Below are 121,012 nucleotides of genomic sequence, written 5' to 3'. Positions count from 1 at the left end.
CATACGTTTGGTTGCTATGCTGTGCTGGAGCTGCCACACAACCAAACACAGTGCAGTATGGGAGACCTTAGTATTAGCCCTACACTTGCTCCAGGTATCCTGGGTGGAGAGCCCTGCACACCAGTAGCACAGCACCCCAATGAAAGAACAATGCCACTGCTCGCAAGGCCACACCCCCATCTTCCCAAAATGCCACCCTTGAAATTTACCCAAGCATTGCTCACTCCCTGCAAGCCCAGCCCAAATTTGACCCACCAGTACACCACCTTGGCCACTTTTGAGGCCCTGAATTGATTGCTAAGGGACCTTGCTGGAGTGTCCAGACTTGCAAACACCACCTATGCAAATAAAAGGGGGAAATCAGCCTGTTGCTTAAAACAGAGCAATATGGGGGACCCGAGCATTAAGCCAGCGGTCACCTGGGCTGGGCCCGTGGAGAGACAGCCCTACCCACCAGTAGTATGGCACCCCAATGAAAGAATATTGTGACTGCACACAGGGTGGCACCCTTGTCTTCGTAAATTACCGCCCCAAATTTGCCATAGACTCGCCCTCTTCCTGCAAGTCCCGCCCAAATATGTTCCACAAAAATGGCACCATGGCAGCTTTTACAGCATTTATTTCTGTTGAATCGTTGCCAATACCAACAGTCTTTGGTTGGAATGGATGGAAAAATGAACCTGTTGCTTTAAACAATGCAATATGAGGGACCCATGAGTTCTTTCCCAGAGTGCCCTTGCTAATCAGACCCACAGAGTATATCATGTCACTCCAAAATAATTTCCACATGTTCCTTGCAGGTCTTCTCAATGAGTTCTCGCACAAAGGCTCAAGGTTGTAATCTCTGTCAGACTTCTGACTGGGAGATGGGAAACACTAAGTTCAGGTTCCCAGTCTGAGTTGCAGGGGAATAGTTACACTAGATAAATAATGTGTAAGTAGGATCATATTCCACTAAATACACCGAGACATAGGTGTAATGAAATCATTTTCCTTCTGTGGATAAATGCCTTAGAAAGGGAGCTGCCATACACAAAAACAATGCTCAATGCCACATACAGGTTATGCTGTTCTGTTGTTGAAAAATATAATATTAAGATGTACCATGTTAGCCATTGAAAAAATGCAGAAAATTTTAAATTTATTGGCTAACTGAATGAGTAACAAATGCAAGCTTTCGAAGCACACAGGCCCCTTGGTCAGGCAAAATACAAATGAAAGCTGGAAAGGCACATTCGGTGATCTAACAGTATGTTTAATGTGCCTTTCCAGCTTTAATTTGTATTTTGTCTGACAAAGGGGCCTGTGTGCTCCGAAAAATAGTTAGAAACATAGAAAAGAATCTATACAGATGATAAGGCATAACCTGATACCCAATAACACACATAATGCACAGCAACCTCAACACATTCTATACTGGCAGAACTAGGATTCCAGACCAGGATTTCCTACCTGTTGGTACCTGTTAAAGTCTCAGTCCACAGTGAATCCAGTAAGATGTTATTCCCTCTTTTAGCCCAACTCATGCAGATTCATCTTGGCTTGACCCAGACTGTTTGTTGAAATATCTTTCTTACTCTTTTGTATCCCAGTACTCTGATAACTAGTCTCCCAGAGTAAAACCTTACCCTGCTGTGCTGTGTCCCCCAAGCCCAGAGGTACCTGAGTAGTCCTGTCTGCTATTCTAGCTTCCCAACTATTCCCCTGTTTGACACTGAGCCATCATTTCTGTACCCAACACCTTCATGCTCCCCTCTCTTAGCCCTTCTTTCCAGCTACTCCATCCGTCCTTAGCCATTTCTCATTCATTCACTTCTGCTGTGCCTACCTTGTCCCACATCCCTGCTGCTGGATACTTACCTGCTGTTAGCCACTGAGAGCAAGATTGTGCCTCTTTAAAATGAAATCTATAACTCAGTATACCCACACTTACTTAGTAAGCCAGATGAATGTTTAAGGAAGAGCAGCAATTAGTCCTGAGAGCAACCAGCAGAACTTGGAACTGTTACTCACCGGTACTCCTGTCCTGATCTTGCACCAGTAAATCTGCAAAGGGAAAAAGATTATTATCCACAACTATTAGTTTTTCTAGTACTTATCTACTACTGGCTCCTCAGCATGACCTGCAAGTGGACATATTATTAATTTCTTTGCTCCTACAGCTAAATACATTGGCTTAAGGATACTTTTGATATTCCAGTCACCTTTGTTATACATCCATTACACAGCACCCAAACACATTTACTGCACATGTACCTCTCGCATACGTTACAAATCACACATTAAATAGCACACATTGGCATTACCCATTAAACACCCCACATAAATATTACTTAGCACCTCCCCCTACAAACAGAAGGCCACATTAAGAGCCAAAAGGTTGTGGAGCTGTAAGTTTTAATGGGCCAGTTTTGTGTGCTGGCAGTAATATTGTTTGCAATCTGCATAATAAATGTTTTTGTCCCCTAGAATTGTGTTGTATAGTGCATCCACCATTCAGCATCAAGCAACCCAGTGTACACCCCCAGCATCAAATGCCACAGTGTATTGCACCCAGCATCCACTGGCTCCATGTATCCACCTCATCATAAGGTGGCACATAGTATCTACCTGGCATTACTTGCCACTACGTATCCCCCTCACTCCAGCATCCAGTGTATTTACCTTAGTGCATTCCCCACTTCAGAATCAAGTGGCACACTATAGCCCCACCTTAACCAATCTTAACCCCACTGTTAACAACAGTCCTGTCCTGCTTTATGGCTGAGATTCTAGCTATCTTTATAACAGAGCATTCTGTCACAGTGGTACAGATCCTATCTGATACCCATTGTAAACAGCAGTCCTGTCCTGCTTTATGGCTGAGATTCTAGCTACCTTTATAACATAGAATTCTGTCACAGTGAAACAGATCCTATCTGATACCCATTGTAAACAGCAGTCCTGTCCTGCTTTATGGCTGAGATTCTAGCTACCTTTATAACATAGAATTCTGTCACAGTGAAACAGATCCTATCTGATACCCATTGTAAGCAACAGTCCTGTCCTGCTTTATGGCTGAGATTTTAGCTATCTTTATAACAGAGCATTCTGTGACAGTGGTGCAGATCCCATCTTGCTACCTATTGTTGCCATCACTGCAGGATTTTGAGCCGTAAACAACACTAATAAGCAAAATGATTGCAATACGAAAACTGAGCAAGGCAATGGAAACAATACCCAAAGCACATTTATAATATGTCGTTTTATGAAAACTTGATATATTATATATAGATACTTTCTATATTTAGTAACAGAAACATTTATAAGAACTGAATACAACTATGGAAATACTGTATTATAATAGAATTGCAGTGACAGTATACCTTTAAATGCTACTGTATTAAATGTATTTACTCTGTCAGTCCCTCCTACTCTGTATTCCAGCTTCTCGTGCTTTAGCAGATCCCGTCTCTCCTCCCCTAACCCCTCCCTCTTTTCTATCAGCTGCTTTACTGAGAAGGCAGTTTACTTTCGTTTCCCAGTGCTGATCTCTTTCCTTGATTACTACACAACTTGCAGCTCTTCACCTGAATAGACTGTAAGCTATCTGGGCCAGGAATTTTCTTTGTGTTTATTTTATTTATATTGTACTTTGTTGAACACTTGTAACTTGGTGGTGGGGCTTTATACTTCAGTATAAATATCCAGTCTGTCCAGTTCCAATTATTTTGCAGGCCAGAAATGTCAGCCCCTGGTTTCACTGCGACTGACATCCGAAACACATTAAATTGCAGCATTTGCCTGGAATTGTTCACAATGCCCATGACTACTTCCTGCGGGCACAATTTTTGCAACAAATGTATCAATGATCACTGGGATCAGGAGGATCGTAAGCAGATTGCCAAGACCTGTCCACAGTGTCGGAAGATATTTCATGTGCGCCCTGAAATGACCAAAAATGTGGATATCAGCAAATTGGTAGAGATGGTAAATGGTTCAGAGAAGCAGAAAATATCCCAAGAGCCTGAATCTCAAAAAAAGAGAAATATGTGTTCAGCTATGAAGTGTCAGCGGCACAACCGGAACTTCGAGTTGTTCTGTTGCACAGAGAAGCGCTGTGTCTGTTCCAAATGCTTCATGGTGGAATGTCGCAATCATGCACTGGAGTCCATTGAGGACAAGAGACAAAAGGAAGAGGTAAGAGCACTCCAAGTGCTGCATTCTTCTAGAGAACACCTCAGTGGTCAAAATGTCCCATGTGCATTATAGTCTTGATCAAACCAGGACAATAGTAGAATTTCTAATGGCTTTGGGTGCAGGGTTTAATCAAGGTGCATGACAGTGCATAGTGAGCATTGCTGCTTTGCAGCACATATTAAGAGGAGACCTTCCTAAAATAAGTTTGTATTCCTTGTAACTATATGGGCTTTTTCCAAGTCGAGGACTTGTATAACGGCCACGTTGGCCCAGGCCTAGAGTGGAAGAAATTTGGGACAAGGGAGGCAGACAAGGCAACCTTGACCTGAAAAAGTTTGAAAACTACTAACCTTAACCTGACATGTAGTACAGTGCACATTAATCCCATCTGGGTACCCTACGGTTCAAGTCAAAACAAGCTGGCTAGAGTACACCGCTAGCTATATCTAGTATTCACATCTTGTTACCTGGATGTTGCCTGCATTCCATCAGCTGATTAGTCAACAGCTGTAGTTTGGTTTTGGTTGAAGCTCCACTTGAATGTCCAACCTTTGGTCAAGGTTCTCCTCAAAGGTCCAACCTTTTGTTTGGGGTCCCCTTAGCTCACAAAATGAGTACAGATGAGTGTATGATGTAGCAAAATATTGTTGTATCAGATCAGTCATACAGTGTGTGAACCAATGGTCTACAGCAAGGGTACCCAACCTTTTCTACCCGTGAGCCATATTTAAATGTAAAATAAGTTGGAGAGCAACTTAATCAAGGAGTTTCTAGGGGTGTGAAATATGGGATGTTATTGCCAATTGGTAGCCACTACGTGGACTTGCAGCCTACAGGAGCCTCTGTCTGGCAGTACACATGGTTTTTGTACAACTAAAACTTTCCTTTAAGCCAGAAATTCAAAAATAAGCATCAGTTTTGAGGACACTGGGAGCAACATCCAAGGGGCTGAAGAGCAACATGTTGCTCACGAGCCACTGGTAGGGGATCACTGGTCTACAGGATGGCATTTGTCATTGTCAGTGTCATTTAATGAACAAGTGATAGTCAGAAAACACTATAATGGAGCAGTATGTTCCTCTTCAATAAACAGCGATGCACCGGCAAATCGAAAGGCAACTTCTTTATTATAACCGAGAAAGCAATTGGTGTTGTGATTAAAATGCATGATATATCATTACATCATTACCTACCCTTACCTTTAGGAGCAGCTTCAGAAGTCTTTACTTGACAATGCCAATCAGAAGAAAGAAATATTGATAGCAATTGAGAAACGCCAGCAGCTCACTGGGAATATAAAAGTAAGTAATACTGATAAGCACTTGAACAGCCTACACCTGTGAGGGTTGCACTCTAGCTAGCGAAAGGCAACATATACTGTATTACTTTTCAAAGTTCTTATACTAAACTGTCAAATGGAAATAAAATGGCAGTTCCAACCCACATGTATAAATACAGATATACAGAGAAGTAAAATTCCAGGCATACAAAAAGGTATGGCCTTACACAGTACTATATAAGGGGAAACAATTCTGCCCATAAGCTTAAATTAATAAAAATCATGTCTTACCATTTCTACAGACAGCATGTGACCAGATGGAGTCCTGTATCTTGGCTAAGTTTGAGCAGATGAGCAATATTCTTGAGGAATGCTGTACCATGTCAATAGAGACATTAAGGAGTGAGAAGGAAGTAGCTTTGGACAAAGCAAAGCAGAGCCTGGAGCAGCTGCAAAAGCATTTGGAACGAGTGGAGCAACATGAAAATGAAGCAAAACTGTTATGCCAAAACTCGGACGATGTTGCATTTCTCCAGGTAGGAGGCAAATGTCAGCAGAGCACCTGAACAATGGACCAATTAAATGCAGCACACAGTGTAACTAATATTAATTTTGTACCAATTGTGTGTACAGCAGAGCTAATAGGCAAATCACATGACAGACCAATGGTTTACTACAGTGTGAGGATGTTGCCTAAAATCTCACATTAATTGTTCTTTATAGGGCCTTACTCTGCTTATACCTCCTGAAGCCACTCCAGTGTTGCCCAGTATCCCATTATGTGGCTCCTCACAGGTGGATGCAGTAACCCGGATCCTGCCTCAGGTCATTAATCTTCTCAACGTGGAATTCCCTAATGCCCTGCTCAATGAGCCACAAGCTGAAGTCAAAGGTAAGTCTGATGCTTTTACAGTGTAAAGGTGGCCATACACTGAGAGATCCGCTCCTTTGGCGATGTTAGGTATGTACAAACATCCTTCTAGGGAATGTCACAAGACCTATACCCTCTTTTACAGAGACCTCATGCACTGTATCTCCGTCTATACCAAGAACAAGGCCAAGCATTACTCCTTCTACCATGAGTCTCCTGAGAACAGAACTTTATAAAGGTAAGAATGGTAACACTGGTGAGAGACTGTGTATATAACTGCTACATTCTTTCAGTGTTTTCTTGGTATTTCACTTTTCTCAATTACTTTTTTTGGGGCAGTTCAGCCTAGACCTATTTACTTTAGTACAGAGGGAACCCCAGTGAATCTAGGCTGCTTCCAACACTTAAGTTTGTCATACACATCAACAGGATAAAGTTCGATTTGTTCAGTTTTTAGAAGATGTTACCCAACTAATATTCAGTATCGGTCGCATTGTGGATTGGGAAGGTTTGAAAATGTCACTTGCTTACGAAACCATTATTCAGTGCATTGTGCATGAAGTTTAAAGGAGACATATAGGATAAGTGAAAAAACCCTAATATTGTAGAGCCCTGATTTACACAAGCAAAGCCAGGGTTCAGTTCCCCATCAGGGCAGCCTAGCTGGTGATTAGTTCCTATACTACAGTGAAGTGCTGCTGGCTCCCCTGCACAGCCTAGGAAAGGATATAGCAGGAAGTGGAACTGATGGTCGGTACTAGTAGATTTTTTGCAGAAATTTTTTAATAAATCAACACGAAACACTACATTTTTTTTATCACTTTCCTTCTATACTTAAACGAGTATAATGCATTGGCACATTCAAGTTTTTCACACAATATATCGCCTTTAACTTTCTGTTGTCTTAAACAACAGAGCAGAGGTGAACATATTATTATTTTTTTTTTATTGATTTTTAATAAGATAGCATGAAGAAAGAGAGAAGAGGAGATAGGGAGTGGGCATTCCCATTTTGCAAATAAATAGTACCTTATAGTCAGGGCCGCCATTTTAATTAATGGGGCCACGTACAACAAACTTTTTGGGGCCCATGCTCACCACTGCTCCACCCTCACCACAGTAATCAGCGATAAAAACGGTAAACCCCCTCAAACAAGTTATAAAAAGCCATTAATAGGCCCCCCCTATAAGTTAAAAAAAAAACCATGGCGCCAGGGCCCCCCATAAAAGTTTTTTTTTAAAAAAAAAAACATTGGTGCCAGGGACCCATAGAGTATTATAATAATACTTTGGTGGCTGGGGTTTTAAAAAAAACAAAACACTGAACTTGTGGCTTTAGGACTTCTAGTTTGACTCTTTTCGGGACTTTGGGTATTTCCGTGGCTTCAGGACTTCAAGTTCGGCTCTTTTCGTAACTTCAGGTCTTTCCGCGGCTTCAGGATTTCAAGTTCGGCTCTTATTGTGACTTTGGCTCTTTTCATGACTTTGGTTCTTTTTGTGACTGGCAGTTCAGCTTTTCAGGACTTTCGAAGAGGCGGCACAGCTTTTGCGCTGCCAAGAGGGGCCCCCCTCTAGGCCCGGGCCACTTGTACCCCCTGTGCCCCCCTGATGGCAGCCCTGCTTCTAGTACATAACTTGATAGGCAAATTTCATATTAACTAAGTTACAGGGCTGCAGTGCTAGTTTGTGAATCGGCAAGCCACCTGTCCCATATCTTCTTGAACTTGTCTGGACAGCCTCATATTAGATAAGTCAGTTTTTGGCTCGGAAGGATATCATTGATAATTTTCATTCAGAATGCTAGGTTCCAAGGCTTTCCATTTGAGAAAAATGGATTTCTTTGCATAGTGTAGGAGCTGCTGTAGAGAAAATCTTTTGCTAGAGGGTAGAGTAAGTCCCTCTAAATATCCCAGTAGGCTAAATGCAGGTGTCCGAATAATTGGGAGTCCTAAAGAGGTGTTAATAAAAGTAAGAATTGCAATCCAGTATTGCTGAATTTTAGGGCACTCCCAAAATACATGCATATAAGTACCACTATCTGAATTACATTAAAACACAAGTATCGGTCCGCTTTAATATTTACAACATTCTATGATACAGATAAAGGTTTAGCTAGGAAATATAAGCCTTTTCTTGTCCCAATTTTTTCTCAATGCCCTTTCTTATCCTTTCTGCTTTCTTGGTTGCTCAAGTCAGGGAGATCTTCTCATGTCTGAGGGAACTGTGTGTCTGTTTTGGATAGTCCTTTATTGTGACTGATGTTGTTTGTAGGAGGTGTATTGTGTCAAGCTATAAGACCATGTCCAAGGTTAAAGTAGACTCTAGGGCCTCTAAAGACTGATCTGTTTTAATATGGTATTCATATCTTCCAGATCTTCTTTATTTGTACCTGACCAAGGCTTCATTCAATGCAAAGGAACAAAGCTTCTCAAGCTCACTCTTGTTAGAGGTTGTTTGTAACCATACAACTCTCCTCTTCTTTTTAGATTACCGAAACTTGACCTTTGATCCCCAGAGTGCAAACAAGTACATACACTTGTCACGTCAGAACTGCAAGGCCTCTCATAAGATGAGTTCTCAGGGGGCTGCGGTTCTACTATCCTCCACTGCTTTCCAAACCTGGCAGGTCATGTGTGCAGAGGGATTCTCCCAGGGCCACCACTACTGGGAACTGGAGCTCTCCAAGTTTTTTGTAGAAGTAGGAGTAGCGTACAGTTGCCTGGAGCGCTCTAAAAATGAACAAAACAGGATTGGGCGCAACCCCTTCTCTTGGTGTCTGCAGACACACAGCAGATGCCACTCGGCTTGGCATAATAACAAGGAACAGCAACTGCAAGCTTCCAAGTACTTCAAGATTGGTGTCAGTCTGGACTGCAATGCTGGGAATATTACTTTCTACGGAGTCAAAGATGGTGGCCTGGAACTCCTTCATTCTTTCAGCTGTGTCTTCTCCCAAACACTGTACCCCACATTTTGGATTGGCGAGGGCTCAAGTGTCTGTCTGTTCCAGTGCAGCAATGATGCAGTGAATACATCACTTGGGGAATGAAATATATCTTGGTGTAATTAAGACTTGCATCTGAAGAAGCCAGAAAAAAAAACCCATGAGTCCTAAAAGTCCCACACACCACATCTGGGAAACACTATTTTGAACAATGCTCCAGTCCACAGTAACCAGCTAACAGTTATATTTTACTGATCAAAACTTCTTCAAAACTGGTTGGTTGCTAATGCAGTTAAAATACAAGAAAATTACACTGAAAGTTAACAACAAATTGTTTTTTGCTGGAGTGAGAATGTGAAGAGGAAACAATTAATTGGTTTGTTTAATGATTGGTGCAAATTCATTAAGCCATTTTTTAAATAAGTTACCCTAGGGATACTACTGAATGGAAAACAATCACTTTAATCCACTTCTGTATAATTCCTCTTAAGGGGATGTGAACCCACAAATTAAAATGTTGCAGAATAAAATAACGTCATTCTAGGCACATTTTATGTATGCATTCATTGGTTCTGCCTCTGGGAACAATGCAACAGAAGCCAATACTCCTTCAGTCAAGACTCCATCTGTCTAGCATGCTTCATCTCATGTCTGTTAATCAGCTCGCATCTACTATGTTTCAAGAATCCACCAGAGAACCACCAGAGAAATGTTATATTTGGGTTTGCATCCCCTTTAAATATCTGATAAAAAAATAAATAAATTGCATATATTCTTCTGACATCTTCCCACCCAGGTACCTGTGTAATACTTCCTTTCTAAAATAAATTAAAGGGCTACTGTTCCCATAACTATTAAAAAGTGGGTTGCTCGGGTCTGGAAACAAAAATTATTTACTTTATAGACGCTTTTGGTGATTTCATAGGCAAGCATATTTCCTGGTTCTCTTGAAATTGTAAATACACGCTCATGATCACGGTGAGTGTCACATAAGCCACAGAGCAGCATCAATTATTCTTTTTTATATAAAGCTCATATACATATATGCTACTGTAGGTTGGGAAGTTTTTAAAGGGGACATAGAATCCAATTATAAATTAATGTAAAGCTGTTCAATACTGTAATGAGCGCTTTTGCAATTTACATTCTTAATTTTATACTTCATGATATTAACATTTATACACATGAAATGTAACCTGAATGCCACCTGCTTTTTGGCGATGACCAGGCAGAAGGGCAAAAAGCTCACTCCAGGAAAGCATCTCTGGAGGCTTCTCTGATTATCCCATGATCTGTAAAGACATCCACAATTAGGATTGCCACCTGGCTGGTATTTTACAGGCCTGGCCGGTAAAAATGATGGTTGATCCCAATGTTATTTAAAGATAAATATATAGGAAGGCCAGTATTTTTTTCAGGAAAAAGTGGCAACCCTATCCACAATGCATGGCTGTCTCCAGCTCCCACAGATTCTGCTGTAAACCAAACAGCCGCAACAAGTTGTCTGTAAAGTCTGGGTATGCATTTTCCTATATAAATAAAGGGCAGACAAAGGCAAATTTTTGCTCTAAAATCTTCTGCGTGTATTAAAACTGCATATTTGCCAGGGCCGTATAACATACCTCCCAATGTTCCCGTCTTTTGGGGGCATTTTCCAGGACCAGAAAAGGGGCATCACGGGAAAGCAGGATGATTCTGTGTGGATCTGGAGCGCCTCAGTTTAACTAGCAGGCCCGGACTGGCAATTGGGGGTTAGATGCCATCTAAAGTCACTATTAAGTGGGCTAGTGTGAGGGCTACTCACCCTGGTGGTTTAGTGGGCCGGCGGGGACGCCTACCACGCCGGTCTTCTCTTTCTGAAGCACCAGTTAACTAAGGGCGCGTGTGTCGCGCCTCTGCTGTTTTTATAGGCGCAGGCACGCTGGAATATTGACTCCAGCGTGCAATGGCGCGAAAATTCAAAAGTCTGTAAAGGGCCATTGTACTTTTCTTCATTGCCCGTTATAGGATTGTGTTCCTGGTTCTTCTGAGCTGTTAAGCTATCTGTTATCTGATTATCTGTTATCTGACTTCTGGATCCTGACCCTTACCTGATACCCGACTCCACTTCTGCTTAATTCCTCTGATTGATCTCCTGGTTTTGACCCTTGCCTGCCTGACTACGTCTATACTCTGCTTGCCTCGACCCAGCCTGATCTGACTACTCTCTTATTAAGACCTGGTGGCATCCGATTAGCCGAGGGCTCCTCTCAAGGTGAAAGGCGTCTGCTAAAGGCTGAAGAAAGAGCTGAGACCAGGGTGCTTAGCATCGGTTCTGGATTAGAGTTCTGACTGACAGCTAGTGAAGGCTGTTTGGGCCTCTGTGTACTTAAAAATGCCAAGGCTTTTTTTGAATCCCAGTCCAGACCTGGTAATTGGGTATGGCTGGGAAAACAATGTCTTATTGTCCCTCGTTTGCTAAATCAAATGTTGGGAGTTAATTTGAACTATCTATGTAGACCCATTAACTGGGAACCCTGCAGTTACTGGGTCTACAGTCAAGCACCAAAACTTACTGCAAAAAAAAATCAAGTTACCCAAAATCTTGAAAACTTCTGAACACTGGGAAAAAAAACACAGGCAAAAGGAAGGAGCAGCAGGCTTGACACTTTGCCTTTATTAAAGATACTACTGATTAGCTGCCAAACCAATCCACTCAGAATAACAGCTTTCATTTTTTGAGATACCAGCACATCACCTCCCTAGAGGTTGTTTCGCCCCGCCCCAACCCCGTCACGTATTTAGTTTACTTCATCTGATTGACGTATCGCTCAGCCAATGCGCGCCTGGCCCCTACTGTTTCGTGTTCATCCATCCGGCCTTCCTATTGGCTGTTCAGTTCAGTTCACGGACTGCGGCGGACAATTTTACGGATTCTTCGAACGCGCTCATTGGCTGTTGCTAGGCTGCGTAGGTGTGCCTTTTTCTCTCTGCAATATGTCGCTTAACAGGAACCACCTGGATGGCGGAGGTGCAATGATTAACAACAGCGAGAGGTAGGCCAGTGGCAGAATAGAAAGGGTCTTGTAAAGCCGGTAGGCATCCATCACTCCTCTACGTTAGCAAGTCCCCATGCTAAACATGGTTTCCGGGTATCTGTCATTATACATAGGACCCACTGAGGGCGGAGCATCGTGTGACGAGCAGGGATTTACACCAATTAAGAAGCTGATATAGACATAAACCCCACCTTCTTTTATAGCCTTATTGCAATTATTTTTTTGTGGAATTGCTATTCATTTGTATAATATTAGCTATAGCTCCCTATTCACAGACTATTGTAACCACCTAAATGTACCTAATTTTATCAGACACTACTTATATCTATAGGAATGCTGGGGGCAGGAGTTATAGAAGGCCCACTAGATCACTGACTGACTGATATGCAGCTTTCATATAGTTTTATGAAAAGAGGATTATTTTCAATTCCAAAGTTTATGGGGGTCCTAAAATTATTTTGCTGAGGGGCTCAATAAGTTACATTATGAACCCATTGGGTCCCTCATACCTTGAGGGCCTCCAGCAGTTGCAGAGTCTGTTTCCTCTACATTTATGCCTTTGGGCTCTGCTCTGATTTCTTAAACAAATGGGGAGAAGATCAGTTTGGCCCATATATGACGGAAGTAGTACTATTCCATATATGTTTTACTAATCTTTGTCTTATAATCTTCCAGTGTCCTTACATCCTATGAACATGTAGAGCTCATATTAAGTGACATGGAAAGCACCTCAGAGGCTTTCAGAGGCACCAAGAAAGGCAGAGTCATTCTGACACCATATAGAGTAAGTCTGTCTCCCTTTATCATTGGCCTTTTTGGTGCATTCTGCTTTGCTTCTGGCTAATCATATATTGGCACCAGGCCCGGGCTAGCAATCTGTTTATCTTGCCAAATGCCAAAGGATTTTTTTGCAAAATGCCATATAGTCACTATTTATTTGGTCTGTAGATGGTGTTTGGCTGTCTTTGTACTTCTGTAAATGACTAGGAAGGGAGTCATTTACCAATTTTTCCAAAAATTGTGTGACAGAGGGATCAAGGGACATCCAGTGTATTAAAATTAGCGATGCACCGAATCCAGGATTCCGTTCGGGATTCGGCCAGGATTCAGCCTTTTTCAGCAGGATTCGGGTTCGGCCGAATCCTTCTGCCGGGCCGAACCGAATCCAAATCATAATTTGCATATGCAAATTAGGGGTTGGGAGGGAAATTACGTGACTTTTCGCCTCAAAACAAGGAAGTCATCTTTTTTCCCCTTTCCACCACTAATTTGCATATGCAAATTAGGGTTCAGATTCGGTTCGGTATTCAGCCGAATCTTTCACAAATGATTCAGGGGTTCAGCCAAATCCAAAATAGTGGATTCGGTGCATCCCTAATTAAAATGGCTTTTGGCATAGTACAGTAACTGTAAGTAGCACATCCTAGAGAATGTGGCCAACGTTGTAGGGCACTTGTTACTCCTAGGAGACAGCATTCATACATTTAACCTTTCCTCAATAAGAAAAATAGGAAAAAGAGAAAGAAGTGAATAAAGAAATATAACATGAACCCCCAACATTTTATCCCCTTATTGATATCCTAACTATGCTTTATGATTATATATTTTTCTTCAACATAATGCTTGCTGCCACCATAGCAGAAACGTTTTGTTATATGTTACTGTGGCAATATTTATATATTAAAAGTCAAGGAGGAGTTCCATGAACATATATAAAGACTGAAGATCATCTTAATACAAGAGCTGGGGCCCCAACCATTTGCACCCATGAGCCACATTCAGATGAATAAAGGGTTAGGGAGCAACGCAAGCATAAAAAATATTCCTGGGTGGCGCAAAATAAGTGCTCTGATTGCCCATTTGGTAGCCCCTATGTAGGCTCTGTTTGGCAGTACACCTGTTGTTGTTTTTTTTCGGTCCTACCAATATATAATACTTAGTACATTCACTTGATTTTACATCTTTCCGGATTTTACACTATTTTTTTATGCCCCTGAAGAAAGTAAAATGGGGGTTCTACTGTATCCTCTTATTTTAATCCAAGGGAGTTCCAGCAACATAGCCATGTACTTTTATACAGAGATTACATTTTAGAAAAAGGTTTACTTATTCTTTAAGCTTCGTAAGGATATAATTTACAGTATATTCATGGCTCTTGTGTATTATTCATGGTTTGTGAGTATAAAGGTGAATAATAACTAACTTTGCATTTGCAGGTGATATTTGTGTCCAGAGGGAGGGATCCTATGCAGTCGTTCATGATGCCTTTCTATCTGATGAAGGACTGTGAAATTAAGCAGCCTGTATTTGGAGTTAATTTTATTAAGGGTACTGTGAGAGCAGAGCCTGGAGGTGAGCAGTGTTACTGTCTCTCAGATTATTATTATTAATAATAATAATAAACGTGTATTTTTAACGTGCCAACATTTTCCTCAGTACTTTTAGAATAAATACAGTACAAACCTGTAATTAATTTCTTTGCCTGTAGGTGGCTGGGAAGGATCTGCTACATTTAAACTAAGCTTTCCTTCAGGTGGCGCTATAGAATTTGGCCAGCAGATGCTTTATGTGGCCTCTCAAGGTGAGCTGCTTTTGGTTCTAATCAGTACTGGTTTAGTTAAGCAGTTGTGTTCAGACTTTTTTTGGGTAAAGTATCGATTTGTGGTCCAAGATCTGGTCAGGGTTCCCTTACTTGATAGCAAGGGTAATGATATAAAATAGTATCTCAGTATCAGCCCTTTACCAAGCATCCCGAGAATATCTAAGCCAACAATTATGTTTTCAACCACAATCTCTTGATGTTTAGTTTGGAGAGCAAATAAGAGTTTGGCCCAAGACCCATAGTTTAGCAAGAATTTTAAAAGGGAAATCCAGTAGTCTTCTAGCATAGTTTTAATTCAGAAATTCAGCCTCAGGCTGTGCATCTCATCATTTACTTGTTTATACATCATTATTAAATAGTGTTTCTTCTCTCCTTTTTAGCCTCACAAGGAACCCCAAGTGTTGCCTACCCATATATGCCCAATGGAGGCTATGTCGTCCCACCACCTGCAGCCAATGGCATCTACCCACCTCCACCTGCTGGCTATCCTTATCCACCACCACCCAGCGGTAAGTAATTTTACTCTTATAAACGCACTATTATAAATTAGTACTTGCTGATAGACAATGATAATACAGCATAATATATTTAACCACTAGCAGAATATAGAGAATGCCTCAGCTATGGCAACATGGAACAACATGGAAGATGCTTATTATTGCAATGTTAGTTGCATTGAGTTGCAGGCCCAGTTCTCACCAGTGTTGCAAGGGACTTTTATTTTCTATAGACTGTGATAGAACAGCACCACAATTTATTATCTGTGCAGGTCTGCAGGCAAAACAACTGATGTTTTTGATGGACCAGCATCTCCAAAAAATGGAAGACCTTCTCAGTGTAAATAGCAATGTGGGGTCTTTCATTTTCAGAATGTAATGCAAGGTATATTTCCCTTTTACGCATCAACACTGAACAAATGGCACGCACTCCACGGGACTTGGTAAAATCCAAATAGCTTTTAATTATACAAACATATTTTATCCTAACGCGTTTCCACACATAATCATAGGCAATGATTACGTTTGGAAACACACGAAGCGCGTTAGGACAAAATATGTTTGTGTAAATAAAAGTTACCGTATTTGGATTTTACCGCTGCCTGAAGTCCCGAGTGTGCCATTCGTTCGGTGTTGATGCGTTGATGTCTCCCCTTGCTGAGGGTTGGGGGCACAGCACCCAGGCCACTGAAAAGGAGCGGTGAGTGACCCTAACATTTTCACGTTTGGATAAATATAATTAAGCTGATGGTTAGGGGCACGCGCACCCGAACCAAACTATCCATTTGGTGAGCCATTGGGGAATTGCCTTTTAATAATTCAAGTGAAAGTTGGCGTATTTAATTATCCCGCATCTGCATTTGAGTTTTTGATTCTTACAAATCTGCAGGGTGGGTTGGAGCACTCCGACTTTTGTGTGTGGTGTATAATATTTCCCTTTAATACAATTAAATGAACACATTAGGACTTCTTTAAAAAATTGTTGTCCCAAAAACACTGGCGACTTTTCATTTTTCAGGGTCATGGGCTGCAAAAGATCGTAAATTTTTTCTGGGGTACCCGGCCTCCCCGCTGCATTTCCTAACATATGGCACATAAACTATAACTATAAATAATAACACTGGGATCATGTGTAGGGCAATATAACAACTCTATTTTATTTCATTATGGTTTCCCGGGCTTGTGTAGTGTAATGTATTGACTGCAACATATATGTTCATTCAACTTTAACTTCCCGTATTTGCGTATGCAAATTACCCAACGCGAGCGCAACTTCGCTTCGCTTGGTGCAGTAACGCTAGCGCTACTTCGCCAGCATTTATTGCCCTGGACGCAACTTCAGATTTTAGTGAATTAGCGTTGTCCTGGCGAATCTACGCCTGGCGAAGTGTTGTGATGTGAGCAAAGCGGACGCTAGCGCAAATTCGGCGTTTAGTGAATTTGCCCCATTTTGTTTAAACAGTGTGGTTCCCATAGCCAAATGAAAAGTGCAGATTGTTCCTAATCAACTTTAGCCTTTAGCTAATAATCACCTCCTTTTTCAGAGTTTTACACAGGAGCTGTTGCACAGGATGGATCCCTAACCTACATGCACCCTCCACCTCCCCCTTATCCTGGGCCTATGGAGCCTCCCTCCGCCTGTGCACCTGATCTGCCTTCAACTCCAGCAGGTGAAGGAGAAATAATATGGGGCAGAAACACCACTCGCTCAGGGGCAGTCACAAATATACATAGTAAAAATATTCTGCACGCATACATTCATAGTGTACTATGTAAGGGAAACAATATGGAAGCTCTTACCCATATGTATAAATACAAATATACAAAGATGGAATGTTTGGGCACACAATAAGCTATACCCAAATACTGCTCTGTCTAAGGGAAACAATATAGAAGCTACTACCCGTATGTATTAGGGTTGCACCCAATCCACTATTTGATTCGGCCTAATCCCCAAATTATTTGAGAAAGATTTGGCCAAATACTGAACCGAATCCTAATTTGCATTTGCAAATCAGGACCCGGAAAGGAAAATATGAAAAAAAAAGTTTTAACTTCCTTATTTTGTGATAAAAAGTCATCTGATTTCCCTTCCCGTCCCTAATTTACATATACAAATTAGGATTCGGTTCGGCCAGGTACAAGGATTCTGCTTAATCCGAATCCTGCTGAAAAAGGCCAAATCCCAAACCGAATCCTGGATTTGGTGCATCCCTAATATGTATAAATACACATGTAGAGAAAAGGAACGTTCTAGGCACATAGTAAGCTATACCCTCATACTGCTCTGTTATAAGCGAAACAATATGGAAGCTACTACCCATATGTATAAATACATATATACAGAGAAGGCATGTTCTGGGTACACAATAAGCTATACTGTACTGATTAAAAGAAACAATATAGCCGTTCCTACACATATATGTAATTGTAAATATACAGAGATGGAATGTTCTGGGCATACAAAAAGATGACTTGTGTTATTTTCTCTAGCAGAAGCCAAAGCTGCAGAAGCTGCTGCTAGTGGTTACTATAGCCAACAGAACCCTCCACACTCCTATATGCCACCGGTAAGCTCTGCATCTTTACCCTGCCTGTGCTTACTCATGCTACCCTAATCCATCTCTATAACATTATCTTTTTCTCTTCAGGATCTCCCTCCACCACCCCCTTACTTTCCACCAGAAGACAAGAAAAAACAATAAATCATATATCTCCAGGCATCCTGCTTTCTTCCTTTTATTTCTTGGCCACAGGGGATCTCCATCTGTAATAAAGAGTGAAGTCTCTGTTGTTTCTACCACTGCAGTTCTGTTTTTTCCTTTACACACAGTTAGTTAAAAATCAAGCTACTTTCTATCTAGAAGCTTGTTCTGACAACAACTGCTTATTTAACTGCTCTGTTAATGCTAACGTTTGCTGTTTGATAAATACATTTATGTTCCTTTAACAGTTCTTTGCAAAAAGCTTGTTTAAAGGGTCAGTCCAGTTTAGCATGTTTTTACAAACTACTAGAAACCCCTCAAAGGGTAAGTGAATCCAAACCCTTTTAGTTATTTACACAGGTTAAGGTTAAGGAATACAGTTGTCTGAAATTCAAGTGCCTGGCTGCTCTCTTTCCCATGGTCAACTAGAGGAGAAGGCATGGACCAAACTAAAAGAGCTGCTTTTGACTTTTGCATTCCAGCCATGAATGAAAAGCAAAAGCTTTATCTACCAAAGTCAACAGCCTGCTTTACACTGCACATAGAGAGTAATGCAGTGGGAACCCACTTGACCTACAAACCCCTGCCCCAACGTGACCATTGGAAAGAGAGCAGCCCACTTCTATGGTCAATCTCTAATGCTTACCAGTTATATCAAGCTCGATCTGGATAAATACCTCAGTAGCCCCCACAAGTTGCTTCTTTCTGGAAACTATGCTTTCAGGATGACACCATAATTTAACTGCTGTTTAAAGTATATAAATATATATGGTATACATACAAAATATTATGTAAAAATTATTTATTTTAAAGGAATTAAGGTTGTTTTGAGAATGTGTTTTGCATAAAGAATAAACAAAAGTTATTGTAACTGATCCATTGCTCTAACGTTCTTACCTGTTATGGGAATAGAGAGCTTATTGACAGGACTTCGGGCCCATAAACATAACATTTCAGCCATTTTCATTAGCAGCTTTCATTTCTAAGTGAGCAGCTGCCACAAGTTTTATCTAAAAATATGATGCCAGTCTTGAAATGCTGATGTTAATCTCTGCATGACATATATTCGTTAATTTTGTTTCTAATTGCATGCAGAGAGATTTTATACCCATCACTAGAGGGCTTTATACAAGCATACTCTTACTAAAAGTTCTGAATTGATATATAAATGTAGTGATGGTTGATATTTCTTATTTTCTTAAATTCTTGGTTTATTTTACCATAAACTGCCATTTATGTTCCCAAAAGGCTGGCACCTAGTAGTTCTCTCCCCATTAAAAGCGGCCTGTCACCCTTAAAAATAATTCCAAATTATTTTTTATCATGTTAGTTGAGAAAATAAAACTTACTTACAGGATATTTATTATTTAAATTTTGTTTCCTTCAGTTTTGGAATTACACAATCACAGAACGCAGGTAGGAGCCATTTTGTGAACACTTATTAAGACAAGTTGTGTATTACCCCAAAATCTTGTGTATGCGCCCACATGGGGGACCTAATGCCCATACACATTGCCCTACACAATTATGGAGTATGAGGAGGAAGGGGAAATGTGAGAAAGTCCGAATGGAAAGTGAAAGTAATTGACTGCGGGGCAGGTAATATTTGATTGACAGCTCAGATATTTAAACACCTTTATAACAGGTATAGCTGCTTTAATGAAAAAAAATATCTGGGTTCCATGTTTAATTTGCAAACAACTTTTGTTATACAGATTTTTATGTGTAGGGGACAGGTCCACTTTAAGGGGCACTAATTGAATAAGGCCACTTCCATGCCAGAGGGTTGTTTTTTATATAAAGGTTATTACCTGTCAAATCTGAACATTCCACCATTTAGAAGATGTTGTTATGATACAGTCTATATATGAGGTGAACTCATCAACCAATAATGGCTACTTGCACAGGTATTAATGCATAAACAAGGCCGGATTAACATAGCGGGTGCCCCTAGGCCGTTCGTGGCCCCCCCCTCCCCTTTATTCAGGCAAATTTTGGTCATTGGGACCAGAGCAATGGGTATTGGCGCATGGGAAATTAAAAAAAATTATCATATCTCCTGTGCATCCCCAGTGTTTCTGAAATAATGGGGGTGTGGTTGAGCAAAATGCCGCCCCCCTAAAATCCTGCTGCCCTAGGCCCGGGCCTTGGTGGCCTTTCCACAAATCCAGGCCTGTGCATAAATATGCATACATGTACATCATCAGTGCAGAATAATTTCTAATGTATGTCATTAGAGCTTTATATTCCAGTGATCTAAATTATATATATTATAATATAGTTGGTGTGAAATGTTTTGGCACTGAGGCACTGTATTATGGGGCCTAAAGGTAAACATTATAGTGCTTTCTGACACTATTTTCTTGCACCAGAATCTTACTCTGCACCTGTCATACAAAAGTGTTGGGTTGTGTTGTAGGTAGGGATGCACCGAATCCACTATTTTGGATTCGGCCAAACCCTGATCCTTCACGAAAGATTCGAATCCAAATCCTAATTGACATTTGCAAATTAGGTGTGGGAAGGGGAAAACATTTTTTACTTCCTTGTTTTGTGAAAAAAGTCACGCGATTTTCCACCTCCCCTAATTTTCATATGCAAATTTGGATTCGGCTCGGCCGGGCAGAAGGTTTCCAAACAGGAAGTGATGTCATACCTACTTCCACAGTCTGTTTTCCTCATGCTCTCCTCATAGCAGGGCTCTTCAAAGTCTGTGCAAGTTTGTCAGAGTAGACAAGACAGAGAGTGATTTGTGTGTTTGGGGAGGCTAATTAAAGATATTTTTTTATACAGATTCATTTTTAGTATCCCAGGGGCAAAGCAGTGACACTTTCATGTATAATGCCTCCTTGCAGAATAAACACAGTGGCAATTTCATTCATCCCAGCATATATGGAAGGTTAAATATAGTTCCTACCCCTTATATCATACCCCTAGAACAGATAAATATAATATATAGTAGAAATATATCATCAGTTCCATGTATAATAAACCAGAGCATATGATATATACAGTGCTGTGTTTATGTATAATGCCTTTATCATGTACAGTATCTGTGTTGAAGGAAATTTATATGTGTTGATTTGGCCTTCATTAAGAGTGTGGATCTGACTAAAGTCTGATCTGTGCTGGAAAAAAAAGCCGGCCTGACCCAGCTGGGTGGCCAGAACAAGTGGCTTGTTGTCATTTACTTCCTTATTTTGCAGTTGCTGAAGACATCTTATGAAATGAGTATTGTAGATTGTGATAATAATGGGAGTTTTACAGGGTTTTTTTTGCTGTTGAGGGAAAGCAGTTTAATGCTGTATGTATGAGACACTTTAAGTGTTATTTCTCAGTAACTCCATTAAAATACATGTATGGGACCTGTTATCCAGAATGCTTGGGACCTGGGATATTCCAGATAATGGATCTTTCTGTAATTTGGATCTTCATACCTTATGGGGCCGATTCACTAAGCTCGAGTGAAGGATTCGAATGAAAAATACTTCGAATTTCGAAGTATTTTTTGGGTACTTCGACCATCGAATGGGCTACTTCGACCTTCGACTACGACCTTCGACTTCGATTCGAACGTTTCGAACGAAAAATCGTTCGACTATTCGACCATTCGATAGTCGAAGTACTTTCCCTTTAAAAAAAACTTCGACCCTCTACTTCGGCAGATAAAACCTACCGAAATCAATGTTAGCCTATGGGGAAGGTCCCCATAGGCTTGCTAAACTTTTTTTGATCGAAGGATTTTCCTTCGATCGTTGGATTAAAATCCTTTGAATCGTTCGATTCGAAGGATTTAATCGTTCGATCGAACGAAAAATCCTTCGATCGATCGAACGAACGTTTAGCGCTAAATCCTTCGACTTCGATATTCGAAGTCGAAGGATTTCAATTCGAGGGTCGAATTTCGAAGTATTTTTAACTTCGAAATTCGACCCTTAGTGAATCTGCCCCTATGTGTATTGGAAAATAATTTAAACATTAAATAAACCCAATAGGCTGGTTTTGCTTCCAATAAGGATTAATTATATCTTAGTTGGGATCAAGTACAAGATACTGTTTTATTATTACAGAGAAAAAGGAAATACTTTTTAAAAATGTGGATTATTTGAGTATAATGGATCCCATACCTGTACTGTATGGTTTTACTCATGGGATTGCAGCCACTGAGGGACACAGGTTCACTGGAATCTATAGATGGTTGCTCATTTTACCTTGGCAGACTGGCGGGAGTTTAACTCTCACCTGGTCACCCACAGCAACAAGTCGGTCTCCCACTGTTATTTGCACGCAAAACTTACCCGGTCCAATGAAATGCATAGAAACCTCGCCAAAAGTCCTCCAATATGATAAACTGGGCAGGGTTTGATTAGATTGCGGTTAAGATTCATGTTTTTTTCATTGCCTTACAATACTTGTTCACACGACACACCACAAAAGGAGGCCCAGGTGACAGGTGGACTAATAATTGAGTGGGACGTGTAATTGGGTGGCAGGCTATCCTAATTTAGCAGTATTACTGATGGTTTAAAATACCAATGATATCAAATACAAAGATTTCCAGACATGAAAGACTGCTAGAAATAATAGTTTCAGTGTAAAGGTGTTAAAGGGGTGCTTCACCTTTAAAGTAACTTTTAGTATTTTATAGAACGGGCAATTCTAAGCAACTTTTCAGTTGGTCTTCATTGTTTATTTTTTATAATTTTTTTTAATTATTTGCCTTCTTCTTCTACTGAGTCCTTCCAGCATTCAAATGGGGGTCACAAACCCCATCTAAAAAAACAAATGCTCTATAAAGCTACATATGTATTGTCGTTGCTTCTTTTTATTACTCATTTTTATTTAGGCCCTCTCCCGTTTGTCACTTATTCAAATCAATGCATGGTTGCTAGGATAATTTGGACCCTAGCAACCATAACAGGAGAGCTACTGAATAAAAAACTAAAAGACTCAAAAAACACAAAAAAAACTAAAACCAATTGCAAATTGTCTGAATATCACTCTACATCATACCAAAAGTTAACTTAAAGGAACAGTAACACCAAAAAATGAAAGTGTTTTAATGTAATGAAAATATCATGTAGTGTTGCCCTGCACTGGTAAAACTGGTGTGTTTGCTTCAGAAACACTACTATAGTAACCGTATAACCTTGAGGGGACTGTAATTGTTGCTGTATTGCCTTTGTGTAATGCTTTGTTTAAAAACGATGCCTGAGTCGTGATGTTTTTCTTTAATTTTGTTGTTCCCCCCTGCTCACTTTCCCCACTCCCCCTCCTTTTTCCTTCTGTATCCCCCCCCATCTCCTTTTATGAAAACAATAAAAATCATTATACAAAAAAAAAAAAAAAAAAAAAGAAACACTACTATAGTTCATATAAACAAGCTGCTGTGTAGCAATGACGGAAATTGAATAACTGCTATATGGCACAGGTTAACTAATGGATAACCGATAACACCATTTGCTATCTGCTGTGTAACCTGAGATTTTTCTCCTTTGAATGGCTGCCCCCATTGCTACACAGCAGCTTATTTATATAAACTATAGTAGTGTTTCTGAAGCAAATAGATCAGTTTTACCATTGCAGGGCAACACTGCATTATATTTTCATTACTTTAAAACACTTTTATTTTTTGACGTTACTGTTCCTTTAAAGGTGAACAACCTTGAATTTTATGAGAAATTTTCATTGTATAGCAGTGATTTCTTGTAATACTTTCTGGCTTACTATAGGCTCTCGCTTTGAGCACTGTTTAGTTAATCTGTCCCTACAGGTGTTTCTGTGTACAAAAGGTTAAAGTCCACATCCTGCACGGGAGCTGCTGCACAAGGCATATCCTCTGGGTCTTATATAAGGTTAGATTTTTTTTTCTCATTCCTTTCCCTGTCTTTAATTTTGTATTTAATAACAGGGCCATTTGTATCAGCCAGATGGCAACCTTAACAGAGAAGGACATATGTGCCCAGTCATGATCAGTAGCAAGAGAGTGTTGGAACATTGTTACAGAAAAATCAATTTCCTTATGTTAAGTGTCATGCACTTTCTGTGTCAGTCACACATTCACATTGAGCCTCCAGTTCTTATGGTAAAATCTGATTGGCTGTTAATCCAGACAACTGCCCAGTCCAGTTGTTGTATCACAGGGTTGCCACCTTTTCTTGCAAAAAAATACCGACCTTCCTATATTTTTACGCATTTCCCCTATTAATAACATTGGAATCAGTAAAATCATTAGAATAAATACCGGGCAGGTGGCAACCTTAATCACAGGCCTAGAAATGGCAAAACTGATTTGTTTCACTGTCATTTTACACATTTATATTGTAATAGAATAGTTTTAAAGTCACCTTATATATGGACAAAATATTGTTTAAATATTGTTGCAAGTAAAACAAAAACATACAATCTCTACCAAACTGGCCCTTGTAAAAAACACACAATTCTATCAAACTGGCCACTGGGGCCTTGCAGTTTACTTTGCAAGAGCAATAATTGCTACCCACGATGATACAAATAAATGCAAATATGCAGAAATCATATTCCAATATGTTTTATTGATCATTTATAGGAAAGGAAAGTTTATGGAAAAGTTTCTTATAAACAGGGTAAATTCAATTTAAAGGGGTTGTTCACCTTTGAGTTAACTTTAAGTATGATGTAGAGAGTGATATTCTGAGACAATTTGCAATTGGTTGTAATTTTTTATTATTTAAGGTTTTTGAGTTATTTGTCTTTTTATTCAGCAGCTCTTCAATTCGCATTATAAACAATCTAGTAGCTAGGGTCCAAATCACCCTAGCAACCATGCATTGATTTGAATAAGTGATAAGAATAGGAGAGAACCTTACTTGAAAGATAAGAAATGAAACAATAAATTTGTAGCCTTACAGAGCAATTGCTTTTTAGATGGGGTCAGCGACGCCCATTTGAAAGCTGGAAAGTGTCAGAAGAAAAAGCCAAATAACTATAAAAAAAATAATTATGAAAACCAATGGAAAACTTTCTTAGAATTGGCCTTTCTATTACATACTAAGGGGCACATTTACCTAGGGTCGAATATCGAGGGTTAATTAACCCTCGATATCCGACTGCTGAATTAAAATCCTTCGACTTCGAATATCGAAGTCGAACGATTTTGCGCAATTCGTTCAAATGAACGATCGAAGGAATAATCGTTCGATCAAACGATTAAATACTTCAAATCAACGATTCGAAGGCTTTTAATCCATTGATCGAAGGATTATCCTTCGATCAGAAAAACCTTGGAAAGCCTATGGGGACCTTCCCCTTAGGCTAACATTGGCCTTGGTAGGTTTTAGGTGGCGAACTAGGGGGTCGAAGTTTTTTTTAAAGAGACAGTGCTTCGATTATCGAATGGTCGAATATTCAAACGATTTTTAGTTCGAATCGTTCGATTCGAAGGTTGTAGTCGAAGGTCGAAGTAGCCAAAAAAAACATTCGAAAATCGATTTTTTTTTTTCCTCTATTTCTTCACTCGAGCTTAGTGAATGGGCGCCTAAAAGTTTACTTAAAGGTGAAGCACCCCTTTAAGGGGAGCAATTTGCTGGAAATCTCGTAGATGACAAAACTCTTGTTATCGCACCTTTTGCCATTTCCATTGTGGTAAAATTAAATTAAAATACAGTTCATTTTGTGTTGGGTCTTGTTTCTTGGCAAAAGTGTAAAGGATAGGGATATTATGGGCTGCATTGTTATGGGAAACAATAGAGATAATGAGTAGAACCCGGAAGGCTTGAAATCAATAGATAGCATTATCTATTGGTTGTTCTTCAGATTCTGTTTGAGAGATGAAAGAGATGAACAGACTGTGCTGCAGCCATACGGGACATATTAGGACTTTTTTTCATACATGGGCACAAAGGCAACCAATCAGCAAAGTGCTTTAATCAATCTAGAAATAAACACGACCACCCAACTATGGTTGCAGATATATCCAGGACAATAAATAATTGAAAAAAAAATTATTCTTCCCAAAAATAGCCTTTAGGCAAGACTGACAATCCCGGGCCTGGACTGGCAATCTGTGGATTCTGGCAAAAGCCAGAGAGGCTGCTGAAAGAGGCCAAATAAAGTCACTATTTAGTGGGCCTGTGGGGGGCTGTTTGAGCTTCTTTGTACATGAATTGCCAGGGCCTATTTTGGATCCCAGTTCAGGCCTGGCCTACCTCACCCCCACGCAACAGTTTGAGAAGCTCTAAATTAAAGGTATTTTTACACTAAGTGGTTTTATTTACTCTGCCGCATCTTGTTATTTGCCTCTCCCCTAGCAAATGTAGGTCAGAGTGGAGTACCATGCTAGCCATTGATCACACAGGATGGTATACTGTGTGCTTGAAGCACGGACTTAAGTTGTCCACAAAGCTTGTATTTTATAATGCAAAAAAAAAAAAAAAAAGGCTGCTCTGCACTTACTCTGTATTTCCTGTTCTAATTTGGGTCCTCTGAGATAAAGGTTATGAAGCACTTCTGTAAATCAATTGGGGATGTAAGTGGTTCTCCCTCAAGCTGGTAGAAGTTGGAGCAAGCCTCCCACCAAAGAGACTCTGCTGTCACACTTGCTGCCTCACTTCCTCCTCCTAGTGACTGATAAAGTTGTGGTTTCCTCTGTGAAACTGTAGAAGGATCAGAGAAGTGGTGCATGTGAGATTCAGAGAGAGGATGAGTGAGCAGTGCAATATGAGTGTGGCTCGGTGAGGGTCGCTGAAGATCAGTGAGATCAGCCTTCTGGGAGATTGGCTCAGAAAGACACCTGTCTGGGCATCCTCAACCGCTTCTCAGGCAGGTTTGGGTCAGCGAACCCTTACTATCGAGCTCATTGCGAGCATGCTTACAGAGAGACTAGCTCAGTGAGCAGCCTGCTGGCATTTTGGATCACTGCATAGCCTGCTGGAAGTTTGGTTCAATTGGCATATCTGCAGGGAGTTTGGTTTGGAAAATATCCCACTGCTATATTTCTTAACTACTATTACCATTGGCATTACCTGACTGATCCATGAAAAGACAGGCCTGGTGGGAATCGCAATACAGCTCAGCCAAAACCTTATGGGAATTTGGTTCAGTGAAGAGCCATTTGGCGACTGTCTCAGTAAACTGTCTCAGTGAGGGATCGTGGGTCGCAATCAGTAAGAGTTATACAGCTTGACACTGCATCTTTGTGTGTGTGCAAAAGATACTGTGTGCATCATGGAACCCCATGAAAATGATGGCGACAGCCCCCCGTCTGTTGATAAAGACTCAGAGGTATGTACATCCACCCTGCTTCTGTTTTTCTTCCTTTCACTGGGCTAGTTTAGTTGAGAAATGCTGGGAGTTGTAGTTCATGAAAACGACATAGTTTCACATCTGTCATAGCCGGTGTTTTGTTGTCTGTTGCCTCTTGAGTAAACTGGGGTCATAGTTTATGATAGCTGGAGGGCTGCAGGTTGGATGTTTATGGTTCTTGGGATCTACTAGTTAATGTAGCTATAGTGAATCATCCTCAGGCCTAGTAAACTGTTATTAGCCCCTGCTTTATAAGCTACTCCAAGAACTTGGGGTTCTATTAACCTTGATTTTACATCCCCTAATTGTTTTCGCTCATTTTACATTGTTGTCCTGCCTATACAGTATATCACACGTAAAACATATCCCTGATTTTACATGTTCCCAGATTTTTTTCTGGTCCCCTGAAAAATTTAAAATGGGGGTTCTACTGTATATCCCCTGAATCTACCAACGCATTGTCAGAGTTTGAGAAGAGGGGGGGCTGGGCCAGTGATGGGAGCTGATAACTTGAATCAGGCATGTCCAGCTCATACAAAGGAACTGTTATAGTTCAGCAACAATCGTAGGGCTTTACCAGTCCTTGCCTTGATAAGGGTTGTGGTTACCCAGTTTTCTATGGGTCTGGAAGTAATGTAAAAGCTTTTAATTCAAATATGTTAGCACAGACTGCAGACTAGGAAACTCCCCGAAGGCTGCACTGTACAGTCCTTTTTAGAGCTCTTTGCTGCTGGAAAGTTCTTCTGTATACCAGAAATGATACTGCTTGTCTCTCCTTCCTACTTGCAGTCCTCCACACCCCTTCCTCTTTCTGCTCTCTCCTCTTACTTCATCCTCTCTTCTCTTCTACTCCTATACATAAACAAGCTGCTGTATTTTCAAAGTCATTGACAGCCTAAGCTCATTCTAGCACATGCACACATGTAAGTTGACATACATCCAATAATGTAATGTATAATGAATATTTTAGCATTTAGTACACAGCACCCTCACCTCAACGGTTATTTTTCTGTATTACAGATGGAGCCCCAAGCAAGTCGGCGCTTCACCCGCAGAGAGGTAATAACATCACTTGCTATCAGTAATTAAATCTTCAGCTGTGATCAGTAACATTTGCAAATATATATATTGGCTATGGAGTCCTACCTAGTTCTACACCTACACTGGCCTTTATTACTTTAAAATGAGTTTCTGGTAATCACATGGCTCTCTTAATTTGTAGAAAACTGCTGTACTGGCATCAGTTATATATGTACAGTACACTCAGAATTAGAGCAGTAGCTAGCAAGTCCACTTAAAGGAAAACTATACTCCCCAAACAATGTAGGTCTCTATAAAAATATATTGCATAAAACAGCTCATATGTAAAACCCTGCTTCATGTAAATAAACCATTTTCATAATAATATACTTTTCTAGTAGTATGTGCCATTGGGTAATTGTAAATAGAAAATTGCCATTTTAAAAAATGCCCCCTGGGATCGCACGATTCACTGTGCACACAAACATACCAGCAAACTATACATGTTAGGTGACATGAGCCAATCAACAGACAGAGTTGTGTCTTTTGCTTCAACACTTCTTCCTGTTACAGTTAGAGCTGTAGTATTTCTGGTCAGGTGATCTCTGAGGCAGCACACAGACCATGGTGGCTCAAGGCAAGAGATGTAAAAGGACAATATATAACATAACAAAACATTTAACATACATATATACACCTGGCCTGTGGCTGTTAATTGGACAGTCTGAAAAGCCCATTTACTACACTGCTACACCAAAAGGTCTGTGAATAACTCTGCTGTGAGAATGAAAGATAAGAAAGAAAGTCAACAGAACCATGGAATTTTTAATATACATAAATATATTGCATATTTAGCAATAATGTATATTTACCTATAGTGCTTCTTCTACAGGCTAAGTACCGGAGGAAGGGAACAGTGCGGCCACAGCAACCCAAAAAAGAGCCAGACGCTGAATCCAAACCACTTTCTCAATCAGCGCAGGTAAGAAGAGTGTCACACAGATAATTATTATTCATGAGTACCCACATATACACTGTGTACTCTATGAGTTGTGCTTCAACCTCAACTGTTATAGCAGGTACTATACCTGCTATCAGGAAAAGGAAATACTGGCACACAGAGCGTTTGCAGCAGGTAAACCTTGCTTTAATTCAAAAAGTGCACCGCACTTTTTGAATTAAAGCAAGGTTTACCTGCTGCAAACGCTCTGTGTGCCAGTATTTCCTTTTCCTGATACATTTTGGAGGCTGCCGTGTCCTCTCATACTGAGCACCAAGCTACAATCGTCAAAGACTGCTGTGGGTGTGCGATCGCTCTATCTCAGGGATCCCCAACCTTTTGAACCCGTGAGCAACATTCAGCAGAAAAAGGAGTTGGGGAGCAACATAAGCGTGACAAATTTTCTTGGGGTGCCAAATAAGTGCTGTGATTGGCCATTTGGTAGCCCCTATGTGGATTGTCAACCTACATTGTGGCTCTGTTTGGCAGTACACCTGGTTATTATACAACCAAAACTTGCCTCCAAGCCAGGAATTCAAAAATAAGCTCCTGCTTTGAGACCACTGGGAGCAACACCCAAGGGGTTGGAGAGCAACATGTTGCTCACGAGCTACTGGTTGGGGATCACTGCTCTATCTTGTTTCAGTACTATACCTGCTATCCCACAGCCACACTCCCTTCACAGAGACTATTATCCCTTTGTTACTATAGACACCATCTCTCCCTACTATACCTGCTATCCCACAGTCCCTTCCCAGAGACTATTATCCCACTGTTACTATAGACACCATCTCTCCCTACTATACCTGCTATCCCACAGCCACAGTCCATTCCCAGAGACTATTATCCTACTGTTAGTATAGGCACCATCTCTCCCTACTATACCTGCTATCCCACAGCCACAGTCCCTTCCCAGAGACTATTATCCCACTGTTACTATAGGTACCATCTCTCCCTACTATACCTGCTATCCCACAGCCACAGTCCCTTACCAGAGACTATTATCCCACTGTTACTATAGGCACCATCTCTTCCTACTATACTTGCTATCTGTCAGGCACAGTCCCTTCCCAGAGACTATTATCCTAATGCTACTATAAGCACCCTCTCTCCCTATTATATCTGCTATCCCACAACAACAGTCCCTTCCGAGAGACTATTATCCCCACTGTTACTATAGATACCATCTCTTCCTACTATACCTGCTATCCCACAGTCACAATGCCTTTCCAGAGACTATTATCCCACTGTTACTATAGGTACCATCTCTCCCTACTATACCTGCTATCCCACAGTCACAGTCCCTTCCGAGAGACTATTATGCCCACTGTTAATATATACACCATCTCTCCCTACTATACCTGCTATCCCACAGTCACAGTCCCTTCCCAGAGACTATTATCCCACTGTTACTATAAGCACCCTCTCTCCCTACTATACCTGCTATCCCACAGTCACAGTGCCTTCCCAGAGACTATTATCCCCACTGTTACTATAGGCACCATCTCTCCCTACTATACCTGCTATACCACAGTCACAGTTCCTTCCCAAAGACTATTATCCCACTGCTACTATAGGAACCATCTCTCCCTACTATACCTGTATCCCACAGCCACAGTCCCTTCCCAGAGACTATAATGCCACTGTTACTATAGGTACCATCTCTCCCTGCTATTCCTGCTATCCCACAGTCCTTTCCCAGAGGCTAGTACCCCCACTGCTACTATAGGCACCATTTCTCCCTACTATACCTGCCACTCCACAGCCACGGTCCATTCCCAGAAGCTATAATCCAACTGCTACTATAGGTACAATCTCTCCCTACTATAGCTGCTAGCCCACAGCCAAAGTCCCTTCCCAGAGGATATTTTCATGACTTTCTTTCTCTCTCTGCTTAGCGGAACCTGCTGTACGGTGAAGCTCTTTATACTATTATACACCGCATGGGAATGCCAGAGCCTGACCACATATACGATGAGGAGCAACTCTATATCTATCTACATAAGGTGAGGGGGCTTATCTGTAGTGATGCCAATCTTATAGTGCTTAAGGCAGCAGCAGGTAATGGGGTAACACTCACCCACCGGCCGGTCACAGGCAGGTGGAACTATGGAAGATGGAGTATGTACCACACACTACAGACAGAGGGAGGTATAATATATGGGGTTTGTTTCTTCAGCCACAGAGACGTTTTTGAATGAGATGTAAAATCTTCTCTTGATAGGCCTTCAATATGGATCGAGGAGAGCATGAAGCCATCTTACAACGTGTCCAAGTACTAGAGGTATGTGCAAGGCAAAACTTGTTAATCAGCAAGTGGAGTAGTAGGCACAATTGCTGTGTCTTCCACACACTGGACATGACTCAACTGCTAATATCTGATCTCCTTGCAGGCCCCAATTCTTTGTTTAAAAGTCACTGTAAAAGAAGCCAAAGGAATTCTGGGAAAAGATGTCAGTGGTCAGTAAAGTCTAGTTTCATTCTATTGTACCATTTATGGGTTCTATTTTAATGACCATCAAAAAGATATCTCTATTTCTTTCTCTCATAACTATGGTGCCTGCTTGTCTTACAGGCTTCAGCGACCCATACTGCCTCCTTGGCATTGACCACCGGTCCAGCAGCCATTCCCGGGACAGTAGTCCTGATAAGAAACAAAAGCAAAAAGCCGTGGTTAGGAACACCATTCCAGAAGATCGGATGCATAAGACACAGATCATAGGCCAGACGCTGAATCCTGTATGGAATGAGACTTTCATATTGTAGGTAGAACTGTTCCTTCTTATTCCAAGAATTAGAAAAAGGGGAACACTTATAACCATAAAAATACAGTAAACCGTAGACGATACATAATGGGGCTGATGTAATTAGAGAAGGCACCAATGCAACCAGCTAGTTTGATCATCCTCTGATCAGGGGCTGATCAAACTAGTTGGTTACTATGGACAAGTGGACAACTCTTGAAAGAACTATACTGTCTTTGTAAATAAGCCCCAAATGAATCTGTTACAGTATAGGCACCATTTATTTAAGCCTTGCTGCTCCACCACTTAAACAGGTATAGAATCTGTAATCCAGAAACCCATTATCCAGAAAGCTCTGAATTGTGGGAAGGCCATCTCCCATAGACTCCATTATATAGTTAATACAGTACCCCCTCTTGTAAATTATAAGGATATTATATGTTACCGAGAGGGGTTTCATGACCATATAAAAACACGAGGCCAAAGGTCATGGAACTCCTCGGTAACTTCTAATTTCGTCATATTTTGCAACATGGGATACTTTATTATAATGCACAAGATTCAGTGAGTCATGTGACAGGAATTACATCACTACTCACCATTTATGACTGATGACATCAGTACACACTGTTTATATAGTGAATAACGTACCACCTCTTGTAAAATGGATATTATAAAGCAATAATTCCAGCAGCACTCCGATATGTGAATCAAAGATTATTTATTCATGCCATTAGCAGAGCGACGTTTCTGCTAATGGCATGAATAAATAATCTTTGATTCACATATCGGAGTGCTGCTGGAATTATTGCTTTACAGTGGAGTTTTTCCTTGAGCAGAGAGGAACACAGCTGTGCACCCGACGCTGCAAAAGGTGATCTAGTGTAAGTGTGGCATCTTATTGATTTGATTTGAATATAAGGATATTATAAGTTACCAAGGAGCTTTATGACCATATAAAAACACCAGGCAGAGTGTTTTTATACAGGTCATGGAACTCCGAGGTAACATCTAATATCCTCATATTTTGCAACTGGGGGTACTTTATTTATTATAATACACAAGTTTCAGTGAGTCATGTGACAGAAATGATATCAGAACTCAACCTTTATAACTGATGACACCAGAACCCACCGTTTATAAGGATATAAATTACAGGATATTCATGCCTTTTGTGTATTATAACCAAATAATTAACATTTTTAAAAGTGATTTTTTTTTTCTGTAATAATAAAACAGTATATTGCACTTGATCCCATCTAAGATATACAGTAATCAATCCTTACTAAACCATCCTATTGACTTCAATTCATGTATAAGTGTTTTTTAAGTAAATGTAAGGTATGGTGATCCAAAGTACGAAAAGATCCTTATCCGGAAAACCTCAGGTCCTGAGAATTCTGGATAACAGGTCCTGTGCCTGTTTTCCTTCTCAGCCCTGGTAGGAAAAGGAGTTTAAAGGGTGATACTGCACTCTTCTCTAATATAAGAACCAAACCTTGTTTTAAAATTGGAAAGTTCACCTCTGAAAATTTGCCATCCAAGCTGCATTCTCATTTATGGTTTATGTTTATGTTTTTATATACAATAGAACTCCCATTTTACATCCCCTGATTGTAAGTTTTCCCTTATTTTACATTGTTGTTTTGTGGTCTCACTTATATATCATGCATAATACATTTCCTTCATTTTACATTTTCCTGAATTTTACACCATTTTTTCTACTGTATATCATTTTTAAAAGCTTTTATTAATTGTTAATGAGTGTTGTCCTTCTTTGTTTCAGGGAGGTAGAAGACATGGAAAAAGCAAGTTTTCAAATGGATATGTGGTGAGAACCTTTATCTGGCTGGTCTTGCTGTGGTCCTTACTTGATCCATGGCTTTTCTCAATAATGCCAACTACTAGTAGGAAGTGGCTAATGTCACCCTTATGTATAGTGCCTCACCATGGTCCCTGATCTCGTGTTTCCTTTTACAGGGACTCTGATGATGTGGAAACTGTCAGAACAAAGTTGGGAGACCTCACAGATCTGCATGGCCTGAAAAGGTCAGAATCTCTCTGTAGTATGTCTCTGTTGCTGTTGGTGATTTATCTGTATCTCATTTTCTCTCTGTATCATGTCTCTCTTGGGTGTCTGTCTCACTTTCTCTCTGTAGCATGTCTCTCTTGTTATGGATGGCATATCTGTGCTTAACTTTCTCTTTGTAGCATATCTCTCTTGCTGTGGGTGGTATATGTAAATCTTGCTTACTCTATAGCGGCTCTCTCCTGCTGTGGGCGCTAGGTCTGTTTATAGTCTCATTGGTTAGAGTAGAATTACAAAATGTGTTCAGGTAGTGAGCTATTTATCCAGTATAATTCAAATTTCTTGGCCAGAATACAATGATAATTTTATACAAAAAAAGTACATGGAGTCCTGGTGCATGTCTGGGCATACACTTCTTGTTTGGGGCAGCTGGGGATATCCCACCCCCTTTTTTTGGTGGTATTGTATATTTTTACTCTTCACTGCCTCTCTCCTCTTTTAGGATATTTAAAGAAGCTCGAAAGGACAAGGGCCAAGATGATTTTCTGGGCAATGTGGTTTTGCAGTTGCGGGTGAGATTGAGAGACTGTGCTGATTAATGTATTGTTGGGCTAGGGGTTTCTAGCAGTGCAGGTGAGTGTGGGAGAAGGAAGTCCGTTGGATGGGTGAGGGGTTATGAGACACAGAGGGTCAGTATTATTTGGTATATCTCTAAAATGCCAGAGATTAAACCCTGTTCTCCTGGCAGCACCTGAAATGTAAAGAGGATCGCTGGTACAATCTTGAACCTCGCACTGAGACCTATCCTGATAGAGGGCGCTGCCACCTGCAGTTCCTTCTCACACATAAAAAGGTAACAACACACACAGCACCATACACTATATCTTCAACTGTACAGCTTTCACCATGTTCCTTGCTTGGTCCTGATTTTCATTTCTCCTTCTACTTCCTCCAGCGAGGGACCATGTTGACCAAAACTCCCAGTTATATTGTCCACAGGCAGCTACTGCAGCAGTTTGTGCGCCACGAGATCACCCATCACGAGGTACAGTACCTGTCCTTTTAATCATTCAGCCTATCTATCTATCTATCTATCTATCTATCTATCTATCTATTGTTTATTTATCATCTCTCCCCCCCCCTCTCTCTCTCTCTCTCTCTCTCTCTATCTATCCCTCTATTTATCTATCTGTATATCCCTTCTATCTATCTATCTATCTATCTATCTATCTATCTATCTATCTATCTATCTATCTATCTATCTATCTATCTATCTATCTATCTATCTACTGTATCTATCTATCCTGAATTGCTGCAAACTGTCTCTTTCTAATCTATCTATTCGAATCTATTTTATCTATCTTATCTATTTATCTATCTATCTATCTATCTATCTATCTATCTATCTATCTATCTATCTATCTATCTATCTATCTATCTATCTATCTATCTATCTATCTATCTATCTATCTATCTATCTATCTATTCTAATCTAATCTATCTATCCTGAATTGCTGCAAACTGTCTCTGTTCAGGAGAGTAGCACCACGTGGAATGGAGAGATCAGCCCCCATGGCGCCACTATCCTGTACTTACACGCCACTCAGAAAGATCTGTCGGAGTTTCATCAGGGCCTGGCGTGAGTGAAACACTTGGGTAATGTATAATGTGGGACAAGTTTGCCCAGCCCAGTAACCCATAGCAAAAAGCAAATTATTTCTCTAGTTTAACTGCACTAACAACCAATCACATGCTTGGTTTTAGTATTCTAACTGCAGTAAACCAATAAAAGATCATTGCTGACAAGTTGCTATCAGTTACTAGACCACGGCAAAATTTGCATTCATGAATACATTATTTTAGAACAAACAAAATAAAGAGATTTAAAGTAAACCTTTACCTTCAAAGGATCTTGTAGAGATCAGTATTTTATCTTTTTCCCCCATCCACTTTTATTTACATATGCACTTACAGGCCCGGACTGAGAATTAAAATAGGCCCTGGCATTTCAGGTACACAGAGGCCCAATCAGCCCACACATAGGCCCAAACAGCCCCCACCAGCCCACTAAATATTGACTTTTTATGGCGCCTTATAGTAGCCCCTCTGGCATTTGCCAGAGCCCACAACAGCCTGTTTTTTTAATTCCGTCTGGAATATGTTGTTGGGAATGGTCAGTGTTATACATTCAAAACATGTATGCAGCAATGCCCAGAAGATATCGTAGCTGTATCCCCTGTTTTACTCCATTGTTTAATCTCCCAGTCTCACCTTGATTGTTCTTATGCTTTGACCTCATAAAATCAGCATTGATGGTGGGTTCATGTGCTTCAGACATTTTAACAGCAAAGCAGGTAGGATTACTTTCTGTAGTTTTAGTCAATTGTAATAGATATATTTCTGTGGTAATCTTTTGTTTCCCCCCTGTGAGTTGATCCTCTGCTGTTGTTGTTTCTATGCCATATGTTGACTCCTTATCTACCCATAACCCCTGTACTCACCAATCTCCAATGTTGTGCTCCTCAGGCAGTGGCTGGCATACAGTAAGCTGTACCAGAGTATGGAATTCAGCAGTAGCTGTTTGTTGCATCACATCACTAGTATTGAGTACTTGTGGGTACAGGGGCGCCTTCAGGATGAACAGGTATTACTAACCCCGTAACTGTGCTGTGCCAAGGGGACAATCATGGCATGGCATGGCATGGCTCTTTCCAAATCAATCTTCTTGGTCACCATGTCCTTTTTCCAATCCAGAAAGCAGAGCTTGCCGAATCCTTTGATTCCCTCTTGTTTTATGGGGTTTCCCTGCTGCAGAGGTACCGGATAGTGTTCCCTCTGACTGCCCCGCGCTCTGTTGAACGCCTGCAGAGCCTACTACGGTGAGTGGCTTTTTACTGGTCTGTCATACATTTGTTTATCTCTGCACTCTACCTCAAGTGTACCACTAATCACCACTACATTTACAATACTTCTCCAGTCTCTATGCTACCATCACTATGGTACTATCCTACACTCCTATATTGTGTTGCCTCAGCTTTATAACTTTTCTAACAATTATCACTCATCCCAAATGCCCCAGGCTTTGGGCACATCCAACCACATACAAGATGGAGATCTAAGATACAGAATCTAAGGGCACATTTTGGGCACTTCTCACTTTCATTTAAAAGGGCACAACATAGTAGCCAAAAATGGCAGGAAGTGTGGTCCATCAAAAGTAGATTAGAGAGCGAGATCCAAATTTTAATTCTTCCTGCATTTTACATTATACATTTTTGTGGTCCCACCAATATATATAATACATAATAATTTCCCTGATTTTACATTTTCCAGCATACTCGACCATTTTTCCGGTTTTCTGGAAAAAAAAAATGAAATGGGGGCTTTACTGTACTCCCCTTTGTCTTGTTGGCAATGTGAGATTGTTGTGAATGATGCACCTCCTTGATGGGTATTTTCATATTGTCTAGTGATTGGCCTTGTCAGTCACGCTGTAGGCATGTTGGCATCACCTTCCCTGATGTGTTTGCATGGACTGACCAAAAATGTTGCCCAGTTACAGTAGGTACTAACACTGTAGCATAAACATCCCAAAGGGATTAACGTTCTTTCCCATCACCTGTTCAGCCTACAATTATCTTCTGCACATACATCTGTGACTGTTACCACATGTTATTTTTTAAACTTGATTTTACCTGTCTCTGCCCTTCCATTTAACTCTGCCTCAGTGCAGTGACCCAATGCCAACCAATCAGATATTTTTTTTTGTTTTCTCCCTACAGCAGATTGAGCAAAGCAAATTTCTGGTCCTGGAGGTTCTCCTGCTCTTGATGCACTTACTGCTGCCTCATCCTCCTTGTGCATCCCTAACCCAGTGTACCCTTTTTGCTCCTCACAGGGTACTGATACAAATGTGCAAGACCAAAGCTTTCCGGGAGCTGTGCTCTTTAACTCCAGATCTGCAGGAGAGAGTTACAGAAGCCATCAAGGTAACTTATTAAATATCAAATCACTGGCCTGGTTGCTGTTTTTGTTTAATAGAGCTTCCAGTAACCCCTGTCAGTTGCTGGTACAGGTATAGCCTGTTATACAGAATGCTGGGGTTTTCCAAATAATGGATCTTTACATAATTTGTATTTGGATCACATACTTTGTCTGCTAGAAAATCCATGTAAACATTAAATAAACTGTCTAGTTTTGCTTCCAATAAGGATTAACTATATCTTAGTTTGGACCATGTACAAGGTACTATTTTATTATTACAGAGAAAAAGGAAATAATTTTTAAAAAATTTGGATTATTTGGATAAAATGGAGTCTAGGGGAGAAGGCCATCCTGTAATTCGAAGCTTTCTGGGTAACATGGTTTCCGGTAGTTATTGCACTGGCCATGTCCTCTTTATTTTTCAACCACGTTACCATTTATGATAGAGGAAACCTTGTTATAAAATAAATGGACAATGTAATAGGTTTGATTCAATGCTATCTTGCCTACGACTGCTACAACTTACTTACATAGTTACATAGATAAATCGGGTTGAAAAAAGACAAAGTCCATCAACCCCTCCAAATGAAAACCCAGCATCCATACACACACCCCTCCATAATTTCACATAAATTCTATATACCCAAACCTATACTAACTATAGAGCTTAGTATCACAATAGCCTTTGATATTATGTCTGTCCAAGAAATCATCCAAGCCACTCTTAAAATGTTTATATATTTTATATCTTTTATATCTGGAACGGTCTATTTCCTATGAGGGACGAATGGCTAGTGTCAGAGGGTTGATATCTATAACCCCCGCCAGGCCCGGACTGGCAATCTGTGGGTTCTGGCAAATGCCAGAGGGGCTGCTATAAGGTGCCATAGAAAGTCAGTATTCAGTGGACTGGTGGGGGCTGTTTGGGCCTCTGTGTACCTAAAATGGCAGGGCCTGTTTTAATTCTCAGTCCGGACCTGACCCCCGCCCTCTATGATGCCATAACGCTATAGGGCCCAAGGCAGGATGGACTATAAGGGCTAATGGTCTACTGTGGACAATGGTCACTCATATAACTTATACTAGATCATACAAATAAATGATCTCCACTCTGTTACTTAGAAGAGTGTCAGCATAGTGTCAGCATGTCTCTTATACCCTTTTGCATAAGTGTTGCTCAATAGCTGGCTGTACCACAATGGCTATGTTTAGCCAACAGATGTCTATGAGGCTGTGGACAGTTGGAACCAGAAAACTCTTATGTTGCAAAACTGCACATCTTACAGGAATGTATAAATACAGTATATATGCCAGTAAGTCTCCTCGCCAGACCATGTATGGTATTTCCCTGTACCCTTTGTCACAATTACTGTAAATGCCTTCTGAAAGCTATATAACGCTTGGACCAAGAGGTGAGTCTTTGGTAAGTCCTTGGGTGACATTCTGTGTGTTACTCCAACAGCTTACCCAGACAAAACTGTTATGTTGTATTCTGTATGAATAAATTGCCTCACTATTACTAAAGGTTTTCCTTTACGGAGTTTTGTCTTACACAATGTCAAAATGGTACTACTAAAAATACCATCAAAAGGCATTAGCTGAATCAGCCATCACAACATTACCTGGCAGTGCATTCCACAACCTCACTGTCCTCACTGTGAAGAACCACCTAAAATTGCTTCAAATGAAAGTTCTTTTCTTCTAGTCTGAAGGGGTGGCCTCTGGTACGGTGATCCACTTTATGGGTAAAAAGGTCTCCTGCTATTTGTCTATAATGTCCTCTAATGTACTTGTAAAGTATAATCATATCACCTCGCAAGCGCCTTTTTTCCAGTGAAAACAACCCCAACCTTGACAGTCTAGCCTCATAATTTGTCTTAAATCCCTCTAACCAGTTTAGTTGCACTTAGTCTCTGCACTCTCTCCAGCTCATTTATATCCCTCTTAAGGACTGGAGTCCAAAACTGCACTGCATACTCCAGATGAGGTCTTACCAGGGACCTTTAAAGAGGCAAAATTATGTTTTCATCCCTTGAGTTAATGCCCTTTTTTATGCAAGACAGAACTTTATTTGCTTTAGTAGCCACAGAATGACACTGCCCAGAATTAGACAAGAATTATCTACAAAAACCCCAAGATCCTTCTCATTTAAGGAAACTAGGGATGCACCGAATCCAGGATCCATTTTCCAGTTTGCTGCCCAGTTTCCCAACTTAGACAAATCACAAATCACAGCAACCTGCATGGAACCTATAGTTCTGCACAATTTAGTATCATCTGCAAAAATATAAACAGTACTTTCAATGCCCACCTCCAGGTCATTAATAGACAAGTTGAAAATCAAGGGACCTAGTACAGAGCCCTGCGGTACTCCACTAACAACACTGGTCCAATTAGAAAATGTTCCATTTACCACCACTCTTTGTAGTCTATCTTTTAGCCAGTTCTCTATCAAGGTACAAATACTATGTTCCAGGCCAACATTCCTTAATTTAACCAGTAACCTTCTGTGTGGCACTGTATCAAATGCTTTAGCAAAGTCTAAGTAAATCACATCCACTGCCATCCCAGAATCAAGGTCCCTGCTTAACTTCTCATAAAAAGAAAAGAAAATTGACACTCACAGGCTGGTTTCTGGGAAATTATTATTAATGCACAGAGATTTACTATTCCTTTAAAGGGTTCTCAACCTTTAAATGTTCTTGTGTTAGAGTTACCCAAGATTTCAACCCTTCCTGTCTCTGTAGGCTGGAACACATGAATGGTTTGATCTGAAGAGGCAACATCTTCAGCCTATGATACAGGTTTGTAATATCAACAGGATGTGTCATTCACACACAAAATATGAGAATCCAATGCTACTAATGGAATTTCTTACTGTAATGGCTATATCCTTCCAGAAACACAATGTGCCCTATAGATTATAAGAACAACACATAACTATGTTTAAAGGTGGGGTAAAGCTTGTTCTTGCGGTACAAGGCAGAATCTTAAAGATAACGTTTACTGCTCTCAAAGACATATGTTATAAAAGATCAAGCATTTCCTTCCACTGTTGTCAGATGTAAATGTCCAATTACATGCCCAGTTTGTGGATCAAACTGTTATTGGTGCACTGAAGGCACTTCCAATTTGTGTTCACCATTTAAGGGCCAGCATGTGGGCATTCTAGTCCCCTGGACCCCACCTTACAAATACATTGTTCCACATACTGTAAATACAATACAAGGTGCATCTGGAGCCCTGTAAGTTATTGCACTAGACAGACACAAGTACTAAATGAATGACACCTTTAGATGCACGCAAGCACTATATCTATGCAAATGAGCCCTACTTTTTCATGTTTCCTATGTGATTCATTTGTCTCTGCAGAACCAGGAGGAGAACCTTAAGTCATTAGTAAGGCTGGTAGCGGACATAACTAGTGACTTGCAGAGTTGTCACAAGACGTGGAACAAGTGCTTCATCAAGTGAGACATCTTCCATGTGACATAGTGATAAACTAAAGATAGAGTAACGTGACTTCTCTTTCACTATATATAGGCAAACAGCTTTATATGTCTAAGCTCAAATTTATATTATCCTTGTGTGTCATATTGTTAGAGACTTAGCAGCGCTCAGATTTTCTTGCACAGTAACTTAACTTAACTTGGACGAAATCAGAATTGTGAAGTAACCTCTTTTGAAAACACTGGTCAATTGTTCTTATGGGCTTCTAGCAGGAACTAGGAACCTATGGAGATGTTTCTTATTTGTTTAGGACAGCCTCTACTGTCTGTTGAAGAAACAGGTTCTCCACCACCACCATAATATAAAACCTAGGATTAGAAACCCAATGCAGAGTACCTCATCTTTTTGCATTTATCAAGGCATTCTCTATATTCTTTTGTGGAACATCAACCCTAGTGGTAACAATGAGGGCTATAAAATATCAGGAAACAACTGAAAAATGCTGTTGGCTGTAACTAGAGACCTGTAATATGTCATACACATCTCTCCTTCAGCAATCCAATAGCCTCTCCCTCTTATATTTTCTCAGCACAATTAAGGTGGATATTTTCAGCCTGACCTTCCAGGAGTTGGAGGAATTGGTGAGCAAGGAGTTCTGTTAACATGATGGGGTAATATTGTGCACTTTCTCTGTCCTGCCAACTCATTCTTCTGCACTACTGATGTCTTACCTTTGTCATGTATCTTCCACATCATCCTGCCACTATGTTTACATTTCTGTCTGTGCTCCTGATTCTGTCTGACATTCTTATGTTGTGCTACCAGCAGGCCAGCCATCAGGGGGGGACAGGGGGGAGAGTTGTAGGGGCCCCGAGGGTAAGGCGGGCCCTGCCACGCCACACTTACTTAATTAGCCGGGCCCCCCATCTTTCTGAGAGCTGCTGACTTCGGGAAGGCATGGACGTTTAAGGGGCCCTGGCCACCAATTTTCTCATAATGGGGGGGGGGCCCTGGCCACCAATTTTTCTTTTCTTATGTGGAGTCCTAGCCACCAATATTTTGTAATGGGGGGCCCTGGCCACAAATATTTTTTTATGGGGGGCCCTTACCACCAATATCTTTTTATTTTTTATTAACATGTGGGAACCCTAGCCACCAATATTTTTTTGTTTTTTTACTGTGTGGTGGGGAGGGCAGACCTGTAGGTGGGGCTTGCGGTGGGTGCAGCCCAGGGGGCCCAGGAAATTTTGTCGTATGGGGCCCTGCGATTTCTGATGGCGGTCCTGGCTATCAGACAACTTTTTCTTCTGCTTTCTAGGTATCCCAGCATTTGCAAAGCCAGCTGCCTTCTCCAAAGCTCAACTCCAACCCTCAGCTCTCCGAAATCCTGTATCAACTATACCTTACTCTGAGGGAACTGCACAAGCTACATGTACACTTTCCTAAAAGGTAACCGATTAAGGCCCCTGAAAAGATATGCTATAAAATTGGTAATTCTGTTGCCATTGAGCTGAATGCCTGTGTGATGCATGGTGTGTGGTGCCTCACAGGATCTCTCTGTACACCCTGTAGGGAGAATGAACTACCTTTGAGCGGATTTCACCGCTGGTTTGCCGAATCTCTGCCCAGCTGGTTGCAGAAAGCGTATACAACTGCCCTGGAGAGGGTTCAGCGGGCTGTGCAGATTGATCAGGTGAAATTCTAATGTTAGTTCCTGTAAGACAAGTATATCAGCTGGATGCTTGTGACCATCATTTTCTTAACCATTATTATGAATTCTCAAAGCTTGAAGAACCTTACCCTCTCCTGCACCTGTCTCCCAATGATAGGCATATCATTCCTTTACAGCAGGGAAGTACACTTAATCAGGAGTATAACTATAGAGATAGCAGACCCAGAGGCTGCCGAGATCTCTGGACACCTATTTTAATGGCACATAAAAGTAACGACATGATACATCCCATGAATAAAAAAGCCATTTTACTCCAGCAGGCATGACACAGGCAAAGGGTTATGGGGTGGTATCTGTCCATTGCTCATTAGGGTGATGCAAAAAGAAATTTGCTGTAGGCCACAGCGTGTCCAGCAGTGTTACCTGTCTCACAAGGCTTTTTCCTGATGCTTTCCCACAGCTGGTGCCACTCTCAGAGTTACAGAAACACAGTGCCTCCACTGTCGATCTGTCCACTTGCTACTCACAGATTGGAAAAACATGGCAACAGCTGGACTGGCCAGATCCTGAGGAGGCCTTTATGATCATGGTGAAATTCACAGAGGTGAGTGGAAAGAAGGCCCAGGCAGAGTCGAGGGAAAGGGGGGGGGGTTGCAGAGAGAGGGGGCCTGATAAGAACCTGTCCCCCATTCTCTAGCTCAGTGATCCCCAACCTTTTGAACCCGTAAGCAACATTCAGAAGTAAAAGGAGTTGGGGAGCAACACAAGCATTAAAAATGTTCTTGGGGTTCCAAATGAGTGCTGTGATTGCCCATTTGGTAGCCCCTCTATGGATTGTCAACCTACATTAAGTCTCTGTTTGACAGTGCACCTGGTTTTTCTACAACCTAAACTTGCCTCCAAGCCTGGAATTCAAAAATAAGCTCCTGCTTTGAGACCACTGGGAGCAACATCTAAGGGGTTGGAGAGCAACATACTAATGCCTTATCGTTTAATATAGATGCCTCCATAACATCTGGTGGTGTCTAAAAATCAATTCTTGTAATGGAGGCAAATAATAAAATACACAGATACTAAACTAAAATACATTTAATTAGATATAAACATTGATTGCATTTCTTTAAAGTCATGGTAAATCCATGCAGCCAAGGCACCTGACAGTTTCACCACTCTGGGCAGAGACACCCATGTATTCCAGACACACAACATTTTCCAGTTTTCTCCTGATTTGTGCATCCAAAATGAGACATTCGTTGTGTTTCTCCTTCCATTTTCTCAACATATCTGTACATTATTCTTAGTCTTCTTTGTATTTCAGGACATGTGCCGTATTGCCATTACCTACTGCTGCCTCATCAAACGCCGGGCAGAAGAGATATCTGGAAATCAAGATGCAGCAGAAGCTGCCACAAAGGTATACACTAGTTAATATATCCAGGTGATTACATACGCATTATATGAAAAAATCAGTAGAAGGCAAGATAATCGTTGCCAAGAGTTGGTTCACCCGGGGCACATTTCATTCATATGATATGAAACTGTCCAAAAGGCTAATCCTGTTTAGGTGTATTGGAGACTTCAGCTACTATCTTGAATACTCCATAAACTGTAGATCAAGTGGTATGTCTCCTGGGAATAATAGATGGGCTACTGTCCACTAATGCATCCAGATTTAGGCTTTGCTTCCTCGTATACTGATGCAGAGGATGAGTGATACCTCTCCAATACTGGAGTTTTGGAGGAAGTAGTAAATGGAGCATTAATGGAGATAATCAATTGAGTGGAAGCCTTTACACTATACACTATACTCTGTATAATACTCGTTGGATATAAATAAAGCAACACAAGTTTCTGCCCCTTTTCTACCCCAGTTGTGCCTTGTGGTTAACAACATTGAGCAGTTGCGCCTGGTGGTGCATTCTCTACCCACCAAGCTGGACTGGGAATCCCTGGAGCACAAGACAAGCCATGTTATCAGCACAAATCAGTTTCAGCACACACTGCATGACCAGTTGCGGGGAGCCATAGTGTGTCTGAATCGGGAGATCCGTGGGGTTGTGCAGTCTCTTGCACAAAAGGTAAGTGCCCTCTTCTTCTTACCTATCTCTCCCTCTTACCCCCATCATATTCACATGGTTCTTTCATTTTTCACAGCTTGATGCCGGAATCACTAAACATCTTTACTCTCTTGCTAGTGTCAGTGATTCCAAAGATCCTAATGATGTGAGTATGACCCAAAAATTCCAAGCTCTTCCAAGGGTGGGAGCACTTTATGAGACTATAACTTTTTTTTTTTTTAAATGAAACATCCACTACAAATGCATATGACATTATCGTGCCTCTCCTTACAGAGCATTGTCCCACTGATGAAGTTCTTGGAGAAAGAACTACAGTACATGAATCAGAATCTGGTGCAAGAAAACTTCAACTGGTAAGGCAGCTTTGCCATAGACATAGTGCTGATATTTAAAAGGGACACATAGGGGCAAATTCACTAAGATTCGTAGTTGGGCCAGGCGTATCTTCGCCGCACTCCGCCACACTTCGCCCGGCGTAGTTTCGCCAGCGCTCCGCAAATTCACTAAAATCTGAAGTTGCGCTCAGGGGTAGCGTTAGGTTGCATACGGCGCCAAATTCAAATTTCAATGGAGGAATACGTACAATCACTACAAATGCCTGGGAAACCTTCAAAACATCAAATAAAAATTTTTTTTTTGCCCTACACATGTGCCCACTGTATAGTTAAGTTGCCATGAGTTAGGAAATGTAGGGGGGAAGGGAAAATTTTTTTCGATCTTTTTCAGCCTATCACCCATAATATAGAAAAACTTTTTTTGAAGCAATCCCTATCTACTCTATTGCGCTTCGCCTGGTCTGAGGTGGTGAAGGAAGTCTAGCGTAAAAGGTAGCGTTAAGTACAATGCGCGCGTTAGTGAATTTGCGTAGTTACGTCCGTTGCGAAAATTCGCCAGGCGTAAGGGTGCGAAGTAACACTAGAGAATTTAAGCCAGCGTTCGTTAGTGAATTTGCGAAGTAACGAAAATGACCAACGCTAGCGAATTGATGCTAGCGTTAGGCGCTTCGGCGCATAGTGAATTTGCCCCATAGTGAAAAGAACAATAAGCTTGTAATCTTTTTGTGCCTTTGTAAAGCTTCAGATATTTGAAGTCCTTATGGGGAAACAGTATTTTTTTGGAACTGAAGCACACAAGGTCCTGATGCTTTACATTACTGTACATATTTTTTCCCACTCTTTTCTCATTGCAGCCTCCTGTCTCTCCTTTGGTCGCACATCCTCATAGTTATATCTGGGCTGTCCAACCAAGTCATCCCCTCTTCACGTTATTATCAGAGGCTCCATGCTGCACTCAAGGTGAAATCTTGTGTTTATGTATAATGCCCATGGGCTGTCCTAGATTATTGTGGAACTACAGCCCAGTATTTTCCTATATCTGTAACCTTAGCTATGCGAAGGGGAACCCTGACCATACCTTGTACCTCAAAGGTGGTCTTGAAGTGAAAAAGGTCTGTCAAGAACTGCATTTCAATTTGGCAGTTTAGTGGCTTTTTTATTTAACCACATTAAACTTTCCATCAGAGGGATTTTCTGTGTTGAGAGGAATACCCAGTAATACATGCAATGTTTGCTTTTCTTCCATCAGAACCTAGAGCTGTGTTTTCATGCTGAAGGCTGTGGGCTACCACTCGAAGACCTTCATACAGCTGAGTTCATTGTAAGTAAAGTGAAACATACATTTAACCATGTTCTCCTCCTAAGTTCTCTTTCCTTCATTTCCTCTTTCATATAAGATAGCATCAAGCTCAACGTTACACAACCTCAATCCCACCATCTGGTTATCTCATCCTTCCTTAGATAAGATTAAAGAGCTAAACCTTACTCATCAGGCCTATCAGGTTCATTGTAAGTAAGGGGAAACATACATTTTAACCATGTTCTCTTCCAAAGTTCTCTTTCCTTCACTTCCTCTTTCATACAAGATAGCATCAAGCTTAACATCACACAACCTCAATCCCACCATTTTGTTTTCTCATCCTTCCTCAGATAAGATTAAAGAGCTATACCTTACTCATTAGGCCTATGTATTGAAGCTAAGGCCACACTGAGCGTTTTTGGGGAGATTTGGTAGGATGTTGCCTCACGAGGAAACTTTGGAAAACGAATTGCCGCGTGTGATTAGTGCCGGCGTTTTTTAATTTTAGCCGGCGCAGAGTGAGGGAAGGCGTTTGGGGAGATTGGTCGCCGCAAAGACGAGGCAATTAGTTGTCAGGCAACCAAATATCCCCAAAACGCTCAGTATGGCCTTACCCTAAATTTGTCAGCAATTGTATCTTTCTGTTCAGCTTGAAAAGAACACACACCTATTTTGTCCAACTCTCACTAAAATAATTCCTTTTTAGATTCTAACTCATATAGATTAAGAAAAACACCTGATGCTTTCTACCTTTTAGGGAGAGCAATACTTCTTTTCTAATGACCAGTACCGTGATTCTCAGTGTTTAAACTCTGGTAGTTTAGAGCATTTCCACCATGTCAGGTGCAAGATGGCCAGAAATATTATAAGCTGACAGCAAAAGATAAGCCTAAACCAACCTGCCGCTCTTGTTGTCAATCTATATTGTAAAACTCCCAACATCCTACCAAGAGTTGCACTGTAGTTTAACATCTGGAGTGCCCTCATCTAGACCTATTTCTTGCATATATTTTCAATAGGCTTGTTATGGTTCCACCATCTGTTTATAGTAACCCATGAGGAGCAACATTAGAAGCTACTAAATTACATTATTTTCTTCAGGCTTTGGACCAAGAGCTCAGTCTTAGCTCTTCCAACATTCACAAGCTTATTGAGCGCTATTACCAAGACAAGATCCAACAACAGGTAATTAATTCTTACAGTTAATTGTATTCTTTTTATTTTTTTTAATGTTTTTATTTTGCATTTACGCAAACAAAAACGTACAACAAGATCTAGCCCTTGGGGCTAGAAAAGGAAGGAAGGAAGGTATATGATAGGAAGAGAGAAAGAGGTGAGCCTGGGGAGACACATTAGCTTTATACATTACATGTATGTATCCGTTACATTGGTCATACAAAGCTTTTAATTACCGCAAAGCATTAACCTCCAGCCATATACCCCAGATGCCTTTGGATTTGTCCGGGCACCCGCGGGCCAGGTTTACAAGTTTCTGCTTGGGCAAAGAGTCGTTGAGGAGTTTTTTCCAAAAGTTCAATGCAGTTGGTTCCATGGATGTAGCAGTATTGCTTTGTTTGCATAGTAAAACAGTTGCAAGTAACATAGTTTAGCTTAAGGGCTCAGCAGTAGTGTTTCCACAATACCCAAAAGACACAGGCTGGGTGACAATTTATTAGGAAGTGCGAAAGATGTTTCAGCAGTTAAGTACCTCCCTCCAGAATCCCTGTATTTTAGGGCAGTCCCAAAAGACATGAATGAAAGTGCCCACTGCCCCAAGGCACTTGGGACACTGGTCCGATACCCCAGGGAAGATCTTGGCTAATCTTTGGGGAGTGAAATGTTAATTGTATTCTTAATAGAGAACCAACAGGCTCGGAGCAGGTCCAAGCTGAAGAAATACAATTTACAAGACTAGTCAGGGTTGTGAGCTCTTCAGCACACAGCAGCCCCATTTGGATTGCATTGACCCATTAGTGTCTGATCACTCAACATTCAAGAAAGATTAAAATCACACAGCTATCTCACATTTGATCTTGCATTAGTCCGACTACTGGTTTGACTCATAGAAGAGAAGCCTGGGGTCCCTCTTTATTACCACCAAACATCTATGAACCCAATAGTTAATTTTTTAAACCCTAAACCAGATTTCACTTATGCACGTGTAATTGTGAATTTCTAGTTAGGGTTTTTAGTTCACTGGGTCTTGGCTGGGGTGGAAACCAGTGTATCTGCTCTCCTGTTGTGGCCCTTTAACAAAGCAGGAATGTATCCAACACACAACAGACAGGCTAATAGTGTGCTATATGCAGGGGCGTAAATTAAAATAATAAAGGAGAACTCCAGCAGGATCTCTGCAAAACTTTGTTCCAGGTTAAACAACATGTTTTGGGTAGATACCCAAGTGTATCAAGAGGTAAAGAGGCCCAATGAGGCACTAACTCATATACAATTTAAATGCATATTGGTAAAACAGTTCAACTTCTAGACATTGTAGGGGCCTAAAAAAATAATTTACTGTGGGGCCCAATAATATCTAGTTATAAGTTACAAGATTTTAAGGGTTGACCATGGTTTTGAAGGCCATTAACAGAATAGTCAACTCACTTCATGTCATCTAGGGATTTCTAAGAAGTTTTTCAAGTACACTTTTAATTGAGGCCACATTGAATATGACCTATAACAACTGGTCTTTTATTCCCTTTATTCCCAGACTGAGTGCACTTCGGAGAAGTATGGGGCTGTGACAGTGAAAGCCAGCTACCGCTCCTCTGAGCAGAAACTGCGAGTGGAGATCCTTAATGCTGTCAACCTTCTTCCGCTGGATTCAAATGGTAAGAGATGCGCCTCATGCAGCGAGAGATGATTTCTTGCATATGTAAGCAAACAAGCACCTGTTTTCCACTTACTCACTGAAGCAGGAGACAAAATAAACCCACAAGAAAAACTACATAAGAATAAATCTGCTTACAAAGTACCTAGTGACTGAAGCAGCGGTGACTGGAACCGTCAGGCAGTTAGGTGCAATTCATCAAGCTGAGTCATAACAAGATGCCTATATGTGGGTGAAGTTTAATTACAAGTGGAACATATTGGGTTGCTACATTTTTTATATCTCCCTCGTGGGTTTTCTTTCCCTCCTACACCTTTTTCACAATAGCAGAACTTGCATGGGGTGCCTCAGATACGGGTGACTTATAGTGACTCCATTTCTTGGAACTTTACTGAACTACAGTTACCAGTAACACACAGCATGGCGTGATTGTTTGGTGGGGTAGAAAGCCAGGGGATGGGTGACAAAAAGTCCTTTTACAGTGGAATAGTAACCCCCTATCAGCAACTAGGTCTAATACGTTAGCTGTGGTAAGGACAATTGTCATGAGTTAGTACAGGTATGGGATCCGTTTCTGGAAACCTGTTAATTAAGGGAATTAAGGGTAGGTCATCTCCCATAGACTTTTAAGCATATTTCCCTTGACTCTGTAATAATTTAAAGGTACCTTTTACTTGATTGCAATTAAGATATAATTAATTTTTATAGAAGGCAATCATATTGGGTTTATGTGAGGTTTCAATGATTTGTACTTAAAGTATAGAGATCTAAATTACACAAAGACCCCTTATCTGGAAACCCCCCTGGTCCCGATCATTCTGCATAATATGTCCCATACCTGTAGCTGTAACAGGGCAGGAGTTAGAGAAAATGAGGCCCCTGGAAAGCACAATGACGGGCCTCCCTCTGAGGATGAAAATGAATATTTAAGCAACAGATAGTTTATGTCATATTAAGTGGCATATTAAAGAATCTTACCAAACTGGAATATATATTTAGGGTAGACACACCAGAAGATTCAGGGAGATTCAGTCTCCCGGCAACTAATCACCTCTTCTTCGGACGACTAATCTCCCTCAAAAGCCTTCCCGCCAGCTAGTATCTAAATCGCCGGCGGGATGGCACTCGGATCACTTAGTTTTCCATAGTCGCCCGAAGTTTCCTCATGAATCAACTTGGGGCGACTTTGGAAAACAAAGTGCTCTGAATTCGATTCTAGCTGGCGGGAAGGCTTTTCGGGGAGAAGAGCCCAAAGAAGAGGGATTTGTCGCCGCCGATTAAATTTCCCCGAATCTTAGCGTGTGCCCTTACCCTTAATTAAATATTGTTCATTTACATCTCATGCTTTGACCATCATTTTGTGATAATCTGCGTTCTGCCTGAGATCACTTGACCAGAAATACTACAACTCTAACCAGGGCCGGATTTACATAGCGGGTGCCCCTAGGCCCACTGCTGTTTGTCGCCCCCATCCCCTCCCTTTAACTGCACAAATTTTGATCATCGGGACCAGAGCAATGGGGATTGGTGCAGGGGAAATTTTTAAAACTATTGTATCTCCTGCTTCTCCCTAGTGTTTCTGAACCAATGTGGGTGTGGTTGGGCATCAGGCCGTCCCCTAAAAATCTGCTGCCCTAGGCCCGGGCCTTGGTGGCCTTTCCACAAATCCGGGGCTTTTAACTAATACAGGAAGAAGCAAAAGACAGAACTCTGTCTTTTAATTGGCTCATGTGACCATTACACGTATGGTTTGTTTGGTTTATTTGTGTGCACAGTGAATCCTACGATCCCAGGGGGTGGTGCTTATTTTTTTAAATAACAATTTTCTATTTACAATTACCCAATGGCACATACTACTAAAAAAAGTATATTATTATGAAAATGGTTTATTTACATGAAGCAGGGTTTTACATATGAGCTGTTTTACTCAATATCTTTTTATAGAGACCTACATTGTTCAGGGGGTATAGTTTTCCTTTAATAAAGACTGGAGCATAATGGTGTCTACAGTTTTCTGTTGAAAATAGCATGCCACAGCTTGGGGAACATACAGTAATATGTAATTATGTGCAGTTACAATATTGATAGTTCATCCCAGTGTGTTGCCAGACTGTACAATATCCACCAGCCTCCTAGATAGCACCAATGTTAGAAGCATTTGACAGGTGTTCTATCTATTATTTCCAGTGGCATATAATGCCATTGGGAAAAAACATTTCGGGCCCAACCTCAGTCAGGGCAGCCATCAAGGGGGGATATGGGGGAGAGTTGTAGGGGGCCCGAGGGTAAGGGGGGCCCCGCCACGCCACACTTACTTGATTAGCCGGGCCCTCCATCTTTCTGAGAGCTGCTGACTTCGGGAAGGCATGGACGTTTAAGGGGCCCTGGCCACCAATTTTCTCATAATGTGGGTGGGCCCTGGCAACCAATTTTTTTTCTCATGTGGGGTCCTAGCCACCAATATTTTTTAATGGGGGGCCCTGGCCACAAATGTTTTTTTATGGGGGGCCCTGACCACCAATATCTTTTTATTTTTTATTAACATGTGGGAACCCTAGCCACCAATATTTTTTTGTTTTTTTTTACTGTGTGGTGGGGGGTGGACCTGTGGGGTGGGGAGGGCGCACCTATAGGTGGGGCTTGCGGTGGGTGCAGCCCAGGGGGCCCAGGAAATTTTGTCGTATGGGGCCCTGCGATTTCTGATGGCGGTCCTGACCTCAGTGCTGCTCAATGACTCCCAACTACCGGCCAGTACAGGAGCAGTGCACAGAAAGGAGGGTATGGGTGCAGGCAGGAGGGAGTGGTGTGGCACAGTCCTCACTGAACTGTTGTAGACTGTTTGGGTAACTTGATGCCAGAACAAGTATGGTATCTGTGCAACACAACATGAAGCCCTGATGAATTACTGTCTAAGACAGAATACACCCTTGAAACAGCTGCCTGCTCAGCACCTGTTAGTGGGTGGCTAAAAGTGGGCAGATATTGGCACAGGCCGCGGGTAAAGAATGTTATTGGAGGAAAAGAATGGATTAAATATTACTAATAATTGTGGCACTGCATTCACACCCCTTATATTACTGCACAGGTAGCAGTGACCCCTTTGTGCAGCTGACTCTGGAACCAAAGCACCTGTTCCCAGCCGTGGAGCCTCGCAGCACCCAGATCAAAAAGAATGAGCTAAACCCGCTGTATGATGAAACCTTTGACTTGTGAGTACTTAACTCCTGTGCCACTCACTTTCATGCCATCCACATTATTTTCCAGACCCAAATCTCTGTCCTTAGAGTTTACAATCCAATCTCATCCCCATCTAATTTTGGTGGCAAAGTTACAAAAAAAAAACATTTTAAGTTCTACATGGCAAAGATCTTTTTATTGAACAGGAAGAACTTGCAATCTACTTCAGGTGCTCAGTTTAGTAAGACTTGCAATACAGTATTATATCTTCTTATCTTATCCCCACTAGGCATCTCTTGCATTACAGAAAATGTCATTTGTTTAAACAGAAGAGCAAACTTCTAAAACAATTCCACAGGAAGGAAGTGGTTTTACTTGGAATTCATTTCACAACTAACTGGTAGAATATGTAACCCCAGAAATACTTCTCATTTTCTCCAGCCATTCGAACAGTGGTGGTAGCTCTGTTCAAAATGAAGACAACGGTTCATTCAAAACCCTGATCTCATCTCTTGTGTCAAGAGCAAGTCTGCCGGAGTCACGTGTACAGGGCAGTTATGCGTAGACAACAGGCACAGTTACAGTGCAGCATTCTGCATGTGCCGCAGTGTCAGTAGTAGTAGTAGAGAAGTAGCTTGAAGGGGACAGGATAGCTAACCAGCTTTTGGAACGGTACTACAACTAACTCCCTGACAGGATTATGACTGATCACCAAGGAATCATGAGCAGCTAATTTCTTGATGTGACCTAGATGGGTGTTTCATGCAATATTCATAGAATTTTCATTTAGAATTGTGTCTTATTGCTACATAGATTGATATACTAGTTATTGGAAATATAAGGCTAGAGACAGCTTCCAGCCTGTGGAGAAATATAGGCAGAGTATCCACTCCTTTGCTGCTGCTTCTCTGCCGGCACCCTTATACATTGCCTCCGTTCGTGAACAGGCAGACACGAGGGATTTACAGCTCAAAATGTAAAATAGTGTTTCTGCTCTGAAATCTGCTACGTCTGTCTGTGCCGAGTGGAGGCAATGTTTCCGGGTTCCGGCACTTCGATCAGCAGAGAAACAGTGGAGAAGCGGATTCTTGACCTGTGTTTCTTCACAGACTGAGATCCACCTGGCTGACCCTAGCTTAAAGTTGACTATACACAGCCTGCTCTATATGTGATGCTGTCCTATCATCTTGCAAGCAGAATGGCCCAATACCACACAAGGGACCAGACCAGGTCTGGATTCAGGATCAAAATGGGCCCTGGCATTTCAGGTACACAGAGGCCCAGATAACCCACACAGCCACAAAGCCCAAACAGCCCACTAAATAGTGACTGTCTATGGCATCTTACAGCAGCTCCTCTGTCATGTTTCGGAACCCTCATATTGCCAGTCTGGGTCTGGACCATACACATGTATCACCTGACTGGGGGAAATAGTCTGCTAAGAATGATAATCTTCAATCAACCAGAATTATCAGTCTGATCAGTCTTCCGACTGGTCATACATGCCTAGATCGATGGGCAGTATAATCAAAATCTACCAAACTGTCTGACCAAATCTCGGCATGTATGGCCAGCTTTTTAGTCTTTAGCAAGGCCCCAGGAGAAGAATAAATATTTGCTTGTCTGTCTGGAGGTTAAGGAAGTTATTCAAACTCCACGGTACTTTGTTTTATTTTCCTTCTCAGTCTGGTGAAAGCAGAACAGTGCAAAGGGGCCGGTGCCTGCCTCCTCCTGACAGTGTTTGACTACGATACGCTGTTGTCCAATGACTTTGAAGGGGAGGCATTTTTGGAACTTGCAGGCCTACCAGGTCTACAGCAGGAGGAGTTAGAAGAAGGGGGCCTTGTGACCAACATCCCACAGATACGCCTGCCTCTCACCCATCCTAAACCCAATGGTCAGTGTCTGGCACATTTATCAGTTTTGCATATCTCAAATCTGTTATAGAGCCGCTCCACCTTTGAGCAAGTATAGTGATCAGTGACCCCCTGTCAAAAGCTGACTACTCATGAAGGAAATGATAGAGCCACAGTTTGGCCTGAGAGCCAACCAACCAGATCAGTGCAATCCTTCTTTGTGTGAGAAAACTAAGGGGCCGATTCACTAACTTCGAGTGAAGGATTCGAAGTAAAAAAACTTCGAATTTTGAAGTGTTTTTTGGGCTACTTCGACCATCGAATGGGCTACTTCGACCTTCGACTACGAATCGAAGGATTCGAACTAAAAATCGTTCGTCTATTCGACCATTCGATAGTCGAAGTACTGTCTCTTTAAAAAAAACTTCGACCCCCTAGTTCGCCATCTAAAACCTACCGAACTCAATGTTAGCCTATGGAGAAGGTCCCCATAGGCTTTCCTAAGTTTTTTTGATCAAAGGATATTCCTTCGATCGTTGGATTAAAATCCTTCGAATAGAACGATTCGAAGGATTTAATCGTTCGATCGAAGGAATAATCATTCAATTGTTCGATCGTACTATCTGCGCTAAATCCTTTGACTTCGATATTCGAAGTCGAAGGATTTTAATTCCCAGTCGAATATCGAGGGTTAATTAACCCTCGATATTCGACCCTTAGTGAATCGGCCCCTAAATGTATACAATCTTTGTATGCATTTGGCACAATCAGCTCATCTATTGAAATAATTGTAGGAATTTTTGGAGACTTCTCCATCTCTAGCTTATGTATTTAATTGAATACATGAAAGAGCCTTGTGTATTTAATTCGAATTAGTTTTTGTCTTTATTGAAAGAAAAGCTCAAATAAATAAAAAGGCTAAATAAGAGGTGAGTATGGGCATTTGTGACAAATTGAACAGATAGATTCACATTTTCCTCTCTCTCTTGTTGCAAGAAAAAATAGTGCTGTTGTACTGAGGCTATTAAGCTATTAGGGTGTATTGTGCTCAAATTACTTCAGAAACCATCCCATAGTTGATTTACAATTGTCAATTAAAATTTAAAAAAAAAAAATTACAATTAAAATGCTATTATGGATTTTGTAACAAGGCTGAAAATCAAAACTGTGCCCCATTAAGTTCAAATCCTATTTTTATTAATAACAAAAATAATAAATACAATCACCCTGTGCAGAATAACCTTGTGTCCTGTGCTAGATATAAAAGGGTAAATAAAATTGACTTATATTTAACTATTAAATGGATATTATATAAAATGGACATATATAAAAAAAAATCATACCTATGTCACTCCCAGGACACAGTTTAATAGAGGTAACAATCAGACATAATTGTAAGATAAAACAGTCCTGAAACATCTCACTCACTGATATTCTTCCCTCTCAGGTGACCGGATCTTGCAGATTTTGGAAAACCGCCGATCTGACCGAGAAGCCGTTGCATTTGTCAAGCTGCGTAGGCAGAGAGCCCGCCAGTCTTTGGAGGGCAAACGGTGACCTCAGGGGGGTCGGGGGTGACGTGTGCAATGTTGCTTTTGCGGAACAGGAAATCCTCTGCACAGCCATAAAATAAGTTATTCCCTGCAGCACCAAAGGAACGGAAGAGTTTAATCCAAACCACTGGAGAATCAGGAGAGAATAAACCCTTTAGTGTGGACTGTGAGATATGACTGCTATTGTGTGGGTAATTAAAATAGTTTGTGAGTGTTCGAGCCCCTGTATTTACGGTAGGGGCAGAAGGAAGATGTTGTCTGGGATCCAGAATAAGATGGGACCTTTTAAGGGAACAAAGATAAGAGTACAAAAATATTTTATATTGTGTAATGCCTTATGCCTTCAACCATGTGTCTTGCTTGATACATTGTGTGTAATTGTTGCACTGCTTGTATTCACCTGTGTTGCAATGTACAGTGATACTGGATAGTTTTACCTTTATAAACAAACTATAATAGTAATAGTTAGATATTTAGACATTGGTAAAACTTGGCTGATGGGGATTGCTGGGAGCTGCACGGGCCTTTCTGCATAACCTGAAGACCCCTCTTTTATAATAATAATATATTCTTCTGTTCATACATAGAACACTGAAATATTGTTGATTCCAAGGTCTATCAGTGCAGAGCAAATGGTCTATTTTCCCTATGAAGCTGTACACATTACTGTAATGAAGTATTTATAAAGCATTTAATATTCACACAGGAATGGGTAAGATGTGTTATTCATTTGCAGCCCGTATCTACTGTATATTTACCAGTGAGTAATTCAGAAGTTGGCAGATAGTTGCCTGTGGAAGCGCTTGCTTTGGGCACATTGACGAGACTGGGCTGCTTCTCCTATGGACACAATGGAATTCCAGCTAACAAAGAAGATGGGATAGACTGGCTCGATGAAAGATGCACGAAATCGATGAAGAACAGGCATATCATCAGATACCTCGTGAAAGGACAGGCATCCCCGATCCCAATCCAGGAAGACACCTAAACATTCCTGTTGTCCTGTGGCTACCAGTACCCGCTGTCCATCATGCCAAGCGTAACAGCGTGTGTTGGTCCACTCCAAACACCAGGAGTGGGAATTCCTCCCAGCCAGACAGTGACTCTGGTGCCCCTTGCGATAGATGCTACGGTATGATACACCCAGACTGACTCGGTTGCCAGACAACTGGACTTCCCAGTAATGCTGCCCTTTGCCCAGGGGTTCGTGGCCCAGCACTTGTGTGTAGTGGTTGAACCGTCCAGGGTTGTCTGGGTAGCCCTGAGGCTGCAGCTTGCACAAAACCCTTCTGTTACTCTGCATTAGTGACAGGTTGTGATGGGCAGTATTCGGGTCAAGGGTTACATCTCTGGAGTCTGGAGGTGGAAAAGTAAAAATTAGACAAATAATGGGGACTTATTAGTGCAGGTATGTCAGGTAGAGAAGTGGAAAAAAGACAAAAGCTCAAAGAGAACCCTTACACTTAAGGAATTCGGCCCGCACCCGAGGAATTAGTGGCATCAAAGGGCTCCCCCAATCTTCTGATACCTTAGCAGAACTTGTAGTCCGTGTTCTCTGGACTATAGAAGAGAGAGAAACAGTTCATTAATGGGTGAATCCAATCTGCTTTTAACGGTTAGTTAAGTGGAAGAAGTTTACAAGAGATTATGATTTAAACTTTTATTACTGGATCCTGACAAGTATCTTTAGTTGGATGGTTGTCAGTGACTTCTGTTATAATATATATATGAGACAGGACTTAGCTATGCTAAGTGTTCCACAGGATGCAGTGCAACTTTGTAAACACTTTAGCTGCAGTTTCCCCTTAAAGGAACAGTAACACCAAAAAATTAAAGTGTCTTAAATGAATGAAAATATATTGTACTGTTGTGCTGCACTGGTAAAACTGGTGTGTTTGCTTCAGAAACTCTGCTATAGTTTATATAAATAAGCTGCTGGGTAGCCACGGGGGCAAGTATTCAAAGCTGAAAAAGAGCTAAAGGCACATGATACACAGCAGATAACAGATAAGCTTTGCAGTATATTCTTCACAGCATATCTATTATCTACTCTGTATCCTGTGCTTGAATGGCTGCCCCCATGGCTACACAGCAGCTTATTTATAAAAACTATAGTAGAGTTTCTGAAGCAAACACACCACGTGTACCAGTACAGGGCAACACTACATTATATTGTAATTTCTTTTGAACGCTTTCATTTTTTTGGTGTTACTGTTCCTTTGATTAATTATTTTCACTTATCTTCATGGGGTGTCAGACTTACAAGAACTAACTTACCCTGTTGTATCATGTGCCCCATGTGATCAGCACACAGTTCCAGCAAGCTTTCTCTAAATTTAGCCATAGCTTCAGAGAGCCATAACCACGGGATCTCTTTCACGCTGAACTCTTGCTCTTCCTAAAACCAAAAGCCAAAGGGTTTAGTAGGGAGAGAGACAACAGATTTCATATTTTGATTCATCATCCAGCTAAAGTCAAATGTTGTAACACTGAAGTGAAGCTACACAAATTCACAGCACTGTATGGTCCTGGTAAATATTGGAGGAAGTATCTTTTAATTCGTTTCCAAATTCCCAGAAAGTTCCTCATGTTATACAGTGCCATGTAATGAGAAAAGGGATGCATCGAATCCACTATTTTGGATTTGGCCAAACCCCCGAATCCTTTGCTAAAGATTCGGCCGAATACTGAACCGAATCCTAATTTGCATATACAAATTAGGGGTGGAAAGGGGAAAACATTTTTTACTTCCTTGTTTTGTGACAAAAAGCCAGATGATTTCCCTTCCTGCCCCTAATTTGCATATGCAAATTAGGATTCGGTTCGGCCGGCAGAAGGATTGGCTGAATCCGAATCCTGCTGAAAAAGGCCGAATCCTGGCAGAATTCCAAACCGAATACTGGATTCGGTGCATCCCTAATTGTATTAGAAAGTTGTTGGTGCATAAATACAAGCATTATTTATGCTTTACCAACCCAAAAATAAAAAATGAAACTGGTCTGGTCTTTAATACCACCTTGTATTACCTGGGAAGGAGGTAACACAGTCATGGTGAGCCCTTCCTCCATAGTGTCAGCATCTTCTTTTTTTTCCACCTGATTCTCATCCTGCTTCAATGTTTGGCTGTCTTCCTGTTCCAACATCTCATTCTCTGCTTGTTCCATGAGCTGGAGGAATCGGAATCCGGAAGCTTGCAGAATCCGCACCATGTCATTGAATCCCTTGCTCACCTCCCTGCGTTGCCTGACCATTGAGGTCTATAAGGTTAAGGGGTTTCGAATAAAACATAAAATGTTATGCAAGATGTGTCAATTCCCAGACTGCATACAGGAACAGTTCAGAGATGGAATGAGATCTAAATAAATCATAACAAAAACAAAAACAACTTTCTGAGTATGTCAGAAAGCATCTAGACTAGACTGCATCTATGTAACTCATCTATTATCATACTCTATGCTTTTACATCTTAAATTATATCTATTCTTATCTGTTTAAGAAAAGTCACTTACCCATCGGTTGGTATGTTCAGGGTTTCTCCGACACATTGGGGGTGTTGCAATGCTCTCACTGTTTGCCCTGTTGGGGTCCTCCTCCTGAGTGATGTGAGGATGGTTTATCTCCAAGTCCTCCTTAATATTCCAATATGGTTTAGACGATGCAGGGGTTACCTTACTAGACTCCTGGGGGTTGGAAAAATCATCCACCATCTGGGAGAGGATGCTGTTCTTGCACAGCCTTGGTGGGGAATCCGTTCGGAAGGGACATCTGCACTGGGGACAAGATGTAGAGGACCCTTGTAGTGACCAGCACTGGGTGATGCACCCAAGACAAAAGCTGTGGCCGCAGGGGATGGTGACAGGCTCCTGAAACAGATCCAGGCAGACTGGGCATCGTAAATATTCTGAGCACAGGAGAGAAGATGTGGCCATGTCAGTAGCTGAGAATACAAACACTGAAAGAGAACGCTTGACCCAAAGACAATGGAAGGAACTCTCCCCAGCTACTCACATCCTACAGGAAGCCACCGGTCTTGTCCAAAACACAAACAACTACAAAAGAAAAACATCCTATTAGCTCAATGGAGTAGATTAGGAGTCAATCCCTCTAGCTCTAAATCATATATCAGTATCTAAATCATATATCATATATTTCTAGTAGAATGAGCTCTAGTTAACTGGAGTTAAGCAGTTAGGTAACATTTGCATTTGCAAAGTTCAGGTCTTGTAACTGGGGGTTATTTAATAAAATCTGAATGCAAAAAACTGAAAGAAAATGTTGTATTTTACTAGAAAATCCGAATGGTTAGTTGAATTTTTTTTTCGAGATTTATTATCCTTGAGGCTGCAAAAAGCCAGAATCCAAAAAATCCGCCATCTCAGACCTGCCGAGGTTGTATATAAGTCAGTGGGAGAGGTCCCTATCCTATTTGGACATTTCTGTGGTCTGCGCAGGAATTAGCCTGAAAATCCAAATTTCAAATCTGAAAAATTTGGGCTTTTCAGGAATAAGCCTGAAAAAAAATCAAGCGAATACTGGAAACAATCTGAAAGAATTTAACTATTTGGCTTTTCACACAATTAAGGTCAAATCGTGGATTCTAGTTTGGTCTTATATTTTAAAAAAACAGATAGATTAGGATTTTAATAAACCTCCTTCAGAGAGGTCCCCCCCATATGCCCACCTTAAGGGGGCGATATCGGGCTGATCCAATCATGGGCCCTAGGGCCCAACGATTGGATCATAATGCAAAGAATACAGGCGGTAGAATCGCCTGACTGTCCACGATCCAATGGGATTTTTACCCATGCCGATCAATATTTGCCCAGATAACGATCGGGAAAGCCCGTTGGAGGGCCCCACACACAGTCCAGTAAGCTGTTGGCAGCTTTTATCAGCCCGTGTATGCCGACCTCTACATGTTATGTAATGGTGATAGCACCTAGTATTCTCCAGTGTTCATAAAGTGATACTGAGCTCATCATGTAGGTAAGTATGGCCAACCTTAAGGGCACTTGAACCTGGGGCTCTTCCCAGTTCTGTTCAGGAACTAGGCCTGACTGATTCTGATTCTCAAGAGACAGTTTCCCAGCTGTAAAATTTCTAATGGAAAATAACTAGAATGGCATCAAATGGGAGGCTTAATTCCTTCTGACGTGTTCTAGTTTAGGTAGGACAAGTCTTTTATACATGTTGCTTTTTACAACTGTTTATTCTGACTTTTTTCTGTACAAGCCCTTTTTTTTGTTTTTCAATTTTAGAATTTAAAGTAACCAATCAGAAAAGTGCACCATGGTCATGATTGGCTAATTCATGTTGTAATGTGATTGGTTAATGTTCCTTTTAAGCCTGTGTGTTTAATGTTTCGCTTCAGCCTGTGGTTAAGTTCCCCTCTGTGCCACGAAACACATACATCTTTTTTATTAAATGTCCCTTTAAAGTCTGCGTGTTTAATGTATCACTTCAGCCTATGATTAAGTGCCACAAAACACTTAAGGTTCTGCCTTGACTCACACTGTTTGCGGTCCAGAAAGTACCAGCCTTCTGTCTCTGTGTGTTTCCTGTAAGGCTCCCTAAACTGAAGTCTGGGGTTTGAGCACACAGACCCAACGTACACAGAGGTAAACTATTACATAACTGATCTTTCTATTGGTATTGTCTCATGGAATAGGTGATGTCTTGCATCCAGAAGATAAATAGACCATGATAATTAGTGCTTAAATTCCATGTATTTATTGGGGATAATATGCACAGACAGACTGTTTCTCCCTTTCTATTATTTTTATTGATATGGGTACGAACAGATATATATTTTTTAAGAGGGCAGAGTTATTGATCATGTTTCTCTGTACATTGTTATATGGTATTATAGGGGAGCTCTAAAACATTCAAATCCTCATGTTATACCATCTATTTAGGGGATATAAATAAAAAGTGCTGGGTAATAGTGGCAAGGGGGCCCCATTGAATTTAAGAAGGTATGGGTCCACAAATGGAGGTGAATAGTTTGAGATAGTTTTCTGCAGATCTCCACTGTGTCAGTGAATTCTGAGTTTCACTTCAGTAACAGATGTAGTGATGCAGGGTTCTCACTCCTCGCTTTCTATTGTAAATATATCTACGCTATTACACAGTGTAATAATTAATACACCATGTAAAGGACCAGTAATGCCACAAAAACAAATGTCAGTTGACATACTACTTATTTATATCCAGTCCATGTTAATATGTTTTCTTGTGAGGGGGAATTCCTGGTTTATATTGCAGTGTGTTTGCTGCAGTGTTCAGTCATCTTTTATATGTTGTCAAAACAAAGGACAACCTGGTTTTACTATGAACCTGTCTAGTATATATTTATAATCTGCCCCTGAAGCCCGAACAAAAACAAACTATAGGTATTTTTCAAAAACAACATATGTGTCCAATAAACAAAATAGAAATGTTCACAAATGTTCCTGCTATGGGGCTTCAGATCCATTACAATTTTGTCCCTGTTAGAGTCCCTTGCACTAAGCACCCACAGCCAGTCCATGCTGCCCATTAAGCCTAACACAAGGGAGCCCTGTACAACTGTACTAAACAAGCATTTTGTATATGGCCTCAACACTGGCTCTCCCTTGTGTGCTGATGCAGGAGCTGCCGACACCTGCAAATCTGTCAGGGTCCAAAAATAGGCATCGACTTCAGGTCTGGATGTAAGTATTGGAGCGGATCCAAACCGTAATACAATCAGGCAGGCACTCAAAGGACCGGTCCTCAAGCACAGACGTGTAAATGAAATATATAGTTTATTCGGTATGATTAAGTATCTGTGAGGATATGAAACACGTAAGGCTGTGCCATAAATACCGAATAAACTATATATTTCATTTACACGTCTATGCGGAGGGCCGATCCTTTGAGTGCCTGCCTGATTGTATTATGGTTTGGATCCGCTCCCTTAGCTGAAGGTTCGGGGCAGCTGGGCCAAGGGGTCGGCAGAGTAGGCACGTGCCTAGGGCGCAAAGCTGGGTCCCCTCTCTGGCCTACTCTTCGCTTTCTACTTAATTTTTCGCTCCTGCGCAAGCTGGGTGAGTCTACATAATAACCATTGTTCTCTTTTGATATACAGGATGTAAGTATTGCCCACTGCTGAGCACAGTCATTTGTGCACTGAAAGGAGAACTAAAGCTTAACTAAAGAAGTAGCTAGAAATGTTGTACATTATGTTTTGGGCTTCTGTACCAGCCCAAGGCAAGCACAGTCCTTTAGCAGAGAAGATCTGTGTCTAAAAAGATGCCCCAGTAGCTCCCCATCTTCTTTTCTGCTGATTCACTGCACATGCTCTGTGTTACTGTCACTTACTGAGCTTAGGGACCCACTCACAATATACAGTACACATAGAATAGAAATGTCACAATATAAGGTTCAATATAAGTGCAACTAGCCCAATAATTTAATAATGAGCCCTGTAGCATCAGTTTATTTTACATTCCAACCTCATTTTCTGCTGGATAATTTGTGACAACCCCTAAGCTTAGCTTCTCAACAGCTGTTCAGAGTCCACTGAGCATGTGAATGTCGCAGACACTTTCCAAGATGGTGACCCCCTGTGACAAGTTTGAAGTCCTGGATCATTGCTTCTATTGGGAAGCTGAAACGTTAGGCTGGTGCAATAAGATCATTATATAAAATGTCATTTTTAGCCATATTAATTTTTAGGGTTCAGTTCTCCTACTGAAGCTGGGCACCCCTTACTTCCTCACTGATCGAATTGTGTTGCCCAGAGCCAACCCCTTCTGACATTATTTCTCATAATTGATAAAGGGAGAGGGCTCTCAACTCAAGCCCCATCTCAACTTTGGGCTAGGTTTATCCTAGGTTGAGGAGTGGATGGGTTGGGGTGTACCCAGGCATCACTAGAACTTTGATCTTGTATTTCTACTTGACCCCATAATAAATAATTCTCAATGTAAATAAATGATGTGATCTAACATCATACTTGCACACCCTCTTACAAACATTCAAATGCACACATGATAGGAGACTTGTTTAGAAGAAAAACAAGACATTTTAAACAGGTAAATGGTGCAGAGAGCCACCCTTAAGTCAACAGAATATATATATACAATATCTTATAAAATGACCTAATTGAAAGAATAAAAAAAAAATATTCTAACATTTTATCACATTTGTTTGCGACTCATAGTTACTCACGCAAGTAGACAAAAAAACAAAACAAACAATTTGAAAGCAAAAAAGAATTACTAATGTTATTGGGATGAGAAAGCAGTCACTGTTCGATGGATTTCACTGTATATTGCGCAAAATAAACTGACTGATGCTATCATGTACCTGTAGTAACTGAAGAGATTACTGACCTCTTCCTCAAGTGACTTGTTTATGCTTTTTGGTAGGGATGCATCAAATACATAATCTTTGAATCGAGGGGAACACCAATATATTCAAATGTGAACAAAATCCCCCAAAATGGCATCTTTTTGTCTTCGCATGTCCAGTGCTTTAATATCACATGATTTTTAAGGGACACTGATTCAAATTGTAGCCCATTTCTTTATTTTACCCCCCCAGCAGAAGCCCTACATAGCACCAGTAGGTGGGCTGCTTGTCCTTCTCTATGGGGGTACACAGCAACTTTCAGAATGAAATGCCCCTTAGGGTATGGACACACAGGCAGATTCGGGGATTCTGGGAATTGCCTCTTCTTCGGGGCAACATTTTGTCCGAACTGCCTTCCCCTACCTTCCCGCTGGCTATAATGAAAAATCGCCGTACTTCGTTTTCCGAAGTTGCCTCACGAGGAAACTTCAGGAAAACGAAGCACCGTTCTCCTACTGAAGCTGGGCGAATTGATCGAATTGTGTTGCCCAGAGCCAACCCCTTCTGACATTATTTCTCATATTGGATAAAGGGAGAGGGTTCCATCCCGCTGGTGATTTTCTCATTATAGTCGAATCTGCCCATGTGTCCTTAACCTTAGGTCAAGGACTTACTTGGTGGATGATCTGCTTTATTCCGCATGCGGTTTGTACCCGGCTGAGAAAAGCAAATTCACTCCCAGCCGTTCCTCTGTGTAGCTCCACAGACTGGGACAACATCAGCCTGTCTGCAGCTACACATGGCAGATTTCTGAAAATCCTGCCTAAAAAACAACAAATTTTGCGGCAGAAATGTAGCGACACACAACCAATGCCTGGCCTATACGTGAAGCTACATGGAGGATAGGATCCAGTTTTTTCAGCTTCTGTTAAAAAGACAGACGGAGAAAAGCGGAACATCTACCCAGTGTGCCCCTAGTCTTAGGCAACTGCCAATGTATTTTTAGGCAGCTGTAGGCCCCCTAAAAAGAAGTGCTTTGTATACAGGATATCAGATCCTGGGGAATAGCAATCCTGAACTGAACTACAATTCATGTCAGTATAACATTATGCTAGGGATGCACTAAATCCATTATTTTTAAATTCAGACTGCATCCTAACCAAATCTAAACCATCATTTTCATATTCTATTGCAGCAACACTGAGCAAAATTGCATTCACCTGAAAAAATGGCATAACCGTCAGAAGAAGAAAAGTCACTGTTAAGTGCAAATTTGGCATTCTAGTTCAACCTGGGTTGGCACTTTCTTTCTTGGAAAAATACTCCTACCTAAAAAACTTTCTGCTGAGTGCCATGCCAACATATTCTTATGCTTTCCTAGGGCATAGCCTGCACTGCCCTGGTGAGCACATGTGCAGAACTTCAGTCACTGTACTGCACGTGGCCAACTTCAACAGGGGATGCCTGAGAACAGAGACGAAAATAGCAAATCCATTTTTGAAAAGAGAAGAATGGAGAAGAGAGCCAGGACAGGAAAGAAGGCTAGCATCACTTTGTGGTTACTAACAAATTGGAACTCCAATGTTTTTATCTCTAGTTCTCCTTTGCTGGACCCAAATCTTAAGGGATTGGGTCCAGCAAAGCATTAAGGATTTTGTGATTTATACATACATATAACGGCTGATGGATGTGTGGTAATATTTGGATATTCTGGAAATAAGCACTGGTTCTGGTCCAAGAACAGGACTGGTGCTCAAAATGAATTTCGAAACAGTGAGAATATTTGTTTACAAAAGACTGTTCTAAACTCCACATCTGAAGAAAGTTAACCTTCAGACATCTGAACTGACACCAGGATGGGTGTCTGCACTGTGCTTATTCCTTGGTAATTGTGTAAAATGCAAAATGATGACTGGGTAGTCACAGGGGCTGATTCATTAAGGGTCGAATATCGAGGGTTAATTAACCCTCGATATTCGACTAGGAATTGAAATCCTTCGACTTCGAATATCAAAGTCGAAGGATTTAGCGCAAATTCTGCGATAGTAAGATCAAAGGATTATTCCTTCGATCGACCGATTAAATCCTTCGAATCGAACGTTTCGAAGGATTTTAATCCAATGATCGAAGGAATATCCTTCGATCAAAAAAACTTAGGAAAGCCTATAGGGACCTTCCCCATAGGCTAACATTGACTTCGGTAGCTTTTAGCTGCCGAAGTAGGGGGTCGAAGTTTTTTTTAAAGAGACAGTACTTCGACTATCGAATGGTCGAATAGTCGAACGATTTTTACTTTGAATCCTTCGATTCGAAGTCGTAGTCGAAGGTCAAAGCAGCCCATTCCATGGTCGAAGTAGCCCAAAAAAAACTTCGAAATTCGAAGTTTTTTTACTTCGAATCCTTCACTCAAATTTAGTGAATCGGCCCCACAGAGTTGGACAATTATGAACACTTGTCCTTTCACTGATAATGCAGTGTTCCCTCAACAAGCTGAAAATCTACAAATCTGATTAAAAGAAGCAGACATCCTTAATTAAACACTTCAGAGAAACAAAGTTTTGTAACCACAAAACAGCCAACCAACCAGAGTACTGTGACTCAGTAGAGTTCCTCCCAGAAACTGGGTAAAGCTTAACTTGATGTCTGCAAAACGGTGACACTAAAGTGGTCCCATTAATTGATATAATTGTAAAACACTTCTAAATTTTACCCCACACAGGATAGATATGATTTTCAGCCATTTCACTCTTGTAAGAGGTTGTGCATATTGGTTTCAGTTCAGTCTCTCCCTCAGCAGAAAAAAAAAAGGCTTATGGGTACCTTCCATGGGAATGAAAAAAATGTTCCTTTGTTTAAAAGTGCTCAGTTTCACTAGGATTTCATTGTATGAATATATATTTATAAAAGTGTATCAAAAAATTAAGAGTTTGGAAGTGCCTGTGTCCAGGCAGCCAAGGGTCACGGCTGCAAGACAGGCGTAATATTCGTCTGGCAATCTTCTTCTTCAGCCTTGCACATTTCACATAGCACCGAGTGTTGGCACTGAAGCATTGTCCTGTTTTGGTCCTGACATTTAGGACATCTTGTTGATTTGAGCTGGTATACTGCCTGCAAAAGAAAGCGAACAGGAATTTGTGATAAACTGAAAGGTAGAGGGGGCAACAAAAGTTATGGGAGAAGTGGAGATGTAAAGGAAAGTGGGTGATGAACAGCCAAAGATAACATTAGAACCCAAAGGAAGGATTTACAAAGGATCCCTTTGTAAATATTTTTTTAAAAAAGTGTGGTTTCCTGTTCAGCATTCCAGTTTACTCAATGGCCTGCTCAATTATTTCTGTTCATTTTGCTATGAACTATGATTTAAAAAACAATTAAAAATAGTAGTAAATTGTGTAGTTCACAGGGGTAGTTCACCTTTAAATTCAGTTTTAGATCAAGACCGTGATTTGCTAATAAATTTTGCAATTGGTCTTCATATTTATGGTTATTTAATTATTTAACTGTTAGCAGCTCTCCGGTGTGGAAATTCAGCAGTTATCATGTTATTTAAGGGGTTGTTCACCTTCAAACAACTAGTTGTTTTCAGATAGATCACCAGAAATAACGACTTTTTTCAATCACTTTCTATTTTCTACAGTTTTTCTAATAATGAAGTCATTTTTCACCTTCTAAAGCAGCTCTATAAACTGTTCTAAAGTTATACATTTAGTTGATACATTTCTTATCTTTGAGTTTCATTACAGTCAGATGTTAATGTTAGTAGTTGCTAATATTCCAGCAATGCTGCTGAGAAATGTATCAACTAAATGTTGCAAAATTGGAACAGTTTAGAGTCTGCACCTGAATTACTGAGCTGCCAGACTGAAACACCAGAGACAGGAACATTCAACTTTGAACTTTGGAAAAACTGTAAAAAAATAAACAATGAAAAGTAATTGAAAAAAAAGTCTTTATTTCTGGGGAACAATCTGAAAACAACTCAACTGAAAAAAGTGTTTGGAAGGTGAGCAACCCCTTTAAAGGTGAACTAAACCCCCTTTCTAATAACCCCTACCCCTATAGTCCCCCCTCCCTGCTCCCCCAGCACAGGAGTTAACACAAATATATACTGCTAAGCCGGTAATTACTCCTTGTTGCAGAGTCAGAGCAGCGGAGCTCACGCGGGCCATCTTTAGCCGCGTCGGTAATTTCAGTAAGGAAGCTCCGTATTGGCGCACGCGCAGTTGAAACATTTCCCCCATTTTAAAGCAGGGAATGACCAATTGAAGACCATTTGAAAAGTAGCTTAGAATCGGATTTTCTATAATGTAATTAATTGGCATAATATCCCTTAAAAACTGAAATGCTACAAGGCCAGATATTTCCCTCAGTGGAACATTAGTATTATTGCAAGCTAGGGAAAGAAGTTAGCAAGAGACATAACACGTTTACATATGACACTTGATAAAACTGACACGGTGCCTAACTGCTAACTGTCAATGATCATTTGAGCTGATAGTTTAGTTTGCAGTAGCGTTCGTTGAGGAGGATGGGCCCTGGTGCGTGACGCGCAGCCGGGCCCCGCCCCCCTATGTACCGCCGCATTAGCCCGCATTTCTCAGTGGCGCACGGACTGCCGGGGGGCCCTGAGGGGGTGCTGGCCCTGGCCCGCTCGCACCCCCTGCTCCCCAGTAGTTCCGCCACTGTTAGTTTGTATTGTTAACTTAGTTAATTTTGTCACTCTGATATAGGAAACGAGATGCATAACCAAATTGTATCACTGTAAAATCTTACTGTCTAGTTTTGTATGCATACAACTCGTACGAATCTTTAATAAAAACAAAGTTTAAAAAAAAAACTGACACTGTGTTTTCCAAATGGAGATAAATGTTTGAGAACAGGCCAAGTGCAAGATAACTGATGGATTGTGTGGTCAATATCCTACCCCTCTGCCTGACCTTGTCGACTCTTTCCAGGCTGGCATGTAGTTGCTTCTGGATTGTATACAGGGTGGCAAGGGGAAGACCCTCCAGCTCAGACATAGAGCCATACATCTTTGAATCTTGCCCTCCTGGAACCCTCTCCAGCTCTTCCTGAAGCTTCTTTAGCTGCAGCTCCAGAGCATCCCTCTGCTCCCGGGCTAGTTCACATTCCATGCTAGCAGCTGTTGCTCGCTCATTGGCCTCTTCCGCTTCCTTCTTCCAGGCATCACAAGCCTGAGCGAGGGGGAAAAGCCATTATGTAACCATCAAAGAGATACCAAGCACCCCATGTATTGTTTTTGTTATGAAGCAATCACACATGAAAAAAGCAGAACTGGTATCTTCTTTCAGCAAAGTTTAACTTTTGATAAGAAAACAATCTTCAAAAATGTAGGAAACAATTTACTCTTTAGGTTTAGCTGAGACAAAGTCTAAACTGCATGTGACTAGCCTTCTTTACTGCAATGGCTTTAATATAACACAGTAGACTATTTCTTTCAACTTCCTTACTTCATCATGTACCATTTGAAGTAAAGCTGAACACAAATATGTTTCAACCAAGAGACTATAACTTGCTGTCCATCATGGAAAGCCCAAGGTCAGGAAATACTAAAGGAAACTCACATTGGCTTCATTGGTCCTTCTTTTTAGTTGGCGGGGTTTATTCATTTATTTATTTCCTCTAATTGGAAAAATTACTTATTCACATGTCAGGCCTTGTCTGAGAACAGGAACGATTCTGAATCACTGCTTCCCTACCAACTCCCTTATTATTCAAGAGGGTATAAGGTAAAAAGGGGACCAGGAGGGTATACGAAGTATCTTAGCTTTAAAAGGGGCGATGCTTCTTCAGTGCTACTTTATATTCAAAATGTGTCAGTGTGTTCCCTGATGACATTTGTCTTCTCAGTACCTGCTTAGCTTGCTTCCAAGAGTCTTCCCACTGTTTAATAGTGCTGCTGGCCTCCTCTAACTCATGTCGCAATCTGATAAACTCAGCTCCCCCTGGGCCTGATAGAAAACCTGGGGACGTTCCTGGGGAGAAGCTCCCTGATACAAAGTGCTCCCAAATGCTGTTATTCATGCCATTCAGGCCTGCAAGAGGAATGGAGAAGGAACTCATTAATGTGTATATTTCATGATTGACTATTATTTGAAAAGTTTAATAGAAGTGAATGATTGTTCTGTAAGATTAAACCAAATGCTGTATATGTTATACTAGCAAATCACCTGCTCTTTCTTATATGTTGTTAAAAAACAAAAATCACACCCATGAAGACCTGTGAAATATCATAAAATTAAACCTGTATCTGTGTGAAAAAAAATGTCCATGCATCACTTATTGATTATTTTCTCATATACTTAAATATGTAGAGGCATGAGGCTGATTGCTACTTTCAGGCTGCTGCTTTGTACATAATAGCACAGGGAGCTCCTGCTCTACCATGCCATTTTACAATGCTTCTCATTACACAAATGTCCCAAAGCTTCACCCCCAAATCTCAAGCTTTACCCCCTGTCTCAACATGAACCAGACAGCAGTATGTCTAGTGCCAAAAAACAGTGCAGGGCAGACACCTGCACCTAATCTCACCAAGCTATTGTTCACATAGCAAAACGATGATGTAGCCTGTTTCAGTTAAGAGAAAGTGAAGAATCAGGGAAGCTGATGGTTTGTTTGGGAGGAGGTTCTTTCGGATGCCACAGCTGATATCTCAGCTAGGCACAGTCTAAATATAGAAGAATAAATCTTCCCTCTGATTCCGTACACAAATTCAGCAATTATTTTTACACTCTTGTACTAAAAGCATCACAGAGTGTTTTATGCATGGTGAAGCTGCAGGTCCCCTAAAGGGGTTTTCATCGTCAAACACTTTTTTTCAGTTCAGTTGGTTTTAGATTGTTAACCTGAAATAAATACCTTTTCCAAATACTTTCTATTTGTTGACAGTTTTCATATTATTGAAGTGTAAAGTTAAAATTTTCACCTTTTAAAGGGGACCCGTCACTCAAAAAAAAAATTCAAAATCCTGTTTAATCACATTAGTCAAGTAAAATGAACTTTATTACACAATATAAATTATTTGAATCTTGTTTCCTTCAGTCTGGGAATTAATTATTATAGCAAGCAGGCAGGAGCCATTTTGTGGACACTTTTATTAAGGCAAGTCTTGCATCATCTCAGAATCTTGTTTGTGCACCAGAATGGGGGATCTGATGTCCATCCCCATGTACTGGTTACACAATTAAATGGTGAAGAGAACGGGGAATGCGTGGAGAACAGTGACATCTAGGAAGTGCTAAATGGAAAGTAAAAGTAATTTTCTGCCCCGCCTCTATGCCTAAGGCATAGAGGAGCAGGCAATATTTGATTGACAGCTGAGATTTTAAATGAGTTTACAACAGCTATGAATGCTTTAATAAAAAATAGAAATTAGATTTCACGTTTAATTTAATAAAGACAGGTCCACTTTAAAGCAGCTCTGGGGAGGGGGTTTGTGACTCTTTAACTAGCTGTTTTAAATTGACAGATTTATCTTTGTCCCTGCTGAGCAGAGTGCTGAGCTGTTAGAAGTGATATATTAGTTGCTAATATTCCACAGATGCTGTTGTAATCAACTAATTGCAGCAATTAAATGTAGCAAATTGTTACAGTTCCGATGCTTCTGGATCACTGAGCTGCCACTGACACTAGAGACACGAACATTAAACTTTAATTTTGGGAAAACAGTAAAAGATAAAAGATGGAAAGCAATTGAAAAAAGTCTTTGTTTGTGGTGAACAATCTGAAAACAGCTAAACAGAAAAAGTGTTTGGAATATGAAAAACCCCTTTAACTAAAATCATTCTTTTTATCTTTTGTTAAAAGAAGCACTCGATTTCTGAAATGGTACAAATGCTTCTCCAATGCAATGCCCTCCCAGCATTTCCATTTCTTACCTAGTGATCCATGAGTGGCTGATGTACTAAGGAAGGCATTGTCAGATTGGCTGTGTGGTCCCGTAGTCTGATGCAGGAAATGTGAGGAAAGGCTGACTGGTGGTGACGGGGAGGTGGAATGGAATGAGGCTGAACTTCCTAATGACCCAGGGATATTAACCGGGGCAGAGCTTTGCATCAGGCTTCCCCCTATAAACAACATAAAATATGTAGTTGGCAGGTACAAAAGAAAAAACAGGAGGGCTGAATATAATAAATATACTGAACAAAAACTGTGACACGCTTTCAAAAACTAACATAAAACATTAGGTGCTGAAAGTTTCAACAATAGGAAATTAAAGAAATAATAATATTTTTCTAACTTTGAATTTGTATGTGCTTCCAAAAATGGGTGCCATTCTTGCAGTTTGCTGCCCAGTATTGTGTGGTTTCAGCCCATAAGTTGTGAGCAGAGCACAGTGACTAACATATATTGCTTAAGACCTGCAAAGGGCTTTTAAACTTAATTTCTTGTGCTTTCATCCTAATGAAGGGTTACTATCCTATACAAATCATTGCAAGGCAAATATAGCTCTTCTGACTAGAGGAGAGACGTATTTGTTTGTGGAAATCTTTCCTTCTATTAGGGTAAGGGCACACCTGGCGATTCAATGAGATTTAGTCACCTGGCAACTAATTGCCTCTTCTTTGGGGCAACTATTCTCCCTGAACAGCTTACCCCTGTCTTCGTATTCCAAAGTCACCCAAAGTTTACTTTGAAGTGCCGCGCGTGCCACGCTGCAATCGATTTTTCATTATAGCCGGCGGAAGACAGGGGGAAGCCGTTCGGGGATATTAGTCGCCCCAAAGAAGGGGCAATTAGTCGCCAGGCGACTAAATCTCCCCGAATCGCCAGGTATGCCCTTACCCTTAGTGGCTTTGCTTCTATAGATATTTATCATTACCAATCATAATGCCTCCTGTGGCAGGACCTGAGCTGCTGTCAAACGATTTCTCTAGAGCTGCTACTCCAAACTCATTGAGATCCAGGTCATCTAGTGCAGATTCTGGAGAGAGTAAATATAGCATTAGGATTACAGAATAATGAAACAGAGATTCAAAATTACATTTCAAATTCACGGAGGCCCAAAGAGCCCTGTACAGATCTAATAAACTGAACTAGTCTATGGCAGTTCTTCCGGCATATGCTGGAATATGAAGACTGCCAACCAGGGCTTCAGGAACAAGAGCCTTTATAGAAACATAGCTGTAAAATATGTATGTTATCAAAGACTTACAATTTTTGTAATCATTTTGTAAATACTTACAATGTTGTTACAAAGCATATTTCTCTATAAAGCATTATATTATAATATATTATTATGTCAGCTATTACTTCTTTGTACTAATACATAGGACACTAATCTGGACAGTGCTGCTGTATGTCATTGATTTTTTATCACACTATCCTTTAGGTCCTTTGATACCAACATCAACAAATGTACAAGACACTGTGAGAGGGTTGTCCTGAATAAACATACCTATGACAGACTCCACCGTGTCACTGGTTGGATAAAAAGGAAGTGCATTGGCGTTCATACCAGGGGTTCCGCTGATGGCAGCTGGGCTGGGTGGAGTGGCAGCTAGACTGGATGTGATACTTGAGGAGATGCTGGAGGTAAGCGGGCTCCCCATGGGCAACATACCCAGTACTTCCTATATCAGTTAATAAAGTGTGATAATAATATGATAGCAGTGGTAGTTTGTAATAATAACTGTAAATATTTGCTGCAGCCACAGTCTACAAAGCATTTCATATGACACTAACCTGACTATATTTAATAATCACAGGTAATGCATACAATTATTCTTAAAATAAAAAATTCAACCAGTAATATATTACTAAACTTTTCCTAAAATTATGGTTTTCTTAAAGGGGAACTTTGACTTCCAAACCAAAATTTGATAAAGAGGCCCACATAACACAGGAACCCTTGATATATCCATCACAGTTACTCATTTATTCAAAAAGTATGAATAAATGCCATTTTCTATGCTGAAATCCATCTGTTTAACAGTTTTTCTCTCTCTGCATCATTTAAAATCCCGGCAGGGAAGGAGAGACTAAAGACCGATGTTACAAATTGTAACAACTTCTCCACAGCTTACAGACAGCATGCAGGAACTACATAACCCACAATGCATTGCACTCTGATGTTCCGTTCCTTATTGAAATCACATGTGCAAGGAATTGTGGGGTTTGGAGGATACAGATTGAGGACAGATGGATGCTGATACAAAGTAACAGTAGTCAGACAGATCAGCAGAAGAGCAGGGGGCAAGGCTTAGGGAACTGTTTCAAACCATTAAAAATTATGACAAACACCAGGCCCAGATGGTTTACCGGCTGCTTGGTATAGACTACTTAATAATCAAATATCCCCCTGGCTGTTAGATACATTCACCCATGCAACTCTGAAAGGGGAACTTCCCTCCTCGTGCTATGAGGCAATAATAGCTCTGATACTTAAGGAGGGAAAGGACCCATACTCCTGTGAATCCTACAGGCCTATATCCCTGATTAATACTGATGCCAAAATACTGGCAAAAATACTGGCTAACAGACTAGTAAAAGTCATTTCGTCCATTATACATCCGGAACAAACAGGATTTATGCCCAATAAAACAACATCCATTAACCTAAGACGCTTGCATACACACATTCAATTGGCAAGGCAATATCAAAGCACTGGGGTAGTGGCATCATTGGATATAACCAAAGCATTTGACTCGGTCAACTGGTCCTATCTGTGGCAGGTTTTGGAGAAATTTGGTTGCGGTCCCAACTTCATTGCTTGGATCAAACTACTATATAAAAAACCTACTGCTCAAATCCGGGTTAATAATACCCTATCGGTAGCCTTTGAACTAGGGAAGGGGACCAGACAGGGCTGCCCTTTATCGCCTCTACTATTTGCTTTAGCAATCGAGCCACTGGCGGCAAAGGTGAGGCAGGCACCATTGGTCAAAGGTATCGCATTGGGCAATATTGTAGAAAAGGTAGCCTTGTATGCAGATGATGTTTTACTTTTCTTGAAGGATACAGGTTCATCACTCCGAGCTGCATTAGATATACTTGAGAGTTTTGGAAGGCTTAGCGGCCTTTCGATCAATACAACAAAATCAGTATTATTTCCCTTAGGACGTACTAATCTAACAGATAGGACCCTTCCTCTCACTCCAGTGACTAGGTTCCGCTACTTAGGCATAATGATCAGTACAGACCCAACAACATATATAGCTGAGAATCTGGACCCGATCTTAGTAAAATTTAAAAACACAATTCCACACTGGGTTAAACTCCCTCTGACATTATGGGGTAGAGTTAACCTTTTTAAAATTCTATATCTCCCAAGGTTTCTCTACCCACTCTGGAACGCACCGATTTACATTACCATCCCAAGTTAACAGCGAGTTACTTTCCTTTATTTGGGCCAACAAAACACCTAGATTATCATGGCTCACACTTACTGCATCTAGGGATAAGGGGGGACTTGCCCTTCCACATTTGCAAAATTATTATTATGCGTCCCAACTATCTTATATCCATAACTGGTTCAACCCAGATGATAGCAACTCATTGACAAATTTGCATGCAACAATCATGGGTTCTCTGGAAGCTATTCGAAATGCCCCTTATAGGAAGGGGGGGGACGGTCCTTCATTGCCAGGGGTACTCGGTACTCCTATTAAAGTGTGGACAAAGGTGCAAGCTAAAGGCGCTATCTCTTATCCTAAATTATCAGGGAAAATGCCACTGTGGAGAAATTCTAATCTGCCTCATCTGTCACAACTACCGGATTTTCATTACTGGCCACTTATTGGAATCCGACATTTAGAGGACCTATTAGTGGATGGATCCTTCCCCTCCCTGGCACAGTTAAAAACTAAATTTAACCGACAGGACATACAACTATTTCGATACTTCCAATTAAGACATGCTTTCTATGCCCAGTTCCAATCATACCAGCTTTCACCAACGCAGCAGGTGTGGGAGGCCAGACTTTGGGACCCTGCCCCAGCTAAACTGGTATCACAGTTATACAATATAATCCAGGCCTCCCAGTCTGTGCCGTTTGACAAAGCCAAAAGGAAATGGTTGGATACGCTTCCCTCCTTGGAGGAGGAACAGTGGGAGGAGGCTGGGAGGAGGCTGTAGACAACCTTTACTCCTTTCTGATTTCCCTAAGAGATAAAATGATCCAATTCAAGATGATTCACCAAATATATATCACGCCCCAGAGACTCAAAGTTATGGGTAGACTAGAAGGGGCTAAATGTGCCAAGTGCAGTACAGCAGAGGCAGGCTTCCTGCACTTAATCTGGGACTGCCCCAGGGTACTGTCATATTGGAAGGCAGTAATTCAATATAGTAATGAACATCTGTCTCTCCCTGGAATTTGTACTCCTTTATGCAAAAAAGCTAATTATTATGAAATGGATGAGTCCTAATGCCCCCACACTCCAGCAGTGGATTGATTTAATAAATGTCACCCTTCCACTAATCAAGTTAACCTATAATGCTCGGGGAACTCCTGACAAGTTTGGGAAAATATGGTCCCCTTGGTTGGATGTCAACCCCCAGGTATCGTTGTCAGACGATTAAACTTTGACTGCAATCTGCGATATATTGAATTGGTCAATGTCAATCACTGTGTTATGATATCACTTGTACCCAGTCTTCTCTGAAAATGCCAAGTACGATTATTATTATTATTGTTAATTTTTATTGTTTTCTTTTATGTTTAAAATGCAAAAATAAAAACCTTTAAAAAAAAAAAAATCATGACAAATCTGCATATTTTTTAATTGATGTATATTGCAAAGTTGCTTGAAATTATGTTTACTTTTCAAAAAGCTTAAGTTATGTTTGTATGAAGTTCCTTTTTTTTTTTTAACAATTGTTTTTTTTATATTGAAAGTACAGGTATGCGTGCACAGATAAAATGTGATAAAGGTTCCAACCATAAATTGTTGTCTACTTGTTTTCTTATACATGCATGTTAGTTTATACCATAAACACATCTGTCTTGGGACTTAAGTAAAATATAATCGTTAGATAATACATATACATATTTTTGTTATCCTTGTTTTCTAATTAACAATGTATTGTAGGTATTTCGGTTCACATCCCTTTACAATATACCTTGCAGCAGCCTGTTCATTTTTAAACTTAACTAAACATAAAACCTAGGGTTTACTTGTGTATCTATCTGAGAGGAACTTGTCTGGTGGTACTAGTGTGGATAGTTTATTTAGGAATATCTGGATTGCTTCTCGGTGCTGCTTGTGACGTTCCCTTTTAATTACAGATTCCATATACCTGCAGTGTTGCTTATACACCAGAAAAAAGATGAATGCACACATTTATAAAGTACTTTCATTGAAAGGGAATTCATGTACAGAACAGCAGAGAGAGCTAAGGTAGCTATGCATGTAAAGATCCACTCATTTGTCAATGTGACTGGATCATTGGATGATTTGATCACCCAGGTTACAGTCTGTTCGAACAGTTTTTTCCTTGGTCAAGACTTTGGAATAAATCAAGAGCATGCAAACACTGTATAATCTTATTTATATTATGCCACAAAGGATTTACTATTATATGTGCTTACCATACGTGCTTACCTGCTTAGACTGCAGAAGAGGCTGCTCCTGGTGTCTGTGTTCCAAAGAGTGAGGTTTTAACTTTGCCTGCATAATTAACAAACAACGAACTGTAAAACAAAGCACCAAAGCCTTCTACTAACAACAGCTGGAGTTCTGGAAAGAGACAATATAACAACAACCCCCTGAGCTGTTCCCAGTGAAACAGTTGTATAATGAAGGACATTTTTAATTAACCCACCTGGCTTTTGTAACTTTTGAGGTAATCTGCACCCACAGAGTCCTCACGTTCACAACCTGGAGCTTTCTTGTAACTAACAGGTAGGTCCGTGTGAAAACCTAAATGATCTAAACTGTGGGGTTTGCCTAGCGAGCCAGGCGGAGACCCACAGGGATTGGTTGGGCTTCCTAGGCTGGCACAAAGCATCTGAAAAGGACAGAGAGAATGAAAGTCTGGAAACTTTATTAAAGGAAATACATAGCCTCAGTATTTATCGACTGTATCACTGTTAATTGAAATATTTTTGTTTATTTTGGGGAATTAAATTCACATGACACAAAAAACCAGAGCAATACTGGTCCATTCATTTCAGTTTATGAAAAAATTATGTATGAGAATTTTAAAGCCAATTAAATTGAAAAGGCACTTACTGTGGCTGATGTTGGGCTAGTGGGGAGGTGGCTCATCTTCCCCCATACCTATAAAAATATAACACACCATTAGCACAGATAGTTTTCTTAAAATGTTTTTTAAAGGGCACCCTTCTCCCCAGTGCCGGGCCAGGAGCTGGGCGCTGTAGGTAACCCGGCCGGCCACTTCGCCCCAGCCACAGCAGTACGCAACTAAGCACACGCGTTTGTGCACAACCGAGGACACGCGTGCACAACCGAGGACGCACTTTAACTTTAGAGAGCGCACCCACTTTTCACTGAGGTAACAATTGCCGGACTAGGGGAAGGCTGCATGTGAGGTACTTGCCTGGCACCCCCAAGCACGTGCCCCCAAGCACGTGCCTCTTCTGCCTACCCCTAGTTCCAGCCCTGCTTCTCCCCCACTAAGAACTGTAGCAGCTTGCATCAGGTTCCTACTCCCGTTGCATGTTGCAGCAGATGTCCAGAGCAGAGGACACTCACTCACATGAGCAGTAGATAGATTCTGTGTGATGAGCATGCCCATGCTGAGCTTCATGCAGCAGAGGGTGTCTACTTGAAATGTTCTTAATTATTTGAAATGTAACATTTTAACACTCAGGTATTTACAAAAGGTTAATGGTTAGGTTTCAGAATAAAACATTTAGGCCCATGGCATGTGACAGACATGCCCCTTTTGAATAATTAATAAGTGCCCTGCCTCCTGGAGGATGGAGCTTAACCCTTAAGGTCGACAGAGAAAATGTCCTGTGTGCCATGCGTTAAAAAAAAAAGAAACGTATAACAGAAATCGTACTGGTGAAAACAATTCATTATCGATGTTATTCTATACTAATGTTTCTTTTCCTTTGAAAATTCTGTATTGGAAATTTTTATGCTTACCATTTGTTAATGCATATGTTTTTGAAAAATAAAAGAGATATAAAAAAAAAAAAAAGAAAAGTAAAATGACTAATCCTATTCAGGGTTGTTGAATAAAGAAACGGGTCTCTGTATGACAGAATGGACACACATCCCTGATTATGCCAAACCACATCCTTGTTCTGGCAAATCCCAACTACTTTGACTGGACACCAGGCCAATTTTGTGGATGTCCAGGCCCCCTGCATACACCATGCACTGACAGAAGTCATACCAGTCCCCTCCAATGGCAACCCTGATCTTAAAGTGATACTGACACAAAAAAAATTCAAAATATTAATCTACATTACAAGTTACCTATAGGTCATTTTGATTGTTTTTCGCTGATAGTTCTACTTTAATGGTTAAAGGAGACATATACCAACTAAAAAAACTCTACAATCAGGGTCGGACTGGGGGGCCCTAGGCCCACCGGGCTGCTGTCTTTGGTCCCATTTTTTTGCTGCAATTGCGCATGTGTGCGTACAGGGTCCCCCCCACCAATTGAGCATGCGTGCATACAGGTTTCTTGCCACTACCTGAAGATCATATTTGCAGGGAGCATGTCTGGGCCCTTTATTGGAGCTCCCTATAGATCTGCTATGGACCCTGTCCGTGTTTTAAATGAGGGGTGGGCATGTCCTAATCGTCCCTGCCAGTAGGGGGAGCAACCCAGCTTCAGTTCCCTATCAGGTCAGCCCAGCTGCTGATTGGTCCCTATCTAACAGTGCAGTGTGCCGAGTGCTGCCAGCTCCCCCGCACAGCCTTGGAAAGTAGGCAGCAAGTGGAACAGATGGGAGGGACTATTAGGGTTTTTGCAGAAATTTTCAATAAATCAGCCCAAAACTCTACTTTTTAAAGCACAATACTTCTGTATTTAACAGAGTATAATGCACTGGAACATTCTTGTCTCTATATTTCCTTTAAATATATATTCACAAACTGTGAAGCTAGCCACTCCTAGAATGACATAAAGCAGAGAATGCGGAGGTTCCGCCTAAAGTACATCGAGGTGATATTTTGCTGATTGTTGATTTTCTGTCATATGCATTTTTGGAACTGTAACAGAGCAACAATACAACGTTTTCAAATACCTGTAACCCTTTTATAAGGTGGGGGAGGGCTCTAAACAGCTAAGGGTGCTTTAACCTAAAAATTATGAAAGCCACAGCCTTAATCCATAAACCTCTGGTATCCACTAACTCCTCTGTAAAAGTTTAATTCTATATTTATATATGACATAATGGAATTTTACTGACTGGTGCTGCAATTTACCACACAAAGGTTCACACAACATTTTGTATCATACATTTTATATTTACACTGTAAGAAATGTTAAAAGCCACACACAATGAAGGGGTGACAATGTAAATACTGATCACATACACTGCTGAAGTCTGGTGCATGAGGGCTTGAGGGACTGACAGGAACAGAGTCTCCTGCTGCTGATGGCATGTACATAATGGGTGCCATCTGTGTAGGGCTGGACACAGATGAGGGAGACTGAAGATCATCGCATACCAGAGACTCTGTAAAACAATAAATTGGCATTCTTTAACTAGGTAGGCTGTTGAATCACTGCATATTCCGATGTTAACATGAGCTTTACAAGCATTTAGAAGCATCTGTAGTACATGCTCCACACATACCAACATGGCATTTGTTCTTCAACACTGTCACTAGATAATGTACTCAGATTATAAATATTCTAAACCTCAATGTATTCTTTCTGAATTATACTGTGCGATGCAGGCAAAACAGCCTCAACTAAATGGAAGATAAACATTAAAAAAAAAAACAGGCCAGATAAGGGACTAGCTATTATCAAACTTCCTTAGTTAATTATTCAAAGGAAACATTTAAAGGAGAAGGAAAGCTACGGAGGTATTTTATTGCCAATAGATTAGCTGCAATAGTGCAAGCTAGAATGCTATATTTATTCTGTAGAATGTTTTACCATACCTGAGTAAAAAGCTCTAGAAACTCTCTGTTTGTTTAGGATAGGAGCTGCAGTATTAACATGGTGTGACATCACTTCCTGCCTGAGTCTCTCCCTGCTCTGGGCTCAGATTACAGTAGAGAAGGGAGGGGGGGCAAGAGGAGCAAACTGAGCATGCTCTTGCCCAGGGAAATGAGGTTTAAGCTGAAGGCAGGAAGTCTGATACAGAAGTCCATGTGTACACAATAGAAGGAAAGAAATGCAGTGTTTCTTTTGACAGGGGACTCAGAGCAGCACTACTTTGGGGGTTTACTGGTATATTTTAGATGGACCTTTCTGATAAGGCTTACTTAGTTTTAACCTTTCCTTCTCCTTTAATCTTTTTTTAAAAGGCGTTTTTCTCAATATGCAACTGGTAAGTTATGCAGATCTATAACCGATATAAAACAAGACGGACTCCCATATCCCATAAGATTCAAGCCTTTGCACCTTTCCCTTTTCCAACATTAGTAAATGGCTGGCAAAGCTATGTAACGCTAAGTGTTTTACCAGATACGCGTAATAATAATTAGTAGCGAGATTACTTAAGGCTAGTGGCAGACAGGGGGGTTAGTTGCCTACGAGGCAACTTTGGGGACTTCAGGGAGATTAGTTGCCCGCAGAAGAGGAAATTTGTTGCTGAGCGACTAATCTCCTCATCTGCCACCACCCTAAAGGAGAAGGAATGGCAACAATCACTTGGGGGTGTCAAAAGTTAAGCCAAACCCCCCCCCCCCCATCAGCAGAGAACTGCCTTGTGTTCTTCCAGCAAGAGCCATGGAGCAATCCTCTTCCTGCTACTTATTTCTTTGTGCAGTGCTGTACAGTGAAAAGCCAAAATTTAACAAAAAAGCTGGCTTTTTCACTCTGCTGGGCATGCGTCTGCCCAGGATTTTGAAGACAGAAGTGAGAATTACTCGCTGAGAAGAACCTTGGGCCAGGGAAGTTTTCTGCCAACAGGAACATAGGCCCAGGGTATCAGGTAAGTGACCAGAATTACTTTGGGTGCCTAACCTTGGCACCCTCAAGTAATTGTGACTTCATTTTCCTTTAATGAAGCTGTAATTTGTTCTTTTAACCACCCTGGAGACTAGCAGGGTGCTATAATACATGAAAACATACGTTCAATATGAGCAAAGGCGCAGAAAGGCCCACGTGGGCAGCTCCCAGATTGCTGCATGTCATTGCATTTGGTTGACTTGTAGATCTGAAAAAAGGAGAGGGAAATGTCAAATTTTTTCCCCCACCTCTAATGTCCTAAACAAAAAGTGGTTGTTAAAAATAGATTTACCTCAGGGTGAAACTGTTGTTCTGTTCGTGTATGACAATACTGGCATGAATCCCCACTCTCACACTTGCTGGGATCTCCCCACTCATCACCGTGTTTCACATTAGGGCATGGGGAAGACCTAACATGCAATAGTAAATTTTACTTTGTCAAAATAAAGCCTTCCAAGAGAAGATGTACATATGTATGCCCTATGAGAACCTTCCTTTTTGAGATTATATGCAGGTGGAATTGATTACTAGAAAACAGACAGACGCTGAGCCGTTAACTTGTACTATCTGAATCATCATGCAAGAATACTGATGGGTCCCCGGTGCATTTTGTCATTTATTTCCCCACTGTATGTAAACCACTTGACATGTGAAAAATAAATTTTTTGAATTTTCAAAAACAATTTTACCAGTGGACCTCCCCACTTCAGCTACAGCATCTGCTCACTTATTGTTACATCTCTGGACACATGAAGGGTATAACTGCAATACCCTTGAAAATGATCAATCAAACAAGTGATTTGTACCAGAGATAATCTCTGTTTAGCTCTTGTGTAAAATGTCACCCAAATAATTGTATTTTACCCAATTAAAATTGTTTTGGTAGGGTTTTATTAAAGAATTCTCTTCTATGCACACAAATTGTACTTCCTTGCATAGCTTTGTTTATCTGGTATGTATTTCTGATTCTGTCTGAATTGTGAATATCTTTACATATGTTGTACCCATAACTTCTATTGATACCAAATATATATGGACTGAGAGTGGAAGCTGAGCAAAAATGGAAGATGCCTACAGCATCCTGTAAATTGTAACCTTGTATCGGATAGCTTTCTTTTCCTAAAACCCTATTTGATATAACGGGGAGGTGCCGGCTGTATTTGGTATAGTTGATTTTACAGTGAGTGGTGAGAAACTTTATCACACATAAAACAAAATCTTACTTCCAAGAGCAGATATATTTTCAAGTTGGTATTACCTATATTTGTTTTGGCGTGGGCTTCTTCTCCGGTCTTTGCTGTTGTGATAATAAGGGCAGGCATACCCTTGACGGCACAGTCGAGGAGGCTTCTTGCACTGTTCGGTCTTGTAGTGTCCAAGAACATATGTGGTATCTGTAAAAAAAAAAAATTCCTAGTGCTCATTGCAGTGTTACTGCTGTCAGCTATTGTCCCTGCAGACATCTTATTTGCTGCTTTTTTTTAACAATTCTTTTATTGATTATACATGTGTACATATTATTACATTGTATAACAAATTGTCAGTTGCTTGTTGTACAACATATTGATTGTAACTAGGCATTACAGTCATAACTAAAATAATAAAGAAATGAATAAACAATAGTTAACATTGCGGTGTCTTATTTGCTGCTTACTTGTTGTTCACCAAAATGAATGATACTAAATACAGTGCAAAATGAATGGTACTAAATATAAGGTTCTTACCCCGCCAGCGTGGTTCCTCCCCTAAAATCTTTTCTATCATGGCATGGCTAGCTGCCATGGCTGTCTGCCCTTCTATACCCCCATCAGGAGTTGGCTGACCATTCTGCAAAGCTTCCATTGCTTGCAGTTCTCTGTGTGGGAAAAGGGGGTACAGGTCATAACAATCAAAAGTAATAGCAATACAGGAAGAGGGAGTCTTAAAGTCACATATTTCCCTCCAATACACTAATTAGGTATCAATGACCCCTGCCATGTGGTTTCCCACAGAGCATACTACCAGATATTAAAAAATTAATATCTTTCATACCTGATGTCGTACACAGGAGTGCGCAGGTCGTGTGGCCCATGAGCAAAGGCACAATGCTGACCGTTCTTGGTGCAGTGACCCTTGGAATCCGTTTCATGGATACAGATGCCAGTTTTGTAGTAGCGTAGGTGGTACCGTCTTTCTGTATCCCCTGTTGTCCTATGTAGAAAGGGGCATCTTTGCAGAAAGGAAAGGTGACAGTTTAATCTTTGTTTTAGAACCTTCTGCCTCAAGTATTCTGCTCCAAAGGTCTTCCGGGTAAAGCAATACTACTCCATTAAAGGAACAGTAATACCAGAAAATTTTAAGGGAAACTATTGCAAAAAGGAAAATGTAATATAAGCTTCATAATACTGAAGTTAGAAACTTTCTAAATACAATAAATTAAAAATTCTACATTGTTTATGAAATAATCAACTTGATCTTCACTATTCATCTCTCAGCATCTGTTTCTCCTCATTCTGTCTTCATTCAGGAGTTGGGTGTCAGATGAATGATCCAATATATCTTATAGGGGGCTCCCTTTCCTAGCTGATGAATTAGAGCTCACTCAAATAACTGATTCAAGTACAAACTAAATCTAACAAAATAACTGCCTTTCTTTTCACCTTTTAAAATATTTTTATTCCTGCGAATTTTTTAGATATACGTAATGCAACAAAGTACATATCCATTCTAGGCATTTAAAAGTTTTACAACAGTTAACAGCCGTATTCAGTATGCTTATAGTATATATTAAGCTAACTTTTGGATAAGTGTGTTAACATTGCAGGAATTTATCCTCAAATATCAACCTAAATCCGTTACATTCACTGAATTAGTGTTATATCATTAAGTTATACAATATATCATATATTTTTTCTATCTTTGTCATAGATTTTTGCCTCTAAGAAGAGTCGATTAGTCGCCGGGAGATTAAATGTCCCCGAATCTCATAGTGTGACATTACCCTTAATATAATATACTGTTTCCCTGCACTGGCACATTTGGTGTGTTTGCTTTAGAAAAACTACCATAGTTTATATAAACAAGCTGATGCATATTCATGGGGGCAGCCATTCAAAGCACAGATTACATAGCAGATAACAGACGCGCTCCAGCTTGAAGACTCATCTGCCTTAAAGTATCACAACCCAAGTGACTCCAGTTGCAGAAACACCACCCCGGGTAACAATCTGAAGCATTAATATGTGCCAGGCAAATCTTAGCCCTGAAATCTCAGCGTAAGCATTTATTCCTAGTGAAATCCACCTGAAGAACTTCTAACCCAAGAATCTTCAACTAAAATATTTCTAGCCAAGTCAATGACACCAATGAAATAACCATCTCAAGGTATTTCACTTGAAGAAACTCCACTATTGCCATAGCCAACAGTGAAGGTTATTTGGAGATTTTTCAAGTTATTTATAACTTCTTTACATAAATATTTAAGTGTGTGGTGTTTAGGAGGCACAACAATGAACAATATGTTGACAACTAATCAGAAGGCTAAAAAGATTTTTTTCACTTATGGTCCTCTTACACATACTTCATTTAAGGTGGGCTGATACAGCCTTATGAGCACTTCAAAGCTTACATTTTAACAGATTAAACATGATTACTGCTTTTATGATATTGTTTTGCAGGCAAAGATACTCACTCATCACCATCTGGACATAGTCCCGTAGTCTCATCATACTTGGTACAATAGATATCTGGACTGTAGCTAAAGGTCCCATCACGCCTCCTCACTGATCTCCGCCGGCGCTGGTTGACAAAATGCCAGTGGAAACAGGTGTACGGTCGATGCTGGGTGCACTTATGCTGCACAAACAGGGGACACTGTTCGGTGCGAAACTCTTTTAGGTACCTGTGTTAGAAAAGGGCACATTAGGAAAAAATTATCTACATCAATGGACATCTTTAAAAGGAATCACTATATAATGCTGCTTAATACCATCATGGGTTGCCCTGCCTGGATGATTTTTTACCTGAAATTGTATCATAGTTCACTAATGTATTCATATTCCTTCTGTTGGAAAATAATGCAGGTAATTGAGGCCAATCTGCTGCAGTTACAAAGGGAAGGGGGAAAAATTCCCACCCCTGGTACAGTTAGGTCTCTAAATATTTGGACAGAGACAACTTTTTTTCTAATTTTGGTTCTGTACATTCTGTATAGTTGAACTGCAGACTTTCAGCTTTAATTCAGTGGGTTGAACAAAAAGATTGGATAAAAATGTGAGGAACTAAAGCCTTTTTTTAACACAATCACTTCATTTCAGGGGCTCAAAAGTAATTGGACAATTGACTGAAATGCTATTTCATGGGCAGGTGTGGGCAATTCCTTTCTTATGTCATTATCAATGAAGCAGATAAAATCGCTGGAGTTGATTTGAGGGGGGTGCTTGTATGTGGATGATTTTGCTGTGAACAGACAACATGCGGTCAGAGGAGCTCTTCATGCAGGTGAAACAAGTCATCCTTAAGCTGCAAAAACAGAAAAAAAACATCTGAGAAATTGCTACAATATTAGGAGTGGCAAAATATAGAGTTTGGTACATCCTGAGAAAGAAAGCACTGGTGAACTCAGCAACGCAAAAAGACCAGGACGTCCATGGAAGACAACAGTGGTGGATGATCGCAGAATCATTTCCATGGTGAAGAGAAATCGCTTCACAACAGCCAAACAAGTGAACAACACTCTCCAGGAGGTAAGCATATCGATATCCAAGTCTACTATAAAGAGAAGACTGCATGAAAGTAAATACAGAGGGTGCACTGCAAGGTGCAAGCCACTCATAAGCATCAAGAATAGAAAGGCTAGATTGGACTTTGCTAAATAACATCTAAAACAGCCAGCACAGTTCTGAAAAAACATTCTTTGGACAGATGAAATAAAGATCAACCTCTAACCTGAATGATGGCAGAAAAAAAAGTATGGAGAAGGAGTGGAACAGCTCATTATCCAAAGCATACCACATCATCTATAAAACATGGTGGAGGCAGTGTGATGGCTTGGGTTTGCATGGCTGCCAGTAGCACTGGGACACTAGTGTTTATCCATGATGTGACACAGGACAGAAGCAGCCAAATTAATTCTGAGGTGTTCAGAGACGCTGTCTGCTCAAATCCAGCTAAATACAGTCAAACTCATTTGGAGGCATTTAATAATACAGATGGACAATGACCCAAAACCTACAGCCAAAGCAACCCAGGAGTTTATTAAAGCAAAGACGTGGAATATTCTTGAATGGCCAAGTCAGTCACCTGATCTGAACCCAATTGAGCTGCATTTCACTTGTTGAAGACTAAACTTCGACAGAAAGACCCAGAAACAGCAACTGAAAGCCACTGCAGTAAAGGACTGGAAGAGCATTAAAAAGGAAGAAACCCAGAATCTGTTGATGTCTATGAGTTCAAGACTTCAGGCTGTCATTGCCAGCAAAGGGTTTTCAGAAAAGAACTTTTAGAACTGAACATTTTATTTTCAGTTTTTTAATTTGTCCAATTGCTTTTGAGCCCCTGAAATAGGCTTTATTTCCTCACATTTTTGTGCAATCTTTTTGTTCAACCCACTGAATTAAAGCTGAAAGTCTGCAGTTCAACTGCATCTTAGTTATTTAAAACTCATCCATTGTGGTAATGTACAGAACCAAAATTAGAAAAAAAGTTGTCTCTGTCCAAAGATTTATGGACCTAACTGTATATGTTTATATGAATCTATAAGTGTATGTGAAGGCAGGGATATTTTGACAGCTCAATTTGCAGTCCCTCATTTGTACTGGAAAGTCCAGTTTTTCTCTGGACTGAACAGCCAGAAAAAGAAACAAAGTTTCTAACTTAATTGGCTTTTGGCGGAGAGCCCAGAACAGCGACAACAGAAGTTAAGAAATATTTGTAACAATTCAAATGTATCTAGATAAGCAAATAAGTAATTGTAAAAATATAAGATTGCACAGCAACTTTTTTGTCCCTCTTTTTATTTCCAAAATGTTGGGAGGTATGATCTCAGGTCATTTTGCCTGGCCATGTGCTTTCAGAAAGAGCCAGCACTTTAGGATGGAACTCCTTTCTGGCAGGCTGTTGTTTCTCCTACTCAATGTAACTGAATGTGTCACAGTGGGACCTGGATTTTACTATGAGTGCTGTTCTTAGATCTACCAGGCAGCTGTTATATTGATGGTATTTCATTAGTAAAAATAATGCTTAGACACCACTTGACCAGCAGTGGAGGTAATACAGTTTACATCACAACTATTAGGGCAATAAAATCCAATGCCCTTATGAGTCACAGCTGACTAAATGCACATTAAACTCTCACATTAACTCTACTCGAGTGCAAAAAGATAAGGCCTCGCACGTTGCTGCCACTAACCCCGCCCCTTATATTTCCCGCCCTTTTACAGCTCTGGTCGGTTCCTGCAGGAACAGCCGCGGGATTCTGCGCGTCATTTACGCTACACACTGACGTCAGTCGTCTTGCGGTGCTTTTTTTTTCCCCTTACGTACGTGTAGTGCTGCGGCTTTTCTGGTTGGGCCTGTAAACCTCCAGCGGCGCTAACACCAGTGGAAGCGGAGGACGCAGACGGGGAGCTCGGGACTGGGCCCTTAGACATTTTTTCGGGCCTTCCGCCTCCCTTTCCTATATCACTTGCTGAGCAGACCGTGGCGGTAGTGGTGACGAGAGAATGCGCCTGCGCGGCCGCCATGAACCGACGACTAAGTGAAAGCGCTTCCCGGGGAAATTAGGCATTCTGGGAGTTGTAGTCCCATTGGAAAGCTTAGTGTGCCGGAGCGGACGGGGCTTTGCAAATAAAAAGACTACAAGCCCCATAAGGGTACGGGTTTGGCGACCCGGATAGCGATTGTGTCAAGACGTATAGATCGGAATGTACTTTTATAGGCTGTGAGAAGACATATGGTGCGAGGCGTCAGTCTGTTAACTCATTTTATTATGCAAAGGGGGTTTCCACCGCCCCATTTTTTCTAATGCTAAAAGAAAGTCCATTGTATAACTAATAAAAGGAATTACATTTTTGTAAAGTTGTAACATACAGTAGTATTTGTTTATCCCTTTATATTCTCTGATTTTGTTCTCCTTCCTGGTTGTAAATCAGCTGGCTTCTAATTATTTTGTGCCTGACACTGCACAAGGGAGGGGCTTGGTTATACAGAGCTCAGTATCTCTTTTTAAAGGAGAAATCAACTTGTTCTTAAACCCCCCCCCCCCAGGCTAATTGAAAAGTTGCTTAGAATTTGCAATTCTATAACATACTAAATGTTAACTTGAAGGTGAATTATCCCTTTAAAGGAGAAATCAACCTGTTCTTAAAAAAAACCATACCCCCCACCCCAGGTAGACCCTCCTCCCCCCAGGCTAACTACCCCTCCCCCCCGGGGAGATGCCCCATACGCCCTCACCGCAGATTCTTCCACCGAAGTTCCACGCATCCATCTTCTGCTTCCTCGGTACGCTGACTGCGAGATGGTCAATTACCGTGTAATTCTGCGCAGTTGCACAAACTGCTACAACTGAGCATGCGCAGAAATACTGATTTCACAGGCAGCTTACAGAGGATGCAGAAAATGGACACGTTGAACTTCGCTGGAATATTCATTTAGTATAATATAGGGAGATGGCTTCTTCTTTTAATGTTAGCTCTCCCACTTTTCCCAGACCTTTTTTAAGGACTACACAATAGCTCAGCATTTAAAGGGGTTGTTCACCTTCCAACACTTTTTTTTCAGTTCAATTGATAGATCACCAGAAATAAAGACTTTTTCCAGTTACTTTCTATTTTCTATGGGTGACTGTGTGTAAGTCTAATCTTTCACCTTTCTAAAGCAGCTCCGGGAGGGGGGTCGCTGACTCTCAAAACTGTTCTAAATTAATACGTTTAGTTGATACATTTCTTATCTTTGGCCCTAAGTTTAATTAAAGGCAGACGTTAGAATTGATACAATTGTCGCTAATATTTTACAGATGCTGCTGAAAAAAGTATCAACTAAATGTTGCAAAATTGTGACAGTTTAGAGTCTGCGCCTGAATTACTGAGCTGCCAGACTCAAACACCAGAGACAGGAACATTCAACTTTAAACTTAGATTTTTGAAAAATGGTAAAAAATGGAAAGTATTATTGAAGGCAAAACAATCCTATTGAGTTTAAAAAATTTTTTCTAGCAGACTTAAGGTATGGAGATCTAAATTATGGAAATATTCCTTATCCCGAAAGCTCCAGGGCCAAGGTGTTCTGGATAACAGGTTCCATACCTGTATGTATGTATGTGTATATATATATATATATATATATATATATATATATATATATATATATATATATATATATATATATATATATATTAGGGATGCATGGAATCCGGGATTCGGCCAGGATTCAGCCTTTTTCTGCAGGATTTTGATTCGGTCTAATCCTTCTGCCCAGCCGAATCTGAATTTGCATTTGCAAATTAAGGGCAGGATGGGAAATCTCATGACTTTTTGTCACAAAACAATGAAGTAAAAAATGTTTTCCCATTCCCACCCCTAATTAGCATATGCAAATTAGGGTTTGATTCGGCCGAATCTTACGCGAAGGAATCGGGGTTCGGCATTACAGTTACACTTGTTGTTTTGGTAAACACGGAGTGCTGTATAAACACTGAGTTGTGAAGAATAAAACAATTTGCATCTATATTGCCCTTTTGTGACCAGCCCTGAGATCTTTGTGAAGGTCAGTTTCCAAGACAATGGCTGGATGAAACAGGCTGTACAGAGCAAAGCTACTAGATTTGTCCTTCCATTTGTATGGACTAGATCAGTAAGGAGGTGTGAAAGCTGACCTATTGTACAATGCCTGGGGCTGGAAATAGCAGCAGCATGGTTTCTAATGTTTTCGAATCTTATGTTCTTTAACTTTTTAGGTCCTAAAAGTTTCTTACCTTTAATTAACATTTGCAATAAAAAGAATCAAATGATTAAAGAAGATGGGGGTGCATTCAATCTATGGGGCTGCCAAATGTTACCCCCCCCCAAGGATTGTAATCAATCAAAGGTTATAAGGGTAACCTTATACCCTGGGCCGTGATTTTGTTAACAGAAAACTGCACTGGCCTGGGGTATTTGAGGAAGTGACCGTCTTCCTCCATTCTTCCTTCCATCCTCTTCCTCCTTTCTTTCTTCAAAATCCAGTGGCCGACACATGCCCAGTAGAGCAAAAAAAGCAGTTTTTTTTTTTTTTGTTAAAATTCGCAAGAAGAAAGAAGGGTGGCATAGGATCACTCCCAAGTACCCCTGGTCGGTGCAGTTTTCTGCTAACAGGAGCAGTGGCCTGGGGTATCGGGTAAGTGATTACAATCTTTCTTCCAATGATGTCACATGAATCAAGATTAATTAGCAAGTCCAGTTGCTGTAGCATTATCAGCATTATCAGTACACAGTGGCGTAACTAAAATGTGCAGTTAGGGTTGAGATGCAGTAAGATTCTCAGTCAACTTTTTTTTTAACTTTATTTTTATTTTTTCCAGAATTGTGACAACACCCCCAGTCAACTCTTTTGTGGAAGATTTGGTATTCAGGTAAATCCAGAAATTATGGTTCTGATTAATCTCTATTTATATAATTTCCTTTTCCTTCTATTAATACAACAGTGCCTTGTATTTGATGGTAACTATGTTGTATATTGTAAATCTGTGTCATTGGCAAAACAATTCTATTGTTTGTTTTTCAATTTTTTTTCCGTTTTAGTGGCCTTAGAGCGGTGTCTTCGACTGCTCATTCAGCCCCTACCACTCGGGGGCAGATTTTATTTTGGCCCAAAATCTGGGATGATTGGGGTCCTAATGTAAAACTGTTCTGTGTGACATTAGTCTTAGGGAGTTATTTATCAAAGGCAAATGTTAAGAGTTCTTTTTTCATACCTTGAATGGTTTCTTAGTTAAGAAAAAAATGGAATTGAAAAAACTGGATTCAGTGAGTTCGAGTGAAAAAAATTTGGTGAAAAAAACCTCAAAAAACCCCTCAAACATCACAAAGGCTATTAATATCTTAAAATGGTTCAAGGGACCTCTGCCATTGACTCTTGCATGACCTTGACAAGATTTAGGTGTATTTTTAGATTAAAGCTATTTCCAGGGTTGGGGTATATTAAAGGACAAGGAAAGTCTAAAATAGAATAAGGCTAGAAATGCTGTATTTTGTATACTAAACATAAGAATGAACTTACTGCAACACAAAACCTAATCAAACAAATGATTTATGCTTTCAAAGTTGGCCACAGGGGGCTGTCATCTTGTAACTTTGTTAAACATATTTTCCTGACCCTGCACATGCTCAGTGTGGTCTGGGCTGCTTAGGGATTGTCATAAACAAAGCTGCTTGAATTCTGCATGGCTGGGAAGTAAGGCGGGGGCTCCCCCTGCTGTTCATAAGTATGATTGTTTCCCTGCTCAGCAGTTAGGGACCATCTGTCAATTCCTATCCACAGCAGTAAATGAAGGGAGAATTTCACTGCATACAGTCAGGTTTCTTATAAAAATGGTACACATTTTTTAATTAAAGTATATTGGAGATGGGTTTCTTTTTCATTAAAGAAAGTAAAAATGGGATTTTATTTTTTTGCCTTTCCTTGTCCTTTAAATCTTGAAAAATTCAAGGTTTTTTTTTTAAACCAAAAATGTGAGTTGACCAAAAAATAACCTTGAAAACTCAAATTTTTGTGGAAAACACAACTCTACCTTAATAAATAACATCCTTAATGTGGGGTGGTCCAATTCCAGAAAACCCAAGGTCCAGATAACCAGCGCCATAACCATACTGGATAACTCTATATGTTGACTTGGATGAATGAAAACTTTCATAGAAATAAATAACAAAAAAAAACAGTGGCCTCCTTAGAAGCTGTCTCGCAGTAAGAAAATCTTCTGTCTTTAAGCTGTGCAGTGTTTTATTATATTTCTTCAATGTTCTGTAAGTGAAATAAAGCAATAATAGTAATGGGAAATCTGGCCTGATTATTATTATTATTATTTATCTCACTTTAAACAGAATTCAAAAAAATTTTTGATTCATAGACTATGGGGCACATTTACTATGGGTCGAATATCGAGGGTTATTAACCCTCGATATTCGACCCTCGATATCCGACGGCAATTCCTGCGATCGAACGATCAAAAGAAAAATCGTTTGGTCGAACGATTAAATCCTTCGAATCAAACGATTCGAAGGATTTTAATCCATCAATCGAACGAATGATTTCCTTCAATCAGAAATTTGTTAGAAAGCCTATGGGGACCTTCAAATTGATGCTCAGTAGGTTTTAGGTGGCGAAGTAGTTGGTCAAAGTTTTTTTTAAAGAGACAGTACTTCGACTATTGAATGGTCGAATAGTCGAACGATTTTTAGTTTGAATCGTTCGATTCGATGGTCAAAGTAGCCAAAAAAAACATTAGAAATTCAAAGTATGTTTTATTCTATTCCTTCACTCAAGCTAAGTAAATGTGCCCCTAACAGTTCATTTTTCTTTAGTTTCATACATTTTATGAGCCTTTCAGCATACCCCTAAACATTTGCAGCCTGGCACTATTTCTTAGAAAGTAAAAATGAAGGAGCAGCACTGGTTAGCTGGTTAGTTTAATTTAAACTTTCTAAGAAACAGTGTCAAAAAATGTAGGGCTGCATTTGAGCCCCATGCTGCCCTAGTCACTCAACTTCAGGCGCTCCACCCCCCAGGGCTTCCCCATTTAGTTGCTATCTTAGGCATGGCCCCTGTATTCCCTATATGGTAAATACAACCCTGTCCTTTTGGATGGTTTATCTGACCTATCCCCCTCCCCCATGCAAAAAGGCCAAAACAACATTTGTTCTGAAGTTCTGGGGACCTGAGTACTGACAACCCCCCTCTATAAAAGGGGGGAGCAACAGCACCAGGAAATGACTAATCCAGGCTGCCCATGGTCAGTAGAAATATGCCAGGTTGCTGAGGTGGAGGTGGTACAAAGGGGCCACCTTTCCATGTGTTAAACAAGGACTCACATGCCACTAGTTGTGTTACTGAAAAAACATAAACAAGTTCCTATGCTGCCACCCCTCGACCCCAGTGCTTTCCTTTTACTTTGTTGTAGGGGGTCAAGGGTGGCCTCCTTGATAGTGCAGAGATTGCCAAATGCTCTCTCTTGCACTAGAAAGCCACATTTTTGGTTTAAAAACTGGAAATTATTATTTATTTTATTATTATTTTTTTGCCTCACTTGGTAACCTGAGGTGAGTTTTTCAATTCTCCTCATTGGCCCAGTGCCCCTGGTCAAATTTAAAAACAGTCAGGTTTAGGAAGTTCATGTAACAATTACTTAGAAAAGCTGACCTATATATATATATACAAGTTAGTCGAGTTTTCAGCAAAAAAAACCCTCAAATCGATTGAATTGATAGAGATTTTCAGGCTAAACCCTCCAAGATATTTCCAGGGTTGGGGTATAATAAATCTCAAAAATTAAATTTTTTTTTTTTTATTCCGAAAATATGATTTTTGACCAATAATCTTAAAGGAGAACTCAACCCCCCCAACTAATAAAAACCCCTACCCCACATAGTCTGCGCTGCCTCTGCAATGAAGGGTTTATTACAGGATTAGGGGCATTTACAGGTGTTAACACCTGTGCGGGGGGAGCTATGTAGGCGGTAGCTAGTTTTATTAGTAGGGGGTTTGTTTCCCCTTTAAAATAGAACGCAAACCTTATCAAATAACCCTTTTAATGTACATTCTTATTTTAGTGTCTGTATCATTTAAAATTGGTTGTAATGGCCTGGTCATTATCTATGTGATTTTATTTAAAGGAAATGCTGCTGTGATTCTTTTATTCATGATAAACATTTAAAAAAAACTAATGTAGTAGTTACTACAAGTTAATACTCCCATGTTAATATAACCTGCCTTGATATTACAAGTGGGACAGAACACACTGTAAACTCATGCAACTGTTATCAGAGACTGAGTAGCAACTCCCTCTGTAAAATCCATCTTTGAGCTTAGCAGCAAGAGAAGGATACAAACGGTCTCTAAATCAGCCAATGAGAGTTGAGAGAACGGGCGCTTTTGTAATTGGTCTATTTCGTTTTTCAACAGAGAACCAATGATGTCCTTTCTTTAAGGACCAATCAGAACGCCGTAATTTACACCAATCAATACCGGGGTTAGGGAGGGCTACCATAAGAGACGTAGGAGTATGACGTAATCTCCGTAAGGCGATAAACCAATCGGAAAGAACGTCTACGGGCTGAGGCGCATGGGCTGGTGACGTAAGATGCAGCGCTCTGGCCGAGTATAAAAGACAGCGCACTCTAAGCGGAAGACATAGACGGTATCTGGATATTGTTGGGAGAGTGTTTCTGTGCGTGCGGTTCTGCAATACGGAGGTTGGTTGTAATATGGACGCTTTGTATTAAATGTTGCATATTGTTTGCTGCTTTGGAAATATTAGTGTTGGGCTTTTCTGCTCATCGCCCGGACCTTTTAACTTGGACGTGGTTGAATATGCTCCCTTGGTACTGCTGGGCATCTCTTGCTGATCCATTGGCTTGTTTGTATCACGTGGAATCCAACGTACGGCTGCTTGGTTTTTATTGTCTCTAGAGAGAACAGGTTTCCTATTCACGTGACGTGGCTGCTTCTAGCTGGGTTAGCGCTACCTAATTTAAAGGAACAGTAACCCAACAATAAGTAATTTAACATAATATACTGTTGGCATGCTCTGGTAAAAGCTGTGTGTTTGCTTAAGAAACACAACTATAACTTATCTAACTGCTACCTCTGTGTAGCCATGTGGGCAGCTATTCAAGCTGGGGGAAAAAGAAGGCATAGGTTACATAGCAGACAAGATACAATATAATGGTGTTTTATTTATCTATGTAACCTGTGCCTTTTCTCATTTTTTTCCAGCTTGAATGGCTACACAGCAGCTTTATACGTATATTACTATAGTAAACTGAAGCAAACAAGCCAGTTTTACCGGTACATGCTAATGTATATTATGTTAATTACTTCAAACCACTTTTGGTGTTACTGTTCCTTTAAGGGTCACTAAAGTTACTTAATTAGACTAGAAAATTAAGATGCTTTTGTGGGTGATAGTGAATTATATAGGGATGCACTGAGTGCAGGATTTGGCTGAACCGAATCCTAATCTGCATATGCAAATTAAGGGCGGAGAGGGAAATCGCGTGACTTTTTGTCACAAAACAAGGAAGTCAAATGTTTTCCCCTTCCAACCCCTAATTTGCATATACAAATTTGGGGTCGGTATTCGGCCGAATCCTTTGTGAAGGATTCAGGGGTTTGGCCGAATCCAAAATAGTGGATCCCTAGAATTATAGTCTGTTGTTGATTACCTTTTTGTTTTTACACCAAGCTATTTAATGTTAAAAGAACAGTAACCCCAAAAAATGAAAATGTTTTAAAGTCGTATAAAGTATATATAATATATGCACTGGTAAAATTGATCTGTTTGCTTCAGAAACATTACTATAGTTCATATAAACAAGCTGCTGAGTAGCAATGGCGGAAATTGAAAAAAAGACAATGGTACAGGTTAAATTGTGGATAACCAATATGTTCTACAGAGTTTATCTACTATCTGCTGTGTAACCTGAGCCTTTTCTCCTTTGATTGGCTGCCCCCATGGCTACACAGCAGCTTATTTATATAAACAGTAGTGTCTCTGATGCAAACACAGCAGTTTTACTAGTGCAGGGCAACACTGCATTACATTTTTATTACTTTAAAACCATTTCATTGTTTGGTGTTACTGGTCCTTTTTTAAGTAGGTTAACTTTTGGTTCACTTCAAGTTGGTGGTATTTCTGCAGGGGAAGTCTTGTGCAGTGTCTCACTGAAGTGAAACGTCACTGGGAGTATATTATCACATGAGTAATGGTATTGCTGTATGTTTGGCACTAGTCATGAACAGGATAGAAACCTTTTTTCAGCCTGATGCCCTGCTTTGATTAACCGCCATGGGAGGGCCCTGCTTGAAATTTGTTCACCATCCCTGCCCACACCTGGGGCCTTACCATGGCCTGAACCAAAACAACCACGCATATCATGTCAAGGGGTTGTTGTGGGCTAATTCTAGGTAACTTTCCAGAATTTTTCTTTTGATTCTTTCCAGTCTTGAAATGGGGTTGCTGACCCCATCTAAAAAAACATCCTCTGTAAGGCTACAAATGTATTGTTATTGCTACTTTGTATTACTCCTATTTCTATTCCCTTTCCTGTTCACCAATGGCAAATTATCTTAGAATATCACTCTCTACATCATAAGTCAACTCAAAGGTGAACATCCCCTTTAACTCAAATCTGCCTGCGTCAATTTAGCTAGAGGCATGCAGATAATTTAAAGGGAATCTGTCGTTTTTTTTTTTGTTTTTTTTTGCATTTTTATAAAAAACACAAATCCATAAACACTGTCTGGCAAATAAAATGTTAATCCACAAATCCATGCACAAGTTATTTTAGTTTGTATTTTGTCATGGGGGCTTCCATTTCTGCTCATTACACATTCATCCTGTGCTGCTCTAACAGCAGGCACAGCATTACCTACTTTAGCCACCATGTTTCATGTCTCTAAGCTGTGCCTTTCCTGGACAGTACCCTTGTTTGCTAAATGGTTGTACAACCCATTTGTTTAACTTATAAGATGACCGATGTGATTTGAAGATAAACCAAGCACTTAATATTTCTTGTCTCCTAAAGTGAATCAACATGGCTCGTACCAAGCAAACTGCCCGTAAATCAACTGGTGGAAAGGCTCCTCGCAAGCAATTGGCCACCAAGGCAGCCAGGAAGAGTGCTCCATCTACTGGTGGTGTAAAGAAACCACATCGTTACAGGTATGTATGTAATATCATATATTTTTTTTTTCCCCTATACCAAGTTTAAGTCTGATGAATTGCTTTTCTTTTCAGGCCAGGAACTGTAGCTCTCCGTGAGATCCGTAGGTACCAGAAATCCACAGAACTCCTAATCCGTAAATTGCCCTTCCAACGCCTGGTGAGGGAGATTGCCCAGGATTTCAAAACTGACCTGAGGTTCCAGAGTGCAGCCATTGGTGCTTTGCAGGTAATTATCTTTGTGCATTAAGTTCTTCCTGGAAGTTCAGTATTCAGACATTGTATAGTTTTGAGGGGGGAATTGCTCATGTTGGTGAGTCTTGGATAGCGGGAACAGTAGGTTATACCAGGCAGAAAACCAAACTCTAGCTAGAGTATCTGTAATATTGCTGTCATGTTCATTAACCTACTGGTGGCATTTGCAATTTAACATGCAGCAACATGATTGGGCTTTAAGAAAAAAAAAAAAACTCTACACTTTGGGTGTGGCCGAACCAAATCCTAAATTTGTATATGTAAATTAAGCGCAGGAAGGGAAATCCTGTGACTGTCTCAAAACAATTAAGTAAACCATTTTTTTCACTTTTCCTTTCCCGCCTACAATTTGCATATGCAAATTAGTATTCGACTGAATCTTTCACAAAGGTTTCGGCCGAATCCCAAATAGTGGATTCGGTACATCCCTAGTTATTCTCTAAACTAAAGAACATTCAGTCTAATGCAGAAACAGATTTGCACAGAACCAGAACAATTGTTATGAAGCGTATTTATATCATACTTCCCCTATATACCTGGCTATATCTAGCCTGTTTGAGAAGGGTGGCAAGGACTTCTCCAGAGCTGCTCTTTACCCTTACTTAGGGACTCCAGGCCCAGGGACTTCTTCCTACTGTCTCTTACATACTTATGTATACTTATTTTTAAAATCTCGTTTCATGTTCTCATTTGCAGGAGGCTAGTGAGGCTTACTTGGTTGGTTTGTTTGAAGATACCAATCTCTGCGCCATCCATGCTAAGAGAGTGACCATCATGCCCAAAGATATCCAGCTTGCCCGCAGAATACGGGGAGAACGGGCATAGTCACCCTAACATGGCATTCTTGTAGCAAATTCTGTATTATACTTTAAATCTTGTGAAATGTTTTGTATAACCTGTTCCAGACCATGTCTCCAGAACCATTCCATCTGTCACTCAGGATGAATCCTTATTTTAATAGATGCCCCCTATAACAGTCGCTCATGAGATGATAGGGGGTAGGTGCTCCTAGCTTGATATGCATGATTTTTGTTTAATCGCCCTGATTTCTCAGCTTGTGGTTATCTTTTTAGAAAAACATGGTGAAACTAGAGGGCTGGGAACAAAAAAATGGTGCTAAGAACCAGTCGTTAGACTACAATCTTTATATTTATATTAAGATATGGCCTTATAGGAGTGGATTTTTTTTAATCATAGTTAAGAGGGTACACATTCTTCATCCCACAGCTCCTGTTGTATACTGCCTATTTTAATCATGGACTGTTAGCCTGACAACACAGTACAAAACACGTCACCAGCATTGTGGCTACATCTTGTACTTGGATTGCTGACTTGATCACAAACAATGCACCTGTCTATTTAAATAACCTTTTAAAATCACAAGCTGAAATGTAAGGTTTTATCCTTTTTCTCAAAGAACAATCTTTTTCACTGCCTGCCTTGTGTTTTGTAGACCAGTCTCCTCAAATATAATCTATGCATAGAGTGCTGATCTAGTGCAAATTTGCTGGCTTGCTTTAGTGTGATGTCCTAAAAATGTGGGGCTTACAGTGAGCAATAAATCCTACATAGTAACAAAACTATTATTGGCTAGTAGTTTCAGTTGCTGCATTTTAAAGCAAAGAATGGTGGCTTTAGATCTCTACTTTTAAGGCTGGGTAGTTTAATTTAAACACAGGTAGCCATTCTGACACTTATCCAAGCAATACAGCAGCTTTCCCCTGTCTCCAGATAGTTGGTGAGTGTATATTGTTTCTATATTTTACTCTATGCAAAGTATTATAGCAGTGAATATGGCTTTGCTTATTCTAGTATCAAAACCTACCAGCGTGGTCCCTTTTCAAATTAACTTTCTTGGGAGAAATTGTTTGGGTGCTTAGCAGATAACTTGTAAGCCAGGCAGCTACAGCTCACAAATGTGTATTTAAGAGCTATTTTATATATTGTAGTGTTGATGTTTTAAATTAAATGTTTTTCATTCATGGAAGTATTGTTCGACTCTCTTAACAAGCATACCACACACGAGAAACTGTTTGTATAAAAAAAAAAATACGCTATTTATTTACACACAGATCCAAGCCTTGTTGTGCAAGCCTTTCATTAGAATGGAAGATCATAAGATTCTGTAGTTTTAAGTGCGATAATGGCAGGTATGCTATTCCTTCCTGGCTGGGAACTTCTTCACACAAACCATTCTGTGTGCTTAAAGCCTGCAGCTGCAATTCAGAACATATTAAAGAAATTAAAAAGGACCAGTACTTGCCAAAAGTGTGCTTTGAACTAAAGCCAAGTGGTGGTACAAGAGCTGTTTATAGAACCTCCCCACCGATGACATCATAAAAAGGGGGTACGAGCAGGTGCGCGACTATAAAACTGGAAGGCGGCAGTGGTGGGCGGGAAGAGTAGCTCAACACCCACAAATGGGGATGAGGTCAGCCTGAACCCGACCGGCCTACAAATCACTAACTAGAATATAAATAGTAGAGGGTCTGAATGATAAGTAATAAAAAGTAACAATGTGTAGACCCCACTTTGAAAGCTGGAAAGAGTCAGAAGAAAAAGGCAAATAATTCAAGAACTAAACAATTAATGAAGGCCCACTGTAAAGTTGTTCGGAATTAGCCAGTCCATAAAACACACTAAAAGTTAAGTTAAAGGAGTTGTTCATCTTCCAAACACTTTTTTTCAGTTCAGTTTTCAGATTGTTCTCCAGAGAGATAAGAAATGTATCAATTAAAGTGTACAGTTTGCCGGGTCAGCGACCCCTCCCAAGCTGCTATAGAAAGTGAAAATGGAACAGTTACATATAGAAAGTGAATGGAAGAAGTCTGGTGAACTATCTAAAACCAACTGAACTGAAAACCAGACCACACTGAGCATGTGCACAGTCTTAGTCTTGCAAAGATGTTTAACAAAGGTACTTTGAAAGCATACATTGATTAGGCTTGTGGTGCAGTAATTTCATGTTTATGTTTAGTATACAAAATACAGCACTTATTCTATTTTAGACTTCACTTCCCTTTTAAGACTTGATACCCATGTTCTAGAACATTTATTGTGTTTATTTGCATCTGCCATGAGCAACGTGTATGGGTCTTACATTTATGGAGTATTTTTAGTTGTCTGTGCCAAAAGAAATCATGCAGCTGGTTGCCAGCCCAAAATAAAGTGCTCATCTGCACACTGATGCGGCCCTCGTCTGATGGATCTCCATATCCCCAAATTATAAGATAATTGTTGGCCCTAGGACCACTGATCAGCCAAATCAGGCCCAGACCCACAAGTATGGAAACCTCACCAAACAAGCGGATCTAATGGTGTATGGCCTACTATTTTTATATTAAAGAATAACTATAATCTACCAATATAGGCCTAGTCTACATGAACCAAAAACATTGGTGGAAAGTGTTCTATTGCTTGCCTTGTAGTATTCCCAAGTACCGTATATACTCGAGTATAAGCCGAGTTTTTCAGCACCCAAAATGTGCTGAAAAAGTCTACCTCGGCTTATACTCTAGTCATCTGCAGAAAGAAAAAATGTGATATCATGTAATACCGTTGGATGGTTGATACAATTGGCTCTACTCACATTTAATTAGAAAGGTAGCATTCGTATATGTGTATGTATACTGGGGATCTCCTCTGTAGTTGTGCAGAGTATGCAGCTGTACGATCGCTCTGCAACTATCGGGTCCTGAAGTTTCTGTGCATTTAGCGTGTGGAGGCAATGGGGATCTCCTCCGTGGTTGTTCCTGATGGAAAAAACTGTGCAGAGTGAAATACAGACAAGGTCTTCAGCCGGCCCGCACTGCAGCATTACGATCGCTCTATACAGATAAATCTCGGGTGTGCAGATTTATGATCACTTTGTACAGCTGAATCCCGGGTCCTGCAGTTTCTGTGGCTCAGTATGTTCAGCGTATGAAGGCTGCTGCTCCTTCTTTACAGGGAGGGGTTTGTCTGCCTCGTGGAATTTCTTTCCCCGCATTTTCAGTCTCTGATTACTTAAATTCCATACGCTGCCGTTTGAACTTTGGGGAACCTTGTTTTAATTGGTTCCGTGAGAGCAGTTTTGTACAATCAGCTGTACAAAGCGATCATGCACACCCGAGATTTATCTGTATAGAGCGATCGTAAAGTTGCATATCCTGTAAGTACAAGGCCAGTGCGGGCCGGCTGAAGACCTCTGTATTTCACTATGCACATTTTTTTCCATAAGGAACAACCACAGAGGAGATCCCCATTGCCTCCACACGCTAAATGCACAGAAACTTCAGGACCCAATAGTTGCACAGAACGATCGTACAGCTGCATACTCTGCACAACTACGGAGGAGATCCCCAGTATACATACATATACGAACGCTACCTTTCTAATTGAATGCAAGTAGAGCCAATTGTATCAACCATCCGACTGATACCAACTGTATTACATGATAGCACATTTTTTCTTTTTGCAGATATAAAGAAGCGCAAGAGCGCACCGCCACTCTATATATTATATTTATCCCCAGGGACTAGTGATCCCATGATTTAAGTGGGTGCTGCCATACCGATTCCAAAAACACAAAGCGCGGAGTCTATCTATACACCAATACTTGAAGAAAGCATTTTAGGTCTTCAGCAGAACACGCACTTCTGCGTGAGTGTGAGTAAGAAGTGAGGGCTAAAGAGGGAGGACCAAGTCATGAGGGGGGAGATTAAAACAGTAAAACAGTAAGGGGCCCATTCACCAAGCTTGGGTGAATGAATAGAGGGAAAAAAAGCTAGAATTTCGAGTATTTTTTTGTGCTCCTCGACTATCGAATTGGCGTAAATTAAACTGAGTAGAATGATTTGAATAGATCGAGCGCAAAAACGCTGCGACTATTCGCCATTCGATAGTCGAAGTACTGGATCAAGCGCAAAAACGCTGCTACTATTCGCCCATTCGATAGTCGAAGTACTGTCTCTTTTAAAAATACTTTGACTGCCTACTTCGCCACCTAAAACCTACCGAATTGCTTTAAACGCCTATGGGAAAGTCCCATAGGCTTGTTTTCCAAGTTTTTGATCGAATAAAAAGGCATTTGATCGAATGAAAATCCTTCGAGCGAATATTCTATCGAGCGCCTATTCGCCAATTCGACTATTCGCCAGTGCGTAAATTCGCCCGAATTGCCTATTCTATTCCCCAGTCAAATTTCGAGGGATTTAACCCCTCGAAATTCGACCCTTGATGAATTTGCCCCTAAGTGTGGGCAGCACGGAGGTGTTACTGCAGCCTTCAGTGAGTAAGAGGCTATTTCTTCCCTAGCAGAGCGCACGCAGGAGCGTGTGTTCTGCTGAAGATGTCCTAAAATGCATTTCTAACCCTAGGCTTATACTCGAGTCAATAAGTTTTCCCAGTTTTTGTAGGTAAAATTGGGTACCTCGGCTTATACTTGGGTCGGCTTATACTCGAGTATATACGGTTCCAATTACAGGAACGGGGTAAAAAAACAAATCTTACCAATGCGCCGTATGATCTCTTCGCATTCCTCATTGCTGGCTGCTTGAAATGCCAAACATGTGAATGAAGTGGTGGTAGACATACAGTCCTTGTCACTGAAATTAAAAAAAATAAAACAATTACTTTTGTATTGGTAAAATCACTCTTTTTATTTGGACCTTTATGTGCGTTAAGTTCTCACGCTAGAAAGAAATTGAGCAGAGCCATAGGTCATAAACAGGAATAGTGTCTTGCAGTAAGCAACAGTAATGCTCCTATTCTACTGCGCTTACTAAAAGTAGAGGGCCCAAATGCAATGGTAAGGAATGCCCAGCCAAAAACAGTTTGAGCTTATGAATTTACTTCACAATGCTCAGTCCTTATCCGTTAAAGAAGTCTAGACCAATGAAAGGAATACAAGATGGCAGCCATACTTACGATGTACATAGAGCAAAGACTTTTTTGTTATCCAGCCTGCGCCCCACACTAGATATTTCTGGATATGGATAACGGAAGATAACCTGTTGGAACATACGGAATGTACTTTATAAACAACATAGACTTCTGCACACTGTTGTATGTGGCTATATAGCAGATTCATCTACCTTGAGGGACTCTTTGTCCTGTATTCTTACTTCGGTCTCTTTCACATCAAACAACACTTCCTAGGAACAAAAATGTAGGGTGTGCATTTACTAAACTGTCATTAAAGGAGAACTAAACCCCCTGAGGTACAACAGCCCCCCTCAACTGCCGTCCATCAGTACCTGCATAGAAACTAGTTGGGTATATATACCGAAGGGAATGAAATGTATAATCATTGCAAGGTACAAAAGCCCCTTCAACTGTAGTTGTTTTTTCAAAGGTCACTAACTTTCTGTTTTATTTTTACTTTGTATTGGTCCTGTTGAGATAGGCAATGATTTTACATTCCGTTCCCTAAGGTATGCCCATTGACTTTTTATGAAGGTTTTGCACAGTAGTTGAGGTTAAAAAAAAAAAAAAGAAACATATGCCCATCCAGTTGAAATTTCTGCACAAATAAATCTTACCTAAATTCTAGCGAATCCAGAGGAACGTAATAAAAACCCCATGCAAAGCCATCTTTCCCCAATTAGCCTCAGAGGGGGATAAACAGTTCTTTTAGTTTGAAGGGGATACCCTTGTGTCCTCTACTAGTGAATAAGACATCAGAGAGCTTGACATGTTTATATTAGGAATGCACCAATTCCAGGATTCGGTTCCGGATTTGGCCTTTTTCAGCACGTTTCAGCCAAATCCTTCTGCAAGGCCAAACCAGATCCTAATTTGCATATGCAAATTAGGGATGGGGAGGGAAATCGCATGACTTTTTGTGACAAAACAAGGAAGTAAAAATTGTTTCGCCTTCCCATCCATAATTTGCATATGAAAATTAGGATTTGGTTCGGTATTCGGACGAATCTTTCATGACAGATTCGGGGGTACGGCTGAATCCAAAATTCGGTGCATTCCTAGTTTATATATTGGCTGCTGAGGTATCCACTCTTATCCAAGCAACTTTTTGGCCCATGTATTGTACAAAAAAATGGCAGCCCAACAGATATCTGATCAGAACTGGTGGAAAATCCCAAGATTGGACAATGATGGTATTGTGATCAGGTCAGCCTGCATAATGTAATGAGAATGTAAACTGAAATAGTAGACCATGTCTGTATGGAGTATACAGGGTTCCAGTGGCACAATATTACTTTGCCTTTACTTATTTTAAAGACACTGGACATATTTTAATGTGCTTCCATATACATCTTACCTTTGGGGAGCAGTTTAACTGTCGAACCTGAGTGATTCCTACATCTAGGACTTCTTTTCCACCAAACTATTAAAAAAACAAAACAAAAGCTGCTGGTTAATCATAACTATACCTGTTCCAGAGGGACCAGTATCCTGATGGCTTAAATATTACTGTAAAAAGGAACAATCAATTAAAGTCAGAACGTGTACTCTTTGGTGTATACTTACTTTCCCGACTGCGGCTTTCCCCAAGTACTGAAGGGTGTACATGAGCCTAGATAGCAAATAAAATGAAGGAATGTCACCACAGATACAAAACGTCCCTACTGTCACTACTGGAGCACAAGCCTACCTGCCATCCTGCTGTGGCCTGTCATGCCCACTCTCTTGGTTCTTAGGATGTTGCTGAAGCTGAAAGGTAGGCACTTTTTCCTGGACGCCCTTTATGTAAGAAATGAGTGGACGGTAGAGCTGTCCATCCTTCCAACGCCACCGGATCAGTCCAAAGTAAAGTGGCTCCCCCTTTAGTCTGTTTAGCACTGTGCCGGCCTGAGGATAGGTGTACATGACATGAATAAGAACCAGGAGTAAAAACCCAGGTCATCACTCCAATTCCCAAATCTATTCCACTCCTTCCTGCAGAAAAATCCTTTCTGAGGTTCACCGAGGCAACCTTACCTGCCCATTGTATGCGTATCTCAGAGACACTCCGTTAATTTCATCTAAGATGTCTCCGCACAACACTACCTCGTCCACTTCTGCTTGGCTGCCCGGCAGCACCTCAACCACAAACACTCTGCCTTCTAGATACCTGGAGAGGGAATATAGAGTCGTGATATGTGGTGCACGCGAAAATCAATGAACAGTTGCCTTGGTGCTGGTTATATTTCAACGTTTCGGCTACTGTACTTGAGACATTTTCAGGAAAGAAGGCTCGAATACAGGAGCCAAAACGTTGAAATAAACCACAGCTTTTTGTTCGTATAAAAGACATGAAGGAGCACTCACCAAACAAAAACAGGGAGCAGTTCAAATGTCTATCAAATAAAAAAATACTGCACTCAACAGGCTTGGTTCGGTTAGAGTAACTGAATTTTATAGACAAATAAATTCCTGTGAATTTCTTTGCTTGTCTATTACTCTAACCCAGGGATCCCCAACCTTTAGAACCCGTGAGCAACATTCAGAAGTAAAAGGAGTTGGGGAGCAACACTAGCATGAAAAATGTCCATGGGTGCCAAAAAGGGGCTACTAAATGGCCAATCACAGTCCTTATGTGGATTGCCAACCTACATTGAGGCTCTGTTTGGCAGTGCACCTGATTTTTATACAACCAAAACTTGTCTCCAAGCCTGGAAAAAATAAGCTCCTGCTCTGAGGCCACTGGGAGCAACATCCAAGGGGTTGGGGAGCAACATGTTACTCATGATCGACTGGTTGGGGATCACTGCTCTAACCGAACCAAGCCTGTTGAGTGCGGTATTTTTTTTATCATACATACAATCATTCCAATTTAAAGCTTCATGACAAACACATGCTACTGAAACAGGATCATCACACAAGTAAGGGGGGCATACATGGGCCAACTTCCCTGTTATCCAACTAATTGCCCTGCGGGTTGAATATTGACTTGTTTGAACCTGGACGGTTTAAATGGAAGCAACAGGGAGCTGCGGCTCCTCTTACTTTCTGACCACATCTCTAAATATTGATAATTTGATATAGATGCACTAAGATACCATCTGCAGAGTTGCTGACAACTTTACAGCGGTTAAGGGGTGCCTAGCAATAGGAGCATTCAAAATTCATATAAAATATTAATAACATGCTAAATGAAATAAAAATACAACCCTTGCACCCTACACGCATTTGAAATGAACAGTCATTGTGCAGAATAAAGCTTTATTTTATTGCAGCAGCAGTTTGACACCCAGAGCTTAAGTAAATAAAGCCCTAAGGGAGCTGCCTGGGTTGCTGAGAAATGTGTTAGCTTAGCAGAAGAGGTAGAACCAGTTATAAAGATCACCACACCCTTTTCTACTGGCACAGAGTCAGCATATGTGCAGCCTTTTGGCTTTTACCATGCCCTTCTGCTACAAGTTAAGTAGTCAAAGTTCTTGCATGCTTGCCAGCTTCGGCATCTCTGATGGAAAATCACTAACAGAGAATGGGCTAGGAAGCAGGGAAACAACAGGCTGCTGCTAAGAAGCAAATGGGGGCAAAATCTCTCTTTCCCCTTGGAAGCACAATTGTTACGGCAGCATTCAAACACACACGTCTTGCCAGTGACATCATCCAGACAGGGGTGTTGGTTTCAAGGGACATTACGCAGGCATTTACCAGGCTACTGATGACATAATGCAAACCATGTTTTTGGTGATGATGTTGGTTACTAAGTAACGTTCATATTGCCGAGACAAGTAGCAAGCAATCCATGAAGTTGTATAGACAGTTTGGTAAATTCTAATTATGTCATCAGTTCAACAAACAAATAGCTCGCAAGTGATGATGTCACACACAAGTTTTTATGATACCAACATGATCAAAAAATGTTTAAACAAGTCTAAAAATAAATACGAATGCAAATGCTCAGACAGATTTTACATTCATTTCTGGGGGTTTTACATCTTAAAAGGGGTGGTTCACCTTTAAAGGGGTTGTTCCCCTTTGAGTTAAGTATAATGTAGAAAGTAGGGATGCACCAAATCCACTTTTTTTTTTTTGGATTTGGCCGAATCCTTGGCGAAGGATTCGGCCAAATACCGAACTGAATCTGAACCCTAATTTGCATATGTAAATTAGGGGTGGGAAGGGGAAAACATTTTTTACTTCCCTGTTTTGTGACAAAAAGTCACGCGTTTCCCCTCCCCGCCACTAATTTGCATATGTAAATTAGGATTCTGATTTGGTTCAGCCGGGCAGAAGGATTCAGCTGAATCCGAATCCTGCTGAAAAAGGCCGAATCCCGAACCGAATCCTGGATTCGGTGCATCCCTAGTAGAAAGTGATAATTATGAGATAATTTGCAATTGGTTTTTGTTTTTTTATTAATTATGGTTTTGAGTTGTTTAGCTTTTTATTCAGCAGCTCTTCAATTTGCATTATAAACAATTTGGTAGCTAGGGTCCAAATTACCCTAGTAACCATGCACTGATTTGATTAAGAGGCTGGCATATGAATAGGAGAGGCCCTTACTAGAAAGAAGAGAAATACAAAATAGCAATAACAATGAATTTGTAGCCTTACAGAGCATTTGTTTTTTAGAATTGGCCATTCAATGACATAATAAAAGTTTACTTAAAGGTGAACCACCCCTTCAAGTCAACTTTTTGTATGTTATAGAATGGTCAATTCTAAGCAACTTTTCAATTGGCCTTCATTGTTTATTTTTTATAGTTTTTGAATTATTTGCATTTTTCCTCTGACTACATATAGTATATAAAGCTACATATGTATTGTTATTGCTACTTTTTATTACTTATCTTTCTATTCAGGCCGCTCCTATTCATACCCCAGTCTCTTATTCAGAGTAATGCAAGGTTGTTAGGAAAATTTGGACCCTAACAACCAGATTGCTGAAATTGCAGAGCCACTGAATAAAAAGCTAAATAACTCAAAAACCACATAATAAAAAATAAAAACCAACTGCAAATTATCCCAGAATTTTACTCTCTACATCATACTTAAAGTTAACTCAAAGATGAACAACCCTTTTAAAAGGGCAGTATACCACTTAATTCAGCATTAGTGCAATGAATAGAGCTTGTTCTAAATATAATTTTCCTAAAACATATCTGTTTTTTTATTATTTCTTGCGCTAAACGAGGAAATTGAAGCAACTCCATGTTTGGTCCTTTGTGAAGGAGATAATTAGATCCCTAGTATACAATCCACTCCCTTCACCCCGAAAGTTTATTATGCAAGGGGATTATATGAGAACTTGAAATCTAATTATCTACCTCTCAAGGACTAAATGTTGAATACCTTCAACTTCCCTGTTTAGCTCAAGAAATAACACAACATATACATAGATTTCTTTTTGTAAATAAATAGGAAACATGTATATTCAGCACAAGCCCTATTCATTGCACTCAGGTTGAACAAGGGAGCGCTTTCCTGGAAATTCCAATATCATACACACGGGGGGGGGGGGGTAGCTGGTGATATAATATGGTTTACTAACTTATGAATATAGCATCAGTTTTTAAGAGAAGCAAAATGTTGGTGATTTAACCAGTATTCTAAAAACGTTGTTACATAAAGACCAATAGCTAGCTAGTAATGGCATCCCCCACGCAAATAACTACATTCTGAAATGAATAATGTTTTTCTGATATTAAAGATATAAAATAAAAATGACACAGCTTCTGGGCAATGATGATGTCATCAGGTCCATGGCTAGTTTGACATTTGTCAGTAAATTAAATAATTATGTTCAGCCATGCAATTAGCTAATAATGATATGCTTTCATTCATGCTGACATTACGCGAGTCAGAAGTGGGCTAGTGATGTCATCAAGACAAGCCGATAGCTTCTGATGAATTCACTGGTTTCTAGGTAACCAGGCCGTCGAAATTAAATGCCAGTGTAAAACAAAAAACTGATGATATCATAGGAGCGCAACTTCTGAATAGAGCTCACCAGTGTCGTAAACACAGATTATTGGCCATTAGCAGAATACATTTTTTGGTTCCTTACCTGAGCACCATTCCAAGCTCCCGGCATGGGACAGTCTGATACGATGAACACACCTTAAAAGTAACAATAAAATACAAGACGTTGCATTCTCTATCAGCGGCACATAGCTTCCCCATCAATTTTAAGTAAAAAGCATCACTGTACTGTTGTGTGCATAACCCATATTAAACTTGTTCATTTTGGGGCTGAATAATAAGAATATTAATTACCGGCAACAACCAGCTTTCGTCTAGGAAACTTGAGTTCTGAAAAACCAAAAAGGAAAAATTTGTTACTCGGATATAGCATAATTTATAATGGGTATAGCTCATTGCCTGCAAAGAAATGTATTATCTGTATACTTGTGTTTATACATATGGGCAAGAGCGGACATATTGTTTCCATTATACAGTACAATACAGGACTAAGGTTATTGTAAGCACATTCCTCCTTCATTTATGTGTATAGGAGGGAACTGTACACCCTTAAAGGGGTTGTTCACCTTTAAATTTACTTTCAATATAATGTAGATAGTAATATTCTGAAATAGTTTGCAATTTCAGCAATCTGGTTGGTCCAAATTACCCTAGCAACCATATATTCTGAAATAGTTTGCAATTTCAGCAATCTGGTTGGTCCAAATTACCCTAGCAACCATATATTGATTTGAATAAGATATTGGGATATGAATAGGAGAGGCCTGGATAAAAAGAGGAGTAATATAAAGTAGCACTAAATACATTTGTAGCCTTACAGAACATGTGTTTTTAGATGGGGTCAGTGACCCTCATTTGAAAGCTAGAAAGAGTCAGGAGAAGAAGGCTAATAATTCAAAAACTACAAAAAAGAAAAAAGCAACACCAATTGAAAAATTGCTTAGAATTAATAATTCTATATCATACTAAAAGTTAACTTTAGGCAAACCACAGTATGTGACTATAGATTATTGTTAACAGTTACTAGTATTTATACATATGAATCAGAACTTCTAAACTGCATTAGATAAGCCTATAGTCGTCTATGTATCATCTATGCCCACTTAGTAAACTGTTTTATAAGATGACTGAAGTCAATATCAAGGGCAATTCCCAAGCATGCATGGTAGTACAAGCATACCTGGAGATCCAAGGCAAAATGACTCTGTGATACTACCAGCAGCAGAGATACGAATGGCTCTGTCGAGAGAAAACACAAATGTTACAGCCACATACCAAGAGGAGAAGGGACAGTACTTCTAGAAACAGCTAGGGGCCAAGAACAAAAGACTAAGAACTAGAAGTCTACCTTAAAATTGACATTATTATATATTGTGAAAACTAACCTAACAAACTGCCTCTCTCATATCAGGTGCTCTGTGCTACTGAAATGCAGATGTTCCTTACACAAAGTTATGTGTGCATGTATTAAACCAAAGTGCTTATGGTTATCATACAATGTGCTATACAAGGTGCATGGCCACCTTTGCATTATTCGGGCCAACCTCCTGAACACCAAACAATTAGAGTAGCAGCAAGTGAACAGGGTTATCAGGTAGAACAACTGTATAACTGACCATACATGCCCAGATGGTGAGGCTGTCAGGTGGAAATCAGACAAACTGTCCCACCAAATCTAGGAATTTATGGCCTGATTTAAAATGAAAATTTAATATAAGCATCATCATACTGAAATTAAAAAAACATTCTAAATATAATAAATTAAATTATTGCTCAATCAAAGTAGTCCAGGAGATGTTTAATACAATTGGTCATAACAGCATGCTACTGCTTTTAAACTATATAACCATTAACCATAAAATCAGTGGTTATAAGAAGAAAAATAATCAAATCAAATACTCTCTAAACAAAAAGGCCTTCCAAAAGGTTTTATCAGAGATATTGGAAACCTTATAGAGATAAAGAGCACCTGTTGGGCAAAAATATTATCCCCAACCAAAGGTGCAGGCTAATAGAGCCCACACTCCGGTTGGGGGTAAAAGTAGTTTAAAAAAAAATGACCCCCACCAGCGCTAGGCCACCCACCCCGGTACAAGCGGCCATGTTGTGGCACACGCATAATGAACGAATGCTGCAAATTGCTCTTTATGTGAATGCGCGTGACATCAGAAGCCCATTATGCACATGCGTTATTTACTACATGCTCGCAACGGGAGCTCCCTTTCCGTGCAAGTGACCTAGCACTGGTGGGGGGGGGCATTTTTAAAAAAACCCAACCAGAATGTGGGCTCTATTGTGGCCACACCTTTGGTTGTTAATATTTTTGCCCAACAGGTGCTTTAAGTCACTATGGGGTATATTTATCAATGAGTGAAGTTAGAGATCACCACAGTCGCCTAGAGTGAAATACTGTCTCCCTCCATTAATTTCTATGGGATTTTTTAAAGGCATATGTATCAAAGGGTGAAAGTGAAAGTTCACAGTTTGATAAATACACCTTTAAAAATTCCATAGAAATGAATGGAGAGAAGCGGTGTTTCACGCTAGCGGACTGTGGCGATCTGCAACTTCACTCTGATAAATATACCCCTATGTTTGCATAGCATAATCCCATTTACAGGGTTATCGGTTGGTCACCACTTATGGTCCTTAGTATGTACCAATCCGTAGATTGGAAACAGTCTTGAATTCTGGCTTTTACTGTCTGTGGTACAATTTCAATAAAAGTTTCCCATTTCTAAAAAAATGTTTGGACTATTGCGTCTTTATTTAAGGATATAGAATCTTTTTGCTCCCCTTGTCATTTATGGGTGGATACCTGGGGTTATACCCCAGAGTTCCCATGCTGATGATAATGAGATAAAAACGTCAAAAATGCCGATCTCCCCCGGATGAAAAATGTCGGGACTCTCCATACAGTGTCCGAAAATCGTACGAATCCTCGATTCGTACGATAGGATCTTTGTGTCTATGGGCAGCTTTACAGAAAATCAGGTTAAGAAAAGGAAAGAGGGAAAGGAATTTACGAAAGAGCTAATTTTAAGAAAAGTGAAGACTTAATAATTAAGAAGCATATATATCAAAATGCCCCCACCAGCCCACTAAGTATTGACTTTCTATGGGACCTTATAGCATTTGCCAGAACCCACAGATTAACAGTCCGGGCCTGCCCCCCATTACAAAACTGCTGCATAACTGGTGGTGTGAACTTATCAATCACATTCTCTGTTCTTTAAGCTCTCCTACTCATCTTCAGCCAGCCATTCAAACCTTTTCCAGTTACTAAGATCAATGAACCTAGCAACTAGCAAAATGTGAAATAAAATAACATAACTATCAATATCACACTAAAACGTCATTTTAGTGAAAATGTCCATCAGTTACAGTCAAATTTACGAATTGCCATTACCTAAATATTCCTCGTTTCCCAGAACAGAAATAAGCGGATCATACCACTGCAATAAAAAGAAAAAGAAGTTAGTATGTTTTCTTTTTTACAAGCATAAAACTATCCTCGCCATCTGACTCTCCCAACCTATCAACTGTGAGAGGATTTGTAAAATTCTACAGCATACACAACACCAGCAAAGTACCTACCTCCAGCAGTCTTTGGGTGTGCAAGAGGTGTTGGACCGATGCTGCTAAATATTTCCTGTTAAGAGCTAAACGCAGAAAGTATCGTCCTCGGCCTTGCGCGGTCAACAATTTGGGACAAGCCCCTGTCTTCTCTATCATGACAGACAGATGTGAGAGTCTGTAGATGAAAATGGGGCACGTTATAATTCATGGGATTTTAAAGAACATCATATTAATATTGACTTGTCCAATCGCTGAATAAGCAAAGTAAGATCATAAATTCACAGGTTGGATAGTCAGTTCCATTCATAGAATGCATGGTGAGGGGAACAATTTTTATCTCAGTATTAAATAATTAACTATGTATGCCTAAATACAAGGTGCGTTTCATGATCACAACCCACAACCCTAGGAAATTCAATGCAATACTGATACATCACTATGCTATTTAGTAAATTCAGCTCTGTGCTGTGTTTTACATCCCTCTCCTTAAAAGAGACCGGTCACCCAGACATAAAAAACGCTGTATAATAAAAGTCCTTTTAAAATTAAACATGATAAATTATTTTTTTTATTAAAACATCCATACCAGTTATAAACTGGTTTAAAACTTTTTAGTTGTCCATCAAATATTGCCTTCAGGGCAGGCAATTACTTCCCCTTTCCATTCTGTACTTCTTAGATGTCACTGCACCCCTTACATCCCCCCTCTGACTTCATCGTCTTACTGTGTAGCCAGTGCATTGGGCATGGCTATCAAGTGCCCCATCTTGGCTCCTAAACATGATCTAAAGCAGTTCTGTCCAACTTCTGTGGTACCGAGGGCCGGAATTTTTCTGCCCTTCATGGTGGAGGGCCAATGTTGACCCTGTTTTTAAACCACACCCACTTTAAACGACACCCACTATAAACCACACCCATGCAACCACAAGACCATGTACACATTAATTGTGGTAGCACACCAAAAGACCAAATGGTTGGTACTGACTGCAAGGATAACATGTATTACTCATATGTGAAAAAAGTTAAGTCATATTAAAGGAACAGTTCAGTATAAAAATAGAAAGTGAGTAAATAGATAGGCTGTACAAAATTAAAGTTTCTAATATAGTTCATTAGCCAAAAATGTAATGTATAAAGGCTGGAGTGACTGGATGTCTAACATAATAACCAGAAGACTACTTTCTGCTTTGCAGCTCTCTTGGTTTTTATATTAGATTATATATATTAGATATGTTCGTTGATTCTTATTTCTACATTGAACTGTTCCTTTAAGACCTACCCTTAAATCCATATGCCTCATCCCCCCCTGTGGATAACACAGCACCTGATCTAAAGCTTGCCTTAACAACAGTGTCCACAAAATGGCTGCTGCCTGCTTGATACGATTGTGATTTCCCAGACTAAAAGAAATAAGGATGAAATCATTTATATAGTATAAGTGAAGTTTATTTTGCGAACAAAATCATAAAATAGGATTTGGAATTATTTCTTAGGGTGACAGGTCCCATTTAAAGCAAAGTTCATTGGTTTCCAGAGCACTTGGCTATGCTATGTATTCACTCCTCATAGCTGGGGAACCAGGATCTAAAGAACAAGTACACCAGCCTAACAGATCCTTGCTGACACACTCATAACTTGCAGGTAGAATGCACAGCTCAGCCACGGGAATAGGAAGAGTGCCAGGAAAGCCTTGACTATGAAAGAAGTCACTTTATTTATATAGCGCCAACACCTTCTCAGTCAGTGCTTTACAGAGATTGCTCAAAACTGACATTCCCTCAGTCCCTGCCCAGGTGAAGCTTACTTCCTGTGCTCCCCTGTCACATTTATACAACCCACTCCTGAATATCTTTGGATATGATTCCTTTACTCAACAGGAGCAAGTGCACATACTGGAATTGCATCTGTCACTCACTGCACCTTTTAATAGGCACTACAAGAGCTTACAGCATCCAACATATTGGCCCATTGGCCTATAGGCAGATGCTAAGCTTTCTCGTTTAGGAGTCGTGACAGAAAAACAAGAACAGGAACACAACACAAGGCAATGGGAATGTGCCTCAAGACACAACAGAAATGTATTGAATCCTCACTAATACCGTGTCAAGCATGGGTTCAGTCAAACTAATGGACTTACCCTCAAATCCTGCAGATGTGCCTGGAGGGAATGGCTGAACTGGATATACTTTTCTGAATTCTCTGCTTGACTCAAATCTGATTCAGTGCTCAGCTAGGTGCTTCCCATACCCATGCAGTTGTACTGTCTATAGGGCTATATAACCACATTTAAAGGCAATACTGTATTAAATGGGGGTAACTGTTGCAAATAAAGGTTGTAAGTATCATTTTTTATTGGACATTATCTCAATTATCTCAAAATGATGACCATAACACAAGAAATCTTAATATACTTTCACTGACCATTCCCTGCTTTTGTAGTTGTACATTTCTGTGCCACGATCGGGACACTGTGTAAACGGCACTACAGTTCAAAACAAGCTAAATATATCCATTACTAGTTGTTTTCGTCTCTTATATTGTGCCTGCCCCCACACACACCTTCTCCCTTACCTTCCACAGGAATCATGCTGAGGCAACTCCTCTATCCAGTCCCAGTAATCCCTTTTCTTTAAGCCTAGAACTCCACCTAAAGAACAGAAGAGATTAAATATGTTATGTTTAGTTTGTTTGTATTACAAAGCAAAACAGAGAAACGGAGATCTAAATTGTCAGGTCAGTAAATCTGGGTTTTACAGTAGGCAGAAACCACTACAGTAACTGAAGTGGGAAGTTGTTTTATTTGTGATCTAAAACATGTTAGGTCCCTGAATCACACAATATAATTTTTTGGTAATTTACATTTTTTTTCTTGCACCTACTAACAGTTTGCTTCTGACAAAAGAATGGCACAATGGGTATAGATCAAAAATTATTTTAGAAGTTCACTCTCCCTCTAAGGGCAGAGAAAGGCAATGATTCGGGACTTTTAATCGCTGGCGGGATGGCACCCGGAGCATTTCGATTTCCAAAGTCATCCGAAGTTGCCTCACCGGATTTGCTTCGAGCGACTTCGGAAAACGAAGCACTCCGAGTGCCATCCCGCAGGTGATTTAGATTCTGGCCGGAGGGAAGGCTTTTCGTGGAGATTAGTCACCTGAAGAAGAGGTGATTTGTCATTTGGCGACTAAGTCTCCCCGAATCTTAGCATGTGCCCTTACCCTTACAGTGTGTGTAATACTCAGAGTTCCCTGCATGACCCAACCTGCAGCCTTGTGCATTATATGGTCAAAGAACTCCTCCATGACTTTCAATTTCCTTATAATTTACAGTAGGGGCACATTATCTTTAATAATACATGAGTGATAAGCAGAGTTACCTGTATAACTCAGCCTGCAGCCTTGTGAATTTATATGGTTACAAAACCCCTCAGGGACTTCTAATATCCTTGTAATTTACAGTAGGGGGGTACATTATCCCTAATAATATATGAGTGATACTGAGTATCAGAGTTCCCTGTATAACTCAGCCTGCAGCCTTGTATCTTTATATGGTTACAGAACCCTAATTATAATATTTATTATAATACTCAAGTTTTAGTGAGTCACGTGACACAAATTACATCACTACTCACCATTTATAAGGATATAATTTACAAGATATTCATGGCTTTTGTTTAATATATAGTGAATAAAGTACCCCCTCTTGTAAAATATAAGGATATTATTAGTTACCGAGGAGTTTCATGACCATATAAAAACACGAGGCCGAAGGCCGAGTGTTTTTATACAGGTCATGGAACTCCGAGGTAACTTCTAATATCCTCATATTTTACAACTGGGGGTACTTTATTTATTATAATACACAAATTTTAGTGAGTCATGTGACAGAAATGACATCACTACTCACCGTTTATAACTGATGACATCACTACTCACCGTTTATAAGGATATAATTTACAGGATATGCATGGCTTTTGTGTATTATATATATATATATATATATATATATATATATATATATATATATATATATATATATATATATATATATATATATATATATATATATATATATATATAGTCATATTATTAAACGGCACTCACCGTCGATTAATCAGTTCCCGGGTGCTTCTTCAAAGGAAAGTATATAGAATATTTAAGAGCACTCACGGTTATTGTGAAAAAAGGCTTTTATTGGAGTATTACAGTCTACCCCACATCAACGCGTTTCGGTTCTCTCTGAACCGTCGTCAGGATAGTGGACCACCAATACCATTTGTTTTGTAATTACTAGATTTGGCATTGTCATTAAATTATTTCAGATTTGATTCAAAGTTTTTCCTACAAATATCTGGGACAGCGATGGGTGCGGCCATGGCACCATCATATGCCAACCTGTTTATGCTGATTACAAACAACATTTCTTAATGCCCCACTAAAGTCAAAACATTTTCTCTTTCTCTGCAGATATATCGATGATATGATCATCATTTTTTGAGGTAACAGAAAAAATCTTTACCCATCTTGCAATTTTGCAGAGTGTTGAGGAACAACTCTGTCAGTCATATGGCTGAGCAACAACTAGATGATATGTGGGTTTGATTTAAAGACAGAGGTTACCCTGACAAGGTTCTACATGATGCCTTGACAATTGCTAGAAGACGGTGTGATAAGTGGTTAACCTCCCCCGCTTAAGGAGCCTAGAATTACCTTTACTACCAAATACACTGGGGGCACCAGTAAACTAAGCAAAAATCTAAAAGATTACTGGAAAATCATTGAGGCCGACTCTGATCTAAAGCGGGTTATTCCTGCACCTCCAATGGTGTGCTAAGACGAGGTACAAATTTGTGTGACCTTCTTGTTAAAAGTAATCCAGTTAATTGCTATTTAAAGAAATCTCAAGGATGGCTGGTGGGAGAAAAACTGGGATGCTTTCGTTGTCCCAACTGCACATCGTGCAGATATACGACACCCGGTGATTCTTTTTTTTCACCCACATACAGGTAAATGTTTTGCGATAAGGAAACATTTTACCTGTACTACCCCCTATGTGGTATACCTAGTAACTTGCTCGTGTGGTCTATCCTATGTCGGTAAAACAGACCAGACATTACACTTACGAATGGATGGCCACTGGTCCACAATTACCGCTTTTAGAGATGGGAATACTAACAAACCTGTTGCTAAACACTACCTGGAGAAGGGACACAGGCTGCCTATCTTCCGATACATAGCGATTGATCACATTCCACCCCCCAGGCGTGGGAGTGATAGGTCCAAAATGCTTCTACAGAGAGAGGCATTCTGGATCAAGAAATTAAACACGCTAGCACCTCATGGTTTAAATGAATACTGTTCCCTTCTATGTTTTCTGAATCAACGCTAAATGTTGCCAGTGCTACATAATATATACATAATAGTGCTACTTCTGTTTGGCAACAATGTAATGATTTATGTCCCAGTGGAACTGTTTTTATGTAATGTTTCCTGCTTGTATCATACACTTGTGATAATTCTACTCAATACATTCTTTTGACGCAAGGTTTACCTTCCTGTCACATTGTTGGTGGGATTGTGCACGATTGGGTGAGTGTCATGCCTTTTATCTATTTATATCCGATGTTTTTACGGAGAACTAGGTCTTGATAAAGGTCTTCGACGGAGACCTTAACGTTGGCCTGTAGTGATGGGCGAATTTATTCGCCAGGCGCGAATTCGAGGCGAATTTGCGTGATTCGCCGTCAGCGAATAAATTCGCCCGAAAAAATTCGCTCGCGTCAAAAAAAAAAAATTCAAAAATTTTGCTGCGCCGAAAAAAAACGGACGCCGGCATCAAAAACGGGCGCCGGTGACGTTTCGCGAATTTTCCGGCAAAGCGAAACAGTGCAAATTCGCCCATCACTATTGGCCTGTCCTTCCTTTTAAATGGGTAAATAAAATGTATATTTTTTTAATCTTTTCAAAATCAACCGGTGTGCTCCTACTTTTTCTAAGATATACGAATGAGCAAACCAAGGAAGCACATGGTCATTTAAAATGGTGAACGGAGTGCGGGAGGCTTTCGTAATGCCTTTTGGAATGCTTTTGGAGGTACCTGCACTCTTACTCGTTAATCCACTCGTGGGTGCTCGGTCAACTCAATTATTTATTATAACATCACTCGTGTGTATATATATATATATATATATATATATATATATATATATATATATATATATATATATATATATATATATAGACAAATGCAAGAGGTCCTCTGCACTCAACCCATTATCAATATATTTAAGACATTGAGACATTTTGTGTATATAGCTATTTAAACAAAACAGGGATTGTTTGTCCATATATTGCAATATATTTAAACTGGCCAACTACGTCAAAGTCATCCCATATCTGGCCAGTCCTACTCTCAAACTGCATCTGATTCATTAAGAATTCTATTGCTTCATGCAATATTGATAATGGGTTGAGTGCAGAGGACTCTTGTATTTGTCTATATGTATTTTGTGGTCACGGCCTCATTGCCCCCCGCCTAATGGTTTTAAAAATTAGTGGTGAGCACAACTTTTACATTTTTTAACTAGGGATGCACCGAATCCAGGATTCGGT

At 40.4% G+C, this 121,012-nt stretch overlaps 7 protein-coding genes across 13 annotated transcripts in view; 4 read left to right on the top strand and 3 right to left on the bottom strand.

Annotated features, from left to right (window-relative positions):
• The first annotated feature begins 3,468 nt into the window (after positions 1 to 3,468).
• Positions 3,469 to 10,054, top strand: trim65.L (tripartite motif containing 65 L homeolog). Its single transcript, XM_018235339.2, has 6 exons — positions 3,469 to 4,179; positions 5,385 to 5,480; positions 5,761 to 5,994; positions 6,182 to 6,350; positions 6,475 to 6,567; positions 8,816 to 10,054. The coding sequence occupies exons 1-6, from the start codon at positions 3,724 to 3,726 to the stop codon at positions 9,376 to 9,378; spliced, it is 1,611 nt and encodes a 536-aa protein (XP_018090828.1). The 5' UTR covers positions 3,469 to 3,723; the 3' UTR covers positions 9,379 to 10,054.
• A 2,102-nt stretch (positions 10,055 to 12,156) lies between these two features.
• Positions 12,157 to 18,990, top strand: wbp2.L (WW domain binding protein 2 L homeolog). Of its 2 annotated transcripts, none has more exons than XM_018234180.2 (8): positions 12,157 to 12,308; positions 12,987 to 13,095; positions 14,528 to 14,663; positions 14,800 to 14,892; positions 15,294 to 15,422; positions 16,955 to 17,080; positions 17,904 to 17,980; positions 18,062 to 18,210. In XM_018234180.2, the coding sequence occupies exons 1-8, from the start codon at positions 12,250 to 12,252 to the stop codon at positions 18,113 to 18,115; spliced, it is 783 nt and encodes a 260-aa protein (XP_018089669.1). In that variant the 5' UTR covers positions 12,157 to 12,249; the 3' UTR covers positions 18,116 to 18,210.
• Positions 18,991 to 26,732: 7,742 nt separating this feature from the next.
• unc13d.L (unc-13 homolog D L homeolog) lies at positions 26,733 to 57,130 on the top strand. 3 transcript variants are annotated; one of them, XM_018235336.2, is made up of 33 exons: positions 26,742 to 27,376; positions 28,418 to 28,456; positions 29,310 to 29,399; positions 31,316 to 31,423; positions 31,642 to 31,701; positions 31,811 to 31,877; positions 31,993 to 32,179; positions 33,948 to 33,992; positions 34,142 to 34,210; positions 34,693 to 34,762; positions 34,939 to 35,043; positions 35,146 to 35,235; positions 35,726 to 35,829; positions 36,717 to 36,834; positions 36,945 to 37,069; positions 38,089 to 38,179; positions 40,922 to 40,978; positions 41,547 to 41,644; positions 42,214 to 42,265; positions 42,943 to 43,073; positions 43,197 to 43,317; positions 43,757 to 43,900; positions 44,615 to 44,710; positions 45,168 to 45,374; positions 45,451 to 45,519; positions 45,648 to 45,727; positions 46,564 to 46,669; positions 46,959 to 47,030; positions 48,111 to 48,194; positions 49,720 to 49,840; positions 52,925 to 53,048; positions 54,702 to 54,913; positions 56,320 to 57,130. In XM_018235336.2, the coding sequence occupies exons 1-33, from the start codon at positions 27,320 to 27,322 to the stop codon at positions 56,427 to 56,429; spliced, it is 3,309 nt and encodes a 1,102-aa protein (XP_018090825.1). In that variant the 5' UTR covers positions 26,742 to 27,319; the 3' UTR covers positions 56,430 to 57,130. The 3 variants fall into 3 exon arrangements, 2 of the variants coding, with proteins under 2 accessions (XP_018090825.1, XP_041432586.1); XM_041576652.1 differs by lacking the exon at positions 26,742 to 27,376 and adding an exon at positions 28,213 to 28,320; XR_005964104.1 differs by lacking the exon at positions 56,320 to 57,130 and having other exon boundaries at positions 26,733 to 27,376; positions 52,929 to 53,048; positions 54,702 to 54,837.
• On the bottom strand, positions 55,734 to 67,531 carry trim47.L (tripartite motif containing 47 L homeolog). Of its 2 annotated transcripts, none has more exons than XM_018235338.2 (7): positions 67,452 to 67,531; positions 59,935 to 60,474; positions 59,452 to 59,682; positions 58,703 to 58,823; positions 57,887 to 57,985; positions 57,184 to 57,781; positions 55,734 to 56,707 (listed from the first exon to the last, which is right to left on the bottom strand). In XM_018235338.2, exons 2-6 carry the CDS (start codon positions 60,352 to 60,354, stop codon positions 57,195 to 57,197), a joined length of 1,458 nt encoding a protein of 485 aa, XP_018090827.1. In that variant the 5' UTR covers positions 60,355 to 60,474; positions 67,452 to 67,531; the 3' UTR covers positions 55,734 to 56,707; positions 57,184 to 57,194. The 2 variants fall into 2 exon arrangements, with proteins under 2 accessions (XP_018090827.1, XP_018090826.1); XM_018235337.2 differs by having other exon boundaries at positions 55,734 to 56,513.
• On the bottom strand, positions 67,058 to 90,030 carry unk.L (unkempt family zinc finger L homeolog). Of its 2 annotated transcripts, none has more exons than XM_018235333.2 (17): positions 89,339 to 90,030; positions 86,487 to 86,696; positions 84,848 to 85,024; positions 84,541 to 84,671; positions 84,075 to 84,210; positions 83,109 to 83,226; positions 82,940 to 83,024; positions 81,226 to 81,368; positions 78,940 to 78,987; positions 78,530 to 78,715; positions 78,310 to 78,375; positions 74,163 to 74,337; positions 73,587 to 73,688; positions 72,643 to 72,831; positions 70,616 to 70,797; positions 69,666 to 69,936; positions 67,058 to 67,849 (listed from the first exon to the last, which is right to left on the bottom strand). In XM_018235333.2, the coding sequence occupies exons 1-17, from the start codon at positions 89,536 to 89,538 to the stop codon at positions 67,815 to 67,817; spliced, it is 2,454 nt and encodes an 817-aa protein (XP_018090822.2). In that variant the 5' UTR covers positions 89,539 to 90,030; the 3' UTR covers positions 67,058 to 67,814. The 2 variants fall into 2 exon arrangements, with proteins under 2 accessions (XP_018090822.2, XP_018090821.2); XM_018235332.2 differs by having other exon boundaries at positions 69,679 to 69,936; positions 89,339 to 90,029.
• A 6,161-nt stretch (positions 90,031 to 96,191) lies between these two features.
• h3-3b.L (H3.3 histone B L homeolog) lies at positions 96,192 to 100,953 on the top strand. Of its 2 annotated transcripts, none has more exon segments than NM_001086596.1 (4): positions 96,192 to 96,240; positions 98,575 to 98,711; positions 98,787 to 98,940; positions 99,663 to 100,953. In NM_001086596.1, coding segments are annotated over 3 exon segments (411 nt in total). In that variant the 5' UTR covers positions 96,192 to 96,240; positions 98,575 to 98,583; the 3' UTR covers positions 99,792 to 100,953.
• Positions 100,954 to 100,996: 43 nt separating this feature from the next.
• LOC108701120 overlaps positions 100,997 to 121,012 on the bottom strand; it is a 23,457-nt gene continuing 3,441 nt past the window's right edge. Inside the window, exons 3-16 of the mRNA XM_018235335.2 lie at positions 116,973 to 117,048; positions 114,420 to 114,576; positions 114,232 to 114,277; positions 112,003 to 112,061; positions 111,117 to 111,152; positions 110,908 to 110,960; positions 106,887 to 107,019; positions 106,561 to 106,757; positions 106,437 to 106,482; positions 106,228 to 106,293; positions 105,041 to 105,100; positions 104,874 to 104,956; positions 104,457 to 104,551; positions 100,997 to 101,182 (exon numbers count right to left, since the gene is read on the bottom strand). Coding sequence (XP_018090824.1) covers positions 101,148 to 101,182; positions 104,457 to 104,551; positions 104,874 to 104,956; positions 105,041 to 105,100; positions 106,228 to 106,293; positions 106,437 to 106,482; positions 106,561 to 106,757; positions 106,887 to 107,019; positions 110,908 to 110,960; positions 111,117 to 111,152; positions 112,003 to 112,061; positions 114,232 to 114,277; positions 114,420 to 114,576; positions 116,973 to 117,048 — 1,142 coding nt within the window. The 3' untranslated portion in view covers positions 100,997 to 101,147. The remainder of the gene's footprint in view (positions 101,183 to 104,456; positions 104,552 to 104,873; positions 104,957 to 105,040; positions 105,101 to 106,227; positions 106,294 to 106,436; positions 106,483 to 106,560; positions 106,758 to 106,886; positions 107,020 to 110,907; positions 110,961 to 111,116; positions 111,153 to 112,002; positions 112,062 to 114,231; positions 114,278 to 114,419; positions 114,577 to 116,972; positions 117,049 to 121,012) is intronic.

The sequence above is a fragment of the Xenopus laevis genome, chromosome 9_10L, assembly GCF_017654675.1.
Source record: "Xenopus laevis strain J_2021 chromosome 9_10L, Xenopus_laevis_v10.1, whole genome shotgun sequence".
In the NCBI taxonomy this organism is placed as follows: domain Eukaryota; kingdom Metazoa; phylum Chordata; class Amphibia; order Anura; family Pipidae; genus Xenopus; species Xenopus laevis.
The sequence above is the reverse complement of the archived record's forward strand: the minus strand, read 5'-3'. Positions and strand labels throughout refer to the sequence as shown.

Coding starts and splice junctions, on each gene's coding strand:
- trim65.L (XM_018235339.2), top strand. CDS start 3,724: ATGTCAGCCCCTGGTTTCACTGCGACTGACATCCGAAACACATTAAAT. Junction 5,481..5,760: donor AGCTCACTGGGAATATAAAA/GTAAGTAATACT, acceptor CCATTTCTACAG/ACAGCATGTGACCAGATGGA. Junction 5,995..6,181: donor ACGATGTTGCATTTCTCCAG/GTAGGAGGCAAA, acceptor TGTTCTTTATAG/GGCCTTACTCTGCTTATACC.
- wbp2.L (XM_018234180.2), top strand. CDS start 12,250: ATGTCGCTTAACAGGAACCACCTGGATGGCGGAGGTGCAATGATTAAC. Junction 12,309..12,986: donor ATGATTAACAACAGCGAGAG/GTAGGCCAGTGG, acceptor ATAATCTTCCAG/TGTCCTTACATCCTATGAAC. Junction 15,423..16,954: donor TTATCCACCACCACCCAGCG/GTAAGTAATTTT, acceptor CTCCTTTTTCAG/AGTTTTACACAGGAGCTGTT.
- unc13d.L (XM_018235336.2), top strand. CDS start 27,320: ATGGAACCCCATGAAAATGATGGCGACAGCCCCCCGTCTGTTGATAAA. Junction 31,702..31,810: donor AACGTGTCCAAGTACTAGAG/GTATGTGCAAGG, acceptor ATCTCCTTGCAG/GCCCCAATTCTTTGTTTAAA. Junction 43,901..44,614: donor TCATGGTGAAATTCACAGAG/GTGAGTGGAAAG, acceptor TTTGTATTTCAG/GACATGTGCCGTATTGCCAT.
- trim47.L (XM_018235338.2), bottom strand. CDS start 60,354: ATGGCCACATCTTCTCTCCTGTGCTCAGAATATTTACGATGCCCAGTC. Junction 59,683..59,934: donor CTGAACATACCAACCGATGG/GTAAGTGACTTT, acceptor TTAACCTTATAG/ACCTCAATGGTCAGGCAACG. Junction 58,824..59,451: donor CTGTGTTACCTCCTTCCCAG/GTAATACAAGGT, acceptor TTTTGGTTTTAG/GAAGAGCAAGAGTTCAGCGT.
- unk.L (XM_018235332.2), bottom strand. CDS start 89,538: ATGGCGGCCGCGCAGGCGCATTCTCTCGTCACCACTACCGCCACGGTC. Junction 84,211..84,540: donor GGAGGAACCACGCTGGCGGG/GTAAGAACCTTA, acceptor TTTTTTTTACAG/ATACCACATATGTTCTTGGA. Junction 70,798..72,642: donor AGCCACTCATGGATCACTAG/GTAAGAAATGGA, acceptor TTCCTCTTGCAG/GCCTGAATGGCATGAATAAC.
- h3-3b.L (XM_041575498.1), top strand. CDS start 98,584: ATGGCTCGTACCAAGCAAACTGCCCGTAAATCAACTGGTGGAAAGGCT. Junction 98,712..98,786: donor AAGAAACCACATCGTTACAG/GTATGTATGTAA, acceptor TTTTCTTTTCAG/GCCAGGAACTGTAGCTCTCC. Junction 98,941..99,662: donor CAGCCATTGGTGCTTTGCAG/GTAATTATCTTT, acceptor TCTCATTTGCAG/GAGGCTAGTGAGGCTTACTT.